Source organism: Electrophorus electricus, chromosome 21 (assembly GCF_041902795.1).
Source record: "Electrophorus electricus isolate QZ-2024a chromosome 21, ASM4190279v1, whole genome shotgun sequence".
NCBI lineage: Eukaryota > Metazoa > Chordata > Actinopteri > Gymnotiformes > Gymnotidae > Electrophorus > Electrophorus electricus.
In genome coordinates, this window is record NC_137517.1 from 10,390,720 (window position 1) to 10,534,898 (window position 144,179).

At 39.4% G+C, this 144,179-nt stretch overlaps 8 protein-coding genes, 1 long non-coding RNA gene and 1 pseudogene across 14 annotated transcripts; 7 read left to right on the plus strand and 3 right to left on the minus strand.

Moving 5' to 3' along the window:
• The first annotated feature begins 12,419 nt into the window (after positions 1–12,419).
• On the plus strand, positions 12,420–21,630 carry LOC113591938 (olfactomedin-like protein 2A). 2 transcript variants are annotated; one of them, XM_027032648.3, is made up of 8 exons: positions 12,420–12,649; positions 14,837–15,097; positions 15,701–15,808; positions 16,569–16,742; positions 16,838–17,087; positions 18,713–18,958; positions 20,347–20,526; positions 20,824–21,630. In XM_027032648.3, exons 1-8 carry the CDS (start codon positions 12,581–12,583, stop codon positions 21,429–21,431), a joined length of 1,896 nt encoding a protein of 631 aa, XP_026888449.3. In that variant the 5' UTR covers positions 12,420–12,580; the 3' UTR covers positions 21,432–21,630. The 2 variants fall into 2 exon arrangements, with proteins under 2 accessions (XP_026888449.3, XP_026888450.3); XM_027032649.3 differs by having other exon boundaries at positions 12,421–12,649; positions 16,856–17,087.
• An 11,114-nt stretch (positions 21,631–32,744) lies between these two features.
• LOC113568903 (uncharacterized) lies at positions 32,745–68,703 on the minus strand. Of its 3 annotated transcripts, none has more exons than XM_081704197.1 (25): positions 68,434–68,703; positions 66,986–67,105; positions 65,859–65,966; positions 62,233–62,332; positions 60,726–60,921; positions 58,747–60,499; positions 55,648–55,821; positions 52,634–52,807; positions 52,089–52,262; positions 51,191–51,361; positions 49,184–49,357; positions 48,110–48,283; positions 47,742–47,915; positions 44,824–45,000; positions 44,324–44,494; positions 42,997–43,173; positions 41,597–41,779; positions 39,858–40,028; positions 38,981–39,139; positions 38,396–38,557; positions 36,417–36,593; positions 35,894–36,064; positions 35,455–35,616; positions 34,768–35,060; positions 32,745–33,364 (listed from the first exon to the last, which is right to left on the minus strand). In XM_081704197.1, the coding sequence occupies exons 2-25, from the start codon at positions 67,075–67,077 to the stop codon at positions 33,261–33,263; spliced, it is 5,571 nt and encodes a 1,856-aa protein (XP_081560323.1). In that variant the 5' UTR covers positions 67,078–67,105; positions 68,434–68,703; the 3' UTR covers positions 32,745–33,260. The 3 variants fall into 3 exon arrangements, with proteins under 3 accessions (XP_081560323.1, XP_081560322.1, XP_081560324.1); XM_081704196.1 differs by having other exon boundaries at positions 66,986–67,110; XM_081704198.1 differs by lacking the exons at positions 65,859–65,966; positions 66,986–67,105; positions 68,434–68,703 and adding an exon at positions 65,006–65,462.
• A 16,821-nt stretch (positions 68,704–85,524) lies between these two features.
• On the plus strand, positions 85,525–90,568 carry LOC113568043 (proteinase-activated receptor 1-like). The gene is made up of 2 exons (XM_026996207.3): positions 85,525–85,762; positions 87,295–90,568. Exons 1-2 carry the CDS (start codon positions 85,699–85,701, stop codon positions 88,521–88,523), a joined length of 1,293 nt encoding a protein of 430 aa, XP_026852008.2. The 5' UTR covers positions 85,525–85,698; the 3' UTR covers positions 88,524–90,568.
• A 965-nt stretch (positions 90,569–91,533) lies between these two features.
• LOC113568041 (proteinase-activated receptor 2-like) lies at positions 91,534–95,313 on the plus strand. Its single transcript, XM_026996205.3, has 2 exons — positions 91,534–91,949; positions 94,220–95,313. The coding sequence occupies exons 1-2, from the start codon at positions 91,883–91,885 to the stop codon at positions 95,311–95,313; spliced, it is 1,161 nt and encodes a 386-aa protein (XP_026852006.2). The 5' UTR covers positions 91,534–91,882.
• A 4,086-nt stretch (positions 95,314–99,399) lies between these two features.
• LOC113568039 (proteinase-activated receptor 2-like) lies at positions 99,400–103,603 on the plus strand. The gene is made up of 3 exons (XM_035521566.2): positions 99,400–99,538; positions 99,660–99,710; positions 102,500–103,603. Exons 1-3 carry the CDS (start codon positions 99,505–99,507, stop codon positions 103,585–103,587), a joined length of 1,173 nt encoding a protein of 390 aa, XP_035377459.2. The 5' UTR covers positions 99,400–99,504; the 3' UTR covers positions 103,588–103,603.
• Positions 103,604–106,463: 2,860 nt separating this feature from the next.
• On the plus strand, positions 106,464–109,904 carry LOC113568038 (proteinase-activated receptor 2 pseudogene; annotated as a pseudogene). Of its 2 annotated transcripts, XR_014119059.1 has the most exons (3): positions 106,536–106,592; positions 107,033–107,111; positions 107,754–109,904. The product of XR_014119059.1 is annotated as a proteinase-activated receptor 2 pseudogene, transcript variant X1 (transcript). The 2 variants fall into 2 exon arrangements; XR_014119060.1 differs by lacking the exon at positions 107,033–107,111 and having other exon boundaries at positions 106,464–106,592.
• A 737-nt stretch (positions 109,905–110,641) lies between these two features.
• On the minus strand, positions 110,642–112,168 carry LOC145652803 (uncharacterized). Its single transcript, XR_014119061.1, has 3 exons — positions 112,030–112,168; positions 110,983–111,795; positions 110,642–110,767 (listed from the first exon to the last, which is right to left on the minus strand). It is a non-coding gene; the product is annotated as an uncharacterized LOC145652803 (long non-coding RNA).
• f2rl1.2 (coagulation factor II (thrombin) receptor-like 1, tandem duplicate 2) lies at positions 111,563–114,256 on the plus strand. Its single transcript, XM_026996206.3, has 2 exons — positions 111,563–111,697; positions 112,118–114,256. The coding sequence occupies exons 1-2, from the start codon at positions 111,628–111,630 to the stop codon at positions 113,227–113,229; spliced, it is 1,182 nt and encodes a 393-aa protein (XP_026852007.1). The 5' UTR covers positions 111,563–111,627; the 3' UTR covers positions 113,230–114,256.
• Positions 114,257–124,566: 10,310 nt separating this feature from the next.
• Positions 124,567–125,936, minus strand: ch25hl2 (cholesterol 25-hydroxylase like 2). Its single transcript, XM_027019311.3, has one exon. The coding sequence runs from the start codon at positions 125,628–125,630 to the stop codon at positions 124,707–124,709; it is 924 nt and encodes a 307-aa protein (XP_026875112.2). The 5' UTR covers positions 125,631–125,936; the 3' UTR covers positions 124,567–124,706.
• Positions 125,937–134,026: 8,090 nt separating this feature from the next.
• s100z (S100 calcium binding protein Z) lies at positions 134,027–138,015 on the plus strand. Its single transcript, XM_027019310.3, has 3 exons — positions 134,027–134,239; positions 135,275–135,420; positions 137,583–138,015. Exons 2-3 carry the CDS (start codon positions 135,280–135,282, stop codon positions 137,733–137,735), a joined length of 294 nt encoding a protein of 97 aa, XP_026875111.1. The 5' UTR covers positions 134,027–134,239; positions 135,275–135,279; the 3' UTR covers positions 137,736–138,015.
• Positions 138,016–144,179: the final 6,164 nt, after the last annotated feature.

Sequence of the window (144,179 nt, forward strand, 5' to 3'; positions counted from 1 at the left end):
AGCTATGATCTGTATTCTTATGAGCTGCAGCTCTAATATCTATACTTTTTGCACACATTATTCATTATACATTACATTAAACACATTTTATACAACTTTAGTTGACTTTTTGCACATTTTGCTCTGTCGTATTGTCATGCTGTCTTTTATCAATGTCCTGTATTTGTCTACACTGTATCTACACTGTGTCTACACTGTGGCTGATTATATTGGCTTTGCACTTTTCATTTTGCTGTATTAGAATAATGACAAAATTGAATAGATTTAAGAATAAAATTGTTTAGAACAATTTAGGAAACGTGTTTGATATCTACCTCATGTCATTTAATCTAGCTATAACTGTAGTACAGTGGCAACACGTTCCACATCCTGTAGACATGAATAACCCCTGTCACTGCCCAGAGCAATGGACTGATCCATTACTAATGGAGGCATGTGGAATTTTCTTAAAGTGGAACTTTAAGCAGTTCCTTTGTCACATGAGACATAGAATATTGAATAAATAGAATAATACTTAAACCCTTGTCTGACAGGAGATAATCGTGAGCTCTGACCAGTGGACCAAAGAGCCAGCTCCCTGGCACAGCAGCCAGAGCACCCATTTAATCTTCCTGAGTGATGGTCACCGTCACAAATTATTATACAGTTATTCATTAATCCGTACATTATTATGGTAAAATGGGCAATTTTAAGAAGGCTTAACAACACATGGATATATATAGGTTTTGCTTATTCATTAACATGTTGAATGAGATAAGGTGGCATGTTGAAATAGAAAAAATTCTGTTAAGTTTAACATGGTAAAAACAGTTTAGGAATTATATCTAAATCAAAATGACTCCTGAAACACCAGTGTATCATGTAAAAAAATTCTGAATAAAATAAATCAATAAATTGAATTATTTCAAAATTACATCTGAGTACCTGACTGGATAAATAACTTAGTGGAGATGATGACCACTGCATTTGTCACGGAAGGCTCCTCCCCCCATGAATCATGTGGTATGACCCACTGCATGCAAGGGAATTCACATTTGTATAATTTGTAATCCCCCGGGATTGCACACACCTGTACAGGGTTTAATGTTACATGTTTGTCTGTCTATTTAAACCCCTGTCAGTGTGTGCTCCATGTTGGTCATTGTCACTACTTATGTGTTAATATTGATCTCTATGAACATCGCTGTAGCCATAACATTGTCTTGTGTAGTCGCTTATTAAGGTGTATGTGTTCTTTGTTTAATGTCAAGTGTGTAGTCATGATCACCGTAAGTGTTATATGTGAGTGCCATCACTGTTGTCTACGTTTTATGTTAATAAACATCATTCAGTCGAGGGAGTCTGTGGGTCCTGCTCCGTGCCCTGCGGCACTTGGGCCGACAACGTTACAGCATTCTTCCAGTCTTCCACATTTTCCTTGAACATTCAACACTTTCTGTTTTTCTAATACAGTGATTTCCTTCGCCTGTTTGACTGCAGTTCTGTGCTGTCTTTATTCTACACTTCACAGTTCCCTCTGTGCATATGAGCAGGTGAGTGAGCATGTCTGATTAAATCTGTATCTCACTCTGTAGGCTGAAAGTTAATGTTGTTTGTGATTTATTCTATATGGACCAGTTATACACTTCTGCTTGGCCATAATTTTTTGCCTTGTATGCTGATTGACAATATTCGGAATCTGTTAGACACTAGAATGATAGTAAAACACACATTTTTAATTTAACATGCTTTCCAGGAAGTAAGAACATTTCTATACACACAGACATACATGCACACATACATGCACAGACATATGCATACACTACACACACACACACACACACACACACACACACAATTATCTGGTGCATTCAGGGAACATTCAACGCTGTCGTTGAGTTTGGGAGTGTATAAGAAACCATCGACCGTTGATTGTACCTTGGGGATTACCAATGACAAAGAGCACACACTCACACACACACACACACACACACACACACACACACACACACACACACACACAGAAGGGCTGGAACTTGGTCCTGGTTTACATTATGGCTGCAATGAACATTCATTGCTGTCGGTTGGTTTGAGCTGCCATAGCCCACTGACCAATGAGTGCAAACTGCAGCAGACACATCCACAGGCCCACGGAACCATCTCCAGATGAAGTATATATAATGTCTACAGACTAAGTACACATAACATCTACAGACCAAGGGTACAAAACATCTACAGATCAAGTAGACATAAAATCTACAGAGCAAGTGTGCATAAAATCTACAGACCAAGTACACATAACATCTACAGACAAAGTACACATAATATCTCTGGAGATCTACAGGATAAAAACCACTCTTCTCTCTCTGAGTAAAGCACCACAGGAGTTTGTAGCTGTCAACTAAGATAAGCAAGTGTGAACTTCATCTGAAAACTACATACAGTTAAAGTACAGTTCTACAGTGGACTTCCCCATGCACATGCACACACACACACACACACAAAAACACACACGCTCACATAGACACGCACAAGTGAAGGCCTGAAAGAACACACCTGAATTTGTCAGCTTCCTGCTTTGATACCAAGGAGATTCCAAGGAGACAAGACCTTTTCAGCCAATCATAATGCCCTTCTAGCCAGCTTAACCAATGGAATAAAAGGACCAGGACCAGACTGGAATGGACCAGAGGTGGTATGTTATTGGAAAAGAGCATCTTCTTTGTGTATGCTAATGCAATCAGACAGGTAAACACAGTATGCAAAAAAATTTTTTACTGCTGTTCTGTTGGTGTTCTGATATCTCTCTCACTCACACGAACAGCATATCAATTCTCTCAAAATATATTATACTAACAATTTCAGAAATATTTTACCTGAAAAAAAATTATGTCTGTCTTAGTGAGGACTATGACTTCATGAATTTTCAGGCTACTATCATCAAAATTGCTAAATGTTTCAATAGCTGACCCTAAGAAACAAACTTACTCCATCCTCCCATAGGACCCAATTAAAATTTACACTAATCTTTTATGTTACAATCATCAAATTTGGAACCACCAAGTGGGGGTAAACTCAATATTGATTTTATTTTTAAGGAAATTATTTTTTTTAATTCATTTGATAACTTTTTGTAATTTTCAAGATATATCTATTAAATTTGCTATAAAGGTTCAGTAGCCGACCCAAACAGTTAAACCACATTTCATCCTGATTGAAATCTTTCATTCCTCCACCCTCTCATTTAAACGCATTGATTATACTATTATATTTACATGTTACACACAACGCTATCTTGAAAGCTATAGGGCTCAGTCTACATATTAGTTTTTGCAATCATTTTCACACTTGTCAACATCACGTCCACTTTTTCAGAACACAGTGCATGTGAACTAAACATTTGCATTGCTTTGATACAAAAGACATTCAATCAGCACTTCTTACAAAATTCATGAATACCTCTCAATCAGTGTTCACCACCAACAAAAGTCTGTAGAACTACAGCACATTTTGCAGATATTTAGATACTCTGTCCTAACAGTTCAAAACTCAACAAAGGTCTAATTACTGTGAATGGAAGTATGTTGAATTTTGACAGACAAATGAAAATATACACTTGAAATAGATAAGACAGATTACTGATTTTAGCAGAAAGTTTATTCAGATTTTTATTTTTGTTTGGAGCCTCATCACCATCGATACAAGTGGTCAAACTTGCATTGAAATGTGCATGTATATTGGGAAAATATAGATGTGGTTGTTACTGAAGAGATTTTTCCACTCTTACTGCAGTACATGTACTGCTGAAACACCAGGCTGTCATAACAACCTAAACAGGTGTTTGTGCCCTGTTACCACATATATACAAAAGGGGACATCTTTGGGGATGTCCTTTCCATTCTTTAGCCTTGGGGAGGAAAATTGATGCAGTCAGAAAAAGAAGACATTTCCTTTTCTCAGTGGAGATGGAAGGGTTATGACCACCTGATCAGATGTCACTTCTACATGCAGTGGCTGCTGGGTTTATGGACATAACAGTGGGACACATCCAGGGCTGGATAAGGCACTCAAAGAGATTTAATTGTCTGTGTATGGCAAGAGATAACATTCAGTTTGATGTTGATGAAAATGCATGGCCAAATGCAGTGGACAGAATGGATGGAACAGGCCAACAGTAGACCTCTGATACTGAAAGGCAGATTGTGTGAATTTGTGTATATAAGGAAAATATAGAACTTGTTTTACAATACAGTATTTGTTATTAATTGTACTTTTTTTTCTGAACAAGTATATTGCACTATGAGAACAAATATCAAAATACAGTAAACCCCCTTAAGAATTCTGTGACTTTTGTGATCTGTTTCTTTATAATATATTGTCTTATATTATACAATAAATATTCTGGGTATCCGATACAGTAAAATATTCATTCATTTAAAGTTTACTGTAAATTTACTGCAACTCAGTCATGACTTCTATTGTGAGAGGTAAGGCAACAGATCAAATGTTTCTTCAGCTGGCTTGAAATATTTGTGGATGCAAAAAAGGAAATACATATTTTGAAGTTGCATTTTGAAGTTCATTGTACATTGAGTGACAGCAGTCTTTCAGGAGAAAGTATATGTTATAGTTTTGGCAGTATGACTCAGTTTTGTATGAAATATGAAGTGTTTTGGTGGTTGAAGTGCATTTTGCACTCAAAGCTAACTAACTCAGCACGAGCTGCATGTTTCGAAAACACACTGTGTGAAGAGTTTTGAAGAAGACATGGTGTTAAGACAAGTGTGAAAACAATTGTACAAAAATGCATTAGTATTAATGTTGTTATAATGGACTTTGGCAAGCTTTACTTTCAAATCAGTTACTCTATTGCTAATTATTTCTCATCTTCAGTAGCCAAATTCATTCTTAGATTTAGAGAACACAGTAGAGTGGATAGAATATTCTCTTTGGGTATGTGTTCATCAAATGAGGATAATGAGGAAGTTTATGAAATAAATGAATAAGCCTAATCTAGTTCATAACACATCTATCTTAGCTTTAACACTAAAATGTGTTAAAATGTGTTACATTTTAGATACATTATCTATGAAATATAATTCTACATGACAGTTAATCAGTATATCATGATGAGTAATATATGGACTAGTAAATGTACCTCACATATAGTCCCTAAAAATAATGGACCAAGTCATATGGACACAACAGAGATAACAGAAGTGTAGTTGCATTACTTGTTATTCGAAAACCCTTCTTTCCTCAGACTGGCTGCCTGAGCTTGTTAATTAGGTGATGACATGAACCAGTATGTATGAGTGGTGGCTATGAGCCTGTTTTGGTTTGTGTGGAATACTCATTAGGGCCTAATGTAACATGGCAATGCAAGAATGTAACAGTCTGAGCATGTGCACAGACAGAGTCGCTTGCAGTAAGGCAAGGACAAAACATGATTCTGAACCATGGAGCAGACTACAGATTACACAATTGACACTGGGACTGGAACATAGAAAGAAACTGGCATTAGAACAGACACAGAGATTACCACAGGAACTGGACTTGAATTACAATATATATAAACATGGTGTCCTGAACAGGTGATGGGAGGAACATAGGGGTAGTCACAGATGCAGACTTGGCAGCCACAGAGGGTGCCCGAGTCACTGGGGTCTGGGAAGCCAACAAAGAGGCTTCAAGAGTCACTAGCCAGCTGTGGGATGTGTCCTCAGGAGTCCTGAGCATTATAGGTGGCTCACGCAAAGCAGCCATTAGGGGCACAGGACTGGCCTAGTATGAAGCACGGGGACAAGCCTGATATGAGGGGACAGGCTGAACAGCTTCCACTACACCGGGAACAGGAAAAAGCTGGGTGGCATCCTTCATGCCAAGAACAGGATCAGGAGCAGGCTGGGTGGTGTTTTCCATGCCAGGAACAGGAACAGGTTGGGTGGCATGCTTCTTGCCTGGTTGTTGCATTCCCCGCAGTGGTCTGGACACTGTAGCATGCGGGAACACTGAGAAATAGTAGCCCCTGTGCAGTCCCTAAGGCCCTTACTCCTCCCATGGGGAGGCCTGCTGGGCCTTCAGGGCCAAATGTGGGTACACTCCCACCTCAGATCTTCCACCTCGAAGGTCAAGGTCTTGTGCTGAGGGGTAGGATCAGGCTGTGGCTCCAATAGGGAGACAGAGGAAACCTCAAACAGTGGAGCTCAAACAAGGCCCTAGCAAGGTTCTAGTGTCACAGATATACATTTGATCCTGCTCTCTCCCTTCCCAGACGTATTATGTTCATAAATGCTAGTCCATGGTATCTGCCAGTCAATGTGCTGCTAACTTTCTGAGTCGTGTCTCCGCTGTAGTCCTGTTAGGAAGCACAAAGAAGTAGAATGCTTCCTTAATACTCCTCTAGATCTCTGAGTGACTCCAGTTTAGGTGAAGCCTGAGCAGGTGCAAAGATGGAGTCGCTTGGAGTAAAGCGAATGCATCTTTATTAGAGAACGTGGGAATTCCACAGTAGTAATCCATAGTACATAATCCAGGGTCGAAATCCAGAAAATTAGTCAGTGATGTAAACAAAACAGATAGGAAACAGGCAAAGAGAGCAATCCAAAAACAGGCAGAGATCCAACAAACCAGAAAAAACAAACATTATGATAAATGACTCAGAAATATAACAAGTTGACGAGACTTCGCCAAGACTGCACACAAACACGAGGTTTAAATACTGAGACTAATGGGACAAACTCGATTCAGGTAAGTACAATAACAGGTAGTTTAATGGAACTAACTAGGGGGTGGAACCAAAAGAAACCAAAACAAGGAAAGACAAAACAAAACCAGAAAGTAAATAAACAGAGGCATTGCCATGGGAACTGCAACACCAGGGAGGTGCGAACATGACACAAAACCCCATAGAGCATCCGGAAACCCTTGCTGTTAATTGCTGCATATAGGGTCACAGTGCCACCACACTGGCCAGGCATTTCTATAACCCCATATCAGAGGTTGTTCATTCTGAGTTGTGCTCATTCTGAGTTGCTCATCCATTTGTGGTTGTGCTGCAGGACATGGTCAGTTTTACTAAGACTCAAACTGTTGATCCTTTCAAAATGTGTATTGTCTTGCTGTTGCATTGAACAAAGTCAAATGACATTATTCTGACAGACCATATCAACAATGAGACTCAAAACACAAAAGGGCATCTGAAAAGCAGCATAAACTTGGTCAAATGCCAAAAACAGGCAATAACTAAACAGCACTTTAAATACACACATTAACAAGGGAAATAACAAGGTACAGGTGTTACACATGGACTGGCTAACAAGGGAGGGGCGTGGCAACAAAGAAACACACACCCATCTATAGACCTATCTATAGACCTGGTACACTAAACCACTAACTCATGTAGCCTATCTAAAGACTTGGTACACTAAACCACTAACTCATGTAGCCTATCTATAGACCTGGTACACTAAACCACTAACTCATGTAGCCTAATCTATTGACCTGGTATACTAAACCATAAGCACATTTTCTCCCTTAAACTCAATTCAAAAACACACTTTTTGCAAAACATTATTCAAAACTGAAAACCCCATGTATCTTCTGGAAAACATTGCCATGCAAATGACACACCCATTTACCAATTAAATTCAGGAGGCTTGTCCAGTTTAACCTTACTACAGATCTCGAACTGAATTGTGTATGTCACTGTACTCCTATGCTGTTGTGCTTTGTCAATAGTTACAGTAACTTACAGTAATGTTTTATTTCAAACTGAAAAACCATTCATATCACGATGTGCTGAACCGCTAGGCTACCCCTCGCTAGAGGAAGAAGATGGCTGTTCACACCAGAGCAGGAAGAGACCATCGTAAACAAGGGCAGATCAGATAGTAGCACGCATTTAAGACAACTACACCAGCGGGTCATTACTGACAATATCACGTTTGGCAAAATCCATTCAGCAAGTTAATCTGCATTGGGATGTCTCCCAAGTATGCATCAAGCAGCTGTACAGGGTGTCATCTCAGTGCAGCTCTGACAGTGCGAAACATTTGTGCTATGAACATGTGCAGGTATTTTATGCTGTCCTCTCACTGGTACTGTACTCCAGTGTCCTCTGCAGCTCAATATTGATTACTTTATGCCTGTTTCATACTGTCATACAATACTGTCATGTTTGGTTTTAGAGAGTGATGGCACTACACGTTGCTGCAGTGGAACCCGAGTTCCTTTGCATTTATGAAGCTTGCTTCAACCTTGCCAAAACAAGGAACACCCTGCCGCTGTCAGTCTCTCTGGGCATCAGAGCGGTCCAGGTTAATCGTCGTCCAGGATGACATAGGTTTCCAGCAGGCTGCTCTGATACAGAATCGGTTCATTTGACACCCACGATTTGTTGGGTTTCATTTCCCGTCATACTCTTCATTCCTCGAGCCTCTTCAGGAGTTATTATTAGCAAGGAGGTGGAAGGTCTAGGATCACCAAGTCCACCAATGTAAACTTCTTCTCCAGGAGATAGAAGAAGCTTGTGGGCAGGATTGCTATGTCACTCCAGACAGCATTTTCCTGGCCAGAGAAGTCATGAGAGAGGTCATCTATGTCCAGACCCAAATATGAGCCAAGATGCACCCTAATTTTTTTTTTTATGCCAGAGCTTTCATAAATTTATATTTGATAATTTACATTTGTTATATATTTTTGTTTCTCTTTGAAATATTGAACAGATAAAATTTGCCACTTTGCTACTTGCTACTAAAGCATGGCATTACAGCCATGCAAGGTGTGATTTCAGCACTTCTGCAGGTGCTGATCAGAAAGAGAGTGAGCTGAAAGGAGAGAGGAAGGAGATGTTAGCACAAAGGACTTGTCTCTGCTTTCCTTGCTTCTGGTGCATATGGTCGCTCTAGATAAAAGCTTCTCCTAAATGCAAAAAAATGTAAATGTAAATGGAGGATTTGCTGTTGTGAAGCATAGTGGCATAGTGTATGAAGTCAAAGTCTATGTGTATCAACTTGGCAGCTCAGCTCAGCCAATCAGATTTTAGGGCCAGATCTATCTTTATGTCTTTTTTACACTTCCTGCCAGCTGCTTCACCAGTGCTCAGTGATGTAACAATCCAGCTGAAATCTAGATGTGTGACAACAGTTCTGGAATGACACCCCTGCTGACATCAGAATTCCATAGAATCAATAAGATTCAAGTTCTGCAAATGTTAGTGCATTTGACATCTCTTGGTCTGTGATATTGGATTTGCTTTATAAAGAACATTTATATTTGCACAGCCTCATCTGACTGTTGCTGGCAATGGGACAGAAACATAGCAAGACAAAGATCCACCCTCTGCCGACTCAACAAGATACATCAGAGCGGTGGAGGAAGAAGAAAAAAGAAATGGTTCTGCCAACCAACTATTTCAAGATGGCTGCTCTGCTGTACAGTGTCCAGGGAAATGCCTCAGATGAGTCTTCACACAGGGGCACCTCAAAATGTGAATCAGCTACTTTGAAACTGACTTCACAAACCATTACTGAAAATGAGCATGATGATTCCTGGATAGCTAGTCGCCGAACCCAGAGATTCCCGGCATGGCGATCAGACAATTCAACAATTAATACTCCAAGAGGCCTTATAAGAACACCTGTTGAGGAAAACTCCATTATGCCCTATTGACCACTCCATCAGTATCTTCAACTATCAACAGCTCCACTTTTTCTTCACTGACGTATTTTGACTGAAACCTACCAGGTGCGATCATTTGTGAGCTGAACAGCACCTTGACCGTCTGGGACTATGGTGGAAAAACTAGTTGCTCAGTTGATTTTAAAATGAACGCCACTCCACAAAGATGCAAGAATGTGTTGCTGCCTTCAGGTGGAAGCAGAGCTACTCGCTTGCCCTCTTGCTTGATATGATTGAACTGATTATGAAAACGACTGCATGTGGGTTGCAGTACTGTTCATGAAAAATATAAACAAATAAACAAACAACACATCCCCCCTGTGTTTGACTTTATGGTGTATATGTACTAAATAAGCATAACTAGCCTGTGTATTGTGAAAATACATGTACGTGACTTCTACAGCAGAATACCGTGCCCTGCACACTGAAAACGCAAATACAAGCTATTAGTGTTTACCATTAGTGCGTAACTATTGTGTAGAAATAGCTGTTCCTTTGATATTTGTATGTAGAGTTTGAATGGAAAAATACCATTTATTCAAGAGTTGAAAGAGTTTTGCATGAAGTGTTTATTTTTTCAAAAAGTGTGAGATATTTTGTATGAAGTGTGTGTGATTTAGGTTGCTGTGTGTTATGTTTTGATGAAAATAGACATAATTTCAGAAATTGGGTTTTAGCAACTGCAAAAAACTGTAATATCTAAATATTTTTCCTATGTATAAATTGGAAGTGATAAAGTTGTGTATATGGTGTGTGAGAGTCAATATAACTTGGAGACTTGTTTCTCCAGGTCAGTAAATCTGTTTATACCATTGATAAATGGAAGTGACTTGAAATTCTTGTCTATTACATTGATTTTGGCTTTTCTGTATACCTTTTAGATTAATGTTATTCTAAGTACTAATTTCCTTTAAGGCAAAAATAATTTATTCCTTGTTGCAGAGCTAGAACAAGTGTTGTAGGTGTGTTGTGTGATGCCTTTGTCTTTTTTCTTTAAAAATGTTGATGTTTTAACTGTGAAATCCATTAATCTGTAGAAAATGTATTAATTATTTTGATAACTTCTTTGATACATTCCACAGGGTTTTGTAAAAAGAGCAGAAGATGATCTGCCTATAAACGTAGTGTACCAGACTTTCATGCAAAATCTTGTGTTTATATCTTGAATGTTATTCTGTGATGAGTCCTGCATTTTATTGTATTTATCATGTTTTTTTTTAAATTATTATTACGACATCTAGTTGAGCTTTAGTTTGGCTTTGGTTGAGCTTTCAGTGGGAATTTCTTTCATGGTACTTATTGTTTATGAGTTATAGAGCTGTTTGAACTTTTGTTCTACATTGTTTGTTTTTCTCTTGGTGCTATTGTGGTATTTTTTTGTGAATATGATATGACTTTACTGATGCCTTTGCTCTTCCCAATAATAAAGTGGAGAAAATTACTGGTGGCTCATTTGTACCAGAAGGATGTCACCTCCTTAAAAATGAACTCAAATTCAATTTCTTTGATAAGTGATGTACTGAAATGCCATCTAGGTCTAGGTGCTGTTTTGTGTGCGTCACAGAGATTAAGCCAACGGATGTGTGATCAGAGATAAACATAGAATACATTTTTTAACTTGTTTGTGCTATAATAAAAGTTCAATAGAGGAAAATGACTGGTGAATGTGATGAAAATAGGAGCATGTCCAATTTGTGATATGCAAATTCGCTGTGCAGGGGGAAGGGCAGGTGGTCGGACATCTGCTCGGCTTTGGACCTAACGGAGACGCAAACCGACAATAACTGAGATGAGAAGGAATGCTGTGAGTTGTGAAAGAATGCTGTATCGTCTGTGCTTGGGCTGTATGTGCTGGTGATAGTGATGTCTTTGTTGACTGTTGACCCTCGGTCGACATAACAGTGTCACTGTGGGTCTGTTGTTGTTTTGTTAATCCATGGGATGCATTTGTCTCTGGCCACACCTCCTTTTTTAGAATCGTATAAAGATGAGTATATATGACTGAAGTGTTGTCCGCTATGTTTGTGAAAGGTTGGATTCATATAATAAGCATAAGTTTGCCTTTAGCTTGTGATGGTGACTTTAAAAAAATATATTTTTAAAGATCTTTTTATAGCTAGAAAATAAATGCATAGAAATTTGTTATTTGCAATGGGTATAAAATTACGGTGAAGTGTTTTCTTAGAGTGCCAGTGTCAGTGGAAAATGCTTGTAAGTGTAACCTCTTTCCTAGTTTCTCTTTGGGTGGACAAGGCTACATATATGGTCATGGTAATCATATTATTATTAATTGATGGGGTATTTAGAGTATTAAGAGTATTATTATTAATTGATGGGGTTGTTAGAGTATTAAGAATATTATTATTAATTGATGGGGTATTTAGAGTATTAAGATTATTATTATTACTTTATTCAGCCTCCATTGTTGTTAATTCTGCCATGTCCAATCACATCTCAGCCTTTTTCTTTACACCTCAGCCATGATGCACACTGTGTAGCCGAACTCATTGATAAAATCCTAGCACACACCCAACCAGCACCCACACACTCAGACCGTGTCTGTGGTTAACACACCCACCCAGACCCTGTGTCTGTGGTTAACGGGCCTAATGGTTATTAGGATTCTTAAATTATAATTTTAGGAATAGAACGACTGTATTCACTTCAAATCCCCCCCGCCCCCACACACACAGAGAGAGAGAGAGAGAGAGAGAGAGAGAGAGAGAGAGAGAGAGAGAGAGAGAGAGAGAGAGAGAGAGAGAGAGAGTGAGAGAGACTTTTGGTATGGGACCCCATATGTAGCCTGTACGTCAGCTTCTGACAGCGCGTAGATCCATAAACGCTGTTTCCTGTGCCTGTACGCTGTTTTGTGATCCGCTTCGACAGGGGACTGTTTACCGAGGTCTTATTCTCCGGCGCAATGTGTAACCTCCCTCAACTCCTAGCGTGTATACTTCTGATATCGACGCATGTGGTGTCCCAAAGCAAGGTACTCATGTTTTCATGTTTATTTTGTAAGAAATACTGCACTTGTAAACAATCTATCGGGCTTTAATTAAAGTTAATTATTTGTCCTGCTCAGGCTCATTTTTCAATATTTTAATGGAAGGCAACACGAAAAATTGTAGGCACTGGAACACGCCTTCAGTTTAAGATAAGAAAAAGACATGTTTAAAAGTTTCTGTCCGCATTGTGTTACCTTGTGGTAAGAATTTCACTTTTACATTTAGGTTACTGGCCACTATATGTTTTTGTTTACACTGAATTTAGGCTGCTTACACAATTCATAAACCAGTTAGTCATAAATCTATTGATTGTAGGTTGATGTTAATTCATTCGAAATTCTGTATTTTTAAACTTCTTTCATTTATTTCTTTTAATTTTGTGTTAGTGTTAGGAAGCACAAACTGTTTGAAAAGGTTATGACCAGTGCCTGCTGAGCGGCTTGTGACGGGTCAACACGCGATCAAATGCGCGAGGACAAACCCTGGCACTAGTCCCACTAACTACAAAGAGAAACAAGATTGCGAATGAGAAAATGGCTCTGCAATTCTTGTATAAGAGAAACTCGGTTGTAGTGAAAACAGTTTACAGATTTGCAGTCTGCAGCCTGCTTAAGCTGCTTCCATGGACACACAGAATTATTAGTACATTTTCACCAAAACATAATGAATTCATTCATTAGTTATAACAGACCGCGGGGGGGGGGGGGGTCTCGTTAGTAGGCTCAGTGGATTAAATCAATTCCGTTTAGTGCGTAATGACCTTGTAGAGAGGACGGTTAATTAAACCGTAATACATTTGAATGGAATTACTCCATTTATTTTAAGATAGATGGAACAGGTCAGAAGACATTTTTGTTACCTGGGCATTCTAACACACTTTTCTAAGCTTGAAACTGTGGCGGGTGGATGAAAACTCAAATGTTGGTCGTCTAAAACGGTTGGTTTGCCAAGAATAAAACCGCAAAGAAAGATAGACACCGAGAATTGTGGCTACGTCAAGACACATCAGAACGTTACTTTAGTCAGAGAAACAGGCCTTGACTTTCCTGCTCAAAAGAAGTCCGTGGACAGCGAAAAACATACAAAGTGGTCGAATTTTGTTAATTATACCCCCCCCACCCCCCCAAAAAAACAACAACAACAACAAAAAACGATTTAAGGCATATGTTATTCTTTGAGCTAGTGGCCAGATGCCTCGCTGGGATAAGAAAGAACGTCTCTGCTAAGGTTGAACCTTTCGAATCGTGTCTGTAACTTTCCAGAGATTTTCCTGATCGTCACAGCGGCCTCTGCATCTTGCCCTGTAATGGGGTTACATTTCTAAATGTGCGAATTATGTTTTATGACTTTTGGATTTTTGTGTTTTTATAAAAAGCCATCCAACACACTTCGTAGTCTAGTCTGTTATGAAGTATGTTTAGATTCATTAGGGGTTTTATGTGTGTTCCCGACAGAGAGAAACAGGTGGGTGGGGCTGTCCACTTAAAAAGGCCTCTAGAACACCGTGTCTCCTTGGCAGGCTCTCTCTCTGTGTGTGTGTGTGTGTGTGTGTGTGTATTTGTGGGCAGTTGTTCAAAGTTATGTTAATCAGTAATGATTATGAATGAGGTATCAAAACCTTCCCATATTTAATATGTGTAATTACACAAGCACTGATCTGCTATCATTTGCCTGCAAAGGGACGCTAGACTTTTTCTGTGCATATGTTTGTTTGTCTCTTGGTGTATGTGTGGGATTAGGTTTGAGGTGGTTAGGCTTGTCCAGCCAATTAGCTTCTGCAGTTCCGCTGGGTAGTCAGTCACTATGGCAACAACATACATGCATTCTGACCTACAGAGACAGAATAGGGGGCTTATGTGTGTGTGTGTGTGTGTGTGTGTGTGTGTGTGTGTGTGTGTGTGAGAGAGCGGGAGAGAGAGAGAGAGAGAGAGAGAGAGAGAGAGAGAGAGAGAGAGAGAGAGAGAGAGTCCTGAGAGCGCCTCTGGTTTGGTGGCATGTGTGGTTTGTGTGTACACACAAACATTGTAACCCCCCCCCCCCCCAGTTAAAAAATATCCCTTAACATACACATTATTATTTCTCTGTAGCTGTAAACCAATTCACTACATTTCTTTAACTACATTACTTTTTCTCCCTCCACTTTCTCACTCCCTCACTCTCATTCCAATCAGATTTTCAGTGAGGATGAAGTGCATATGACATCAGAAGGTTCGGATTGTCGTTGTAAATGCGTGATGCGTCCTTTGCCAAGAGATGCATGTGTGCGGTTGAAGAGTGGACGTGTGCGAGTGGAGGATTACTACACCATAGAAACAGTGAGTTCGGGGGCTGACTGTAGGTGCTCCTGCACTGCTCCACCTTCCTCACTCAACCCCTGTGAAAATGAATGGAGAATGGAGAAACTGAAAAAACAAGCACCCGAACTACTAAAGGTACACGCACACAAACACTACACTTCACACATACATACCTACACACACACACACACACACACACACATACACACACACACACACACACACACACACACACACACACACACACACACACACACACACACACTACACTGCACGCATGCATACACATGCAGACAAATTCAAATCCTATCCTCAATTTCATAATTACTGGTAGCTTATGTAACTGGGTAACCACTTTTTCATCACAACTAACTGCTCAATGAATGGAGAACAGAATTAATTGAATACTTATGCTGTTCAAAAAACCCACATTCTTTCTTTATCTTTTTCTCTCTCTCTCTCTGTCACTCTCTATCTCACTCACACACACACACACACACACACATTACACACACACACACATACACACATTACACACACACACACACACATTACACACACACACACACATACACACACACACACACACACACACATACACACACACACACACACACACACACACACACACACACACACACACACACACACACACACACACACTGTCCCTGTCTTGCTCTCTCTCTTACCCCATTTCTTACTGTCTGTCTGTATTGCTTTACCTTTACACTTCTATAGCTGCAGTCAGTGGTGGACCTGCTGCATGGAGCTCTGTTCAGTACAGACCTGTTGAAGATCCACGCCTACATTAACAAAGTGGTGTCTCAGATGAACAATCTGGAGGAGGTGAGTGAATATTTAGTTAAGATGTGGGGAGCGGAGTACCCGGTTATGATGTTGTGGTGTTGGGTTTTAATGTATTGGACTGTAAAGTGTTAGGACCATATTGTAATATGTTTATGTAACAGTGTAGTAGTAGTATATTGTATTAGGTATTCAGTTATCATGCATTGGATAGAGTGCTAGACTAAATAACGGGTGGGAAGGATCAGATTAAAAAGTGTTAGGTAAACTGCTGCCTTAAAATGGACTGGGGAGAAATATTTGATTACAATATTGCTAATGTGGAATTGTGTTATTATCTATTGTGTAAAATGTTTGGCACAGAAACTGTACCTGGGAGGGGGGAGGAGGATACCTGGAACATGGCAGAGAATTTATCCTACTCATTCTGTAGCATGAATATAGTAATGCTTAAAGGAGTATCCAGTATGGACTGGAGCATTATTGTAGGTAATGCTGAAATGTTTGGTTTGTGTGTTTGAGAGCAGTTTTGGGTCATAATGTGCTGATTTGTAATATGTTCTATGCGGTGTTGGTTTACACTCAGGTGTAGTATGAAGGTTCACTGAGAGTTTCAGACAGTTAAGTTTGTAAGAATTACTTAAAAACATGAATTACATAAAGGCTTAATACTTTCTTTTACAGCTGGTTATTCAAAATTCCTTACTGATACTAATAGGTTTTCAGAGCTGTGTTTTAGATTCTGTAGACAATATAGAATACAAGGTGGGTCTACTTGAGGCACAGCCTTTCTCTTCATTAGGTTTTCAAGACTAACCTAACCCAGGAAAAGGAGTATGTGCGAGACAGCATGGCAGTTTTGACCAACCAGCTGCAACAATATGAAAATTACTCCAACATCATGATTAGCATAAAGGAAGAGCTATCCAATCTGCGCCATTGGGTGCAACAGAAGGATTCCACTCCTAAAAGCAAGGTACATGTAGATAAATTACAATTCTAATGAGAGAACCTTTTTCTCTCTCACAATCCAATAGTCTAAAAAATCCAATCTATATGCTATGACTGCAGACTGGGTTATATTTGCAGGCCGCACTTGGTGGGAAGTTGAAAGACTCCAGCACATTTCTCACAAAAAAAACTGAGAAAGCAAAAGCACCAGCCAAAACAGCTAAGCTAGTCAAGGCCAAGCAGGAGGGGACTAGTATACTCCAGCCCAAGAGAGCTGAACCAGCCGGAAAAAGCCAACCCAGTCAGCAACACCCAGGACATGTCCGTGGCATCACTTATTACAAAGCAAGCAAACCAGACCACAACACAGGTAAGGGGTAGGGAGAGACAGAGAGAGACACACACACAGACACACACAACACAGGTAAGGGGCAGGGAGAGACAGAGAGAGACACACACACAGACACACACAACACAGGTAAGGGGCAGGGAGACAGAGAGAGACACACACACAGACACACACAACACAGGTAAGGGGTAGGGAGAGACAGAGAGAGACACACACACAGACACACACAACACAGGTAAGGGGTAGGGAGAGACAGAGAGAGACACACACAGACACACACAACACAGGTAAGGGGTAGGGAGAGACAGAGAGAGACACACACACAGACACACACAACACAGGTAAGGGGTAGGGAGAGACAGAGAGAGACACACACACAGACACACACAACACAGGTAAGGGGTAGGGAAAGATCGAGACTCGAGCAGAGCTCTACTCAAGCTCTGAAGGCATGCCAGCAGTTTCATATGCATATATACACACGCATTAGAAAAAGCAAGGAAATCCAGCTAACTCTAGTTTGCTTCTCTTACAGACCCAGTACATCACACACCCACACAGGTCCATGAATGGTTCAACAGAGTGTTGTTAGTGTAGACTCACGGCTGAAATGTCTCATATGTAGATAATTACTGTGAATAGTAAATGATCTTTATCAGACATAGAAGCCAGGCAGGAATGCTCTGTTCCTTCCCTCTGCTAATAAATCTACCACAACCACCGATGAACTGTAATTCGTGCATGCGCACACACACACACACACACACACACACACACACACACACACACACACACACACACACACACACACAGATGCACACACAGACTCACTCACTCACTCACTGCTGAACCCTTGGTGACATATCCATCCCTAGCCAGACATTTTATGGAGTGTGTGCCAATACACACATGTGCTCAGTTACACACGTACACATGCGCTTGTATGCTCAAACACAAGCATTTGAGCCAATTAATGTCTCACAAACACAGCCAGAAAATGCTAAACTGTAAAGAGTATCTCTCCTTATCCACCACCTCATATGTTTCACTCTCTTTTATACAGTCAGACACAAACATCTAATCATAATGCTAATGCATAATGTGGTACTACACAGTCTGAATGTGTGTGTATGTGTGCCTGCGCGTGTCCGTATGCAGAGGGTACAGCTGTGCAAGGATTGGACATTGTATAGGTCACAACTAAATATTACAGTACTTCAAGTTTAATTATAGCTCAGTATAGCTAGCTGTCTGCTGTCAGGAACAGTTTTGTGCATCCTAGAATCATTTTTCTTTTGTGCATCAGTATCCAGCTCACATTAAAAAATCTGTTCTCTCAAAATCAAATATTTAAAAAAAAAATATATCCAGGTGCCATAGAGCTTTCTGCTTAGGCTAACTAACTAAACTTTGCGAACAAGCTGTTTCTGAATAGTCCTATTCATTCATTCATTGTCATTTATGTCTTCCTTCCTTCATTCACTTGAGCCTCACTAGCTGACATATCACCCGTGTTTTAAATTTACCAGTTGTCTTGCAGACTCAATAAAACCAGTACATTTTGACAGTGTTCATGGTTGTATTTTATTGACTGTCAATCTCCATAGTTATAGCTAGTTAACTGATGCTTTCTCTGTGATTTATAGGTCTTGAGGCTGAATCTGATGACGCTAACACCATGCAGGAGGTGAAGGAAGCAATCATACTGCCCACCACTCTTGCAACATACACTAATGCAACTGCAACAATAACCACAGCCTCCAGCACTACAGCTACCACAACAACAACTCAAAGCACAACAACCAGCAGTACAATAGCAAGAGAGGAGCGACCAGCTCCAACCATCTTGCTAACACTGGATAACACCATCAACTACACTCCCACTGCAGCAGGTACATCCAACATCCTAACAATGGACAACATCTTTAGATGCAGACACACTGCTACCATTAATAGGGTGACACCATTATCCACACACCAGTGGTATGTAGTGCACACGACCTTTCTGCATTATCCTGGAGTAATCGGGTGTTTCAGGTCTCACAGACACACTCATCCCACCTTGTGTTGAAGTGCCACTCTCCTAATCCAATTGGCCACCCCCCCCCCCCCCCCCCGAAAAAACCCCCAAAAAAACCCCCAAAACCCAACTACATACATACTTTTTTTTTCTTTCTGGCTACATTTATAGATGGAGTGGACTGGCCTTGAATTACTGTGAGATGTTCATTAAAGTATAACCTTAGAAACGCTTTTCAATTAGGTCAGCCAGTCTATCTCGTTTGTAGTCGCTAATTATATTTAGCTGGTTAAGACAGTAGTGACGTTTTACTAATAACACCGTAGCCCCTCCTTCAGAACGCTATAGCCTTAGCCCCCTATGGAGTCAAATTTCATTGGTTAGATTTCCCAGTCATTTTGTTAACAGACTTTTATTACTGAACCCTTCAAAATATCACTGAAAACGGACGTAGGGAGGAACACTGCCGCGAGTCCCCGCAGTCATACCAATGAGCAGTTCTGATTAGTTCCTCTCCGATAGAAATGATAGTAACCAAGAATATGTAAGTGACGAGTCGACGATTTGCGAATACAAAACCGTTTCATGAAAACGAAAGTAAAAAGACGTTTAAACACAATACAACGAAGACAAAGCAGTACTTCAAACGTGAGCACAACAGAATAATACATTTACATAAGCATTCTCATTCACACTTACACACACAATAACCCGCTGTGAAAGACGGGAGAGCGGACACGGGTGAGGAACGTTAACACGAGGGCGGAGCGACCTGAGAAAACAGGGAAGTTAAAGGCACACGGCGACATGCGAACACAACACAGCAAAACAAAAAACCACGTGGAAAGTTCACGTAGTATCGGATCCTGAATTGGGGAGCGTGACAATGTGAAATAGCCTATATGCTATTCCTGTATACGATGATGATGTTTTTTTTACTTTATTTACGAAATAAGTTTATACTGTTTTCCCTCCACTTTTTTTGTTACCCCTTCTCTGAATGGTTAGAAGGGACTGTCTGCCAGACACACTGCTGCACCATCAACACTCTGGTACTGGTACTGTCTAAATCACTGGCTGTACCACTGTTTAAACCATTCTTCTATCTCTGGACTACACTGATAAAGGCCACCTAGCCCACAGTTGTTGTTGGTGGTTATGTATGTATCTAAATGGGAATAATTACACTTTAAGTGGCCAGTCAAGTATTTAACACAGCCACTAATAAATATTGGTAAATGGTGTTTTCTGTGTTTCAAGAGGTCATATGTGAGGGAACAATAGCGTCTGTGGCCCCACCTGTGAAACATCACAGCTATGGCAGGAACGAGGGTGCATGGATGAAGGACCCTATTGCCAAGGACTCCAAAATCTATGTCACCAACTATTACTATGGCAACAACTTGGTGGAGTTCAGAAACTTGGACAACTTCAAACAAGGTAAGAGGTCAGCCCTTAGGTGAGGTGATGTAAAGCTGTGTGTGATCATATGTATGCGAGATAATGTAAATGCAGTAATGTTTTCTTAATTAATGTGATCCTGAGAAATCACATGCTCATGTGCTTTGCTTTCAATTAAACAGTTACATTTAGTGATGAAACAAAGGCAGGGTTTGAATTGAATTGTTCGCACTGATTGTGTGTGTGGATGTGTTATTTTATTTATAATAATGTATGGCTAAGTGAACTGAAATCTCAGTTTACCCTTCACTGTTATCCTATACATTTCCTGTATAGGTCGTTGGAGTAACCTGTACAAACTACCCTATAACTGGATTGGAACTGGTCATGTGGTGTACAGGGGGGCTTTTTATTATAACCGTGCTTTCACCAAGAACATCATCAAGTATGAGCTCCGTCAGCGCTATGTGGCGGCCTGGATGCAGCTCCATGATGCTGTGTATGAGGACACCACGCCCTGGAATTGGAGGGGCCACTCAGACATTGACTTCGCCGTGGATGAGAGTGGACTGTGGGTCATATATCCATCATCTGATTATGACCACTCTGAAGTCATTGTGGTGGCCAAACTTGACCCCAATGACCTTTCAGTTCGGAAAGAAACAACATGGCGAACAGGGCTAAAAAGGAACTCATATGGAAACTGCTTTATTGCCTGTGGTGTTCTGTATGCTGTTGATGTGTATGACCGGCTAGACGCTGAAGTATTGTATGCATATGACACACACACGGGTGCCGAAGCATCCCCGGGGTTGCTGTTTGTGAACAAGTATGCCTTCACCACGCAGATTGACTATAATCCAAAGGAAAAGGTGCTGTATGCCTGGGACAATGGACACCAGGTCACCTATAACATCACCTTTATAGAGCAAGAACAGAAATGACCTCACAAGAATCACTGGTACCATCCGCTCCAGACAAACCAATGACTGCTCCACCCTGTCAGATTTCTGACTGCCTCACAAAATCTGACCCTCAGGCTGCTACAGCTGGATGATTGGCTGTGTCTATGTATGAATCTCTGTGTGAATATATGTGAGTGCATATGAATAAAAAAGTGATTTTATGTGTTTCCTATGTAAAGGGGCCACTTTTATTGTTTGTTGTCTTTCTCCAAAATCACTTCAGTAGTATAGTTGAGTTCAACATTAAAATGAAAATCAAAAAGAAATGTTTTAGAGACATTATCTACTTTAGCTTTGTTAGCCAGCCCTTGACTGTTTCTGGTACAATTTCAGATAAATTATGAAATTACAGATTTAAGTCAAGCAGAATCCTAAAACTCTAGTGCTGAATCAAATCTTAATTGTATTGCATCAGCTGTTTCAGTATTAGATCAAGCTAGCAGGATATATGTGCTTGGACTAATTCTAATAAGAAGATACTAAAATTATTAATAATAAAGGTAATCTGTTTATTATGTTTTACAAGAAACAATAAGGTTCATAAGCAGAATTTCAGTAGCATGTAAAAGTTTATATGCGGCATTTCATTACTGTATGGGAAAATCAAATATATATAATATAATAAACATTTGTATAACCTATTATCAATAATAGCCTTTACATAAGTAATTATGGTACCATAAATGTTATACAATGCACATGTAAAACTACATTTGTGTTATCCTTTTTGGATTTGTGTTTCCTGCTTTGTAGAATGTAGAATACTGTGGTTTCTAACTAGATGCTCAGGAGTAGTGGGTATAAATGCAGAGCAAGCTCAGACTGATTCTCATAAATAAAAACAGTATCCACACCTAATGCACCTAATGCTCCTGGGAGTGCTTTAATTCCCTGCTTTGACCCAAAGGTATTTCCCAGGCATGTGTCCTTTCATGGCAGTATTAAACCTGTGCAATGTGTATTTATAATGTTTTTTTTTTTTTCCTGGTTATCAGATACTGCCTCCACCTTGCAATACATTTTGAATGTCAGTAAAAATTGGTAGTACCACACAAAACAGTTGAGTTCTGCTCACATCCCAGTTGAGTTCTTCTCAAATTCCATTGTCCTGTTGGCCTCAGTTATCATACACTAATTACAATACAGCGGTGCTTGTGAAGTTCCTTGTGTGATTGATCAGAAAGTTATATCACCACTGTAATATTAAAATAAAAAAGCAAAATGTGTTTAAGAAGGTTATACAAAATGATAGATTAAATGATCCATTGTTGTTTGATAACTAATTATATAAATAATGTAATATGTTAAAATAAAACTGCTCATGGTGGTAAAGCCATCATTCTGTTCCTGTACTCAGTGAGTTTGCCCTCAATCCACTTCATGTTTTTGTGCATTTGTAGACTGGGAATAAAGACTAGAAGGGAATAAGGATACATGTAAGTGACTGTGTTACTGGAAATTTGTACATCTGAATAAATCTTTGGCATCTGATGGAATTAATGCAAAATAAGAAAGTCAAAGTATTCTAAATAACTGCCTATGAGAGCCAGTGTCAGATTATAGTTGATAATTCTTGAGATGGCATTTGTGGTGAATATTGCCAGTGTGACACAGGAGAGAAATAAGGAAAATTGAGCAGGATTGGCGAATCTCCAAACTGAAAAGTGTTTATTACAAAAAACAAAACAAAACAGAGAACATAACACAACTGATATACACACTCTTTACAAAGCACAGCAGACAATGCAGACATTGCTGTGTTATAAGCATATCTAAAACTATTACCTGTATGTGGAAAATTCATACTATATTTTCTGACATAAAACTTTGATATACTATTTTCTGCCTGTTGTATGAGATAAAATATCATGATGTTAACAGTAAATCCTGCACACTTCAGTTGACATATGTCATGCACACATGTAGCTAGGACCATTTCACTGCAGCACAACACTGCTGGGCTTGGATCAACCTTTTCAATAATACACTCCAGCCTGTGTGTTGATAAAATATGTTCAAATAAAATTGTTCATAAGAAGCAATCTTATTTATAGTTTTAGGATTTACAGTCTGTTCATGACCTAGATAAGTCATTAATGCATTTCTGCTGAATCAGGAACATGAAGTGTGCTTATGGTTTATAATGTCAGTGTGAGAGGCAGAGCTAGTGGTGTGCCTGGTATGGAAGATGAGAGAAATGCTGATGAGTGCTTTATGAGTTTGGCAACAGTCTCCTTTTTCCTTTTTTCCTGATGTTACAAAGAACAAACTTAAACAAAAGTAGTGTGCTCACTTGAATGCACACACACACACACACACACACACACACACACACACACACACATTATTTTTATACAAATAATTTATAAATGAGAATCAGCAAAATTGCCACATTTTAGAATTTGACCACACACATAGACTACAAAGAAATCAGAGGAGACACAGCAGAGTAACTGTGCGTTTATGTTTTGCAGGTCCACTGGGATTCCGATGACATAGAACAGAGTGTTCTGGTCATGACCTCAGCTTTTTGGAGCTCATGCTCATCTTTCATCTCCTAATGAATTGCCATTGATTACCCTCCCCTACCTCTCTCAATCCCTCTCTTGCTCCACATTTGTCTCTGGATAATTTCTCTCTCTCCATAATGTTCTCTGAGTGATAACCTAAACAACAAAAACAAAAAGCATCTTTGTTAAAAATTAACTAGTGATCCATAATAGGCCTTCCAGTACCAGGATCGACACTTGAATTCCACTTTTGATATGTGTTGTTTGTTGTGTTTTGGTATGTGTTGTTTGTTGTGAACCACAGTGGTCTACAACTCAGATTTAAAATTTGTTTGCATACCAAATAATGTTTTTTAGTAAATCACACATTATTGAACCGCATAATGAAAGAATCATAGTATGTTTCACATTTAGCATCACATTTAGAAAATAAAAGCAAGAAAGAAGAAACAAACGCTTCTCTTATGGTCCTTTACCCATATGCTCTGCCAGCTCACTGTTTTGTGGCCAAAGTTTTAAGAAACTGGTGTGCAGTCTATAGAAAAGTGTAAAAGTGATAATGTGAATATTTCAGCGGTAGAGCACTTGCCTCTGTCCCTTCTTCCTTTTCATTCCTCCCCTCACTCAGCAGCCAGTCCAGAGGGAGTTCTACATTCATTAAGCTTATTACTCTCAATCTGTTTAACCAATGATTTATGTAGCATCCCGCAACACATTTACTCTAACATAGCCACTCCAATTGCTTATCTCTGTTTAGGCTGTGTTTGCTTTTTCATCCCCTATGCTCACTCCTGATAATTGGTCCCATTTAAATCTGCTCACACTCACTCTCTCATTTTGATAAACATATTTTCATCAAAGAACTGAAAGACACATACAAGGGATTTGTCACATTACTGATTGCTAATTACAAAATTACAACATTTTAACAAAAATGCCACTTCACATCTCACCAGAAAGCATAGTCTGATATGTAAATTGTTTGAGGAAGGTGTTGGAAATGAAAGTTTCAATTTTGATTTGGTTATGCTGTTAATGGAATCACCAGCAAGCAGCTACAGTACATTCTAGAAACTGCCCTAATTTACTACAAACCAACAATGCTGGGTACAACTAATCTGGAAAAAAACAGTTTTGCACACACATATGCACAAATACACAAGATCTCTAGTTTTGTAGAACTGACAGCTAAACTAAAGCTGCATGCAATCAGAACTGTTCTGCTTGCTGGTATTTTTAGAAGTGTCAGTAGGGGAGCCAATGTGCATTTGAATGGTGCCAGGCTTGCTTTTTGTCTGGTTGCCAGCTGCCCTTGGAGGCATGGATCACTACCTGTAAACATGCAGCAACACTCAGCAGCTGTGAGCCTCACCATGCAAAGCGTGCCAGCAACAGGCCCATCACCAAGCAACAACATGTAAATGTTACTAATGGTAGTAACAGGCACTACACTACTGTCACCATCATCATCCTTAAAATCGTCATCATTGTCATTATTGTCATTGTTGCCAGCATCAACATTCTCACCGTTATGCAGCTCATTATCATATTTCTCTGTGGAAGTGCAGGCGTGGCTAAGCGAGCCAGTGAACCAGTAAATAAAACTGGGTAACCCTGCATCTTGTTGCCAGTAGCCTATTTAAACCCTGATATCTTTCATAGTAGGCTATTTAACAATAAGAGAGATTTATATTTACGGCATTTAGCTGACTCTTATAGCCAAAGCAACTTTTATGACTGAATACAACTTGAGCAATTGAGAGTTAAGGGTCTTTTTCAGGGACCCAACAGTGACAATCTGGTGGTGGTGGGGCTTTAACTGGCAACATTCTGATTACTAGTCAAGTACCACTACCACTGCAAGCGACATTATCACAAAAGTGACAGTGAGGAACAGTAGAAAACTGAATCTTAATTTTTTTTGTGTTTGTTTGTGTAGTTTTGTTGAGCCGTAATAAAGGATCTTGTGTAGTCTTCATGCCTCACAACTCTTCTTCCCTCTTTGACCCAGGAAACACGACAATCACCATCATCGGCTTCATCGCAGCACTACATCATCATTACTCTTACAATAATCATCTGAATTATCATCCTCATCATCATCATTAGCACCTGTGAATTTGTGGCTAAACCTCCTAAATGCCATGATTATTATTTAGTTATTATAATATTGTTATATTATATTGTTATATTATAATATAGTTATATTATTGAGTAATTGTTGTAAATCATTCAGTAACTATTGAGACTAATTTGAAAGGTGTGTTATTGTAGTGTCCAGTTTCAGAAAGAGGAGGATGCCCTCCCCCCCCTCCTTTGAGTCTTGGTTCCTCTCAAGGTTTGTTCCTCATGCTCTAAGGAGTTTTTCCTTGTCTCTGCTGCCTTTGGCTTGCTCAGTGTGGGCTTGGACTTGAACATGTGTAAAGCGGCTTTGTGACAATGGCTGTTGTAAAAAGCACTATATAAATAAATTTGATTTGACTTGAAGATTGAGGAATGAGGCTTTTGACATTCTGGCTCTTCTTTGGGGTATAATCCAGCTAACTGAAGTATCCTGACTATGAAATCCTCCAAGCCCCATTAAGAACGACACAGTGGTTTCTAATAAGTGTTCTGCAGATCGTATTGCCTGCACATTTTTGTATAGGATCTAACACACATGTTCTAGTTTATGGTGGGGTTTGATAATGCCTTGTAGAGTACTGGCACAGATAGTAAATCTCAGTGTGAAATGCGATCTGGAAAAAATCCACAGCTCTTTGCCAGCAAGATGAACCTTCCAGCTTTAATGACATCACCAGGTATAGTGACGGAGCTACACACCCACCATGGTACAGGGAGAACTTTATGAATAAATAACTGTGTAGATAGACAGTATGCCGTCAGAAATTAAGTTCACAGGGAACTAAAAGATAAATAGATGTGGTCTACCGTGTCAAATCTGCATTTAGGTTATTTGGACCTTCATTAAGCTTTTTAACCCCAAATGCACTTGAAGGCCTGCAGTACCCCATCATACAGAGGATAAGCACACACACACACACACACACACACACACACACACACACACAGTCACATATCTCAGTGTCCTGTAACATATGCTTTCCAAATGCAGCAGGTTTTGGATTTATCTATTCTTTCCTGTTTTAGATGTGTATGCTTTCGATTATATACTCAACGCAGCAAAGACGATGTTAGGAGGCAGAGAGAGAGGATGAATGAATTAAGAGAGAGGATACAAATATAGAATGTGTGAAGGAGGAGGGAAGACTTTAAGAAGTATTTCCTCAGTTACGGCAAAACTGCCGTCTGACTAGCAGCTGCTACCATGCTCAGCATCACCTCTCATACGCACACATGATCAGACATATGTATCATACATGCATGTATCGCATATATGTATCACATATGCATGTATCACACCACACATATATGTATCACACATATATGTGTTGCACATGCACATATCACACCACACGTATATGTATCACACATATATATATTGCACAGGCATCATACCACACGTATGTATCACATAAATTTGCATCACACATATACACATGCCTTCTGGTTCTTTCAACAGCCAGACAGGAGCAGTGTGCTAAAGTTGTGCTAGGGGACTGTCAGTCTGTTAGGAAACTGCAGAAACTCTGTGTGAATGTAGTTCATAATGTTACTATCTTCATAATATGTGAGACTCATAGTTTCACCATTGCCAGAATTCCCAGAATTTATTAAGGCTACGTGTGAGAGAGAAACTCTAACATAATCCCTGTTGATACTAAACCAGCAGGCAGAAGATCACTCCAGATGCTGCTGATTATTGTGATTATTTAGAAACCTGGAAATCACTGCAGATTTTGCTATATTACTGCCCTGCTTGCAGACAGTGTGACAAAATTCCCTGTACCTGGGGAGCATCTAGACTGTGAAAATTCCTTTCAGACTAAAAGATATCTGGGTGATACTAGACGTTGGCAAATTTATTTTAAAAACCTTACAAAGGATTCTGATTGTGAACCTGACTTGTTGGGCAGATAAAGTTTTCTTTCTGTTCCTTCCATAGTAGGTCTACATCTTCTATTACCTATGCACATGTGACTTAATCTCCAAAAAGGCCACACACAATCACGCAAATGAGCAAACAACTGGTGTAGTAACAACATTTTATAGAATGTTTTGCTAATTTGTCATTTTTCATGTTAAGGGCAGTGGTAGCTCATTGGTTAAGGTATCTGACTTGTAATTGGATGTTTGCTGGTTCAAGGCCCACTATTGCCAAGCTGCCACTGTTGGGCCCCTGAGCAATGCCCTTAACCCTCAAGTTGCACACAGTCATAATTTTAAGTTGCTTCGGATAAAAATTGTCAGCCTTTTGGTTGGTGTGCTCATGTGGCCCTAGGGGATGTTCATAACAAATATACATACTGATGCTAAGGTTGAAGGTCAATCATCTAATTCTCTGAGGTCAGACGTGTGAGTGAAATGTGAGTATTGCAATTATTTTTAAACATTAATTTTAACATTAATTCAGTCACACACACAAAAACACACAATCAGTAATGTACTAGTACAGTAATGTACAAATTACTAGTTTTAAGGTGATTATATTTTAGATCACATGAATGTGACAAGAATGTCCCACTAGCCCTACTTATACTTTTTATCCCCTCCTCTTCTCCTCTTTTTTTACCACTTATGTACTCACTCACTCACTCACTCACTCACTCACTCACTCACTTACTCATTCATTCACATTTACCATAGTTCGCCACAAGGGGCGCTGTTAGCAGTGCAAAATCTTATAACTGCAATAACATCAATATCACTGTTGCGCTTGTGAGCTTTGACCTAGAAAACAAAGATTGGAAACAAGGAAAGATGAGATAAGGAGAAGGTTCTTGTTCTTGTATCTTTCTGAGTAAAAATGTAGTGCAAACATTGTAACTGTCCTGCACTACACAGTAAAATGGCAATATCTTTTTGTTGAGTTATTATTTTACATAGTATTATTTGATAGAAGGAAACACTGAACTTGTCACCAGTTGAGTCCAACAGTATTGCACGTGGAGCATGGATCAGAGAGAGAAAGAATGAGAGAGAGAGAGAGAGAGAGAGAGAGAGAGAGAGAGAGAGAGAGAGAGAGAGAGAGAGAGAAAGAGAGAGAGGGAAAGAGAGGAGAAAGAGAGAGAGCATAAGAGAGAGTAAGAGAGAGAGCATAAGAGAGAGAGGGAGAGAGAGCGAGAGAGGGAGAGAGAGAGAGAGAGAGAGAGAGAGAGAGAGAGAGAGCATAAGAGAGAGTGAGAGAGAGAGAGAGAGAGGGGCCTGAGCAAGTGAGAGAGAAAAAGAGCAAGAGAGTGAGAAAGAGACTAGCGGCTTCTACTGTAGTTCTCTTAAGAATGAGGAAGAGAGGCAGAGAGACAAAAAGAGAGAGGAGACAGGGAGAAGAGGCAGAGAAAGAGAGAGATGCGGTGTGGATCTTATTAACCTAAAGAGCGACCTTTGTCTATCTGATTCCTATGCAATGTAAATGGGAAGGAGGCTCTTCCCATCTCCACGGTCAGCCCCCAAAACGTACCACACAAAAACGTCCCCAAACACAGAGACCATTGTCTAATTGATAGCAATCCTGGGTCCTTGCAGCTGTCTCAGTGCATTCTAAATAGCTTTCCAACATCTTGTTAATCTGGTCAAATCTGTTTGCAAAACACTCTGGCAGAGTGAGTATCGCACCACTATCTTGAGCAGGGTTTGTTAATTTATTGGTGGCACCTCGCATGCGGTTAGTATGTGGGTGTGGGGAAGTGCTATGGAGAGAGGGGGGAGGGCAGAAAAATGGGGAGAGAGAGAAAGAGTGAGAGAAAGAGAAAATCATAAAAAGAGAGAATCACACAAAGAGAGAGAGAGAGAGAGAGAGAGAGAAACACATACCCAACACAAGCATGCACACAGGTGTCCACACACATGCACCACATTCAAATAGAGAGAAGACACTCTCAGCCAAAGTATTACAACAAATGTACACACACATCATGTCAATGCAGATATTTGTGTATGTGAGAGAGACACAGAAAGAGATCCAACTGTGCCTTAACAAAGACAGAGAGAATGTAGGAATTAATTAATGAATAAATTAATAGAGTAGATAAAATGTTTTGAAGTGGTTTGGCTGGAAGATGAAAGTTCATCTGTAGTGCAAAAACATCCTCATCAGACTCTCATTGTAACATTTCACTGTGGACATTATTTATCTTTGACTCGGTGAGTATATATGATTATAATGTCTATGAGTAAATTCAGTAGAGGTTAAATTTCAGACCTGAACCAGGCTATCACAATCTTCTGAAATGACAACATCAAGGCTTCTGGTGTGGTTTGTATGTACATGTGTAGATCCTGATGAAAATGAAATATTCTACAATGAAGATGTCTGTTGGTGACTCACACATATTGACATACAGACAAACAGAAGCAATTAAATCCCCACTTTTTAATGATGTTCACAGGTCTTTTGGGGAAACACTGCTATGAGCTATGTTTTATCTAGGCAGCTAACTGCTCCTGGATGTATGATTAATTATTGGGTGGTCCTCTTTAGTGTTTTATCTAGGCAGCTGGCTGCTCCTGGATGTATATTTTCTATTTCTTCCCTTCCTCTTCCTTGGTGTTCCATCTGCTTCTGCTTCCTTGTTTTGTAGTGAAGTCAGCTCGTGTTCGTGCTACAGATATTGAATAATAGCTAGAAGACTGAACCTCTTGGGGAAGAAGAATGTGAGAATAAAATTATTGTTGTTAAATTAAAATCACTCTGTTAGTCTAGAATGAAGAAGACCATCTTCATTTCAGGCATGGACTGCCCATGCCCCTCTAATCTCATGTTTTGACACTCTTGTTTTCTATGTTCCTTGTCGCTGTAAGATCTCTCTAGACTTATGATAACTGGTAGCAGCTGCTCTCAACCAGCTCCATCACCCCTCTGAACCTTCTCATACAGACACACACACACACACACACACACACACACACACACACACAGACACACACACACACACACACACACTCACACACACACACTCACACACACACACACACACACACACACACACTCACACACACACACTCACACACACACACACACTCACACACTCACACACACACACACACACACACACACACACTCACACACACACACACACACACTCACACACACACACTCACACACACTCACACACACACACACACTCACACACTCACACACTCACACACACACACACACACACACACACTCACACACTCACACACTCACACACTCACACACACACACACACACACACACACACACACTCACACACACACACACACACACACTCACACTCACACACACACACACACACTCACACACACACACTCACACACACACACACACACACACTCACACACACACACTCACACACACACACACACACACACACTCACACACACACACACACACACACACTCACACACACACACACACACACACACACACACACACACACTCACACACACACACACACACACACACACTCACACACACACAGACACTCACACACACACACACACACACACACACACACACACACACACACACTCACACACACACACACACACACACACACACACACACTGCACCACTTCCCTCCTCCTCAGACACCTCAACCCAACAAATACTTTCCCTTTGCTGTAAATAAACACCTGACTCTGGTCTTGTGATATGCAGTTGCTCTGCACTGGACAGAAGTGGGAGGCTGTTGCACTGTGCTGCACTAGGCGGCTGAGCAAGAGGCTTCAGAACCTAACGGATGGAATACAGAAATTCTGTGAATTTCTGCCTGTGAGCAACGGTGGCATTTAATAAGTGCCTGCAGCCGGCAGACATTATAGAATGTCTCGTGGAGCCTTGCAAGATGTAAAAATACTGCACTCTGGACTCCATTTTTAAACATAACCATGGCAAATTCTGACCCACTTGACTTATCATATTCTCCATGTACATCGGGCATGCACGTCACTCCATGTTGTAGATCTTAAATCCCATGAAGACTGAGCCATCTAGTGTGAATCCAGAATTACACATCATTTAACCATCCAATTACATTTTTACATAAATGTAAATTTAAAAGTTTCTTCAAAGACATTGCAACACCTATACAGAAAATTGCTGCTGTAGGCAGAGTGAGAGGTCCACTTTGTCCTCAGGGGACTAATGAGAAATACATAGCTCTCAGGATGACAGCTCATAAATGACTAACAACAGGTCTGTGTATAACCATTCTCATGTTCTCTGTTTTATGCTCTAATGTTGTACAGTTTATGCTAGTATATAAAAACAAATGTAATAAAAGTACAATGATTTAGGTCAGAAAGAAAAGAAGTAAAGAGACACTCATTTTATGATATGTGACTCCACTGAACATAAATGAAGTATGTACTATGAGTAGAGGAAGGTTTTCTGATATCTACACAATAAATGCTGCAATTTCAAGTGAGTCAAATGAATTGCATCCTAAGAGTATCAAAACTACAACCAAGGATTTGTAATGTAGTCCATAGTCACTCTCAAAGATTTACATTCCTGGATTCCTGTTTGTTCCCATTACTGAACCAAAATAGTGCTGCTATTTTGCAGCTTTACATCAAGTACAAAAGGGGTGCATTTTGGTTTTGTCCATAGCACAATACATATTTTACAGTATTTTCATATTTCCAGTCATGCAAGGATGATGGTAAGTACAGAGACACATTGGCTTCCATACAATTAATTTTATTTTCTGAATTTGGATCTTTGATCTTTATTTTGGCTGGACATCATTTATAAATTAGGAATAAAGATGTTCCAAGTCGTAATGCCATTCAGAAATAATTTTACTACATGCACAATAACAAAATAACACCTTACACATGAAATTAACAACATTACTTTGTAATGTAATGAGTACTTTAGCCAAAAGGCCAAATGTCTTAAACGCAGATCAAGTTCTTATCACAGTAGACGGGTCCCCTACCAGGAGGGACATGCCCCCTCCAGACCAGGACCGTACCACTTGCCTTCCCCGCTTGCAATCACCTGCCTTCTGACAGGAGAAACCTGCTGCTCATTAACATTACACACTATTTATATTCCTACAGGTTTGGAGGGACAGCGCTGTGCATTAGCGGACAGAACCACGATCGTCTGTTGGTGTAACGCTGCTCCGATCTTGGAGACTACCAAGACTTGTCATCACTACTTCAAGGATTATGGATAATAAAGAACATGTTAGTTCAACTTTGCCTCTTGCTTCCTCAGTGCCACCCATGTCACAGTTCTTCTTTGCATTTTTGGACACATGCATGAGTCTCTGTGGTAGACAAGCCATGCGTCTACACAAAGCATATCCATGAGATGAAAGAACATTTTGAGACCTATCTTTTTATGGTACAGGGCAATCAATGAATCTTATCACAATAGAGGATGGACAATGGACATCTATGACCTCAATCGTGTCCTGTCTCATCTCTGCACGGTGCAAGTTAGACAGTGCCATGCAAATGTACTCAGCATTATGTGAGGTTATTCTGCCACTTGCTTGCAGTGAGCTGCCTGCCCTCATAAGTGGCTATTCTTTCATCAAAAGCTCAATGACCTGTTGTCTTCAGATCCTTGTTACTTTGAAATCATTTCATTCGGTTAGCATGTATTGTGAAAAGGCATTAGATCTTTGCCATTTCTGTTTCAAGGCCTGCGCTTTTTTGCTCTGGATGCCACTCTCAGGACTATGCTGCTGTTGGCACCAAGGTCAGGTGTTCCATTTATTGCCTGAATCTTGCCTGTAAGAAAGCTATATGCAATGCCCTTGGAGTCACAGAGCATATCCACCTAGTAACCACACTTATGGGGTTTGCTTGGGTTGTACAATTTCGGGCAACTCTTGGAAATAATTATTTGCTCATCTACACTGAGATGTTCATCCATTGGAATGTTGTTAATGCTGTCAAGAACAGAACTGAGCAAGAACCTCAACTTCAACAGTGGATGTCTGCATGGGTTTGCAAGGCTGAGGTCCAGACTCTAGTCACTGAAATTAAAGTTGGTTCCTGTCTTCTCATAGTCATTACACCTGTGATCTAGTCAAAGCTTGTGCCTTTTTACTACTACTGTTAAAATGGCTAAAACATAAGTAAACATATTAACCTAAATGCAGAATTTTTTGAAGGGATCTAAGTACAAAATCAATTGCAAAATGAACTTATCATGATGGCCATGATATCTTATGATGGCACCTATTTACCATGTGGTCCAAAGCATGGCACTCTTTTACTTACATGCCCTGGATACCAAAACGTTTGGTCACATAATAAAATTTACATTTTATTTGCTGAAGTTGAAATCATGTGATGGATTTAAAACAAAATTTGTTTGGTTGCAATTATTTTATATTAATATTAATATTTTTTTTAATGTTTCTTCCCTTGTTGTTTATAACTGACAAAGTCCCATAAACCATCTGTGTTGTACTGAGAGCAATTGTGTCTTTCTAGGTCACTATCCTTACTCCTATTCCTATTGTTCACACTATCCTTCCATCAACACTGCCACCAACTAAAGCAGAAGATCTTATGTGTAATTCTGTCAGTATAATTTCAGTGATGATAAATCAATGTTGCTCAAAGAACAGATCAAATTATTTAATAGTTTTTTCTTTTTTCTTAATACTTTTGTGTCTTTCAAGGCTGTGCTTTTGTGTGCTGATTTGTTGTTTTGGCCTTGCTGGGCCCAGTCATACCCCTTTCTGAAGTCTGTACAGGTGGATCATGTGGATATCCGTGAGATCTTTCAGCCAGCCCGGGGAGACCCTCTCTGGAAACATCTGACTCTTTGGCTACACCCTCTTTACTGGACATATGTGACTGCCCAGCCACACCCTCTTCATTTTTTGACAGGAACTGGCTTTGCTCATCCTGTTCTGCTGCTGTGTGTTTGCCTTTGTCTTCATAAGTATTTTCAGATGTTTTCATTATTTTATGCTTAAACCACATATAGTACTTTGATATTGTTTCAACCCAAGAAGAATCCAACCTATAAGGGCAAAAAAAAAGAACATGAGAAAATAAATGATTACACATTACCTAACAATTTTTAAACATTTTTGCATGTTTGTCACATGCAGTTTCTGATGTGACTGCAAAGATTAGAATCAATAAAAGAACATTTCTAGAGCTTAATCGTACTACCGCATCCTACAGATTCCAGCTGTTTATTAAACATGTAATTGCATATTTGCAGAACTGATTTAATGGGTGTCAGAATACATTATAATAGTACATTTTTTAAACCAGGACACAGGACTCATAAGCATATCTTTATAACTGCTATTATCTTATATTTGTTTTTAACTATTCCTGTGTATTTGGAATTAAAATGAAAATACCAGCCGTTTATTCTACTCCATTGTGCTGTTAGCTTTACTTACTGGATGTTGCATTTTGAATCCTTCAGGATCTCACAGAGCTTTTTCACTGACTCGCCTAGCTCATTACCTCTCAGATCGAGCTCTCTCAGGTGTGAGTGGTTTGAGGTCAGTGCTTTAGCCAGAGAACCACAGCTCGTTTCTCCTATACTACAGTGCTTAAGCCTGGACATACAAATAAGGAATTGTTTTCATCAAGCTACAAACAATCTGTTATCATCTTGTACTTTGCTATTGATAAAAGTATGGTTTGATACTGATAGGGGTATGGTAATGTCACTGTTAGCTGCTAAAATATAATCCTGAACATTTTGTCTATTTTGTCATTGTGATACAGTCAAAATAAGTGAAAGCACTCATCTGAATATATTATACTAATATATATATTATACTAATACTATAATTAATGTTCATAGTGTCCCATCATATGACATTTACTCACATCAGTTTCATTAGTTTACACTTCTGATTCTCTAGTAGGATAGAGATTTTCTTCATGCCCAGGTCATCTAGTTTATTCTCACTCAGATTCAATTCTCTGATGTGTGATGGGTTTTCACATAGAGCTGAAGCCACATCTGCACAAGCTTCCCCTTTTAAACAGTTACTGAGTCTGCAGACAGGGAGAGAATTAATAAAAATTAGTCAATGTCACAGTGATTTTAAAGTATTCATGGACTAATCTACTAATTCAAAACAGACAATTTAAGAATATTCACATTTAGCTGACACTTTTATCCAAAGTGACTTACAATTATGACTGAGTATATCTTGAGGGTTAAGGGCCTTGCTCAGGGGCCAAACAGTGGCAACTTGGCAGTGTTGGGGCTTGAACCAGCAAGCTTCCAATTACAAGTCAAGTAGCTTAAGTACTGAGCTACATATATTTACATACACATTGTGTAATTCTAATTTAATTGGTAATAATCTTAAGTAAATAAAATATTAATCCTGTTATTACTCACTCCAGTGTCTCCAATTTACAGCAAGGATTCTCGATTAAGTCACAAAGACCTTTCAGTGCTGACTTGGCTAGGATATTCCCATTCAGATTCAGCACTCTCAGATGTGAGGGATTTAACATCAGAGCTGAAGCCAAACATGCAATGTCTTCCTCTGTAATACTGCCAGTATTATATAGCCTGTAGAGAGATGAAAGCAGAAAAATATCAACACGTAAAGTTGACTATTGAAGTTTATGTTGTTCAAAGTGTGCTCATTTTTAATTTATTTTACTTACTTCCCCCTCATATATTTGTGCAAAAGTATGCCATTAATTGTATACATGTATGTTTAAAGGATAAACTTCAAAAGAACATTTATTATTCATGCATTTGACATTATCTAACATGTTATACACTGTTTATTTGTCACTTACTTGGTTTTAGAGTGAAAAAAGTGAATTCTGTTTTATGGTGACCCCTAACAAAGAACAGATGGCTTGTATATCTTATATTGGTACCTGGCTTACATAACTGTTTTATACCAGGTACCAATATAAGAGATAACTGATGCATTTCTGATGTATTTGTGCAAGCCATCTGAGGTGATATTCTCTGAGAGTATTCTGGTTATTCCCTGTGAGTGTTCAGGGTCTAATACTCTATGAGTATTTCAGTTATATTCTCTGTGAGTGTTTATGTTTAAGACGGTAGTTTGATGGTCAGCATGTTTGTTTCTCAGCAATAGGGGCTTGGGTTTGAGTCCCTCTGTGGGTGGAGTTCCATGTTCTCCTTGTGTCTGTGTGGGTTTTCTCTGGGGTCTTTGGTTTCTTCCCACAGTCCGAAATATAGAGGTTAGCATGATGGGATATTCTAAATTATCCTGTATGAATATGACTATTGTGTAGATATATATATATATATATGTGATGGTTGGTGCTCTGTCCTGGTCTTAACCTCCTCCCCTGTACCTGGTGTAGTCCCCAGTGGGCTGTGGATTCTGATAAAGAGTATGCTGTGTGTGAGTGTTTATAAAAGCTAATGTCTGTCTGAGCTATCCTTGAGTCTGAGAAAGGTGCTCTATATATAAGACAGAATATATATAATTTATTATATATATAAGAGTTATATTCTTTGTAAGGATTTAGCTACAGATGGCAGTAACTCTTCACTGATACTCCAGTTAAAATAACTATGGGTCCACTTCATATGAAAGCATTGCTAACTTGTCCACAAACATGTTAGTTTATGGAAGGTAAAATGTCATTCTTTATAGAAATTGATCATATAATTAAGAGAGTTGCTATTGGACTAGCCAGTGTACCACGCTACTTTCTGTCAAGCTAAAATGCAAGTGATTATTTAAGTATTTAGCCAAGAAAATTAGAATATTTTTTAATAATTCAAAAAATAACTGAGAACATCATGTCAGTAAACCTTTTTTTTTGCTCACAGTTGTAAATTTTGTCAACGTAAAATTGTGCCATTTTATCTGCTGCGCTAAAACCAATTAATAGCTGTATAATGAGGAAAATAATCAGATGCTATAAAAATGTGTCTAATACCAAGAATTTGACAAATAAGTACTATCAAATCATTTTAAATGAGCTTGAATGCTAAAAATATGAGGTTTAGTGCTGGAACAAGTTAAAGTTTACACATCACACAATGCATTGTGCCACAATTTCAGACTAATAAAAAACCTAATTTTAATTAAGCTAACAGTCATGACACTGTGAAGAGCTGCACCTATACTCATGCAGTATCTTCAAACAGGCCTGACATCTTTACACATGACCACCAATGCACAAATAACAAGTGTGATTACATCCACTCAAAAACTGATATTTATTCTTAATAAATAAGTACCATAAGAGACCCTTGTTGTTGGATAAATAGGATGTCTATTGGAAAATATCCACACAGATAATGCACTTTTGACCAAGGCTAGTTTGTAAAATCAGTTTAAGATGATGAGTATACTATGGAAATACAGTACTCACGTGAGTTTCTGCAGTCTACAGTGTAAATCTTCCAGTAGAGCAGAGAGCTGCTTCACAGGAAGGGCACTTGGCTTTTTCTTGCTCAGATCCAGCTCTTTCTGCAATAGGATGTTTCTACCTAGAGCATTATAGGCTTTTTCTGCATCAAGACTTTTCAGCAACCTATGGAGAGAAGAATATTACAATATCTGTAAGGAATGTGCTGCTCAAGAGTATCATCTCTGTGTAACCACAGACCTTATTATGTAAATCTTTTTTAACAAAGATCCTCTACAGTGTTGCAGCAAAGAAACAAGTGTTTCAAAATACAATTTTAAGGCAATTAAAAACTGAAGGTCTACAGCCAACCCTATACAATGGGTTTTTAACTATTCTTCTTACTATTCTTTCTTATTCATTCAAAAGCCCACTCACTATAGTTCCCATTTCTACTAATTATCCCGGACAGTGTTACATAGAGTAGAATGTGTTTAAGGACAGCATAAAATAATTTCAGCACAATCAAATAAATAACAAACCCAAAGGTAAAGAAATAATAATGTCTATTATCTGGATCGTTACTGAATAAATTCATTTTATTCTTACCTCAGTGTTCTCCCACAATTCACAGATGCATCAGTGACAAACTTCACTCCTTTGTCTCCAGGGTCATTCCCCCTGAGATCTAGCTCTTTCAGGTGTGATGACTTCAGAACTGAAGCCAGAGCACTATACCCAACCTCAGATATACTGCAGTATGCTAATCTTTAGAGAGCACAAAAATGTGTTAATGTTAGTGTTGGCCAAATGGCATTACAACTACAAATAAACACTCTAAGTAGAAAACTACTAAAGACTGACATTTTTCTGAAATAAGAAAGATCTACAAATTTTGAAGGCCCTGGTGGGGATTAATGCATTACAATAAAAATAGGATCTACTCCTTTTGGGGCATGTCTGGCTCATGTATAACTAAATGAGTAAAATGTTAGAAACAAAAGCTAAACTGAGATTATACCTCCCAAAAACAGAACAACATGCATGTGTTGATAACATTTGGTGTGTAACTATGGAAATCCTTCTTTTAGTCTTTTTTATTTCATTAATCCTTGAACACAATAAGTGCTGATGTTAGTATTGCTGCATTAATATAACTGATATAATACACTTGAGTAAACAGATAATAATAAAGTACGGATGATGCCTTTCTTCTGTTTTCACATCATCTTACAACCAATTCATCTCCTGACCTCAAAGCCAACACTAAGCTTATGAAGTTCTGCTCTACATAACCCTTTTCAAAAATACTTTTGGCAGTTCATAAAAGTATCTCACATCTATTTTTCCAGTCTGTCCTAAAACATCCTGTATGGATTGAAAGAGCTTTAATTTTATTTCATTTTATTCACTTACTATAAGGTATTATTTAGATTTTCTATCAGATCTAGATTATGGGAGAAGTGCACATAATAGCAGATATTACCTCAAAATCTCCAGTCCATTACAGTTCTTCAGTCCATTACAGAGCTGTTTCACTCCAGAATCCTGCAGACTGTTGTTGCTCAGGTCCAGGTGTTTCAGACAGCAGGATTTCGAACTGAGAACTGCAGCTAAAGCTGAACAACTTTCCTCTGTTAGATCATCATTACTGATCCTAAAAAAAAGACGGCAGACATAACATAAATGTGTGACTGTGAGCAGCTTTCACATGCTCTCAAAATCTCATATATTAGTTAAAACAAAGTGAAGACAAGCATATGATGTTCTCAATGGAAGCAGACAAACCTTCAGAAAGCAATTAATCATTTGTAAAAGCATAATTTATTTTCATATAATAAAAAAAGATATAAAATTTCTGGTCATTTTTATGTCTATTGTGCTTTAAATCAAATCAAATCAAATCAAATCAAAATGCATTTATATAGTGCTTTTTACAACAGATGTTGTCACAAAGCAACATTACAAATGTCCAGGCCCCCAGTGAGCAAGCCAAGGGTGACAGTGGCAAGGAAAAACTCCCTAGAGCATGAGAAAGAAACCTTGAGAGGATCCAAGACTCATCCTCCTGTGGCCGACACTGGTCACTACAATAATAACAATTTTAATTGAAAAATAAATAAAAATAAGCAACGTCTAGTCCAACTTTCTAGAGGTCCTGTGTCCGAGACCCATCCTGCAAGAGAGTGTCCATTAAGGGCAACTGAGAAGTAGTTGGCTAGGGTGGAGGAGGGGACATCAGTGGGTGGTGGGAGAAGCCCTGGCAGCTGAGACAGGAGGATACTAAATAACATCATGAATGATGTAAATGAACAGGCAGCAGGTGTTAACATGCTACATCCAAAGCTCCCACTGCTCTGCTTAAGTTAAACGGGTCATGTCCATGGAATCATGCAGTGCATTTTCAAGAACCAATCAAAATATGTCTGGTACATTCAATATGTTGTACAAAAAGCCGGCAACATCTTATTAATGTTATGTTTAGACATGTGAATATTATCTTTATTTTGGTACTCCTCTACCCGCAATTAGACCTACTCCTGGTGGTTTCCCACCAGAGACTTTACAACCATGGCAAGTTTATGACAAGCATTCTTCCCTTCCTCCTGGGATTGTTGCCCCATTACAGGAAGCTCCATTTATAAAGATACTTTATGTGTAAAGAGAGCAATTTTCCTGTTTTCAGACATCTACATTTACATACATCTACATGTATGTACATTTACATATTCAAACTTAGATTTCTGCAAGGTAGTGAAGTATAACCTATTAGTTCATATAGGTTATATATGAAGAATTGCTTATAAATTGTCTATTTATAAATTGTTTGTACAAAGAGAAAATCTTGAATACAAAAAAATGGTGAATTCAGCAAGTCCTTCTCAAACTTCTCATGCAAACACTTTAAGAATAAATCTGTTCATACAAGTGGTTTTTCCATGAGAGTCATTGACACCAATAGATTACATTAAAAAACACCACCATTCAAATACAGAGAATAAGAGAATAATTTAACACAAATAGAGAGAATATTTTAACACAAACACAGAGAATCATTTAACTCGTCAGAATTCTTTATCCAGCATCATGTTTATGAAAACTGTTATATTTTAATTGATGATTCAGTCTGAGTGTTGGGTAGATTCAATATATATTGGCCAATATTCTGAGGTTTACTTTCTACAGTTACAAGTATAAGATATTAAAATGAACCAGATTACTTACTGAAGTGTCTCCAGTTTGCAGTGTGAGTCCTGCAGTAAAGCACAGAGCTGCTTTACTCTGAAATCCCCTGAAGGTCCTGCTGTATTCTTGCTCAGTTTCAGTTCAGTCTGTAGTAAAGGGTTGTCCCCTGTAGACGAAACAATAGTAGCCCAGGCTTCCTCTGCAGTAGGGCTCTTCAACAGCCTGCAGAGAGGGAAGAACATTATTTTAATGTTAACACTTTTTACCTCAAGTCTACTACCATACAAATATAACAGAAATATATTGTGTTGGTGTCACGGAATGCTCCTCCCCCCATGAGTCACGTGGTATGGCTCGCCGCATGCAGGAGGATTCACACGTGTGCATTGTAACCACGCCCTCCGGGATTGCACACACCTGCACAGGGTTTACTGTTGTATGTTTGTCTGTCTATTTAAACCCCTGTCAGTGTATGCACCGGTGTTGGTCATTGTTGCTATGTGTGTGTTCAGATTTTTGTAGCTTTAACATTAGTTTGTATAGTCCTGTGTTAAAGTGTATGTGTTCTCCATTTAATGTTAATTGTATAGTCATGTTCATTGTAAATGTTGTATGTGAGTGCCACCTTTGTCATATATGTATAATGTTAATAAATGCTCTGCACTGTCGAGGAAGTCTGAACGTCCTGCCCTGTGGCACTAAGGCCAGAAGCATTACAGTTCTACACAACACGTTGCATCTGTCAAGCCACCAGCATTGTGGGAGACCCCACACACCCTCGCATAAACTGTTCACCCTTTTGCCATCTGGAAGAAAGTACCGCAGCATCCAGTCCCGCACCTCCAGACTGTGCAACAGCTTCTTCCAAGAAGCCATCAGACTCCTGAACTCTCGCTAATTACAATTCCAAACAAATGGACACTTCTATACACACACACACATACACACATGCTTAAACACAGTCATGCACGCACACACACGCATTGTTTTTGTATCGGACTAGTTGCTGAAATCAAACTTCACACACATATATGCACTCCTTTTGCGCTCTTGCACATTATTCCTACTAGCTGCTAGAGAACTGTATTAAATCAGCAGTGTACTCTGAACTGTTCTGGCTGCTACCCGTTACTGCTATGTTCAGTATAGCATGTCACTGACTCCTATGCACAACCCATATTACATATTCCCAGTACTGTGTACTGGTAAAAAATAAATGCACTGTTCTTTGTGTATTGATCCTGTCCTGTATTTATTTATTCGATGACATTATTGATTGTAAAACATCACTGCTTTACTCAACCTCCTAATTCACTGAAGGAAACATTAGCTAAAAATCAGATTAAGTAAATAAATAAAACATGGGGATTGCACAATGAAGGAAATGTTCAGAGTAAATTATAATTATTGAGTAAACTGATCTTTGTCTTTTGTTTTACCTCAGTTTTTCCAGTTTATAGTTTGGATCATTTTGTAGATTAGTAAGCATCTTCACGCCAGATTTTCCAGGGTCATTCCCTCTGAGATCCAGCTCTGTCAGCTGACATGAGGGTTTTGATTCCAATGCTGAAGCCAGTGCTTTATATCCGTCCTCTGTTACAGAACAATCTGAAAGACTGGATGAAGGAGAAAAATGGATGAGAAGACCACAGATTGGCTGAGAATACAACAGATTTTGAACATGGCACAGGTTTATCAAATGTTTGCTATGGTAATACATTAGTATAAAAAATAATGTAGTGAATTTGAATTTGAGTTAGTTATCAGATTATATAATTATACAATTGAGTTAGTTATCAGATAATGCTTAATAATATTATAAAGGGATTTTGTATTTGTCTGGTTAGTATGGGTTGGTTTGTATTTGTCTTGTTTAGTGTGGGTTGGTTTATATGCATGCAACTTAATTTGCAAATTGTATATTTGTTTTGAAATGATGGTGTGAATTATGATTTTGGCAATGCTGTTGAACCGTGTTGTTGAAATTTGTCCCTTGTGTGATACCATCGTTTTTTTTACATGGAGAAAAGAACTTAAATTAGCTTGCAGGTTTGAATCTTTTGCACATAGCTTTGGTCTACAATGGTTGCTCTACCACATTTTCACAAATTCATTATTTGAGTTAACTTGTGGCTTATTTTAATGTGACTGAGGAAGGGACTATTGTGCATCATACTTTGCATTCCTTGGTGAGTTGTTGTGAACTGTTATCTATAATTTGTTTATTAATTCATGTAATGTTTTGTCATAGATTTGTTGTTGATATTTATTCACTTTGGTATTATGAATTTGTGAAAGATGCGAAAACTGTGTTCGTATATCTTGATTGTAGTTTTCATGGTCTTGAAAGACACTAAAGGGCCAAATGGTGCCTTATCTGTGCTTGTACATTGTTGGAACCACTGATGAACAAAGAATAAAAGAGACCTATTGAGCACCAGTCAATACTTTCATTTTGGATTCCAAAGGATGCTACAAATATTATAATATTAAATATGGTTTTATAATATACACTAGCTATCCCTATGTGTCTGTTCAACATCTACATATTGCTATTTATTAAGTTAAACAGCCTACCAGAGTTGTTTCTCATGGCTATAATGATAAAAAACAATGTCCATATTAAAACAAACAAGAAAATGAATATTATAATTAAATGATCAGATATGACCAGGAAATGTAAATGTGCAATGTAGAGCAACATACTCTTTTAGGTTTAAGCAAAGAGAAATAAAATCCTTAGTAAAAACAAACAAAACTACTAACTTAAGTTTTTGCAGTCCGCAGTGTGAATCTTGCAGGAAAGTACAGAGTTTCCTCACATCTGAGTTTCCTTGTATTTTCTCACTCAGATTCATTTCTGTCAGCAGTAAGGGATCTGTATCTAGGACCTGAGCCAGAAAAGAACAGGATTCCTCTGCATCAGGATTCAACAACCTATACAGGAGGAAAACACATTCTCAGTTAAAAACACTTTAAATGGGAGAAAATACATTACTGACAAATGAGAATAATTTTTTAAATATACATTAGTGATGCTGTAGAAGCACATAATCTTCTATGATATACACTGTGTACTTATAAAAGAGCAGAAAAGTATTTTACTAACATACATTTTCCATGTAATTACTTAAGCAAGTTTCATTTAAACAGCTAACCTTATTAGATCCAAAGCTGGGGACAAGTGAGTAAAGAGATGCAAACCCTAACTCATAATAAATGTAAATTAAAAAACTGAATAAATTGATCTTTGTATTTTGTCTCACATGAGTTTCTTCAGTTTATGGTTGGGATCTGCTAGTAAACCTTTGAGCAGTTTCACTCCTGACTTTCCAGGGTAATTCCCTCTGAGATGCAACTCTGTCAGGTGTGATGAGGGGTTTGACTCAAGAGCTGAAGCCAGAGCTTTATATCCTTCCTCTGTAATGTGACAGTTGCAAAGTCTGGAAGTAAAAAAGAAAGCTTGCTAGAGAACATTCAGATGTTTTTACTGTGAGATGAATTCAGTGATAGCTGATAATATTTACAATAGATTTCTTTTTAATTTCTGTGTTCTTGTGTTGAGAGAGTGGAGGCAGGATGCATTTGTGGAGATGGGCAATGTTTACTCAGTACTAAATGTGTGATGCATAAGGTACAGTAGGAAAAAACAGGGCAAGAACAAGTAAAAATTAACATTAAAACAAAACTACAAACTTCCAACATGACAATGGGAAGAACAATGTTTGACATTCAGGGCCCCATTTCACAAAACCATCATAGGGTAAAGATCATCTTAAATGAGAAAGAATGTTCAGTGTAATTCTCATGCACCATTTAAAGATAATCTTTGTTTTATGATGCTTTTGGGGAATGATGCCCAGGTTTAAATACATGGAAGAATAAAAGAAAATGATTGATAAAGTAACTTTAGATGTCCTGTTGTAGTTGGTGTCACCTAGTGGTGATTTATAATTATTGCCTATTGATTTCCTACTCATTGATGCTATACAAGAAGTGGGGACTAGTATGTGAGTACCAGTTATTCATCTGCTTTCATCCTGTGATTTGACAGCGTCCCCTGTATGTAAGTACCAGAAATATTAATTTCTTGTAAATCTAAATCCATATTGTGGAGTGCATTTCAGAAAGATTATTTAAAATGTTGGCCCAAGAATTGTAGTTATTTGTTAAAACGCTATTTCAATACCTTGTTAGCTCTTAGCATATTAAGTTGTGAAAATCAGAAAAGTAATATTGTACTCCTGTCATGTAGATTTCTTTGAATTTGCGGCAAACAATTAAATCTAATGCACACCTTTAGCCTATTCATGCTAGCAAATGTAGACAAACAGACAACAGACAAATGTTTGGGGTCTCTTGTGCTGCATGACAACACAGTTCAAGTAACATAAACCAATACAGTAATATAAAAAGTCAAAAATCTACAATAGCTCAGGCATGACCAAAGGCTCCTAAAGCACAACTGTCATTTGCTGAAAGGGAGATGTGAGTGAAACTGGAGATAGCTCAAAGGATCAAACTGACAAAATCTGTGTTGTAACTGATTTCAGTGCTGAACACAATGGAGTGTCACTCATTGATGTACTGTTAACCGGACCATACCTAAACAACTCTCTTCTGGGAGTGCTTATCTGGTTTTGTTAGGAAGCTGTTTTTTGTGACTGCAGATATACAGCAAATATTTCAGTTTGTTCGTAAGAGAAGACAGAAACCTTTTAAGGTTCTTATGGTTCAAAGACAATGATCTTCAACCACAGAGTATTGTAAGGAGGTCACATCCCTTCTCCAGCAGTGGACTTCTACTGCCTTAGGCAGGGAAAGAATGGGAGGCATGCTATGATCACAACTGGGATCTCAAGAACCTTTTTCTTTAGTCGCTGATCAAGAGAAACCTTTTAAATAGACGTGTCTTGTCTGTTGTGAACAATGTTTTTGATCCTCTGGGATTTTGCCCCAGTCACAATTCAAGGTAAATCCAGATCTTAGGCAAGAAAAAGGTGACTGGGAATCTCCACTGCCACAAGAGATAGAAGACACAGCAATATCTGCAACAGTGAAGACTTGAGATAGGGGAATGTCTGTAACACTGGGAACATGAGGGTTTACCAGTGTTTACTGGTCAAGACATGGTCCTCAAGAAAAACAAGTTCACTCATGGCATTCTTGTTTGGTTGGCCAATCTGTGAGGATGAGCGCATGGAGGAAGGTTGCATTTGCAGAGATGGACAATGGTTATTCTGGGTAAATCCATACTCATCATCACTACAGAGGTCCAGGGTCAAAACACCAGAATACATAGTTGCAAAGGAAATGAAAAAAAAATTAAAAATCAGGAGAGTTGAACCTAAAGTACAACTATGAACTTCCAACATGACAATAGGAAGAATAAATACTGACAATCATGACTGGAAAACTTGAGGTATAATTAAACAGTAGAACAAAAGAAAATGAGACAGCTGGAAATAATACAAGAAATGCAAGAAATACCTGACACAAGGCAGAGATACACATGACGAGAGACAAGGATAGAGACAGAAACCAAATCAAAACAAAACCACATGGCAAGGTCACCATGGCTATTAAAGAAAAATTATGTAGAGCACAGCACTGTGGGAACGGTGATGCTAGTGACAATTCGGTACTCCCTGGACATTACACTTCTTTACAATTTCTTTTACTATATATATATATATATATATATATATATATATATATATATATATATATATATAGTTACACAGCAACTAAATTAGTCTCACATAAGGGCAAAGTGAAGAGTCTATCAGTTCAACCAATCAAATTCTTTCAGTTTATTTTTATAGCAAACTTTAACTTAATCCTCAAATCACTATGAAATATAAGATAAGCTTGTTTGGAATATTTAATTGTCAGCAACCGATGAAAGAAAAAAAATATTTAAATGTCTAAGGACATAAATGGGAAAATGTTTTGCACAAACAAAAAAACCTCACATTTTTACAGTTAATGTCTTCTATTTATTAGAACAAAATAAGTGGTAAATGGCAATTACTGTGGTTTAAAATGTTGAAAATGCAGTGCATATAAGCCAGATAATACTTAAAATTATACTAAAGCTGTTTAATTATTAGCTTGTTGATGCCGTGTCACAGTTAAACTGATAATCTGTATTGCATAAAACTGTTTTCTATTTTTTACTTACTTCAGCTTTGTCAAGTTGCAGCTTGAATTTTTCAGTAAAGCTGAAAGTTGTTTAAGTCCAGAGTCTTCAATTTTATTTCCACCCAGATCCAGCTCTCTTAGTTGTGGAGTGTGTTTTTCCAGAGATGACACCATAGCACTGTAGCCTTCCTCTGTTATACTGCAGTTCTTGAGCCTGCAATAAGAGCAGAAGGTTTAAGAAACACTGTTTTCCTTGATAGATTTGACATTTTTCCCATTTATGGAAAAACGTTCACATATAAGCAATAGATTTATTTATTGAGCATATATTCACTTAATGATTACTATTTTCAGAATAATGTATAAACAACAGGAAATGATATCTGAATATGTTAAATCAAATCTCACCCCAACTTTTGCAGTATACAGTGAGGATTTTCCAGAAAAGAATTTAGCCGCTCCATTCCTGACAACCCTAATGTATTCAAACTCAGGTCCAGTTCTCTCAGGTATGAGGGATTTGAACAAAGAGCAGATACCAGAGCACAGCAGTCTTTCTCACTAATGTTGTTGTTATTTAGCCTGCAAGACAGAGTACAAAATGAGAAACGCTGTCTTCAAGACAGAGTACAACACAAGAAACACTGTCTTCAGGCTGGGGGACAAAGTGTTATTTTATTTCAGTGGTATGTAATGAAAAATTGTTTCTATTGTCCTAGGCTAGGTCTGTAGTCAGAGTACATACACAAAGGACACAAGCCTGATTAGTTAAGGCTACTGGAGCTGCTTCAGAGTTGGCACAATTGCCAATTTAAACAAAACTTTATAGGTGACATGGAGATGGTTTTAAATGTGTTTATGCTTGTGAATGGGAAGACATGCGAACAATGCCTTTAACCAGCTAATATACTATTGTTTGCAAAGTATGCAAACTAACAACCCACTAAGCTTTTAACCTGTTCTACTTAATAATCTCCTTTTTGTGTTCTTGTTTCTCCTCAGGCCAGTTAGTTTCAACATTTAGTTTATTTTTTCATTCTGCAATGTTAGCTATCTAAGTGTGCAGCTGAATAACAAGAAGCATTCTTGTTGTCTTGACCATGGAAACAAAATTGATATGTCATTTCATTTACATTGTAGCAAAGCCACTTCAGAGTTCAGAGAGTCCTTGGAACTGGGGGTAATTCAGAGCCATCGTATTGAAATTTATGATATTATAGCCTCTCTGAGACCCAACTTTGCTCCGCAGTGTAAAGACAGCTTAATTAAATATTGGGATTTCAACATTTTGCTTAATTTATCATTCGCTTTATCTATAACTGTGACCCCAGACTACCTCTCCCAACGCTAGGCTGCTAGCACTTACAAGTCTTACACAAAAAGATCACTCTACACTGTAAAAAAAAAAGAACAACTTTCAGGATGAAACAAAACCTCTAGGATGAAAAGTATCATCCTTAGTAAGTCAAGCAAACTTCTAACCTAAGTATTTGCAGCCTGCAGTGTGAATCCTCGAGTAGAGCAGGAAGCTTCTTCACGACTGATTGACTTTGTATTTTTGCACTTAGATCCAGCTCAATCAACAATAACGGGTTTGTATTTAAAAGTTTAGTGAGAGAAACATGGGCTTCCTCTGCATCAGGACTTTTCAAAAGCCTGTAGAAAAGAAAAAAAAACATTTTTTAAAAGGTTAACAATTTTCTACTTGTCTTCTCATTCCATGTGTTCAGATAAAACAGTGATGAGCATGGTGCAAGTATATTGATCAGATAATGTGCTTATTTGAATGATCAATGACCAACACAATCATTGACCAACACAACCTATTTAAAAACATACTGTTGAATAATAAAATGCTGTATGATAATAGACGGTTATAGTCAGCAATTTTTCAATCAAAAACAGACAGATATGTGATACACTGCTCAAAAACAAAACAAACTTGCTCATCATGAATGGTCTGGGCCTGTCCCAATATTCCAATTGAGAACACTTGATTGACACCTCATTGCCAGATTTACTACCTGCTACACTACTCAAGCCGAGCTGACAATCAAAACCATACATGTATAACCATACCAATTAATATTTTGGAAATAATTCTAACTCTCTATAATTGTAAAATCTTTCACAGGTTTTAATGTTTACTATTTTTTTATATAGACTTTTTTATATAGACACAAATGGCTAGCTGGGTGGACAGTGAAAAACTGATTCCACTGAAAAATAATTTAGCTTCACACTGACTACCTTTAAATTTTCATGTAGTTAATGTCGATGTAGCCTATATTAGGTAAAGCTTGTGTAAGCTTTACCCAACATTAGGCCCACCCATTTTACACTGAAAGTGGAGAATGTCTTGCAAAATTATTTGTTTTGGACTGTTTGAAGAATTACTTGACTTTTGCACAATTGTATTATGTGCTCAGAAGAACAAGATTAACCTACTTTAAAAGAAACACTGATTTAGGTTCTCTGGGGCTTTGAAACAGTTGACTTCATAAATAAGTTTGGTAAACATCTATTGCTGACAGAACTCTAATAGCAAGATAATGAGCAAACTATCTTTATTTTCTGCCTGGACTTTAAATTGTCCCATGAAACTACAATATTCAGAATTTTACACTCCAAATCCCAGAGCAGTGAATACCTTCTCACTTGCATAGACAGGATGCAAAAAGTGAGAGTTTCTGTATCTTCAAAAGACAAGAGACAAGAAGACTTTTTGGATGGTAACACAGGCTTGAAAGTCTTTTACCTCAGCTGGATGGGGTATCTACCTCTGCCATAGGATTATACACAACACCATGTCTGTCAAGGCCATATTCAAGGCTGAGTCAAGACAAAGACTGACTGGGGTCTAGACCAAATCTACTGAGACTGAGTCCATGTCTCGAATAAAATTTAAGTGGATCCTATCGATTTCTTTAAGGTCCTTTGACAGCCAGCTATACAATGGATTCAGAAAGTATTCAAACCCTTTTACGTGTTGCACACTTTAGTGAGTTTGATTGGATATGATTTTTATTTTATCCATCAATGTGCATGTAATCACCCATAACAACCCATAATTTCCAAGTTATTTGAGTAAACCATTTTTATCACTCATAAAAGATATGCCTACAAATCTCAAGGTTAACATACGTACACTATGAACTAAAATTATGTATTTAAATTCCCTTACTAAAAAAAAACAACAAACTACCCAGTATGCAAGAATACACACATTTTCAAAACAAATAATTTAATGCCTTTGCACTAGAACTGTGAATGTGCCAACACTGCCACACAGTCATTCAAACATTGAGTAAAAAAAAAATAAAAGTATAAAAAGATACATAAATGCTTATTTATTTTTTCTAATAATTAATTATTTCAATCATTAACTGTTCCACAGTCTTGCCATTCATAATGGCTCCTATTTATATAACATAGATCAGATTAAATAAAAAGTACAATAAATAATTTATAAACTTCTTTCCTTCTCACCTCAGTGTTTTGAATGTAGACGATTGATCCTCTACTAAGTCAGTAAGCAGCTTAACTCCTTTATCTCCAGGGTCATTCCCTCTGAGATCGAGCTCTGTCAGGCATGAGTTTGATTTCAAAGCTGAAGCCAAAGCAAAATATCCTTCCCCTGTTATACTGCAGTCTGAAAGCCTGGAGAAAGGGAAATGACAACCATTGATGAGTATGAAAACAAAAAAATATATATCACAATAAATACTATATCTTGCTGAAGATACTATATCTTGCCTGATTTTTCTTTGGTCTTTGTCTTCAAGTTAGTAAATCTAACAGTAATTGGACCAAATACCATTAAACAAATTTTGGAGTCACCTATTTATACAGCACCCTGCCCATTTGAGCTCCTGCTTGTATTTTTCATTAACCATAAATATTTGTGAACTGAAGGATTTGTTGTGCCTAATATTTCTAGAAAACACCACAATTAATATAATATCAAGATCAACTTTGTAGAAAGGCTGCCCTTAGGTATTTATTGTTAGGTTGATGGACAGGTCCAGGTTACTTGACTAAACTTCATCAAGGAAATTAATATGCAGGTGCTTGGGCATGTCACTTTATGTGTTGTTTTACATTCAGTGACTCACATGAAAGGAAGAAGCACAGAAATGAACATTACACTTATAACAAACTAAGATGGAGTTCTTTATGAATCATCAATGACATTTTCAGCATTTAGCAAATGCTCTTAACCCATGGAGTCTTAATGCACAGCCTTCCCTATGGGTTCAATATACTTCACTGTATTTATTGAATGATGAACCAAAAATCTAATTTAACTGTGTTTGCAACTTATTTCTTAATTATGTTCACCTCATAACTACATAGTGCAAGTTTATGTATGGATATAACCACTCACTTCAGTGTTTCCAGTTTGCAGCAAGAATTGTTTAGTATAGTTGAGAGGACTTTCACTCCCAAGACTCCTACATTATTGCCAGTCAGATCCAGCTCTTTCAGATGTGAGGGGTTGGCTGCCAGAGCTGAAGCCACTGCAGAACAGCCTTCCTCTTTTATGCTGCACTTACACAACCTGAAAAGAGCAAAATCAAAGTTTAGCATCTCATCAAGATGTGTATTTCTCATAATGTGAACTGTACTGAGAAAAGGCTTTTAATAAACAAGTCATTTAATAAACACATGAAATACCTTTATAGAATGAAATATATTCAGTCCAGTGCTGAATTTTTAACAAAATCCCAGATCCTTCTGTGCTGCAGTTTAACTTTAGATACCAAATAATGTATGGAAATTTAATTTAACAGGAACCCAAATTAATAAATTCCTTCTTGCAGTATCTTATCATTGTTGAACTAGAGCTCCTTAACTTTTCATGTATGCAGTCATAAATTCAAATATCTGGAATACAGCCAGCATTACACTTTATCACATATTGGAACTCACCTCAGTATTTTTAGTTGAACATGTGGATTTGCCAGTCCAACCATCAGCTGCTCCACTCCTGAATTCTGTAGATTGTTTTCACTCAATTCCAGCTCTTTCAATGTACAAGACTCTAAGCTGATAACTGTGGCTATAACTGAGCAGATTTCCTCAGTTAGGCCACAGTTATTGAGCCTAAAATAAAATAAAATAATGACAAAAGTTATAATTTCATACCACATTATCATATTGGGTTTAGCATTTGCAAGTGTAGACCAACCCTTTTATAGAGGCTAGAATGGAGGTGCTTGTGAGACTGAGGTATTATAAAGTTTTCCTAGATTGTTTGTGTGTATGAGGTGATTGTGAATGTGAAGAATTATAATTTCCTTAGTAAACTACAAACCCTAAAATTATGTTTGTCAACCAGAGGAAAACCCAACCAATCAAAGATAGTTTACAAGATCGCTATTAATGGATTATTAGCTATACCTGTTTCTCATAAACTCAGTATATTTAAACCTGCCATGTCCACATCCTCTTTGCAAAGTATTTCCACTAGTATTCACTGTGCATACTGAGCGTTATTTCCTGATTTCCTGATTGCCTGTTTGTATTTCTGACTGTTTTTTGATTGCTTGCTTCTGTTTTCCCTGCCTCTTTGTACTTGTCTGCCTGAATATTTATCTGCCTGAATATTTATATTTATTTTGACCTGGACTGTTTTTTGGATCTGTTTGTGATGTTCCATGGCTCTGTAGACTCTTACTGGTTCTGACCCTTGCCTGTATTTGGACTATTGTTTTGGTTTATCCTTCTCCGATTAAACCAGAAACTCATTTTATCCATGAATGTCTGAATTTCTCTGTAATGTTACAGAATGAGATGATTGTGAGACTGTGAAGCATAGTAAAGTTTTCCTGGATTGTTTGTGTAAGAGGAGATTGTGAAGTATTGTAAATGTTTCCTGGACTATTTGCGTGCATGATCTAATCCATTAACTGGATCTAAAGTGCAATTAAAGTCCCCCTATGATATAGCAACCTGAAAGAGTGGATAAAGAAGAGATTACTATTTATGGATGTCCCCAATGGTTCAATGTTTGGGTTAATAATGTACCTTGTGTAATTCCAAATCTCCATGAATGAGCCTTTATGGCACTGATGTATGAATCAAAGTGATATCTTTGAAAACACTTGAAAACATCTGTTATGTATTTTAGAAATGTCACTTAGCAGTAAATGAATTTGTTGTAAGAAAACTATTTTAAATTGTAGTTGTTTTAGCCCGTTGTTTCCCTCAAAATAATTTCCTCACACTCAGCACATCCACCAACAAACTAAACAACAAGAGGAACTGTTTAGTGACTATTCTCAGAAAGAGTGTACCCTCTAATATTTACATGTAACCCCTTTTGGCAATGTATGCGAATGGAGAAATAGAGAAAATATATATGCTCTGAAAGCTACTATCTCCCAAGGCACTTAAGAAAAAAAGGAAAACATGCAAATCAAACCACACTAAACCATTCTCATGTTGAAAAGACAATGTGTTACATTATTATGATACTCTTCTATAACAGACACACCTAAACTGTCCATGGGCTAAAACTGTACCCGACGATGTGCATTTCTCAACAATGCGCATTCAGCACCATGGTACTAGCACACCTCAAATGCACATTAGGAGGTTTACCTGCGGTGGACTTCTGAAGACATGGGACTGGCTATTGAAGTATACTCAGAGACAAGGTCAAAAGATGAATCTGTGTGCAGACCTATAACTCTTAGACTTATTTTGACTTTATCAAACTGCTTAATTTGTTGACTTCCACAGACAGATCAAGGAAAAGATCACTGTGATTTTTAAACATATCCTTCTTGGCTCTGGCCACATCCATTTACATGTACCTTATCTTTATAGTACAAAAACCTCATTCTCATAGCACTTGGTGCTGTATTAATGTTTGATTCAGGTCTTTGAATCCAGTAAACATTTCCATTTTCAGGAGACCGTTTTCTAAAAATGAGCATGTGTCTCAGATTTGTCAGGGAAACCAATGTTTTAGATTTTAGCATCAGCTGCGGTTTTCCACGTCATCAACTTTAGAGTTTGGTGAAGTTAATGCCAGCTACGTAGACTTTAAGGGTGGATGAACACATGTAAAGAACAGATTAGGCAAATGTGAGGAAGGTGGAGGTTAAAATTAGGCTGTCTGAAGGGAAAGAAATATTATCAGCTGTATGGATGTGCTGAAAGCATTTCCATCCTGGCCACAGGGTGGCATAGGAATAGTATGAACATAAGGGATTTGGAGTGTCTTTTGTTGATGGAACCGAAATCAGCTGTGTTGTCAGAGTGAATGAGGATGGACCAAAGAAGTGAGGATGGCCCAATGAGGATGGATCAAAAAAGTGAGGATGGCTCAATGAGGATGGACTAAAGAAGTGAGGATGGACCAATGAGGATGGACCAAAGAAGTGAAGATGGACCAATGAGGATGGACCAAAGAAGTGAAGATGGACCAATGAGGATGACCCCAAAGACGTCAATAACAAGGAAGGAAGAGGCAGAGAAAGAGGCTTATCTGTAACCAGTAATACCATGCTTGTGCATGGATGTGGGGGAGGCTTGTTGGATAATATGAGGCCTAGCGCAACCATAGCAACAGTGGCCGCATCCAGGAGATGAATCAGGCACAGGAAGATGAATGGTGGCGGTGGGGACGATAATTACCAAATGGAGGTGAGGAGTGGATTGAGACAAAGTCAAAGATGCAGGAGGAGGGCTACCAGGAATGAGGTTGTTTTCAGATGCAGTAATTTTGAGATCCAGTGAGGTAGGAAAACAAAACAGGAGGATAAAATAAGATAACAGCAAGGCAAGTGTCACACAGAGCCCTTTACAATATCACCAGAATTGTCATAGGCACACACATACTATTAAGCGGTTTTGATTATTTCCACCCTCAGAGAAATGCATCATATAGTAGTCAAGAATATATAAAATATATAAAAAAAATATAAAAACCTCACCTCAGTATCTCCAGTTTGCAGTTTGGGCTTTTCAGTCCTTCAGAGAGCTGCTTTACTCCTGAATCCTGAAGAGTGTTGCTGCTCATGTCCAGCTCAATCATTTTAGACGAAACTGAACTGAGAATCTTGACTAAGTCCATACAACTCCCCTCTGTTAGGTTGCACTCATTGAGCCTAAAAGAAAATTTGCAAAAACCTTTAATGAAACTGAACTTGATTGGTCCAATGCTGAGTACATACCTACTTCTAAACACACCATGCTTTTAAAAGTACCTTTACTGTGGCCTTAATACATTTATTCAAACATTTTTGGCTGATGCACATTAAAATTTAAAAGTGTGAAGAGAAATTCTTTATTCATCATTTGCTCAACCCCCTGGTAGACAACCCTAAAAGAGAGATGGCTAACTGAGCCTGTTTCTTAAAATATGCACATGTTAGGTGTCTTGGCATGCTGGTGCAGTAAGTATTGAAGTTATTTTTGAATCATTAATTTGTTGTCTCACTGTAGCAGAGTATGGACATTAATTTGGTGTCTCACTGTAGTGGAGTATGGACATTCCTTCTTCCAATCTTACCCTTGCAATCATCCGGTGACCGTATAGCACCTGATCCTTATGATAACAAAATTTTACCATTAAATTACACCAGAGCCACTAAATCACACCACCATTAACATGATTAAAGTTCAAAATAAGAAAGGTTTATGACTTCTGCAAGGACACAGCCTACAATTTATGACCTCCTCTCCTTTTCTCCTGACCCTTGTAATTATAAGTTTACTATCTGAGAATGTATGGATAACTCCCCACACTCCACATTTCCAACATTTTTGCAAGTTTCTAATGCCTGTTAAAATCATTATGTTCTCAAACTGCCACTGGATTTTAACTTTCCCAGGACAACAAATCTCTCTGTGTAAATTAGAGTTATGGTATTACATCAGGTTTACTTATTACTTATGACTGTGGTATCTTTTGGGGGGAAAAATACAGCCAGAGGTGGGTAGAGTTGGCAAAAACTGTACTCAAGTAAAAGTACTGTTACTTTAAAATAGCAATTTCTCAAGTAGAAGTAAAAGTATTTAAATTATTATTAGTCATTTAAATTATTACTTAAGTAAAAGTAAGAAAGTTACTGTTAAAAAGACTACTCAAGTAGCGAGTTACTTCAACTGAACTAATTTAATAACACCAGGCAATAAATAAATAAATAAAAATAAAATATGAGACCCACAAACTAAAATATGTAGTCCTCATAGTTCTTTTTATACTGAATACAAATATTTTAAATGTGAATTTTAAGTGAATTTTACAATAAGTATATATTACTTGATCATAAATAAAGTGTCCCTGCATCCCATGAGTTCAGTTCAGCTGCTGCATTTATTTTCTGCTGCTTGTAGTTTATAGCTAAGAAGCTTGCTAACTAGTTAGCAATTTTTTTCCTAGATTATCATTGATATCAGATGACACTACTTTTATATCAATATTGCACATTAGGAGAGAGCAGCGATTTTACACAGATATGTGAGACTGAAAGAAAACGATATATCGAAAGCTACTTTTCACAAACGTAATCATTTGAGTCCAAAGCTGGAAAATGTGCATGTTTGTTATGTCCAATTGTCTAACCTTCTGAAGCAAAGCGATGGCATTCAGTGATCAGCTTTAGGGATTTCATTTACCCTCTGTCATGATCGGTCCTTTCCATGTTCCGTGTTTTCTCTGTCATGTGTTTAGTTCAGTTCCATAGTTTCATTTTGTCCTCACATTGTTTGATTGCGTACACCTGTCCCTTGTTTCTAGTATTTAAACCCTGTTGTGTTGGTCGTGGCTGTACATTGTTTGACTGTTTGAATGTTTGAAGGTGTTATGGTTTTTTCTTTGTACTCCATGCCTTTGTGTTTATCCTAGCCTTCGTGTTTCCTAGCCCTGAGTTTTCCTTTGCCTTAGTTATAGCCTGCTTTCCCATGTGCCTTTATGTTTGTTTTGTTTACTCATGTTTCACCGAGCTCTCCGTGTCGGCTCTATGACCCTGGACTGCCTAAACGACTTTGATTTTGGATTTGCCCATAATAAATCTCGGTCCTCTCTGCACATGCATCCACCTCCTTACCGCTGACCGTTACACCCTCTTATACCTGACAGGTTGTAGCGAAACATACAAAATTATTTTAAAATATAACAAAAGGAACGTTGATGAAATTAACAAAGTAAAAATACATTTTTGACTTCGCAAAGGTACTTGAGTATATAATTGATAATCAATCGGCCTGTATTTGACCTTCACTGGGAAGTAGGAAGAGATCAATACATCATTTACAGTATATAGGTGCATGCATATAGGTGCATGTATAGAGATACATGCATCATTAACTTTTAAAGAAACTTGCTCAAGAATTGTATTGTATTGTATTCTGCACCTGGTATTACTCTGTTATTAAATCAACTTCAAATTCTTTTTTTTCATTTTCATTTCTGAAAATGATTCTCTAAAAATTAAACCCTGTTATTCTCACTCACCATTCAACTATAGAAAGCATCTTGGCCTATTCTCTAACAGTTTGATATGGGACCTCAAACTGTTCTGAATGGAATGTTTTGGATGGAATGTTTGAAGACTTTGTAATAGTTTCTATCCTGCACAATGTGCATTTTACATGCCTAAAATTGATTAGTGGCTGATATGTATATGTAAATGGCGCTGTACAAAATCTTAATATGCATTAGCTGTGGGATCCTCCAATTCCCATCATGTAAGCCTACAGCACTTATATTAGTGAATAGATTTAGTTTTTATTACCAATGCAAATATTCTTTAAAAAAAATGTTTTTAAATGCTGGGGACAGTCTCCATCTCACCATGATAAGGGTAGAAAATATTTCACAAGAATGTGATTTGTGCTTCTGGAAAATTTTGTGGTTGTTTTAGGCACTAATGAGGTGGCATTAATTTGTAATTGTTTTTTTAGCATTAAATGACAACATTTTATGTGGTCAGTGAGTTTTCAATTGAACATAAGGATATGCCTAGGATATAGAAAATGTGCTAAATGCTGTGCTCACTTAGCTGTGTAGGAAATTAAGTTTTACCTACCAAGCTGTTGTGGCAGTCTCTACAACTGGCAGGAGCCTTCTAAGACATTCTTCTGAGCTTACGAACTTCCGTAAGTCAAAGTTGTCGAGATCTTCATCTGATGTCAGCAAAACATAGAGAAGAGCTGACCATTGTGTACGTGAGAGCTCTGTCATTGACAACTTTCCTTCTTTGATTTGGTTTTGCATTTCATTTACTAGAGAACGATCATTCAGTTCATTCAGGCAGTGGAACAGATTGACTGTTCTGTCTGGAGAGGAATCTTCTTCAAACTTTGCCTTGATGTAATCAACTATTTCCTGTTGGCTGTGAGAGCTGCCTTTTTCCTGGGTCAACAGACCTCGTATGAAATGTTGATTGGATTCTAGTGAGAGGCCCAGGAGAAAGCGAAGGAAAAGGTCCAAGTGTCCATTTTCACTCTCCATTGCCTTGTTAATTGCAGTCTTGAGTAAGCCAATCATAGCTTCATTTTCATTTCTCTGTGCTTCATTCTGATCGAGGAAAACATTCTTTTTGTCGTTGTCAGCAGAAACATATGCATATAATGCAGCAATGAACTCTTGAATGCTCAGATGCATAAAGCTGTACGTTGTCCCCAGAAACATTCCAGTCTCCTGTGTGCACACTCCAGAGTACACAGACATGTCATTGATGTCAATGTCGCACGAGCTTAGGTCATGACTATAGAAGAGAAAGTTGTTTTTTTTCAAGTGTTCAAAAGCCAGTTTTCCCAGTGCCAGGAAGCCCTTTTTATCCCAGGGTATGTCTAAAGCATGTTCATCATGATCATCATACTTATAATTTTGTTGCATGGTTTGAAAGATCAGAAAGCGTATGTACATTTGTGTGAGTGTTTTGGGGGTGTCACTCTTTTTTACTTCCATCAGTCGCTCTAATACAGTGGATGAAATCCAACAGAATACTGGAATGTGGCACATTACATAGAGGACTCTTGATCCTGTAATGTGATCGATGATGTTGTTGGCCAGGTTCTCATTACTGATCCTTTTTCTGAAGTACTCAATTTTTTGCTCATCATTGAAGCCGCGTAACTCTGTCACACAGTCAATGAACTCAGCAGGGATCTTAGCAGCTGCTGCAGGTCTGGTGGTTATCCAGATGAGAGCTGAAGGAAGGAGATTTCCCTTGATGAGGTTGGTCAGCAAAACATCCAGTGATGCTTGATGTGTGACATCAAAACAAGACTCATTTGTCTTGAACTTCAATGGAAGTCGACATTCATCTAGACCATCAAAGACAAACATGACCTTGTACTTTTCTCTAAATCTCAGTCCTTTTGTCTGTGGGAAAAACTGGTTTAGAATTTCCATCAAACTGTGTTTACCCTCCTTCAAATTCAGCTCCCGGAATGGAAGGGGAAATATGAACTTGATGTCTTGATTTCTACTTCCTTTAGCCCATTCCAGAATGAATTTCTGCACAGAGAATGACTTTCCAATACCAGCAATGCCTTGTGTTAGCATAGTTCTGATAGGTTTGTCTTGTTCGGTTAATCGCTTGAACATGTCATTGCATTTTATTGGTGTCTCTGATGTTTCTTGATTCTTTGATGCTTCCACAATTTTCATCTCAGTTTCATCACCAGTCTTTCCACTCTCGGTAATATAGAGATCTGTATAGATATCATTTAGGAGTTTATATTCACCTCTCTGTGCTATTCCTTCAATGACCCTTTGATACTTTATCCTCATATTTGACTTGAGTTCGCACTGACGAATCACAATCAGCTCACCTAAGTAGTTGTGAAAAAATGAAAACAAGTCAATCAAACGTAACAAAGTTTTTTCCTCCTTCTTCTAAAAATGTTTATTTTACCCACTTGCTAAGTCTCCGACACTCACACAAGACACAAAATTGATAGAGGTCATATGACGTTGATGCAAATTATAAACATATTTGTAAAATGTATCTAATGCATGAAATGACATAGTGAACATAAAACATCATGAATCACTTACTTGTCTCCAGTGCATCAGCAATGTTATCTTCCTTCATCTTCCTTAGAAAGTGCAGAACGATATTAAGAGTACCCTCTTTAGCACCACACCAATCCTCGGTTAAATCCTCATAGTAACTTGTATTGTCTTTTCTCAGAAGTTTCTTGAATCTTTCCAGTTCATGCTTGATAAATACAATAATTTTTTTCTCCAGATTCTTAAGACAGAAAATAAGGGGATAGATAAAAAAGGATATCAAGATGCAATCATATTTTCAGTACCTTCACAACTTACATTTGTCTAATTTCAGCTGTATAATGTATGAGACAAATGTTCTAGCATTTACAGCTTTTTTTCACTTACGATGATTTAGCTAGATGAATTACAGTAGATATAATGCCCCAGACAACAATGCTGAACAGATCCTTACTGAAGTCTGTTGCTCTACTGAACAGTTCTTTTCAATCTTCCACTTTGGAAGTGAATACAAACATGGCACTGTTCAAGCCTGTACTACCTATCATCTGGCCTGGCAAACCAAACTAATATTCTTTACATACCAATAATCAGAATTTGCTTACTACAGGCCTCTAAAGTCTAAGGGCATTTATAAACATTAACCCTTCCTAGTCTAAGGGCATTTATAAACATTAACCCTCCCTAGTCCAAGGGCATTTATAAACATTAATCCTCTATTATTTTCTCTGTTTTTGCATATTTCTTAAATTCACTTTAAAGGTTTTTACTTATAGCACTTATACCCATATGTTCAGACCAATCTCAGCTCTCTTCCTAATGGGGAACCATTTGACTAAGAGCACTGCATCAAGGAATAATATGGCCATACACCTGAAAATATGAGGGACAATTTTAGAAATGTATCATATTTCATGTGAAAAAACATACCTTTACTCATGTTTTGGTGTTTGAAATAACTTTACCTTTTGAAATTACTTTTAAGTGATTGTTTCACAAAAGCAGTGAAATATAAACTAAATATATTCTATATAAGTATAGAAACGTGTAATAAATGTCTAAAATGACAGTATGTTCAATTGTTTACTGAATACAAGTGTGGTCTGTCGCTCTACTTCCACCAAATCTTAAATGGACTGAAATAAAATGTGACTGAACGATGACTTTATATTACATATGAAGCCTCACATGTGCAAGTGAAAAATGAGCATTACAACTATAACTAAAAAAACAGAATCTCAGCTGCACAGAACAGTATTCAGTATGGCCAAAACATATCCTTTCATTTATAATTCTAGCTTAATTTTACACACAAAACTTATACTTTTAGTAATGGACAGTTAATTTTGTCAAACAAAAACCATGACAACTATATTAAAAAATAATTTCATGAATTTTGCACAGAAAAAGCATTAAGCTTGCAAGCAAGCAGCAGACATCGTGCCTAAATGTGACCGTATCTATCCACCTTTCCACTGACTCAGCAAATTATTAGGAATTACACAATTTTGCATAAACTGTTGCAACAATTTACAAAAGCCATTGATCTTACAGAAAAGACATGGAATAGATGTTCCTGAAACTTCCTTGAACCTTCGTGGTCACTTGGAACTGGTGAATCTGGTAAAGGTTCTTTTGTTTCAGGTAAAAACCTGCAGTCAAAACATATTCATACAGTCAAAACATCTTATAGCACATATAGACTGACATCTCACTATGCAATCAGTGTTATTATTATAACATTTGACAGCTAGCAAAAGATTTTCTTTATAAGTTACAATGTTACAATGAACATAACTTAATTGATGCGCTTAATGTCCTCCTGAGTCAATTCCCCACTGAACGAAATCCACTCATTCTCCTTGGTGACTTTAACTTTCCATCAGACAAGCTACATTCCTCCTGCATCCTTCTGTTATTGACATCTTTTGACCTCACCCTCAACCAGTCTCCTCCAACTCACAGAGCATTCTGGATTTTCACCCAGACCACCACCACATTGGACATCGCAGTCACCCCCCTCCACCTCCCAGACCATCACTTTCTATCCTTCTCTCTCTCCATCCCTTCTCTTTCCATCCATACCTCACCAACATGTTCCTTCATCTTCCATCGCAATCTGTGCTCCATCACTCCCTCTTCCCTTACTTCTACTATTTTGTCCACCCTTACTCACCCTGACTCTCTTTCTTCTTTCTCTGGAAACAATTACTAATGCTTTCCTTTCTACACTCTCATCAATGAATCTTCTGTGAATCTTAACCCTCCCCATATTTCCTCATTTCTTACTCCTGAGGATTTCATCACCTTCTTTAAGGAGAAGGTTGCAGCAATCCACCAGTCCTTTTCCTCTGTTCCCACTCTTTAAACCAGTGTACAATCCCCAACATCCAACTCTCTGGCTTCTTTTTCTTCTCTTTCCTCAGATGAAATTCATCAACTCCTGACTTCCAGCAATCTGACTGCATGTCTGCTGGAGCCCATTCATTCCACTATGTTCCAGACAATTTCAAGAGATCTGCTTCCTTTCATCTCTGTCTTCATCAACAACTCCTGATCCTCTGGACATGTACTTACTGTTTTCAAAACTACCAGTGTGGTATCAATCCTCAAGAAGGCCATACTCAATGGACCCAACACAACCAATTACAGGCTAGTATAACTTCTCGCTTTCTTCTAAAAACCCTTGAACAAGCAGTTTAAAGTCAATTATCGCTTTTCCTCACCCCGAACCAGCTGCATGATCCATATCAGTCTGGCTACAAACCGGCACATTCAACAGAAACAACCCTCATAGCAGTGATAGAGAAACTTCTTGCTGCTAAAGATGCCAAACTGTCATTGTCTTGATTCTTTTGAACCTTTTGGCAGCCTTTCACACAGTAAACCATAACATTCTCCTCTCTGTTCTGTCCGGCCTTGGTGTGACTGGTTCTGTATGGAAATGGTTTCAGTCCTATCTGGAGGGACAATCCTATCTGGTAACAAGGAGAGGATCCACAGCCAATCCATGTAGACTCTTTATTGGTGTCCCCCAGGGCTCAGTATTAGACCCTCTTCTCTTCTCTTCTCTTCTCTTCTCTTCTCTTCTCTTCTCTTCTCTTCTCTTCTCTTCTCTTCTCTTCTCTTCTCTTCTCTTCATATACACATTCTCTTGGGAATGTAATATTTTCTCATGGCTTCTCCTACCACTGCTATGCTGAAGACACCCAATTATTTATTTATTTCCCACCCACCGATATTCAGCTCTCCAGACGTATCTCAGCATGCTTGACTGACATGGACTCATGGATGACAGCCCACCACTTGAAGCTGAACCCCAGTAAAACTGAGCTTCTGTACATCCCAGGTACTCCCAACTCTTAGCATTACCTCACAGTTTCCTTCAAGAACTCCCTGGTATCACCGTCTGAAGCTGCTCATAGCCTGGGTATAACTTTGGACAAGCAGTTGTCATTCTTAACTCATGTTTCAAATCTAACCCAGTCTTGCAGATCTCTCCTTTGTAACATACGAAGGATTCGGCCCTTTCTCTCACAGGAAGCTGCCCAGGTAATTGTGTAGTCTCTTGTAATCTCAAAGCTATACTACTGCAATTTGTTACTTGCTGGTCTTCTTATAAGAACCGTCTACAACTTGTTCAGAATGCAGGAGCACAACTGGTCTTCAATCTTACAAAGTTTACATATCATCTCCACTGCTGCACTCCCTTCATTGGCTTCCAGTAGCTGCCTGCATCAGATTTAAAACCTTGATGCTTGCCTACAAAGCCAAAAATGGACCAGCCCCTCCATACATGATGTCAATGGTCAAAGCACGATCCGTACCTTGGGTACTTCGAACCTTAAGTATGGCTTGACTTAAAATATAATGCTTCAAGTCTCATGGAAGACAAGCATTGAGACTATTCTCTGTCCTGGCTCCTTGATGGTGGAATGAACTTCCACTTGCTGTGTTCAAAAGTTGAGTAACACTCAGAAGCAAAGAAAACCTTAATTTCAAGGTTCTCATAAAAAATAGAAAAGTAAAAACTATGGTGCAAACACTGCTCCTTCACACTCTTCCCATATCCAAAGTGGATGAATCTCCAAAATACAGTGATAAACTGCAAATTAATTTTTTAACACCAAATATGTATGATTTTAGACCTCCTGAAATCCTCCCAGGTGAGGAAATAGATTCTGTGACTTCTCCATAGTTAGGCACTCACAGAGGTCAGATCAGGCAGGGTGTGGTTTCTATAGCTGGTATTTTATTTACCAAAGAAAGAGGGGGTTGTAGGCCATTAATAGATTCAAGAAACATTCAGTTTTGTTAATGCTTACATAGAAACAGGGTGTCAGGGTATCAGGGTGCCTTGTGTACATCCAGAGAACTGGCTTGTTACACTGCTTCCAATTAAGAACAGTAATACGATGCCACAGTGGAAATATGATCATTTTAATGATCATATTTTTATATTCACCTAGCTTCTTGACAGAAGCAGAAGAAAATGCTTTGCTTTTATGAACAAAGCCACATCCATTTCAAATCCTTGTGTTCTATTGGATGACAGACTGCTCTAAATGTTCACGTGACCAACTGTGTATTTTGATTCATGATTTTGGCATGACTGTGCATCTGCTAAATGCCATAAATCTAAATGTAAATGATTATTTTGATGATCAAAACTGAAGTTGTATTAAAATAATGTCATTCCTATATGATTTCTTTAAAGCCGACCTATACTTTACTGTGATTCTTCTGATTTATTCAAAGCTCACACTGTGCCTTTCCACTTCTAAGTCATTATTTCATCCAGTGTACAGAAGTACAGAGCAGAAGTACTCTCTCAAAACCCAAGAACTGTGCCAATTATTATTATCCAGATTATTCATGGGTAGCACTCTGTAAATATGCATGCCAGAAAAGTTGTGAGGGGGGTCTTTTGATTGGTTACTCTTCAGGGACACACAGCTCCATACAGACTGGCTATCAGTGTAACTAAAGAAAGCAACAAAAAGCAATTAACAAACAACAATAAAAAAAATTACTGAAAAATGTATTGATTGCATATCTATACACAGCTATAGTTAAGTTGTATCTAATAAACTGACAGCTTAATGTAAATTTAAAATGAAAACAATAAAAAACTGTAATGCTCTATAATGCTCTACTGGATAAGTCAGAAAGAAATACCTTTCCTGTGTAGGTAATTTTTTCTCTCTGAAGTTGTAAGGAGGGTCTTTTGACTGGTCACTTTTCACACAGCTGGATACAGGTGAGCCTGGTTTCTTCTCAGTGGCACTAAAGAAATGAGAGAAAAGTACTTTAGCTCAGATCATGACATACGTTACTTTAGTGCACTCAACACAGTGGTCTCTAAAGTAAAGGCTGGTGTGGTGTGGCCCCACCAGATGTCACTGTGGTACACAGCATGATCAATCGAAAGTTGGCTAACACATATACAGTTACTCACACTTTAACTAGCTAGTCAGGACAACTTACCTACATCAATCCAAATACAATTTGCTAGCATTAACATTAGCTTGCGAGCTGATTGATCTAAACACCTCATCTACCATACATTTTCAGGCTGTGTCTTCCATGGATAATGTTAGTTGGAATGTCAACACTGAAACAGCCAATATTAGATAACTATCTCCATAGCCAAATGTAGTATCATTTCATACTTTAAATTTGTTGAGAGCTTGAGATGGTTTTTCCCACATTTAACATTCAAATTAATTTGTTCTCTCTTCTCTGATCTGATGGATTGGCTGTGAATGCCTGGATCAATCAATCTAACTCGTTATATGTGTGTGTGTGTGTGTGTGTGTGTGTGTGTGTGTGTGTGTGTGTGTGTGTGTGTGTGTGTGTGTGTTTGTTACAATTCTCCCATCCCACACAAAAGTGACCCCCATGCTTGGGGGTCAAAAGTGACCCCCATCTGGAGTAGGGAACATAGCTGTTATTCACAATGTGCTGATGTAAAAAAAAAAATACTGCATTTACTTGTTTACATCTAGACCTTTTAATTTGTGAATCACACATATTCTGTTTTGCATGCAAAATGCTTTAATTACATCACTGAACCATAGTTCCAACAAAGCTGGAAGACTATTTGCATGCATCATTCTACTTCTGAACATGTATAGGCCTACTTTGTACTACTTTGTACAGGCTGAAACAGGTGGTGGTGTAATCACTCCCAGTGTTTTATGAGTTTAATTCTATTACAGTGTGGACTGACACGCAATCATGGCTGCAGTCACATATGCAGCTATAAATGAGATTGTAAAGTGTTAAAATTTGCTAAGTCATACCTCTGAATCTCAGAGTCCTCGTCTGGGTGACTCATGCCAGCCAAAGTATTCTTTGTAAACTCCTTTGACATTATTTCAGAAAGGTCTGCCATTAGTCAGTGATTTACACTGAAATGCTACCTAACCTGGTGAAAAGATTAACATTTGTCAAGAACAAGTGGTCTCAAATGGCTATGTTTCTATCTGTGAAAACTCATAAAGCAGAATAGTTGAAAACACACTCAGAAATTTTCACATTAAAACAGCAGGCTCTCAGATGGTAAACAAGTGTAGCTCAAAGACAGGGGCTTCATTAGTTAATGTTATGACTTGTTTATTGCTTATGATTTGTTTATTGCTTGTTTATAGCTTATGGTGAAAGCTTGTTCACAATTTAAGTGCATAAAGATTTAAGTTCACTATTTACTTTTACGTTTATACTCAGCTCCAATGGAAATCAGGCATTTCTACACTAACTGAAAAAACTGCTTCTACACTAACAGACTGTCACAGCACCTCGTTAGTCTGTATGTATATAAACCCGTGTTAAAGTGTGCAGGTTGTTGGTCATTGTTGGCGTAATGTCTGAGTGTGACGTATTTAATGTTCAATGTATTCTTGTGTATCGTGTTTGTTTAATGTTAACCCCTTCATGTTCCTTGTTTGTGATAAGCGTGAGTGCCGTTGTGTCGTTTATGTAAATTAAATGTACGTCCCAGTCGCTGGAGTCTGTGTGTCCCGCCTCGCGCTATGCGGCACTCGGGCCGACACATGTCACACTGACACTAACTGGATATAGTACTACATAAAATAACCCAAATAAGACAAAAATAAATTAAACCCAGTAAGAAGAATATAATAATAATTAAAAAAAAACCTTAACATTGTAAGAGGCAGAGGGCCCATTGTCGAATATACAAAGGAAAGACTTGTATTAGTGAAGTGAATTTGCTTTCACTTTCCTTTCTTTTAATGCTTAGTCATGGCAAGCCATTTCCGAGGCAGTGTTTTTAAATACTCTTTGATGTACATTTATTTACGTTCATAAGATCATCCATAAACGATGTGGCTTATCCAAGCAAATAAGTTCCTGATGACAAATTTTTAAGATGCCTCCCACGTTTTGCATTTGCTTCCTAATTTGTTTTGGCCACAATCAAATAGTTGAAATACCAAATTCACGCTCTATATAAAAGGAATATCTAAACTTCACACATACGAAACACCAGTATAGCTATGATAGGGAAAAGTGTATTTACTATAAAAGAAGTATTTACAAAGAGAACAATTATATCCCACATCAGTCAACATCGAACTTCCTATGGGTTCTCGTGTACATTTATAGTGGAACTGTTAACTGCAATCAATAAACAAGTGCGAAATTGTTACTTTTGTTTTGTTGTTCACTTTTAAATTAAAATGTTTCCTTGCGTTTACAGCCATATAAGAACGTATACTGGCGTTCTTACCGTTTCTAAAGATGATGTCTTGGGTTGTGGTAAAACGTGCTTCCCGTTTCAAAAAATCCAGTAGCGGATAATGCTATTCATACACTGCAGAGACTGAAAAAAAAAAAACGTTTAAAGACTAAATTGTCACGGTTGGTCCCTCCTCGCTGTCTTGTTTTGGTTCCATTCCGTAGTTTTGTTTTCCACACATGTTCTTCATTTCTAGTCACAGATAAGTGATTTTTATTGTCTGAACCTGGCTAAGGTCACTTTGTCCTGAAATGTATCACTGACCAATTAAAGTAGATCAACTACAGCTTAAACTGCTTCTAAGCAATCTTACAGAGGCTACTGAATAGAAGACTAGACAGTGTAGCAAATACATAAGAATAGCAGTAAACACCATGGGTGTCTTTTTTAAAAATTATTATTATAGTAGTAATGTTTGCAAAAATGAGTTGGATTAAGTAATAAAGTGATACAGCCATTCATAGATCAGATCCATAAAGAAGCAACCATAAGTATAAGTAGTAATTAAATACTTCATAATATGAACATTTGTAATCAAAGACATATGCCAACTAATGATGCTTTCTTTGCATCTGAAATAAATCATACTTAAAAAAAAAAGCTAAGATTACAAGGATTAAGATACAGTAAATTTGCACTTAGCTAAATCAGCTTCATTTCTATAGCACTTTTCACGTTATAACAGAAAACATTGTCTCAAAGCAGCTTTATAGAATACCAGGTCTAATCCATCAGATAACAAACCAAAATAACTGGAGAAATGTGAGAAAATATGAAGAGCAGTCCATGTACTTCTGCATATTTTAAATATTTAATAAGGTTAAAGTAATTTATTAATGTGAAAGGTACTGATGGGTTCAGGTAGGGCTAACTATTATGAATGATATACACTAAGCTCAAAACTGAAGTGTAGTGTCATGCCCTGGCCGGTATCCAGACAACAGTAACACAGCACACATCACCCACATATCAATTATGGCACTCAGCCACTCACCCCGATCACAATCACCTGTTTATTTAATTATCTCCTGCTCCTGTACCTTTTTCATTTACCTCCCTATTTAAACCCTACAGGCTTTAGATGTGCTTGGAGGTGTTTCATACCATGTTCCCAAATACTGATTTGTGGCCCAGCTGCTGAGGTTCACAGGCTATCTTGTAAAAGAACACGAGTGCACTGACTGAGAGGCTCATCATTTTCACTGATTTGAAAGAGCTAGGGCAAAGAAGAAGTATCTGGACATTCAACCATTGTACAGCTGGGAGTTTAGAAACAGTTGTTTAGACTCAATGAATGTTTGAACCAGTGGATTTCTTTCAATATGCTGTGTTAAAATTGTATTTTTTGGTTGGTGAACTCCAAAACAGCTACAGAGATATAACACCATGGTACAGTAGTGGTACCTTAAGTCTATTGCACTCTGCAACACAAGTGACACCTGTGCCAATGAATATCCCAATGTGGCCCGGTGATGTAATGTACAGATGGTTATCTTCACTGAACTGCTGGATGTCCAAGTGGTGCTCACAAAACAATGTGGGGTTTATAGATAATTGGAGCACATTCAAGAGTAAGCCTGGACTTTTAGGACAGGGTGATATCCATCCTACTACGGAGGGTGCTGCTCTCCTTCCCTGTAACATAAGACATAGTTTCATGACAGACCTACTTTATATAGGACAATCTAGAGTGGAGGCCAGGCAGCAGACAAAGAGACTAAACCAATAATCTGCTGGTCATCTGCTGTCACCCAAGGTTCATCATACTGACACTGTGTCTGTTCCCTGAGCTAAGCAGAAATACAAAAAAAAAAAAGAAAAACGTCAACATAATTAATATTAAAGTAACTGATTCACAGAACACTGCCTCTACCTTTCATCTAAAGCTGGATTTACTAAATGTTAGTTCCCTAACATCTAAAGTGCACATGATAAATGAAATCCTAACAGATCATAGATTTAATGTACTTTGTCTAGCAGAAACCTGGATCAAGCCAATTGAGTGCATCGCTTTAAATCAAGCTTGTCCTTCTGGCTACAGCTATGTACGCTGCCCTCTTCTAATTGGCTGTGGAGCCAGAATTGCACTTATTTATACTGACACATTAGGCATAAACCAGAAAGCTGGTTTTGAGTTCAAGTCCTTTGAAATTATTTTTACTAACATAAATAATGCAGCCAGCGATTAGAAGCCCATCCAACCTCATCCACTGATTGGTATCTACATGCCGCCAAGACCCTATTCAGAACTTATTAATGGGTTTGCAGATTTCCTCTCTAATCTAGTTACTCTAGTTAAAAGACTTGTTGGTGATTTCAATATTCACTTTGATAGTGCCCAAGACCCTCTGAGATTGGCGTTTAGTTCTATATTAGAAACAATTTGTTTCACCCAACGTATAAGAGAACCCACAAACTCTGGTGGACATATGCTTGACTTAGTACTGAGATACGGTGTAGACATAGAGAATGTATGCATATTACCCCAGTCTGATGCCATCTCAGACCATTTGATCATTTCATTTGAACTACATATGAGCCACAATATAGTAACATTGCCTCACTCCCACACCAGGTGCACGATCACGTTAGCCACTGCATCAAGATTTATTGTGAATCTCCCAGGATTATCAGTTGCGAGTAGGATACCATCAATCTCCATGGAACTTAATCAAATGACTGAATGCTTAGAACCAGTATTCCACTGCACACTCAGTGATGTTGCTCCATTTAAGAATAAAAAAATTAGGGACAAAAAATTAGTAGCTTGTTTTTATGATCACATTCACAATTTAAAACAAAACACTCAAAAAATAGAACATAACTGGTGCATCACTAAACTTGTAGTCTTCCAACTTGCATGGAAGGAGAGCTTTCTCAAGTATAGAAAAGCACTTATTACCATGCAGACCCCACTTTTCTCTCAACCCTAATAGAAAATAACAAAAACAATCCTAGATTTATTTAGTACAATTGCACATTAAAAAAGGAATAAAACTGACTCCAATGCACAGATTACAACTTCACATAATAGTAATGAGTTCATGAATTTCTTCACTGAGAAAATTAAGCACATTAGAGAACATTCGGAGTATTAACGTGTCCTCGTGCAGCTACTTAGAGATCAGAACATCCAGGCCAAAAAAGATTATAGAATCCTTTACATTGATCCAAGAGCCAGAACTTACATTTCTAATCTCAAGATCAAAAAAACTTGCTTACTAGATTGACTGCTCACACACTTTCATAAGGCAATCCTACCTGAAGTAATTGAACCTTTACTAAATTTAATAAACACCTCCTTGTACATTGGTTTCGTACCTAAATCATTCAAATTAGACCACTTATCAAAAAAATCAACCCATGACAGCTGTCAAACTACAGCCCTATCTCAAACCTTCTAATTATTTCTAAAATCCTAGAAAAAGCTGTAGCTCAGCAGCTAAGCTCATACTTGAATCAGAACCAGATACATTAAGTCTTTCAATCAGGGTTTAGGCCTAACTAGAGCTACAAAATTTGATCACATCACTTCTATCTTAGCTATTTTACATTGGCTCCCAGTAAAATTTTGTATTGATTATAAAATACTTCTAATGACCAACAAAGCACTGAATGGTCTTGCCCGACAGTACCTTGGAGAACTCCTATTGCATTATGACCCATCATGTCTGCTTAGATCAAAAGGTGCAGAATCTTTACTTTACATATATATATATATATATATATATATATATATATATATATATATATATATATATATATATATATATATATATATGTGTGTGTGTGTGTGTGTGTGTGTGTGTGTGTGTGTGTGTGTGTGTGTGTGTGTGTAAATCCCTAGGAGTCCATTCAATCTTTGCGAAGTCTCGTTTGCCTACCTTATGTTACTGAGCATTATTGGATAGATATGTTTCTCTAGTCTCTCATTTCACTGCTCGTATTTTTAGATTACTCTTTTGCCTGCCCCTTTTGGATTTGTTTGCTATATATTCATCAGCCTGTTTCTATAACTTTGCTTTGGATTGCCCTTCAATATTAAAACTCTCAGTCTTCCTGCATTTGACTCCGTCTTTGTCCTCCAAACATTACATGAGGTTCATTAAGTAATTAGAGATCGAGGGCCTAGCTGTCTGGGCCTAGCTGTCTGTGGGCCTAATAGAAGCAGTTGTGGTTTATCAGGATTAAGTGTGAGAAAGTTTCTCAACTTTTATGATGTCCTTTAAGCACTCCTAAATAATATTAAGATGATATCTGTCCTCTAGATTGGCTAGGACATATAGCTGAGTCACATCAGCGTAGCAGTGGAAACTAGCACAGTGTTTACGTATAATGTCACCTAGAGGTAGCATATATAAAGAAAAAAGCAGAGGCCCTAGAACAGATTCTTGTGGGACACCATAGCTAACCTTGTTGTATGCTGAAAAGTCTCCATTTATGTTAAACTGCTAGCAACAGACAAGTTTTAAACCAGGAAAGGGCTGTTCTCCTAATCCCAACAAATTTTTCAGGCCTATATAGTAAATTTTAGCTGCTTAGCTGCAGCTTTTTCTAGGATCTTGGAAATAAACTGAAGGTTTGAGATCAGCCTAACAAGACAGCTGACAACTTTTGTAAAAGGTGCTATATAAATAAATTTTGACATGGGTCTAGGTTAGAGTTTTTGATAAGTGGTCTGATTACTACTAATTTGAATGATTTAGGTTTGTAGCCAATGTTCAAGGAGGAGATTAGATTTTGTTACAGTTCAATTATTTCACACAAGAAAGTGTGTCGGCAGTGAATCTTGTAAGTAAGTGGAGGATTTTGTGCGTGAGATCAGAGATGTAAGTTCAACTAAGTTGGCTTGGTTGTTCTGATCTCTAAGTAGCTGATTGATGTCACGTTAATACTCTGAAAGTTATATCTAATGTGCTTAATTTTCTCCTTGAAGAACTTTGTGAACTCATTACTACTATGTGATGTAATCTGAACCTTAGTGTCAGTTTTGTTTCTAGTTAAATGTGCAATTGTACTATATATAAATGTAGGATTATTTTTTTATTTTCTATTAGGGTTGAGAGATAAGCACTTGTAACCAGCCAAGAGCTGTCTTAGCCTCTTTTTCAGTACGGTTTACCTGTTGGCTTGGAACAGAGATCTCCTTCTTGATCTCCAGAAGGACACCACAAAGAAGAAACCTATCTTTCCCTAACATGGGAGAGAGGTACCTGTGTTCAGGAGATACCAGAGATTCACCCTAAGCCCCCAAAGAGGTGTTCTCTGTTCTTGGCTGAGAGAGTTGTCAGATCCCTTGTTTGGGTTCTTTAGAGACTTCTCCATGCTTAACAACCCAATAAATAAAGTTTTTTCTGCATGTGTTTATGCTGTGGGAGGCCTAAAGATAAGCAGACAGCATTAAGCAGATAAGCAGACAGCTGTGGGAGGCCTAAAGATAAGCAGACCCTGTTTGTCCTCCAGAGGGTACTAGTGCTTCTTTTTCGCACCTCCACTAGTCAGCCAGCATATTGCTCATCTAGCAATGGCAGTGCCATAATGAATAGACAGAGGATGATTGCCAAGAGTTATCAAATACAGTTTCGGACATTTCCCCCATGTACATTTATGCTGTGGATGTTACGAGACAGGAAATACAAACTCTTCTCACCAAGCAGACAACAATATGTCTCAAAGCGACTGCTAGAGTTAATATTTTGAGATTCCAAAAAAGAGTGGGAACTTGCATCCTATATTGGATGTATATGTGTTAAACAAGCTTTTGGGAATTTTTAAATTCAAAATACTAACACTTTGCCATTACTTCACTTGGCCAGTCTATTATTTTCACATGGCAATAGATTACAGTCTATAGTGTGTCAGCATGTTGAGGTGGCTCTGGACCCACTCATAAATTAAGGCCTACAGATTTTAAGCTATTTGGACAACCGACCTACAGTATTTTCACATTCTCAGGGACAAGCAGAGAAAGCGTACAGCAATGATGCTGTCAGACTCTGCCTTTTTAGTACAACTAAAAAAAGCATGCCCTGTCCTGTGTCAGAAACTCTCCTCTCTGGGTCTGGAAATATGTTCTCTAACCATTCGAGCACACCTCCCAGTGTGTTTCATGAGTGCCTGGACCAGGTTTGTGTGGAATGCAGACCATGTTCATGGTTTTTTCATGTTCTTACCGCTGCTGGGCCAAATATCATCCATGGAGACAGTTGTGATACTGCGTACTCATGTCTGCTCTGTAAATATGCAACCACAAGTTAAAATAATTTTGGAGTGTTGTGGCAATGGCCTTATTAATGAGTTTGGGGGATATATGCAAATAGGCAGGTTTGGGTAGTAACACAATACATAATCAAGAAACAAAAAAGGTCATTATTTTGTTACACGTACACACAAAAATGTCAGTGCTATATGGGGATTTGATTATGCAAGATTTATTTTCTATCCCTTTTGATCCCTTCCTTGTATTTTTTTTAACGGAGTTATGGGCTTTCAAATAGTCATTGGCTATAAGGCCTGTTCTTCTCTGAAATGCTCACACAGACTTTCATATCTTAAATTCTTACAGTCTGCCTTGGTAGATAGGGTGAGCACCCTGGCCCCATCTTATTAAAAAAAAAAAAAAAAGGTCTGTTCTTGAATATGTGCACAAACTAGAACTCTCACTCTCACTGTCTCTCAACCCCCTTCTCACTCTCTCTCTCATCTCTCGTACTCTCTCCCTTAGAAAGAAACACCAAGGCTCTGTATTCTTTTGTCACACAGCTCAGTTCATGCATAGCTAACTTCAAGATGTTTACTATTTATTTTTCATTTCATAGGAATAGTTCCAATACATAGGGTTAAATGTATGTACTGGAGCCTGCACTGGCACCTTAGGTTTTTACATAATGAAAACATATATTATGTTTTCAGTTTCATAAAACCACTAAGCCAACTCTACAGATATGGAAAATACAACAAAATTCACAAACTACACTATGCATATAGCACAATAATGTACACCAATACACCTCAATAATTTAGAGTATACTTGTCCAAATTTCTTTGCAACTAAACCTTGACAGTTAGCTCTGTCAGACATAACTTTCTTCAGTTAGCTAGAGAAAAACAAATGTCCAAGTTAGCTGATTTCCTACTCCATTACATTATAAAATGAGAGGTAAAATTGTTCAAAATCTCTTGGAATGCTGAAGCATTAACTGTTCCTTTCACTGGAACAATTCCCCCTCTACCAAACTTTACACTTGGTACAATACAAACAGACAAGTACCATTCTCCTGGCAAGTGCCAAACCCAGACTCATCCATCAGATTGCTACATGGAGAAGTGTGATTCATCACCCCAGAGAACACGTCTCCACTGCTCTAGAGTCCAGTGGCGGTGTGTTTTACACCACTGCATCTGACGCTTTGCATTGCTTGGTGATGAAAGGCTTGGATGCAGCTGTTTGGCCATGTAAACTCATTCCATGAAGCTCTCTATGCACTGTTCTTGAGCTAATCTGTAGGCCACATGAAGTTTGGAGGTCTGTAGTGATTGACTCTGCAAAAACTTGGATCGCTGACCCTGATCTTTCATTTTACGTGGCCTACCACTTCGTGGCTGAGTTGCTGTCATTCCCAATCGCTTCCACTTTGTTATAATACCACTGACAGTTGACTGTGGAATATTTAGTAGTGAGGAAATTTCACGACTGGACTTGTTGCACAGGTGGCATCACAGCACCATGCTAGAATTCACTGAGCTCCTGAGAGGGACCTATTCTTTCATGTTTGTAGAAGTAAGTAATTATTTGTTACAAATTGATAATAATTACATGTTTTAAATTTGTCTTAATTAACCAATCAAGAAACTTCTCTACAAGGTTTTTCCCTCATGCCTATCAGTAAAACCTCCATCCGTGGCTAAGTCTGGTGGACCTTAATAAGAACTGACATTACAGTCTGGTGGACATTGGTATGTAAATTGCACACAGCACAATGTCTGAAATTGTACACAAAGAACAATGATTATTCAGGATTCAAATTTAAGTAGACAGTTGGGACGTGACAGCCATTCAAATCCAAGCTTATTTTTTCATCATTTAGGTTTCATTTGAGCTCATTTAATAAAACACAAAATGTCAAAAAATAACAAAACAGCTTTTATTTTGGGGGTTTATATTGTGTATTTCGATGCTGGAGATTCATTTTCAGTCATTTTTAGACTTTATCTGATTACACCTTGCAAGTGCTGGTTCAAAGTTCAAAGTTCAAAGAGGTTTTATTGTCATTTCAGCTATATACAAGTACACAACAAAAACGAGACAATGTTCCTCCAGGACCATGGTGCAACACAAAAACAACAGAGCAACAGACAACACGCTACACAAGTGCAAAAAGTCCAATATAGTGCAAAATGTCATTAAATAAACATTAAATAAATAATAATAAATACAGGACAGGACAAATACAAAATGAGTGCAAAATGAGTGCAATTATTTAGTACAGTACACAGTACTGGGCATATGTAAAGCGAGTTGTGCATAGCAATCAGTGACATGCTACCCTGAACATAGCAGTCACCAGTAGCAGCCAGAACAGTTCAGAGTATAGTGCTGGTTTTAGTACAGTACTCTAGCAGCAAGTAGGATAATGTGCAAGACTGCAACAGGACTGCATAGTTTATTTGTGCGAGGTTTGACTTCAGCACTACTCCAATGCAAAACAATGTGTGAGTGTGTGTATAGATATGTATGTGTGTGTGTGTGTGTGTGTGTGTGTGTGTGTGTGTGTGTGTGTGTGTGTGTGTGTGTGTGTGTGTGTGTGACTGTCTATAAGCATGTATAAAAGTGCCCATTTTGGAATCTGAATTGGAATTGGAGTTAGCCAGAGTTCAGGAGTCTAATGGCTTCTGGGAAGAAGCTATTGCACAGTCTGGAGGTGCGGGACTGGATGCTGCGGTACCTTCTTCCAGATGGCAAAAGGGTGAACAGTTCATGTGAGGGGTGTGTGGGGTCTTTCACAATGTTGGTGGCTTTCCGGATGCAGTGTGTTATGTAGATGTTCGTGATGGAGGAAAGAGAGACCCCAATGATCTTCTCAGCTGTTCTCACTATTCTTTGTAGGGTCTTGCGGTCAAAGGCGGTGCAGTTCCCAAACCAGGTAATGATGCAGCTGCTCAGGATGCTCTCTACAGTACCTCTGTAGAAGGTAGTGAGGATGGGTGATGGGAGATGGGCTTCCCTCAGCTTCCGAAGGAAGTAAAGATGTTGCTGGGCTCTCTTGGTGATGGAACTGGTGTTCAGGGTCCAGGTGAGGTACTCCGCTATGTGAACACCAAGGAACTTGATGTTCTTGACGATCTCCACTGAGGAGCCATTGATGGCAAGCGGGGAGTGATCTCGCCTTGCTCTCCTGAAGTCAACAACCATTTATTTTGTCTTGTCAACATTCAGATACAGGTTGTTGACCTTACACCAGCTCACCAGTTCTCGCACCTCCTCTCTGTATGCTGACTCATTGTCTTTGTTGATGAGACCCACCACGGTCATGTCATCAGCGAACTTGATGATGTGATTCGAACTGTGCATTGCTGCACAGTCATGAGTCAGCAGTGTGAACAGCAGAGGGCTGAGTACGCTGCCCTGGGGAGCACCAGTACTCAGTGTGGTGGTGTTGGAAGTGTTGCTCCCAATCCGGACAAACGGAGGTCTACCGGTCAAGAAATCCAGGATCCAGTTGCAGAGGGAGGTGTTCAAGCCCAGTAAGCTCAACTTTCCAATCAGATGCTGAGGAACAATGGTGTTGAATGCTGAACTGAATTCTATGAACAGCATTCTTAGGTAGGTGCCATTTTTATCCAGATGTGTGAGTGCCAGATGAAGTGTGGTAGAGATGGCATCATCTGTAGAAAAGGGGGAAGAAGGGGGAAGAGAAGGGGGAAGCTGGGTCTTGATGTGTCTCATGACGAGTTTCTTGAAGCACTTCATGATGATGGATGTGAGTGCGATGGGACGGTAGTCATTGAGACATGACACTGTGGGCTTCTTAGGCACGGGGACGATGGTGGTGGTCTTGAAGCATGTTGGGACCACGGCACAGCTCAGAGAGATATTAAAGATGTCTGTCAGGACATCTGCAAGCTGGTCAGCACATTCTCTGAGCACACAACCCGGGATGTTGTCTGGTCTAGCAGCTTTCCGTGGGTTAACTCCACGCAGAGTACGCCTCACATCAGCCGCCATCAGGCACAGCACCTGGTCATTTTGCGGAGGGATGGACTTTTCTGCTGCAACGTTGTTCTGCGCTTCAAACCGTGCATAGAAGTCATTCAGTGCATCTGGGAGGATGGCATCACTGTCACAGGAAGGTGGTGTTTTCCTGTAGTTAGTAATGGCCCGAATGTCTTCCCATATGCGCCGTGTGTCACCAGTGTCTTTGAAGTGTCCATGGATCCTCTGTGCGTGTGCACGCTTTGCTTCCCTGATCGCACGTGACAGTTTGGCTCTTGTTTTCCTGAGAGTCTCTCTGTCACTTGTTTTGAAGGCTGAGTCACGGGTCCTCAGTAGCATGCGCATCTCAGCAGTCATCCATGGTTGGGGCATGTGGTGATGGTCTTGGAGACAGTAACATCATCAATGCACTTGCTGATGTAGCCAGTCACTGATGCTGTATACTCTTCCAGGTTAACAGTGCCACCATCAGTAGCAGCCTCCTTGAACGTGATCCAAGTCGTCTGCTCAAAACAGTCCTGAAGAGCAGGACATGGCTGCTCATGGTGCACATGGCTGTAGCTGACTAAATGGGTAAACAAATTAGATCTAAGCATCCTCTATTTGTTGAAACAGTTGCCAATCATGCCACTTGCACATGGAAAACATTTGTGAAGTAATTTGATAGCCCCCTTCCCTTTTTAAACATGTCAGGCAGTTGTTTTGTCAGTAATTGAGTGCGCAGGTGCAATAAGTGGATCTATAATTTTATAATATAATTTTTTATTTATTTTGGAAACATTTTTTATATTTATTAAATACTATATATATCACAATAGCAATCAGTAAATGAAATACTCTAGTAATACAATTTAAAAAGCCTGTACAATCATTTCATCTGGACTGAATGAAATGATTGGATGACCTACCTACCTGTCTACCTGTATGTACATGCTTTGAAGTCTGCTGGTGGCCTACACACATAAGAATGGCAAAATTATGCTTATTACATGTATTCTTATCGCTAAGAAAATCAACTGTTACAGTTGGCCCATTCTTGACATATCTGTCTCCTAGCAACCTGTCCTGTGCTTCTGTTTTGTTATACTTCCTGGTTTTGGTTTTACCTCGGTTCTGCTCTTCATGAGTTTCACCTGTTTCTTGTTTCCCTCTTGCCTATGTATTTAAACTCAATGATTTGTTGTTGGCCATTGTCCTAGCATGTTTGTTCTAAGTCGTGTTGTGGTTCTTACAGGCCGTTGCGTTTGTTCTCGCCATTTGTACGTAGCCTGTTCATTCATTCCTCTGTTTTTCTGTTTTGCTTTCGTTCCGTTAATAATGTATTCCTGTTTTGTTTTTTTTCTATTGGCTCTGTGTCCCTGGATTGTAGTATCAACCATGATTTTGTAACGTTTCCGCTGGCCCGAGTGCCGATGGGCGTGGAGCAGAACGCACAGATTCCCTCCATAGTGAAAGACATTTATTGACATAGTACACATACTGCGACGACGGCACTCACACACATTGCCGACAAACATGACTTATACGTTTAAATAAACACAGGCTACAGCTGCATATAACATTGGGTACACAAATGTTCGACATACTTCAACAAACAAGCAATGACCAACACGATGCACACACTGGCAGAGGTTTAAATAGACAGACAAAACACAAGACGTTAAACCCTGTGCAGGTGCGTGCTATCACGGAGGGCGTGGCTACAAATAAGGGTTAACCCCCCTCTCCCCCCCCCGCACGCGGCAGGCCATACCACGTGACTCGTGGGGGGAGAGAGTCCCGTGACAGATTTTGGATTTGCTCTTAATGAATCTCATTCCTCTCAGCTTTTGCATTTGCCTCTCTTTCACTTTTTGTTACACTGTCCACCAGTCTTTAATATGTTCTGTGAATGTATTACCCCTCCTTGTTAATCCTTTGTTATTGTGCCAAGACCATAAAAATAATAGACATACACCAATATCTTCGACGGGTGTTAGAACTGGACCCATGCATAACACTGTAATAATGTTATCTAGCCTTGAATATTTAAAACATGGTTACATGGTTATTATTCAGCCAGTTTGTATTTTTCTTTAGCATGAACATAAAAAATCCAGAGTACTTAGGTAACTAGGTAGATACCAGATAGTCAGCTAGGTAACTTACTTGTCAGTAAACCTTATACATGAAATTCACTGACAATTAAATTAGCTTTGCCTGATAACTAATGTTAATGCTACTAGCTACTAGATGCAATAAGTTACTGCATCAAACACAATTTTCAATACAATTTCGCAAAACTACCATACTTTCGTGGCAGATATAAATGCCAACAATAGCCATGTTCATATTTACACCCATTTCGTCTTTTATCACATTGGTGACTGGAGACATTAAAGTTATAGTAGACGTAGCATGGCGTGTGCCCAAAAGTATGGAGGGCTTCGCTGCAAGGTCTGTGGAAGAGCGGTTATGCCTTTTCTTTCCCTTCGTCTTCTTGCTCTTTTCCAGGCATCCTTCAGTGGTCGGTGTTTCTGTAAAGCGGGGGGCTAGGCAGGATGCAGGAACGAATTGTGTGGGACACAGTGACACATTTATTTACACGTGTCACACAACGTAGTCAGGCTTAGAACACAGGCTCATATTTGGTCAAACACCGACAACCGAAAATGACTACACAAAACTTTATATACATGAACCGTAGTGATACGAAACGAGGAACAGGTGTGATACACGGGGAAGGTGTGGCCATGCAGACGAACACGCACGCACACACACACACACACACTGTCTTACACTTTCCGGTTTCTACAAAATTACCTATTGTGTTGGTGAGATTAATTTAAAATGCTAGGGCAATGTTTGTGTTTTGGGGAATTCTGGTAACATATCTGCTGTCAACTTTTTCAGACACGAAACTGTCCAGATTATAAAGAGGAAGCTTTGCAGAGTGACAGAGAAATCTGAAGTGTATAACCTGACAACTCATTTAGTGTCATGATCAGTGTCTCCCAGTTTCCATGTTCCATGTTTTCCCTGTCTTGTGTTTTTTTAGTTCTTTTGCTATAGCCTGCTTCCCATTTGTCTTCATATGTTTTTGTTGGTTGATCATGTATCCCCATACGTTCTGTGTGAGCTCTTTGACCTTGGACCGCTATAACTACTCTGATTCTGGATTTGCCCCTATTAAATCTCGCTCTTTTCTGCACATGCGTTCGCCTCCTTACCGCTCACCATTACAGAATGAACAGCCCAACAAGGATGCAGCAAGAGAGTGAGACTCTGGGAGGTGGTTTCGCTGGGACGAAATTCCGGCCGTTTCTACTCAGTCCAAGTTCATTACGTCTCAGCGCCACCAAACCAGAGACAGCAGATTCCCTGGCGCTGTGGGTACAAGGGCATCTCGTTGTTCCTGGAAAAAGCAGGGTCACGTTTATTTTGATGACGACAAGATCCCAGGTAAGCGCCAAGAGTCTACACGTCTTGACCAACGCAGCAGGGGGGCGCGGCCTGCAGTACAAGACGTGAGTAGGTGGAGTGAATGCACAGATAATCCATGGCTAGGCACTCGGTGTACACTGAAGCACAACTGTGAGCACCCTATTGCTCGCGTGAACCTTGGGAGTCGCCGAGAATGTTCTGTGTCTGTGTGTTCCTCCAGGGTCACCCTACCAGTGCCTGTGGCTATCCCGCAAGCCACCCATCCTGAGTCTGTTGCTGACATGAGAGACGCCGTCCGTCCTGTTACTAGGTCTGTTCCTGTAGCCACGCCTCCGGACTCACTGCTGCTGAAGGCCGCAGCCCTGCCTCTGGACCCACCCGTTCCTGTTCCTGGAGTGGAAGAAGTCACTCCACAAGCCCCCTTGCCTCATCCCAGGCCTGTCCCTGTGCCTCATGCTAGACTTGTCCCAGTGGTTGCTCCTTGAAACCCTCCTGCTGCCTCCCCCCCTGGGTTCCTGCCCCTCCCGCATCTCCTGTTCCCCAAATGCCTCCTGTTTCTCCATTGTTGCCTGCTCCTACTGCCTCATTGTTTTTGCCTTCTTCATTGCCTGGTTTTGTTTTTGCTCCTGTTGTGTTTTCCTGGCACTTTTCTCACCATCAGTCTGTTTCTGTTGTGAGTTCTGTTTCTGCTCTCGCTTCTGGGTCCACTCCTGCTTCTACTTCGGTTTTGGCTCCTGTTCCTTCAGTTCCTGCTTCTGCTCCTGGTTCTTGTCCTGTTCTGTCTGCTCCTGCTGCCCCGCTTGCTTGTCACTGCTCCGTGTCCCTGCTCCGCGTCTTGCCCATTCTGTTCCTGTTGGTGTCTCGTCCTAGTCCTGTTTTGTTTTTGGTAATTCCTGTTTTTTCGCACCTCGGTGTTGCACGCTTTGGGGTGGGGTACTGTTTCCGTGTTCCATGTTTTCCCTGTCTTGTGTTTTTTTAGTTCCATGCCTTAGTTTCGTTTTCTCCGCCCCTCGTTTGATTGCTTGCACCTGTCCCTCATTTCTACCTTGTTAAGTTCATGTATTTAAACCCTGTTGTGTGCCCTGGTCTTGGCTGTTCATTGAATGTGTTTTGTTTCATGTAGTTGTTTATTGACTCCATGTGTGCATGTATATTTGAATCACTGTGTTTGATAAGTTTGTACTCCGGGCCATTGTGTTTCTTAGCCTTGTGTTTTCCTAGTGTCTTTTGTTATAGCCTGCTTCCCATTTGCCTTCATGTGTTCTTGTTTGTTGATCATGTATCCCCGTACTTTCTGTGTGGGCTCTTTGACCTTGAACCGCTATAACTACTCTGATTCTGGATTTGCCCCTATTAAATCTCGCTCTTCTCTGCACATGCATCCGCCTCCTTACCACTCACCATTACATGCAGAGGGAGCTCTATTTATGCAACACATGTAGGAACAGTAATTTATTAACTGATTCTACACTTAAGTATTATAGGAGATATATGATATAAAGCAGACAGTAATTGTATGCATATCATAAATCCAATGCTAGTGTAGTTACACTACAGAGAGTAGTTTTGTAGCCAGGGTGGTTATATAACCAGCATTTCCGGCCAGAGATTAGTGTGGTAGGAGACAGAGAGGCTGAACACTGATAAAAACATTCTTTATCCAGCCATTTCTAAAGTGTAACAATTTTACTTTTATTTTCTTAAGAGGGAGTGCTCAATACCTTATCATCTGTCCACAAATTTGGTTTTATACAAAACCAGTAAGATCTGTTACAAACTCATCTAAGTGCCTGACTCGTCCTGAGTCAGCAGGACCATGGGAGGAATCAGTGTGACACGTTGCAGAGTCTGCTTTTAGTTCCTCTGCTATACTCCCCAATGACTCAAACTGGTGCAATATGCAGCAAGTATGTCAGGCAAGGAGCCTAAATTTGCTAACACCATAAAGTGGCATTGTCTTCTGTCAGACTGGTGGGCGGTAGCAGAATCAAACGCAGTTTTGTATAGTAACAAATCCAGAGGAAATGCACGAACAGGTACAAGACAGTAACAGGAGTACAACAACAAGGCCAACAACAGGAATGGAAAAAGGGTCAGCAACAGTAAGCATCAACAGTTAAGTAACACACAGCACATTTGCCTCGCATCACTAGGGTTTTCAGTTCATGTCCTCATCAGGGTGGAGTTTCCGTGTTCTGCCCATGTCTGCATGAGTTTCCTCCAGGGTCTCTGGTTTCCTCTGTTTGTCAAAAAACATGGAAATTAGGTCAATTATGTCTGATTTGTCCTGGTGTGAATGTATGCCCTGTGATGGACTGGGTTTTAGCCTCCCTCCTGATCCCTGCATTCAGTGAAGTCCCGCAATGTAAGAGATCATATTGTGAACCAATGGCTGCTAATTCTCTTTGGTGTGTGTGTGTGTTGACTGGATGTAAAAGCAGAATGTTGATTGCAGAAGTAATATAATAATAATAACAAGCGTAAGTTGGTAGCAGGTGAAATCAATGAATAAGGAAATTAAATCTGATGAAGTCAACAGGGGCATTAATAGAGTTGGAGTCCATGATATTACAGGAGATGTGATAAATGCATTATGCCAAGTTTAAAGATACAGTAGTGTTTCAGACATAGGGTAAAAAGAGATGTACAATATGAGAAAAGTAATGTTTTTGGATTATTGAAGAATCTATGCTAGTAGACCCTAAAATAAAATTCTGAACATTGATAATAGAGCAAAATAGGTCCCATTTAAAGAGGCAGAACACAATTCTGTGTAGGTTCACACAATCAGACTCATTTTAGCAAAAACATTTCTGTTAAAATCAATAAATATAATAAGTGAGTAACAATAAAGTCTTTATAAGAAAAGCAAGCTGTTACACTCTGAATAGATCCCTAAATCCATAAATCCTTTGCCCTCTACAGCAGAAAATGTAAACCAAGAGCAATCATTTTGACCAACTCCTCAAGTAATATTGTTCTTTTCTAGGTACTTTTCTGCGGCCAACCACATACTGCTTTTCCTGCAGTTCATTCCTCTGTTTTTCTGTTTTGCTTTCATTCCTCTAATAATGTATTCTGGATTTTTTTTTTGTTTGTTTGTTTGTTTTTTGTATTGGCTCTGTGACCCCGAGTTGTAGTACTGACTGTGATTTGGATTCAACCTTAATAAATTTCACTCTTGCTTTCCTTGTCCTGCTAGCTTTATATACAATTTATATATAAGTTTAAATCTACTACTTTTTAAAATACTATATATATATATATATATATATATATATATATATATATAGTAGTTTAAAAAGTAGTCATTTAGATTTACTTAGATTTAATATCTGGGCATATAACTGTTCTCATGCCCTTCGTATCCAGTCAATCTCTGACCCCCACCAAATGGGTTGCATTTGACGTCGCTACATTGGAATGCACTTCCTTTCGCACAAGACTTAGCTGAAACAACTGGAACAGACCACACAACACATATCACCCAACTGAGAATAGCCTACTCATTGCAAGTGGTGATAGTTGTCAAGAAACGTTTTGTGTAATAGTTTTTGTTTTGTTTTTTTGGTATTGTTCTGTATTGGAAAGAGAGGAACTACGATTACCAAACAGTAGCAATGGGAATCAATATTATTCTGCTTTTCATACTGATTGAGCATGCCATTACAGACTCTTCTAACGGTATGTAGCTGTATTAAAACTTAATTCCTAGAAATCCTAGTATTCCTAGTATTCTGATTAAAAACTTGTGATCATAACCCTATCCCTATACATAAATGTTTTCATGGATATCAAAATAGTAATTAAAAGCATATAAAAGGTCAAGGCTAGAATAACGACATTTCTCCAACAGTGACAGTTGTTCAATGCTTCAATGCAATTGTTAGCCTCAAAGCTTGAAGCCTTTTTGGAAATGTTTAAGACATTGTGGGCCTATGGAACAGTTTTTAGGTGAGAAAGCAACCACCTAATCAGGACCAACCACTTTTAACAATAAAGTTTCTCCTTCAAGATTATTCTGTCGAGGTTTCCTCAATAAAATACTTTAACCATATAAGGCAAGACAGTATACAGTGTAGGTAAGGATGGATGTCATATAAATACATATTAATCTGTAGAGACTATCGGTGTAATCATGAATTAAATAATAATACAGAAAAAAACTGGTGATTATCTGCACAGTTTAAAAGCTAGACCTCCTTTAGTCCATTTTTACTCAACATTCTGTAAACCTATTACATTATGTGCTGTATTAGTGTGATTAAATATATTTTTTTATTTCAAAAGAGAATTAATTTGTTTTGCCTTATTTACATGAGTTGTTACATTAATAAAGTCTTAGTGTATAGCTCAACATAACCCAGTTGAGCAGATATTTGCCCACCCATAGGTTTCATATAGAATGTAAGAAAACAAAACAAAACTATAATAAGAATGGTGGAAGCCAGACAGAATTAACAGGAAGGTTATGATGAGACAGGAAGCCAAGCCAAGCCAAACCAAATTAGGGGAAAACAAAATGCATTTTGAAAACAAGGTACTTTTTGAAAGTTCTAAGCGCATGACAATATTACAGATCAATAAAAGGATGTTAAAAATGATTTCTGAATGTTACAGGTTGGGCTTGTCATGTGTCTGCATGAAGGGATGTTAGGGCTTGTAATGTTCTTGTAATGTTCTCTCTCGTTCTGTAAGAGTGAACACTCTGGCAGTGGCATTCTGAATTCATTGCAAAGTACAATTAGAGCTTAGGGGTAGATAAGAGGACATTGCAGAGGGCATTGTAGGCACTACAGATGAAACAAAGCTCTCACTGTCAGAAATATACTTATCAATAAGTAGTTATAAATGATTATACTGTACACACACTAATTTTAATTCTCCAATTTTCTCTGCAATGGCCCATGATTGAACAACTTGTTCAATATGAGATCAGAAAAAAGAAATAAATCTCTATGAGGCCAATATTTCTTTATTTTTTTATACATATAACAGTTTAATACATAGACATTTACAATCAAAAACTAAAACCAGGCCTTTTGACAGCCCTTTTCACACTGTAGACACAGTCAGAGCATAGGTGGCTCCCCAGCTTCAAACTCCCCTGGGCATAGCATCTGTCCTTTAAACAATAGAACCACATTGCATATCTAATGTAGTACAAATGCAATACAAATGAACATGTTTAATTCACAAAAACAACTTCTATGCAGGCAGCAACCCACGTGGTTTTGCATTGTCCAGACAGACAGAGGCAGTCACCTATGAGCCCATTGACTACCCTCCTCCAGATGTGGAATCCATGCAAGACCACCAAGGTCCCAACCCAGGAGAAGGGAAGGGCAGCATGGTTCTTCAGGGCAAATGGGGTCGCACGTCTCTGCACAGTCTGGAATGGGTATTCAACAGCTCCAACCAGACTCCAGCACGCTATAACATCACTGTGCTCCGAGTTTCAGAGCATACGGCACTCTTCCTCCGGGGGCCCCTGGCCTCATACTTCATCCCCACCATCTACACCCTAGTCTTCCTCAGCAGCGTGCCTCTGAATGCCGTGGCCGTTATGGCGTTTACATGCCGCATCCGCCGGAAGAAGCCAGCAGTGGTGTATATGTCCCAGCTGGCATTGGCTGACCTGCTGTTTGGCTTGCTGCTGCCACTGAAGGTGCACTACTATGCCCATGGCTCTGACTGGCCGTTTGGTGAGGCAGCTTGCCGCGCAGTTACCGCTGCATTTTACAGCTACATGAACTGTTCCGTGCTGCTGATGATGTGTATGGCTGTGGACCGTGTACTGGCCCTGGCACTCCCTGTCACCTCCATGCATTGGCGCAGTCATCGCAACGCAGCACTGGTGTGCGTTGTGGCGTGGCTCCTGGCGTTGGCGGGGGCGACGCCCCTGCTGACTATGCAGCAAACGATGCAGATCACACAGGTAGGCGTCACCTGTCATGACGTACTGGAGCCGCAAGACCCTCGCTACCTGCAGCTGTTTTCCTCCCTCGCTTGCGTCTTTTTCCTCCTGCCTCTTGCTGTGACAGCCACCTGCTACAGCATCGTCATCCGAGTGCTCAGGCCGATAAAGTCCCTCCATGGAACTTCGAAGTGGTCATCGCTGTCGAGAAAAAGGAAGAAAGCTGTTGCCATGGCATTTGCTGTAGCGGTGGAGTTTGTGGTGTGCTTTGCACCAACCAATGTGATTCTGCTGCTGCACTGTGCACAGCAGACAGCAGGAGAGAGCAACCTTGATGGCGACAGGACATACGCCGCATACATACTGGCAGTGTGCCTGGGCAGTGTCAGCACCTGTCTGGACCCGCTGCTCTACTACTATGGCTCTTCACAGTGCAGACGCCAGATCAGCAGTGCCATGTGGTGGAGGAGAGGAAAGCAGGCTACTACTACCTATCACACACACAGCGGCTCAACACAGAGTAGCTGATCATGCTGCAAAGTGAAGTGAACTGCGGGGCTGGGGGAGTTGTCATACAAATTTAATATGTTACAGAATGAATCGATACCAGTAATTACCTTCTCCTTAAAGAAAACTAAATCTTTTCTTATTATTTTGTTGTAATCCCAGGAATCTGTTCATTGTTATTTCTCTTTGTTTTCTACTTATGTACTCTGTCAGGTTTTCAGTCTGTCCCTGACCACTTCTATCCTACCACAGTTCCCTATGAGTCTAAGCTGGTGAATGAGATTTCTCTGGCACTTGATTCTGTACTATGGCCTAAAGCAGAAGATGTAAAGCAACTCCAGGGGTGAACTGAATGCTCTACATAACGAGTGCATTATTTGGCCACTATTACAGAAGGTTGGTGTATATACCCAATGGAAAGTTTATCAGTATGAGAATTATGTCAATTACCAGTATGCAGTATGTCAGCAATTTGTCTAGGCACATTGACAAATTGTGAAGCAGAGTGTCAATACATAGATGGGACCATAGGCAAAACATAATTCACTGTATATTCACTGAGTTTTATGTATTCCTTCTTTGTAGGTGTATGACAGCTTTTGAAAACATAGCATTTTATATCTGCATATTTTGTGTATGTATATGGACTTGCACATTAATCATTTTATGTTGTCTTTGTAAGTATTTGCATAAAAAGAATTTACAAATGCAGACACAGGACAGATGTTTATTAACCATGACAATGGTTTTCATGTTTTTTTATCTGAAATAGGGTTGTTGTGGGAGGGAGTGTGGTGGCTAAGCAGGTTAAGTATGAGTTTGGGAAAGAAGCTGTTGAGAAGTCTGATGGTTTTGGTTTGATGACCTAGGGAGAAAAGCTTTTATTTCAAAAGCTTCCAGAAAGAAGCTTTTGAAATAAATGATGTCCAAAATGAAAGGTATCTGCAGCAGTTTTAATAGTCCAATACATGCACTGCCATGCTCTCTTTTGAATACAGGTGATGTATTCATCTCAGCATTGAATATGGTAGTGTCAGGAAGTTTCATGATTTTACTAGACTGACAGTGCTGTCTTTAATTAAAATGCATCTAACATTACTGTCCACATTGCCAGGTGTACAATAGTTTCTTGAACCATATCAAACCATCCCCCCACTGAAACAATGAATGGATTAAATTATTTTGGTATGTAAGAACAATGCAACAGTGGACAACCTTTGCAGTGACTCTTATAGAAGATATATTATAGAAGATCTGATGTTTTAAAAAGAGAAAATAAGGCCTATTAAAATAGCTGTAAAAATCACACACACACACACACACACACACACACACACACACACACACACACACACACACACACACACACATTCTATGACAATCCAGTATCCACTAGATTTTTAATTGGTCCACAGTCCTATCCACCATGCAAGAAATGAAACTCGAGAGTAACCTTCACACAGGGATGGACTGGCCATCAGGAATACCGGAACAATCCCCAGTGGGCCACTGGCTGAGAAAAAAACAGAATCTGATTTAAATATTTGAATACTGAAGTATGCCATTGGCCCAGTGTGCTTTTTCCATTTCCAATTACAGAAATGCTTAAACTCCAGGGTAAAATGTAATGACAGAGAAAGGTTTTTTTTGTTTGTTTGTTCTTTTGTTTTGTTTTTTTTAAACTAGAGAAAATATAGCGCAGATGAAAAAACACCCCAAAAGAAGGGATTAAAATGTGTGATTTTAAAAAATGACCAAAATGCAGAGAAAGGAACTAGGTTAGTGTCCTGCAAAAAATCAAAGAACAAGCAGACAATGAGAGTTCGCATTCAGGCTTTGGTCATTGTTTACAATCCAAGACTGAGCCCATATGTGTGTGGGTGTACTTCAGTGGGTGCTGTGAGTGTGTGTATATGTGTGACAGGATGTGACTGTGTGTGTGTGTGTGTGTGTGTGTGTGTGTGTGTCTGTGTCTGTGTCTGTGTCTGTGCGTGTGTGTGCGCGTGTTTTACTGCGTTGTTTCCCAGATTTACGGTCTTAAAATTAAATCCCAAATCTGACAGTTATTGCTTTGAATTTATGTCTCGGGTCCTGGGTTACCTTCCTATGTATGTTCAGACAAGAGCTCACCAAGTATATCATAACAGACAAATAAAAAGATAAATAAAATGTCATATGAAAATTCCACATTATCCAGGTCAATTAATCTAACTTAATTCAGATGGCTATCTTAAAGGAGCAATAACTTCTTTTTTTTCTCCAGCGATTCTTCTTCATTTTTGAAACAGCTATTATACTGACATCTAGTGGCCCGAATGTTTGCGAGATTCTGTGCTAAATCTAAAATATGAAAGCCTCCATGTGTGGAACTTTCTCTGTGAAGCATAAACTGGTTCATTAGATTCTTCAAAAATTATAATCACTTTCATAAATATTCTTTGCTACATTTTGGTGGTAAAATGACCTTTAATGTACAATCACACCCTAAGTCTGACTAATTACCTAGCTAGCTAACTAGCGGTCATTCAAATCTTTCAAGCATCATATTTTTTGACGTGTCTACACTTAGCCTATGTACTTAATTTTTAAACAGTATCGTCATTATTTGTTCAAAAATCAGCGTCCACGATTAAGCATATATATATATATATATATATATATATATATATATATATATAGATATAGATATAGATATAGATATAGATATAGATAGATATAGATATAGATATAGATATAGATATAGATAGATCAGGGAACCCGTGAAGACAGGCTGGACTGAGAACTAAATTCAGCCCTGAACCTTTTTTTTCTAGTGCAACCCTATCTATCGCATAAAATCATATATATATATATATGATTTTATGCGATAGATAGGGTTGCACTAGAAAAAAAAGGTTCAGGGCTGAATTTAGTTCTCAGTCCAGCCTGTCTTCACGGGTTCCCTGATCAGGTCCAAAGTCTAAAATCTTTCTCTCTCTCCCTCCACCTCCCTCAAAATGGCCATAAAACGTCCTCGCACTCTACGGAAAACACAAGTGTAAATCAGGAAAATCGCCTTTTGTCTATCCAAAAAAGGGGAAAAGAGGAGATTATTGCTATTATAATTAATTAAATACACATTGTTTGTTCTTGCAGTTTTGTCCAACGCGTTTTGTTCGCATTGACTTTAAGAAGGAAAACTGACAGACTCGTAAACGAGGTGGGGCAGATTACGTGACACCACTCCTGTTTACCATTTACCTTGGTAGTGATGCTATTGGAAACTTAAGTTTTTCGAAAAACGGGGAGATATAACAAACAACAGATAACTGTTAAAGCTGCCAAACTTTAAACTTTTAGGTGTGCTTTGAAATATTCTGTTTATCGGACATCGTATAATCATGAAGCACAAATTACTTTGGATTAAAATTTTTGTCATTTTACTCTTCGTAAATGTGCCCTTACATGGTAAGTGTCCTTTACCGTTTCTCTTGACAGCTGCGTTGTTTATACATTATGTGTAGGCTAAGTAAAGCAGAGAAGAGTTAAACCATAACAGAAGCAAAGTTAAACCATAAATATTGGTTTAGCATTAATTCCGTCAGTGCAATTAAATGACAGTCAGTGGAATTTAAGTATTTTTAAAAAACGTTAGTGCCTTATAACAAACTGAGGCAATGTCAGTGAAACACACGTTTGAAAGGAAAGGTTGTTGGTTTATTTTTCAAGGAATCTGCTCTAAGGTGTCTGACCTTCGGGCAACATTTCCTACATTTACAGTGTCCTAGTCTTTGCATTAACAACTGATTCCATTTTATGGACGATTACAGAATGTCCTGGATACATGTAGTCATTACACCCATACTATTCTGTACATTAAATAAGACAAGACAAGGAAAAGCATGTTTATTTGAACAGCGCTTTTCATACTCAGTGGCAAGTGTTGAGAATAAAGAAAAATAAAATAAATAAAATAAATAAGTGAACTGTCGTGATTGAAAGTGCAGTACTACAGGATCCGAGAGAGCAGTGTTTAACCTGAGGAGAAACCTGGCCAAATAAGAATGGTATTAGTTTAGATTTAAAAACATCTAGTGTCTGGGCTCTTCTAATATCCTCTAACAACTGGTTCCATTTAAAAGCAGCATAACAGCTAAACTCTGCCTGTTCATGATTAGTCTATTCCTAGTATGTATCTAGTATATGCATCTCATTGCTGTTGCCAAATATAATCTTTATATTATATATAATATAATATTATCTAATATTTATCTATTTTATTCAACTGCAGAAAGTTTTGGCCCATCCAGTTAGTGTTACATAGAGAGTCAGTCATACAAAGACCATAGCTGATTGGGGAGAGGGCCAAGTAAATCTGAGTGTTGTCTGCATAGTTCTAAGATAGCCCAAAATCATGTCTTGTATGATTTGGTGAAGAGGAAGCATGTATAATTTAAATAAGAGCAACCCAAGAATCGAACCCTGGGGGACACAGGTCATTGGCATTCATTCAGAAACATTTTTTATTTTGACAAAGTAATTCCTGCTTTGCAGGTACAAACTGAACCATTTTAGGACTGAAAGTCCAAGTCACTTTTAAAGCCTATCTGAAAGAATATTGTGGGCTGTGGCATCAAAGGATACACTGAGATTGAGCATTAGTAAATCTGGTATTCTTTAGGAAGCTAGTCGGTAAAGCGTGGAGGATGCAAGCAGATGATTTGAGATAACTCACTGTATTGATTAAAATGTCATTATTAATAACACTAAACATTTTAACATAACTTTACATTGTGATAGAGAGGTCACAGGCTCATTGGTGGATATAGATATACTAATGCCTTGTCTGATACTGTGACTCTTAGTGCTAAAAAAGGTTGCAAACTTATTACCTTGTTCAGTTGATACTAATTCAGGGGCCATTTCTGTTCATAAATTTGTCAACCATTGCAAAGTGTATTTTGTTATTGTTGTTAATGCTGGAGAAAAATGATTATCTAGCTTTGCATATTATCGTATTATTATGTCTTTATGAATGAGAACTTTGGTTTTCTTACATATTTTTAGAAACATTTCAAAAATTCAAATGGAATTTTTAAAAATTAGTTAATTCTCTAAAATATATCAATATGTGTTATAATAATCATATGAATCCTTTACTGCAGCAGTTTGAAAAGAATGGGTACTTCAGAAATGCTCCACCACATTGCTGGTGGAGTGCTAAACCTTAAAACTCCAAAGTTTAAGACTAAAGCAAAGCTCACATGTTAGCATATGTGTCTGTATGCTTTTAGTGTTGTGCCAAACATCAATTCATGTTGGTGAAATACAGTTTCAGTATGGGAAGGGCTGTAGTAGTGCTGCTCTACTGTTTGAATAGATTTTGCACCATAAGAGATAATCACAATGTTTTGTTCCAGTGAGTTTCATGATGGCTCTCTCACATTGCTCTAAAGTTCCCTTATTATGTTTGCTTTGGCTATGTCAATAATATAATGTCCACAAAAATAAAAAGGTGCATTTGTGCTATTTAAAATTCTCTCTGAAAATGACTATAGATTTTATTTTCTTATTAATGATAAACAATAAAAAAACAGCTAATATTAATTTGAAAAGTACACAATAAGATGTCACTCCCTGGTGTACTGTTACATCCTGATATTCCAGTACAGTGTGATCAGATCCCATGTGCCTCTTGTGAGATCAGATCCTCTTTTGTTCCACCTCCCTTGCTTCAGGCTCCCAGGTATCTACTGACGAACGAGGTTTTGTTGGTGAGGAGACTGTACAAGGAGTTCAGGTGCCCCTCACTGCCATGAATGTGCTTGACAGCAGCCTCACCAAAGTCTTCTTCCCTGTCGTTTACATCATCATCTTCATCGTGGGCCTGCCCACCAACGCTATGGCCATATGGGTCTTCCTCTTCAGAACGAAGAAGAAGCACCCAGCGTCCATCCTAATGGTCAACCTTGCACTGGCCGATCTGCTCTTCATCATCTGGCTGCCACTGAAGATTGCCTATCACTTTAACGGCAATAACTGGATCTTTGGTGAACCTCTGTGTAAAGTGTTGGTGGGTTTTTTCTATGGCAATATGTACTGCTCCACCATCTTCATAGCATGTATCAGTGTGCAGCGCTACTGGGTAATAGTGCATCCACTTTCCCAGCAGAAGAGGAATAACCGGGCAGCAGTGTGTGTGTCGCTATGTGTGTGGTTCATCGTCTGGCTCATCACTGTGCCTCTCTACCTGTATGATCAGACTGTTAATGTAACCAACCTTGGCATTGTCACCTGCCATGATGTCACTCGTCCTAGCCACTCAAGCATACCTGTTGGGTACTTCCTGACTATGGGCATTGTGGGATATGTAATTCCTACTGTCATATGTATCGTAACATATGTCTTGATGTTTCGCTCTCTGAGCAGTTCCATGACAGATGCTAGTGTCAGTGAAAAGAGGAAGAAGGCCATCATCCTCATCGTCACCGTGCTTGTGATGTTCCTGGTGTGTTTCACTCCCAGTAACATCATGCTAATGGTGCATTACTCTGTAATGGCTGCCAAAATTCAGAACAATGGTTATGGCTTCTATATCGTCAGTCTGTGCCTGTCCAGCCTCAACAGCTGTGTGGACCCCTTTGTGTACTATTTCATCTCAGGGGAGTTCAGAGAGCATGTGAAGAACACACTAAAATGTCGCAGTGAGCGCACAGCGAATAGAATGAAGGTATCCTTCAGTGCGCTTAAGTTCTCTAAGAAAAGTAAAACCTACACCTCTGACTCCACCAAAGAGAGCAACACCTGCACATCTAACTCTGCCCTCTACTGAGGGCAAAATGCACTTTGTTTTTATACTCTTTAGAATGACTTACACAGACTAACCATTCTCATCCCACAAAGTCTTATTCTGAAGTTTGAATATTGGCCAGATTATTCAATGTATATTTATATGTGTAAACATTCAGATTTCTCCACTGGCTCTCCACTTGAGGTTTAATGAAACTTTCCATACTTGTTGCAGTGTATTGACTATCATAAACACTGTGACCACCAAGCCTTTTTTATATAGATTTGTAAAAAGAAGGGCTTGTTGCAAAAGTGTGCAGCAGATAGCATAACATCAACCTCAAAAGGCTTGGTAGTGTTTTGTGTTTTTTTAAAAAGTGAGAAGCTCAAATGTGGATGAATGTATAAATGCATCTAGGAGGGGGTGTTTCAATTAATTAAATCAGACTTCTGCCTATCACACTTCTGTCACACTCTCTCAAACTTTGATACAAAAGGTTGTCCTGTCTATTCAAATCAGTTAGTAAGCACTAGCTATACTGAACACTTTTATTGGGCATGGTTATGCCAGAAAGATGTACTGGCCAGTAAATATCAACTTATCTCAGACATTCAGAGAATTCTGTGTGATAGCTCATGTCCAGGCCATTCAAACAACCAAGAGTGCAAAGAGACAGTGTGTGACTAGTAGCCTGACCTAGAAGAAGCATTTTCTCTCACTGACTGACTAAACACGCATGTGTGGAGAAGAGTTCACTTATCCAAGAAGAATAGCTACTATGTAGGTTAGCAGTATGCACCTTGTTATATATAAAGATTGGAAGAGTGGTGGTTTTCTCCCATAGTCACATGACTATAAATAAAAAAGTATATATGATTATATCTTCTATTGTTAGCATAAGGGAAGTGGTGGGGAGAGTTTAAATATTTTACCTACAGCTTTCTGGTTCATGATTATTTTTATATCATGTATACTGATATCATGTATACTGATATTGATATACAAATGTATACTTCACACTAATCATAACTAGTTTTTGAGTATGAAGTATATAGCATATAGTAGTATGAAGTATGTAGAAGTATATAGTATAAGAGTCAAAGGTACAATTAAAAATCCACAGTCTATACTTAGAGCCGTTGGATTTTTGAGTATGGTGTTGATGGACACTGTTGTCCTAAATTGCAGTGTTAAATGGAAAGGGAAGAAACCTTTAGCCTTTTTCTAGTAAGAAAGCACTGATGTTTGCTGGTCATCTTCAGGACTTGGAGCGATTAGCTATTGTTAGCTAGCAGGCTCTGAGGCACATTTCCTAGCTGTGAGGCAACTATATGTGAAGTATTTTTCAGGCAAAAATCTTACATTCTAGCAATTACAAGTCTGACTGCCATCTCATTGTTAAAATACATATATCTCTGATTGCCACCACATTCTTATATGATACACAACCTGCACAAGAAATTCAAGGGCTTCATGTATACTATCTCTTGATAGCTTTAGCTATAACACTTACTAATGTACTTACTAATCAGCACTGTATGGTAGCAGCCCAGTATCTTGAAAACTAGCTGGCCTCTGGGGACTAAGACGGTTTTCTTAGCAGTAAGAATGCTATCCACTTTCCTTGAATTGGAAACACATCTTTATTCAAAATTCAATCCCATACCAGTGACTCTTGCATGAAATATTTGTGCTATGGATAGTGATCTGAAAAAAAAGAGGCTTGCTTCATTGTCGTGTTTGATTAAATACATCAATAGAGCACCACACTTTTTACAGTGCACTAATGAAGAGTTTAAAAGTGAGCAAAGCATTCAGAGTAATCTCTCAGAGCTTATAACAAAACTGTGGGTATATGATCATAAAGATATGCACTCTTTTGGTATTGATTTCTAATAAATGTGACTTTTCTATTTTAGTGACATGGATAATTTATTGTTAAAATGTTCTTAGAAGGAAAATTATTTTCTGTATAAATCTGTCCTTTAAACACATTTTACTCTTGCCATAGACATAAGAAGTTTGACCAGCAAAATGGTTGAAACCGGGTTGATAATATTGGTCTCTGCTGATGGATAATTCTAAAAAATGGAACACACATCTGCATAAGATTTCCTCTTTTATGCTTCACTGTAACCTTCCATTGTTGCTTTGACCATATATGATCTTCCATTGCTGTTTTTGTCTATAGATGGTCTGCTAACACTGCTCAGTCTCTGAACATGCTGTGTTGTTTTGATTACAGAACTAAATTCTTGAGAATATGCTAAAGTCTAATGTGTTCTACTTTTTTCCCTATATACTCTGATGTGTGAAGAAAATAATGTGTGTGTGCATATCAGCATCTCTGACTCCGTGTAACTTATTCTGAGAGATGTGCTCCAGGTCCTTGAGGAGGGACAACCAGATGAGGCAGACTGTGGGACCAGAGAGGACAGGCTAAGGAACATTTGGGGAAATTATTCTTACATTTAATTGTCTCTTTGATGATATAAGATGTGGGATCTGAAAATGCCATGTTAACAGGAGTTGATTAGGAAAAGATATAATATAAAATAGAGGTGTCCAAGTCGAGTCCTAGAGATCTACAGATCTGCTGAATTATTTCCAACCCTAATCTAGCATACCTGGCTCCAATAATAATGTGCTCCTGATTGACTTGGTTAATTGGACCAAGGAAGTTAGATTAGGGTTAGAACTAAACTCTGCAGGGAGGTATATCACCAGGACTAGACTTTGGCACCCCTGACATAAACAATTTGCTAAAAATAATGACATAAAAAATGTAATTTAAATTTTTTTATTTGTAAACAGCATCAATCATGGATGAATCACATATGTAGGTAACTTCCTTTGGTTATGTGTCTTGTACTGTTTTGTTGTCATGAAATAGCTTTACAAATGTCAGTGTCCAAGTCCCCAGTGAGCAAGCCAAAGGCAACAGTGGCAAGGAAAAGCTCCCCAGAGCATGAGGAAGAAACCTTGAGAGGAACCAAGACTCAAAGTGTGGCAGGGGGCATCCTCCTCTGGCTGACAATAGACACCACAATATCAACAATATAATCAATAAGGAGCAAAATAAGTAGTGAATGAGAGGGGAAAATAAATAAATAATAAAAATGAGAAAATAAACAAACAATATGTAGTCCAGTTTTTAGAAGTCCTAGTCTGGTCCTGACGGTGTGCATGTGTCCGAAAACATCCCGCATGAGAATGTCCTTTAAGGGCAACGGAGAAGTGATTGGCTGAGGTGGAGGTGTGGTAAGCTACAGCAGAAGGGCATCAGTGGTGGTGGGAGGAGCCATGGCAGCTGAGACGGGTTGAAGCTTAGTAACAACATGACATCAGGGGTAGGTGCACCTCAGCAGAAATAGATTATTAGGCATATCCAGGTACGAAGGTATGTAAATTAGGGAACTATAATGTGCATAGATGGACTCAGGCAGAACTAGTTATGGCAGCACAGCTAAAAGAATAGTGCCAGAAGGAAACACCCTTGAGGGCACCCTGGAACATTAGTATATACTAAAATGTACTTTGCAGTTCAGTAGTGTTGTTTTTAGTGACTCTTCATTTTCAAAGTTACTCATAACCAACATATCTAAGGCTATCTGGAATCAAATATATTCTTCTAAGAGTTCCACAACATTGAATGTTTTCCTATTGGGGGCATTATTGTTGGGGGTGGGGGTGTTATTGTACAAACCAGAAACACTCTTGGCTGCAGCCTGAGCCTTCTCAACAAAACACCTTCATTGTTCCAGTGCTGCTGTTGTTGGTGGTGGTGGTGTGGTGGTGGTTTTGTTTTTGTTTAAAGTGGGTGGTACAATACATTTTGAGTAAAATGAACCATCACCAAATTACTAATTCAGGTATAACAACTAATTCTTAAGGTTGGTATTTACAGTGTATGAACTGAAATATAGTGTGTTGTTACTGTTTTGGCTTCTCTTGCACATGTAACAGCATGTTAAGTTCGCATAATATACTACCCTTGTGCCTAAAGGCACTCCCACATTTCTTCTTTTAGTACAAAAACTGTCCTGTCTTTACTGGGTTGGGTGCTAACATGCTCAAGGTCTTGTATTGCAGCTTGGTTGTTTTTCCTTGGAAAAAAAAAAGAGTGAAAATAAGACAAAGCATATACTCATCTAACCAGTATCAGAAAATTAAAACCAAAGTCATTCCAGTTCATTAGTACTGTCTAAACCAAAAATTTGGATTTGGACTGAGATGGATTTCGTCATTACTATGAAGCCATTGAAAGGTAAGATTTAGCTTTGTTATGGCAAGTTTTAGAAACTTAGTTGCTGTTTTAAACATGAAGATTGATTCATCCAGTAAAAGCTTCCAACCTCTGAACCCCAATTCTATTTCTGTGTAAGCAGATACAGATCATCCAGGAGAGACTGTTGATTATTATTGGCCTCATGAACCTAGTAAGTTACCAACATGCTTTTGGATATTTGTAATGAAAAACAGTTCCATGACATTAACATTTAATAGGTTATCATTTTCTTGTTAGAAATTGGATATGGATATTTATTTTATTTCTTATTCTTATTTACTTAAAAGACATCAAATCCATGGTCCAAAAATGCAACCACCATAACCACGCAGTGAAGTGGAGCAGCAGTTTGTCTGGGTTACTTTGGGCTTGTCTATGCCTCTTTATTTTAAAAAAAATGTTGTTTTTTTTTATTTTATTTTACTACAGTGAATCACATTACTGACTTTGCAAATAACTGCCTAGGGCTTCTTCAAAATTAACATAAAACAACAAAGCCTGATAACTCAGAAGTCCTCTATATATGAAAACAGTTTTAATGAGACTGTTCACCTATTATCATGTTGCAGGCTATTACAAATTCCATCTTCATTGAGGAAATTGCTCCTAAATCTGCTTCCTGCCTCTCCTATATCAGTGGTGGAACACAGCAATAAGATAATGTAGAAAAATAGTCTAATGTTATTGATCTAATAAGGACTTAAATGGACAAGATCAACATTACCACTAATCCAGTAATCTACCTGTTCTCAGTTACTGCAAGGTTACAAAAGCTCTGGCTGATTCTACCAATTGGTTCGCTTCACCAGTGCTTCACATTTGCCTGCTTCCAGACTAATGCTATGGCATGATAAACTGATTGTGGGGCCATTCTTGTTTCTCTGTATTCTCCTGTTCTTTCATTGTTGATGAATCAGTTACTTTTTAGTGATCAAACCTGTTTCCCTTATTTGTTCATGTCTTGCTCCCCTGCCTTGCTGGCATGTCAATCTTACCAAGGCTTTGAGCCTGCAAAGGACGACCTGCAAAGCCATGCTTTGTGCAGTTTCAAACTAAGTGTGCTACGATTGCACACACACATGAGGGAGAGGATCCAAATGCAAGAGGTTTTATTGATGAAACAGGACAAGTTAGAGGACTCAGGCAGGTACTTGTAATCAGGTCAGCCTGAGGCCAATAATGCGGGGCAGAGTCCAGAAGGCATCCAGGGATCAAGCAGGAGATGAGGTCTGAAATATAGGCAGGAATCGAAAACCAGGAAGACAAACCTGGAATGCTCGGTATGCAACATGGGGTTGGCAATACATTGCGAAGTGAGTACAAGGGAGGGGAGCTTAGATAGGGGAGCAGTAATGAGGAGAATAGTTTTCAGGTATGTACTTAGTACTCTGGTGAACCAGATCAGCGATGTCGGTGAGAAGAGGTAGGTGTAGCAATGCAGGGATGAGCGTGGTTCCTGGTGTTCAGAGTGTTTGAGTGTTGTACCAAGTTGCCAGTCTCATCTCTTAATTATTTTTGTTTGAGATGGTTCATCCTTGACTAAAGTTATGCAAAATACATTCTCAGCAGGCTCAGATATAAGATCAAGTCATTCTGGCTCTCTAGGGAAATCAAAACTGCAGGCACTGTGCCAGTAGAAGATTTAACTGAAAGAAAATATGGAGAGGGAATGCTATTGAGCACTTGTATAGTGAATGATATCACTGAGAACCCTACTGAGCACATGTGCAGTGAATGACATCACTACTGGTTAGAGCAACTACCCCTGTTACAACTCCAGTAGAACAGCCAACTAGGACAAAAAAATGAAGCACTCTCAGCCAAGCTGCTCAGCAATCAATATCTATTGGCAGTTGCTATCAATTAAGTTAAAATTTGAAGTTCATGTGATGTGCCTTTCACGCAGCAAAAATATCTATGCTAGACTTCAAGTCCAAATTCCTGTCTCTGGCATTTTTAGTAGACAGAACAGCTAAACCATTAAGTCTCCTGTTTCCTGAAATAAGCATCCTGTTTGGGAAGTCTGTTTTATTCAGCCAATTGTTTGCATTTTTCTTTTTGCTTTTGTGTTTGAATTTACTTACCATCTTCACAGTTATTATCATAATAAAACATCACAGAATACATGAACAGTCAAAGCTTTCTTTGGACCAAAGGACCAAACCCCAAATTTCATATTAAGCTTTTAATTGTCTCAGAAGCAAATAATTGGAACATGTTCAAGTAAATAATTGTTGAAATGTGTTAGTTTGAGTTTAATTTCAAAGCATTTAAATCTTTTCACTAAGATGATGTGAATCTGTTTCCTTTTCCCCCATAAACAAAACTAACTAAAACTAAATAAGTTCTAAACTCCAGAGTATAATAGCTACAAAAAATGTTTAAGTTAATGTTTTCATGTACTTTATTAATAATGAAAGCCTTACAGACATCACAGCAAGTTTTAGTGTTTACTACCAAAAAAATGATTTTTGTCTAATACTATTTTACTAGCAATCAGGTTATGAGCTATTTCTACCACCATCACATCTAAAATTTAAAAACATACTTATTAAAATATACTTTTTAGCCAGGCTCTGTGTAGTGTGAATTAAATCTTTTAATAACTATTTATATAAAACACACATAGAGTTTGCATTCTAATTTTCCCTGGAACACTATTTCAGATGTTTGGAGCTGTATAATAACATCTTCCACCAGGTGAGCTTCCGGCAATCCTGGGTATTTCTAGTAGGCCTGCATTGGCTAGGTAAAGTGGTTAGAATGAGCTAGAAGTAAACAATTAAGAACTTTAAACATGACTCTGTAGTCAGTACAAAACATACCAGGAAACCTGCGTAAACTGAAAAATACTTGTGAATTAGTTTACCTTAAGAAAGAGGAAGACAGCCAGTTCTCGAGCCAAAATATTGATCCAGCATCTTCTTATATTCACTACAGAAAATGATACAGAGTGGGAGGCAGCTGGTTTTGCTCCAGTGGAAAAGACCCAGCATGGTTTACTCTTGTCCTTCATTGCTATAAATGTGCTCGACAGCAGCCTCACCAAAGTCTTCTTTCCTGTCGTTTACATCATCATCTTCATCGTGGGCCTGCCCACCAACGCTATGGCTATATGGGTCTTCCTCTTCAGAACAAAGAAGAAGCACCCAGCGTCCATCCTAATGGTCAACCTTGCGCTGGCCGATCTGCTCTTCATCATCTTGCTGCCACTGAAGATTGCCTATCACTTCAATGGTAATAATTGGATCTTTGATGAACCTCTGTGTAAAGTGTTGGTGGGTTTTTTCTTTGGCAATATGTATTGCTCCACCATCTTCATAGCATGTATCAGTGTGCAGCGCTACTGGTTAATAGTGCATCCACTTTCCCAGCAGAAGAGGAATAACCAGGCAGCAGTGTGTGTGTGTGCATGTGTGTGGGTCATCGTTTGGCTCATCACTGTGCCTCTCCACCTGTATGATCAGACTGTTGATGTTGTGGTTAATGAAAAAAAGTTTGTGATCTGCCATGATGTCACTGACATGCAGTCACACATCCCTGTTGGCTACTTCATGACTATGAGCATTGTGGGATATGTAGTTCCCTGTGTGGTGTGTACAGTGACATATGTGAGGATGTTCCTCTACTTCAGGAGTTCAAGCATGCCCTCAGAAGAAGAAATGAAAGGACAAAATAAAAGGAAGGCCATCATTCTCATTACGACAGTACTTGTGATGTTCCTGGTGTGTTTTACTCCTAGTAACATCATGCTAATGGTACATTACTCTCTTCTAGCTAATGGGTCTCAGAATGATGGTGGTTATGGCTTCTACATCACCACTCTGTGCCTGTCCAGCCTCAACAGCTGTCTTGACCCATTTTTGTATTATTTCATCTCAGAGCAGTTCAGAGAGCATGTAAAGAACACTCTGATATGTCGCAGTGAGCGCACAGTTGAGAGAATGAGGGTCACAGCTCCGAAGTTCTCTCAAAGGACCAAATACTACTCATCTGGCTCTACCCCCACTGAAAGCAGCAATTGCTAAAAGCAAATTCAAGTCCAACTGTCAGGTGGCACCTAAAGTAAAAGTGTATCGAGTCTTGAATATTTAGAGATGCAAAATTGCATAATTATAAGTGCCACTTTACTAACTGGTTCACTATGTCATTTAAATTAAGAAATAAGAAGTATAGAAATCATAATAGCAAAACTTGTATTATATCATCAGATAAGAGCTGGCAGACCTTGTTATATAGTGAAAATTGTAGTGAAGTACACAAAGTTTCCAGAGAAACAGGACATTTTGGACAGAGGTCCTTTATCAGCTGTACATTGATGTATGTATTATGATTTAATGAGCTTTTATATATAATACTAAAATGTTAAGCAAATGTGCCAGTCCAAGACAGCTATATCAGACTGTACTGAGAGGCAGTGCATGCTCCTGTTATTGGAGAGTTTTGTATGTATTGGTTATGTTGCATACATTATGTCATAGGTGTGTGGTGGCCCATTCAGGTTGGGAAGACCAATTATTATGTCCTCTATATAAATGCAATGCTACCAACCTCTACCTGTAACGTTAGGAGGCTAAGCAGGATGTGGGGACGAGTTACGTTGAACAAACACATACGTTTAGTCACACAGAGAACAAAGACTATGTAGCAATGAAGCTAGCGTAACATCAAACACCGACAACAGAACCACAGGGGTTTATATACACACGTAAATGAAAAACAATTACAAACAGGTGTGACACATGGGGGGCGTGGCCATACGGACAAATATATAGACACAAACACACACGGGGAGACATTTGGGAGGAGGGGCAATACCGTGACACTACCTCTTCATTCTTTGGCAGTATTCTTTTTTTGTAAATATAGTGGTAGGTGCAGAACTATACAAATAAGTAGTTAGTATTTTGTTAGTCTTTAAGGATGACACTGTCACACTGGTAAGGGGGGGGGGGGGGGGGGGGAACTGGTTTCAGCAGTGGATTACCTTCCTTATAAATGCATAGATGTTTAATTTGAAAATACCCAGATAAGCCCATCAAAATTTTTACGTGAGTACATATCATCGTGAGTATACCTCTCCCACAGTGCCCCACAGTGCCCAGAGATGAATGTATTCTGTGTGGCAGGTGTAGTTATGTAGAAATAATTTGTTCCTAGGTTCCTTAGGTGGCATAGACTAATTAGCTACACTGCTCACTTCTTTTTTTTACAAAATGATTACTATTCACTATAAATAACTTTATTGATCCCAGATTGTACATTTTGGTGTTCAAAGATAAATGTGGCACATGTGGGGCCTTTCAGAGCTGATGCCTGTTTACAACATATGAGTCATGAGTCAAAATGAACATGAACTCTTAAGGCCAAATGATCTAAACAAAAAATTAGAACAGAGTAAGGCTTATATTAACATACTCATGCTACATTTACTTTACTCTCCTTATTAATAAAATTAAAGGCCCAATGTAGTCACTTCCTGCAGTTAAAATTATAGTCCAGCAGTCACAAATTTAAAAAATAAAAAAGAAATTTAGTTTTGATGTAGATATTTTGGTCACCAAATTCAAAATTGTAATCTTTTTGGGAAATACCCCATTACATAACATTTAGATGCTGTTACGGCCGGCTCATAAAAGGGAGACAACCAAAGCTTAATGAAAATCTTTGAAGTTTATTTACCCTGCGGTTCATAGAAGTTAAGAAGTGCCTAGGCCAAAAGGTAAAGAAACTCCTGATTGGAGATGAAAGCAAGATTGAAACAATACATAGCAAACAGCACAGCATGCTTGGTTCCCATATAGAAATACAAGAACCCTGGAGAGAAAGGTACACAGAATTAAGACCCCACACAGTGTAATACAGCAAATGACTCCCCTGTCTCAGAGAATGAGGCTGATTATAAGACCTTTACCTGATTACCCAGATATGGCTGTCTTGGAATTTTCAAATAAATACTAAATACCACCTTACCACCTTATTTTTTTGCCAGGAGTGTTATGTGCAGAATTTGTCCTTATGCATGTACATGTAAGCAGGTTGACACACTGTACAATATATACACCATATTTCTGTATTAAATTTGTGTTTTGTGCTTACTTTTTTTGGGCTACCTTTTTGGTATTAAAAAACAAAAAAGCATTAAATGTAACAAAAACTAAGTATTGTTTCAAAATTCTGCTATTGTTATTCATAGTTATAGCATGTCTGTAGCATGTCTCATTTGCATATCTGAAAGTGAGATTAAATAAAAGACCCAATATATAGAATGCTACATTGTATGTGTTTTAATAGCATGCACATTTAATTGTTGCATCCCAGATTAATGTCACTGGATATTTTATTATTATGTCAGACATGGCTCATATCGCATTTGACATTATCATCAGTTTATACCTACAATCTCATTTGCAGTTTTATAACTCTGAATCATATGAAGCAGCTCATGGGAACTGCAAAACCTGGATTAAGCTTTCTCTCCCATAGGCCAGAAATGATCTCGGTCGCCATCACTGTCCAAAATCACCTTGGTAGTTCAGTCTTGCCCAATGGAAAATCCTTAATTGTCCCCAATCCACCATCCCTGTTTCCCACCTGACAAATTTTATAACTTTTTGCAGGAGCCACTCCTGCTTTTCAGCTGATAGATGGATTTAATCAGATCCAACTATCCTTTCTTTTGTTCCCAGTTAGAAAAAAAAAAAAAACAATTTTATTACTTCTGCATCTTCATCTCAGCTTCAATCCATGGCACCCCAAGAAAAAAAAAGATGAGGTAACACATGCCAAGAGGGCATGGCTGTTCTCACCAACGTGGGTGTGGATGTTAGGAGTTGTATGACAGGTGCAGTTGTGCAAGACTGTACTTGCAGCATCGAAGTATGCTGACAATGAGAGCACAACAGCATGGTTCACTGTATCTTATATTAACAACTTTTATTACTCGGTGACATTGGGTTTAATCTTGAACCAAAACGCTGAACTTGGATTTTGATGGATTCATTCAATTTGTTCTTTATCAAGTCATCCAAAGGTAAGCTCCTTTTTCTTCTCTTTTGAAGGCAACTGGAATATGTACCCTGTTGTCTTTGGAATCACTCAAACATTGCAAGTATAATCTAAGATTTAGTTTCTGACTTGCCATTTTACTGTATATAGGATATTCTGGCTATAGGATATTCTGTCATGCAGGCTGTTTATTTATTCAATACTTACTTGTTCTCTGAGACTATGTAAATGTATTCTTTGAAGAGTTCAAGTCACCAAAAAAACACTGACATATTTGTTGGGTGGGGGGTTGCTGCTCAATCCCAGTACAATCTAGAAAGCTACCATGATTCTGCCCTTGAGAAACAGATTGGATATAAGATCATTATCAATTTAATTTGCTGTAAGTTGGTAAATGTAGTTCTATTTATGGTCAATGTAGTCCAACAAATGCATTTATGACATGACAAAATGTGAACTCCATAGGCTGAACCATGGATCTGGTAATCAGTGGTTAGCAACCTGAAGAAATATGCTTTGAAGGTTTAACACACTAATTGCTTTGGTAAGTCCCGTTCCTTAACACCGGTACTGACAAAAATATCCTATTACACACGTGTGGGTATACAATCAATATGAGAGTAATTTACTTAAACAGGAAGAAGGATAACATATACTCATAAAAAAATAAAAAAAAAAACAGGAAACTGGATCTTGGTAATAAAGCTCAAACCACACCTAGAAATATCAAGATTTTGGGGTGGTACAATGAAAAAACAGGAAGTAGTCTATAATGGCAGTGTAATGAAAAGCAGCACTCAGAAGAGGTGGCATTGCCTTTCTGACAACACAGTCAGGACAATTTCCCACAACCGGTGATATCAGCTCTATCAGTAGCACATATACTATATTTTAGCGAGCAAGCAACCTTTAAGATTCCACCAGTTAGGATCAAAGAGCTGTTTGGATTGCAAGTTAGAGTTGTTAGCTGCACAAGCTAACAACTCCAGCAAGCCTAACAACACTTACCTATAAAGTAGTAAATATTGACACTACCTGTGACAGACAGAAAAGTCTGAGTTTTTATTCATGGAGCACTGTGACAATTATGCTGGAGTGATTTTATTTATGTGCCAGTAAGCATTTAATAGCTCTGCATATGCATATGTCTAACCTCAGACTTCAAATCATCTTTCTCTTCAACCAGGTACCACTGCAGGACTTTGTCGTGTTACAGTATCTTATGGCTTCCCTCAAGGTGCTTGATATACTGGAAATCAATGAGACCTCTGAAAACATAAATGTGACTCTCACAATCTTAAATGTGCTAGACAGTGGTGTCACCCAAATCTTTCTTCCTCTCATCTACATCATAATCTTCATTGTGGGCCTGCCCACCAATGCTATGGCCATATGGGTCTTCCTCTTTAGAACAAAGAAAAAGCACCCAGTAACAGTTCTAATGGTCAACCTGGCACTGGCCGATCTGCTCTTCATCATCTGGCTGCCACTGAAGATTGCCTATCACTTTAACGGCAATAACTGGATCTTTGGTGAACCTCTGTGTAAAGTGTTGGTGGGTTTTTTCTATGGCAATATGTACTGCTCTACCATCTTCATAGCATGTATCAGTGTTCTTCGATACTGGGATGTTGTGCAACCACTTTCTCAAAAACTGAATAACCAAGCAGTAGTGTGTGTGTCTGTATGTGTGTGGTTTGTAGTCTGGCTTATCACTACGCCTCTCTACCTGTATGATCAGACTGTCAGTGTCACCAGCCTTAACATTGTCACCTGCCATGATGTCACTCTCCATAGCCAGTTAATTTTCCCTGAAGTATACTTCCTGACTATGGGTGTAGTTGGATATGTAATTCCATGTGTAGTGTGTACAGTGGCATATGTGCTTATGTTCCGCTTTCTCAGGAGCTCCATGGCACACACCCATGCCAATAAAAGCAAGAGGAAGGCCATCATCCTCATCATCACTGTGCTTGTGATGTTCCTGGTGTGTTTCACTCCCAGCAACATCATGCTAATGGTGCATTACTCTCTAATGACTGCCAAAATTCAGAACAATGGTTATGGCATCTACATTGTCACTCTGTGCCTGTCCAGCCTCAACAGCTGTGTGGACCCATTTGTGTACTATTTCATCTCAGAGGAGTTCAGAGAGCATGTGAAGAACACACTGATGTGTCACAGGAAGCATATAATTGAGAGGATGAGAATCTCCATCAGTGCTCTGAAGTTTCCCAGGAAAACATCTACACCCCCATCTCAGGCACCTAAAAGTGGTCATGAGACTTCAACTATAGCTGGTTCTCTAAGAACAGCTGTAGGTGAATGAACAGTTTGGACAGCTTAATGAACAGTTTATTTCTGGTTAAAGAAGCTTAAAGTAAATAAAAAAGTAATTGTCACAGAAGGATCCTCCCCCCATGAGTCCCGCCACGTGCAGGGGATTCACATTTGTGCTGTTTGTAAACATGCCCCCCGGGATTGCACACACCTGCACAGGGTTTAATGTTGAATATCGTTTTGCACTGTCAAGGAAGTCTGTGCGTCCTGCCCCTTGCTCTGTGGCACTCAGGCCAGCTGTGTTACAGTAATAGTAAGAGTAAATTGATTAATAATTAGTCCCAGAACCCTGGTGAGTTCATCCTTTTTGGTGCAGTGGTAGGTCAGTGGTTAAAGTACTTGATTTATAATTGGAAGACTACTAGTACAAGCCCTGCCACTGTTGGGCCCCTGAGCAAGGCCCTTAACCCTCAATGGCAAAGTTTAATTGTAAGTTGCTTTGGATAAAAGTGTCAGCTAAATGATATATTGTGTCATTTTTATTATTATTCAAACACCCACAAATCTTACCAGAATATGGTGCTTCATTTTTAATTTGTCCTAACTGGGGTAAGATCAAACTGAATTCATTTAGCAAAACTGGTGACTCATTTGTTTTTTGTAAGAGCTTCTTTGCAGATTAGTTAAAGCACAAAACAAGACATCAATTCATTCATCTGTCTGTTATGGACACATACACAGTGAATGTGAGAAATGCCCACCAAATATAAGAAACAAAGACTATTACAAACTATCTCTAAGACCATGCCTAGTATGTATTATTGATTATTTTTCCTGTTTACCAACAGAGAGCGGTAGGATAGATTACTTGTATTTTGTTTTACTTTTCTTTTGGATTAGGGAAGCTAATGTGGTGTGGCTAGAATTTCTGATTTGTTCTTATGGAAACACCTTGCCCTGAAGCCATTTGTTTATGACTTATTCCATGTGCTATATAAACTGCCATTTTATAAAGCTCTTATCACTAAAACAAGTGTTTTTAACCTTGTACATCAAATTTGTTGTTCTTTTGGCTTTTATGTTGCTATTTCAAAAAACTACACACAAGTGCTTATTGATTAAATGGGGTCGTAACAATTACAGTTTAATTTACACTGGCTAAAATGTACACTGGTACCTTGAAAATTATTTGCCAAATATGAAAATATATGGAAATAAATGATATAACAAGATATACAATTTAAGCCTATAGATCTGAAGTAGATTTACTAAACTTTTAGTTTAGTTATTTATTCATAGAACACTTATTGAAGACTAGTAATCTAGTCAGCTATAAAAAAAAAAATTAATAAAAAAATTTAAAAATGGGTGTGCACACACACAGGTTTGAAATGTATGAAGTAGCCATTAAGGTCAGGTTAAGGATATAAAATGTTTAGTCAACATATTTGGAATCAAGGCCAGAACCCCCAAGGGCCTAGAACCAACGGGCAATGGTCAGACATTTCCAGTTTGCTAAAAAGATTAACAATATTGTAAGTAATGCCTATTGTAAGATATTCTCCCTGCTTTTTAATGTATATTTTAATAACTTGAGACTGAAAGTAAGTTTGTAGACTTTGCAATAAATATGAACTGTTATCATTCACTACTGGTATTATAACATTGAAATATGCAGCATTTCTAGTAAGATTCAAATCCTATTGGAACTGCTTCAGGTACTGTGACTTCTTAGCTGCTTCCTTAATTGGTTTTATTAGTCATTTAGCAATTAATTGTAACATACCTGGGTATTTATTATGCATCGACTCGTGTCGTAATTGCAGCGAAATCCATGTTATAATTGTGTGTATGTAGTTGTTTATTCATCTATTATCATATGTGACCCACGCAGAATTGGTCCAAGTGACTTCTCCATGTCTGCAAACAAACAGCGCAGACAAGTGGTAGGATACATTATCTTGTCTGAAACTATAACCGAAACCCAAATTAAAAACACACAAAGATGAGATCAAGATTCTTGCTGTTACGTCAGTGTGCTAAAGCATTTATAGTCAGACACAGACTTTGCAAAGATGCTGTAAATACTCTTGAAACTTGAGAGCTGCTACTAAACAGTCATTTAGAAAACATACCTGCATTAATCGTATGCGAGGATGAAAGCTAGTCCTGTTGCCTCCCTCTGTGACGAAGTTATCTTATCATCCAAGGATATTTGCGTGAACTGCATTTACATAATATCCGATACAGTGTATGTGGCGCAGCTCAGTTAAATACCACAGAAATAGAGGGAACTGAAACTGCAATGTGTTAACCAAAACAGTTTAGAGTTCGGTTTTTATTACTTTCTTTATATCGTGTATTACGTTGTTCTCCGTTGAGCACTGCATAAATTGCACTACCTAGCGTATGCACATCACAACCTAAGTTCGTTTCTGGCCAGATCATTTGTGGCGAAAGCTACTCCCTTTTAACCTAATCTTTCCGTCTTTTTTCTCTCTCTCTCTCTTTCACAAAGAATGAAAAACCTGTTGCTCTAGGCGAAATGTTACTCGAAACTAGCAGGTGGGGGCCTGGAGAAAATAGTGCAGCACTTCATTCGTAGTTGTTCTGTGACGCAGCGGGGATTGGCCAACCTGACCCGGTATTTACGTCCTTTGCAGGCTAAGGTGTGCTTCGTTCGGTTTAGTCGAAAGTCTCGGAGGGATCATTTTAGGCACAGGGAGTATCGCCCGAAGCAAGAAGTCTACAGCAAAGATAATTCCTTAAATTCACGGACCATGACTGGAGCTGAATTCGCTCGTTTTATTGTGCTTTTTGGTTACATTATGATAGCTGGCGTGCAGACAGGTGAGTTTTTTGCTTTTTAATTGATTTTACTATACTACTTCTTGTAAGTAACTTGTTTGCCGTTGTTTGGTTTGATTCACGTTTCTTGTACATGAACACTGTAAAGGGAAACGAGATATAAATTGTTTTCATGTAAAACAAACAACCAACCAAAAAAATTAAAAAGAAAGAAAGAAAGAAAAACAACAACATTGTGCTACGACACATCGACGATTCCCTTGTCTTTCTGATCTTAACAAAGACTAGACTATAACCTTGGACTGACTACCGATGGTTGTATTGACCATCGGCAGTTTAGAATATTTTTGAAGTAATATAATGTATAATTTTACCTTTCAGCGGCAGACTGTTGCCATACAGTTTTGCCAGATTTTTTTGCTTGCTGACCACAAAAGTTGTCGTTTTCCATTTCTATTTCAGCAAGCGGTGGCCAATCACGAGGTTTTATTGGTCTTCAGAATCCTGACTCGGACTCGGTCGAGGTTGACGAGGTTACAGCTAACACGTTAAAAAGCGGCCTAACTACGGTCTTCCTCCCTCTCGTCTACATCTTTGTGTTTGCTGTGGGGCTCCCCAGCAATGCCATGGCAATATGGGTCTTCATCTTCCGGTCAAAGAAGATCCACCCAGCATCAATTTACATGTCTAACCTGGCGCTGGCTGACCTCCTGTTTGTCATATGGCTCCCCCTGAAAATTAACTACCACTTCAATGGCAACAACTGGACCTTTGGTGAGGGAATGTGTAAAGTCCTGGTGGGCTTTTTCTATGGGAACATGTACTGCTCTATCCTGTTCATTATGTGTTTGAGTATGCAGAGGTACTGGGTGGTGGCACATCCACTCACCCAGCACAGGAGGGACAATCGGCTGGCCATTGTAGTCTCCCTGGTCATATGGGGCTTCATCTGGGTCAGCAGCACACCGCTGTTCCTCTATCAGCAAACAGCCAAACTCTCCGACCTGAACATCACCACCTGCCATGACGTGAATGTCATCAGCCAGGACAACTTCCAGACACAGAATGCTTTCCTAGATGTACAGAAGCCTTACTACTACTTCATGGTCATGGCAGGCATGGCGTTCGCTGCACCATGTGTCGTCATCTTGACGGCATATGTGCTGATGCTGCAGCAGCTGGGCGAGTCCACCGTGGGTGGCAGTAGCCAGGGGAAGAGCCGGCGCAGGGCCATGGCGCTCATCCTCACCGTTCTCTTCACTTTCCTGCTCTGCTTTGTGCCCAGCAACGTGATGCTGGTGGTGCACTATGCCCTGCTCGGCCAGGGCCTCGCTAACAATGGCTATGGCTTCTACGTGGCCACGCTGTGCCTGGCCAGCCTCAACAGCTGCCTGGACCCATTCGTCTACTACTACGTGTCAGAGGAATTCAGGGAACACGTGAAGAACACGCTTCTGTGCCGGAGCAGCCGGACAGTGGAGCGGATGAGGGTGTCCTTCAGCTCCATGAAGTATTCCCAGAAGAGCAAGACCTACACCTCCAGCTCTGGCCCTACAGACAGCAGCATGTGCTGAGATGTCTTATAGGGCACTTATGCGAGAACCACTATGGACCTTTTAAAAAGAAAACCAGTGACCTTACCAGGGAGGTTAATTTGCACTCACTGTGACCGTCTGGAATTTTGTAATATTAGACAGTCATCTGCTGTGCCATGCTGTCTCAGGAAACAAAAACTTGTAGTTTCCTTCTGCAGGAAAAAGAGCCTCTGTGGCTATGGGAGTGTGGTTTGGAGTTGGAAGAGAGAAAAGCTACACTGCAAATGCTGGTTTGTTCATTTTTGTGGGAAGGACAGAGTTGCAGACTGTTCACTGCAGAGCTTAGAAACCTCAGGCATGAGGAAGCGTAAACGGGCTTCTGAGACTAAAGCTGCACAGTGCACTGGCAATTTGTTACTGTGATATTTTAAAAAGTGCCTTTCAGAGTTCAGTATATGTGTCCAGATATTGACTTAAAATGCACTACTGTTGTTTTGTGTTCTTTCAGACTATAAACTTGAATGTGTTTTGTTAGGGTTTTTTTTTTGGTTTTTTGGTTTAGTGTGGCTGCTGGTGGCAGCTGTGTGACACCTCAGTTTTATTCTTGCTGTATTTGAGACCCTTATCACCTCAGGAGGGGTTTGCGCCAGATGCTCGCAGAGAACAGCAGATTGCATGTGGGCCCCACTCTGAAGTGGGACTGCTTTTAAACAGATTTTCTAATTACAGTCAGTGTAGCACGAATGTAATGACGTCTGCTATATAGAGGAGTTGGAATTATGCAAGAGCTGTCTCTTAAATATTTTTTTTTTCAAGTTACAGAGCCTTCTGGCTCCTAAGTACTTACCACCCAGAATAATTGGTTGTGAAGTTGTTGTACAGTGCATTTCCAGTCAAGTGAATCATCATAATCACATGACCAGGGTCTCATTTTAGTGTCACTGAATGACTTAGTTTGCTGCTTTAACCTATTCTGTTAAAATGTGTAATCATCAAACTGTACAATCACTGTTTGAATTAAGAAGGAACAGGCTCAGGTTTGAGAATAAATGGCTAAATGAGGGAATCATTTGCAGTCTGGTTTTTAGGCTGTGTGATTGCTCAACTGTCTGGAATGTTCCAGAACCTGTTCCTCTATATGTGGTGTATCATTGAAAGCATCATTTTCCACCACTTGTTTTTAACCTTCCGCAGAGAGGCCATATGTTCCCTTGCTCCTTTCTCACTATTCTGACGCTGTCCAGACCTGTTTAACCAGAATGTCTAGTCTATCACATGCTTGGATCTTGAAAACAGAGGGGTGTGTGTGTGTGTGTGTGTGTGGGTGTGTGTGTGTGTGTGTGTGTGTGTTTTTTTGCAATAGAAGACATTTTAAAAACATTTGTGTTTGTCAACCAAGGAGTGTATGTGTTTTGTACATTCTCTTACAAGGTTGTGCGCTAATTCACAGTTTTATTTGTTATTTCTACATGCTCTCCTGGTCATTAACAGTAGATGCTGTTTTCTGAACTAATGTGTATGTGGTTTTTTTTTGTACAGTTCTTTAAGTTCCCTGTTCCTGCCATGCTGATTTCAAAGGAATCTGATACAAGTCAGAAGGTGAAACGGGGAAGGAATCTGACCTCATGCTTTGTACACAGTTTTCAGGGCCTGGCCTGATAAATCATCTCCAGGGTCTGGGACTAACACTTTGAGTGCAGTGACCAAAACAGGAAAACTCTATTATATTCTAGAACAATAAATATGAATTGCAGATAATATTATAGGGCAACACAGAATTATGCATGACACTGAGTGTATGGTAGAAGGATGTACCATGCTATAATATTTTAATAAATTTGCTTATGGTATACAGCAGACAGTGAGGTAAGAGGCAGTACACTAATTTAAAAACACTATTCAAATTAAAATGTATTTATATAGTGCTTTTTACAAGAGATGTCATAAAGCAGATTTACAAATGTCCAAGCCCTTAACAGTATTGTTAAGTGGAATACAGTATTTGTTATATATTTGCTGTCTGGGACTTGAGTCTGATGGAATGGGGGAATAAACTGATGCCCAGTGCTTCAGTACCCATTACCAGATGGTAGGAGAGAGGCGTGTTTTTGTGGCAGGTGTGTGTGATCATCCAAAATGCTGGAAGCTTTGTGAAAGCAAAGTGTGTTCCAAATGTCCATGATGGAAAGGAGATACACCCCACTGATCTTTCCTGCTGTCCTTACTATTCTCTTCACGGATCTTGCGGTCCGAGATGGAGCAATTCTCAATCAGGCAGTGATGCAGTTGCTCAGGATGCTCTCTACTATCCCCTGTAAAACATGGTGAGGATGCTCTCTACTGCCCCCTGTACACCATGGTGAGCCTCCTCAGGAAGTAGATTTGCTACTGGGCTTTCTTGGCTATTGGAATGGTATTGAAGGTCCAGGTGAGGTTCTTTGCTAAATGGGCAACAAAGAACTTTGTGTTTGTAATGATTTCCACAGAGGAACCATCAATATTGATTAGGGAGTCATCACCATGTATTTTCATGAAGTCAAACATCATCTCTGGTTTTATCCACATATCCACTGATTCGTCACCCCTGCTGATGAGACCCAACGCATTCATGTCATCGGCAAACCTGATGTTGTGGTCTGAGCTGTGCATTGCTGTACAGTCATGGGTAGGCAGAGTGAACAACTCAATGTACAGCCCTGAGTATCTTAGTTCTCAGCGTGCTGATGCCAATCCAGATTGACTGGGGTATTCCAGTCAGAAAATCCTGGATCCAGTCACAGAGGGAGGTGTTTGGGCCAGCTGTCTCAGATTTTCAGTCAGATGCTGAGAAATGATGGTATAAAATACTGAAAATCTATGAACAACATTCTAATGTATGTGTTCTTTTTGTTCTTAAATATTTAGCTTGTTTAATGTTTATAGTCAGGAGCTCTTTGATGAGGATTCTGTTATCTTTTACATTATAAATGTAAACTTCACCAGAATGGTCCAAATGTAAGACATGGCTCTAAAATGACTGAGTTAAAAGAAACTTGGTGCATACAGGCCATGCCATTCACACAGTTGGAGATTTTGCAGTGGTGGTACTACTATAGCAGGGGCTGACCACCTGGGCTGTTCTGCTTTGTGCCAGAAAGCTGGAGTCCCAGAGTAAAGGGGGTTGGAAGGGTCTGCAAATTTGTCACAGAAAACATTACTGGTCAGTAAGGGGGGAGCTCAATTATGACTTATTACTCACTCAGTACCTTTGACATTTTTTTTTTGTCTCTGCATTGGTTTCAGTATCTGTGATGTTGCAATCTTCTTTCCCAAATTCAGGTGAGAAAACAACAGAGGCTGAGAAAAATATCAGCCATATGATAGTTTTAAGATCACATAAAAAGAGCAGTGTATTTTGAGTGGGTGCAGTGATACTGCAGGTACATACAACCCTGTCACAACATACCATCATAGACACGTCTCAGCAGCTGTGTTTCCATAGTTACTCATCGGTTGGAAAGCAACTAACGGGAAATCTTCCCTTACACAAACTGGGGAACTGAGTTCCAATAATCCACTTAAGCATATTTAGCTAATGTATTGCCAAAGCATCACCATAATTTTGGATCTCTGTCTCTCTTTGACTCTCTCAGGCTTTTTCTGAATCTGTATCTGTCTCATTAGTAACTTGCTTTCACATATATGTGAGCTTTAATCCAAGGCTACTCCACTACTATTTGTGGTTGTCTAATGGCTGGCAGTTGTAAAGATGAAAGTTCACATATCAGGAATGCACACCCCCTACATACATATACATCTATAGTTCAGCTCTGTGTTTTAGACAAGAGTTTCTGTAATGTGGGAGTTGGCCTTCATTTTAATAATAGATGGCTTGCATTTGTAACTGGTCTGACCAGTGTATGAATAACAGTTCACCCCCTCTGTGATGCATCAGAGATGGGACGAGAGTGACGCATCAGAGACAGGATGAGAGTGTCATGCATCAGAGACGGGACGAGTGTGTGACGCATCAGAGATGGAATGAGAGTGTGACACATCAAAGACGGGACGAGAGTGTGATGCATCAGAGACAGGATGAGCATGACACGTCAGTGACAGCATGAGTGTGTGACACATCAGAGACAGGACAAGAGTGTGATGCGTCAGAGACGGGACAAGAAAGTGTGATGCATCAGAGACAGGATGAGAGTGTGACGCATCAGAGACACATCTGAGATGGGACAAGAGTGTGATGCATCAGAGACAGGATGAGAGTGTGACGCATCAGAGACACATCAGAGACACATCTGAGATGGGAAGAGAGTGTGATGCATCAGAGACAGGATGAGCGTGACACGTCAGTGACAGCACGAGTGTGTGACACATCAAAGACGGGACGAGAGTGTGATGCGTCAGAGACGGGACAAGAGAGTGACATCTGAGACAGGATGAGAGTGGGACACATCAGAGACGGGCTGAGCGTGACACGTCAGTGACAGCACAAGTGTGTGACACATCAGAGACAGGACAAGAGTGTGACGCATCAGAGACGGAATGAGAGTGTGACACATCAGAGACAGGATGAGCGTGACCGTCTCTAACTCCGGACCCAAGACGGCCGACGGAGATCCTGAGAGAAAACAAAGGACGCGGCGCGAGGAAAAGGCCTCGAGGGAAGCGAGCCGGTGTCAGGAACAGCCTGAGGGCTCGCACAGACCGAGCTCCCTTACCTAGCATCCTGCTAGCCAACGTCCAGCTAGACGACCTCCAGGCCAGGATAAAGTTCCAAAGGGACATTCGGGACTGCAATCTCCTCTGCTTCACCGAGTCGTGGCTGAACCCAGCGGTACCAAACCACGCTATCCAGCCGGCCAAGTTCTTCTCGGTTCACCGCATGGACAGGACGGCAGATTCGGGGAAGTGGAGAGGCAGCGGAGTGTGTGTGATGGTAAACAACAGCTGGTGCAGCAATGCCAATGTTGTTACTCTCACCCGCTCCTGCTCACCCAACCTGGAGCTGCTCGCCCTCAAGCTTCGTCCTTTCTACCTTCCCCAGGAGTTCACTTCGGTCATCATCAACACCGTGTACATCCCACCTCAGGCCAACATGGACACTGCCCTGTGTGAACTTCATGAGGCTCTCACACAGTTTCAGACACAGCACCGGGACGCTGCACTTATCGTGGTTGGGGATTTTAACAGCGCTAACCTCAAGCGTGCAGTGCCCAACCTTTACCAGCACGTAACCTTCCCCACCAGGGGAAATAGGACACTAGACCACTGCTACACCCCATACAAGGACAGCTACAAGGCACAAGCTCATCCACCGTTTGGTAAGTCGGACCACGCCGCCATCTTCCTCCTACCAAAATATAAACAACGGCTGAAATGGGAAGCTCCGGTTCAGAGGGAGGTCGCGCGCTGGACAGACCAATCGGTGGCCGCTCTGCAGGACGCTCTGGATGACGCAGACTGGGACATGTTCCGGCGCAGCACTGATGATTTCAGCGAGTTTACGGAGGCAGTAGTGGGGTTTATTGGGAAACTAATGGACGACACGATTCCAAGAACCACCATCAAGAAGTTTCCCAACCAGAAGCCCTTGGTGGACAGAAACATCCGCGAAGCTCTGAACTCTCGCACTGCTGCCTACAATGCGGGGATCATCAGCGGGAACATGGACGAGTACAAGTCTGCAGCATACGGCGTGCGCAGGGCCGTGAGGGAGGCGAAGCGGCGCTACGGGAAGAAACTAGAGTCAGAGTTATAGCACAGTGGCTCTAGATCCCTGTGGCAGGGACTACGGACGATGACGGACTACAGGAGCCCTCCCTCTGGACTGATGAGTGCGGATGAGTCTCTGGCGAACGAGCTGAATACATTCTTCGCTCGCTTCGAGGCTACATCTAGCAGCGCTACTGCTAACAGCGCTAATGCTAGCAGCGCCAATGCTAACGGCACTAGTGCTAACATCACTAATGCTAGCAGCGCTAGTGCTAATGGTACTATCGGCGCAGCCAATGGCGCATGCGCAGGGCCCACCATAAAACAGCGCCCTCTCATCATCACGGAGAGTGACGTGAGGAGAGTGTTTAAAAGGGTGAATACCAGGAAGGCAATGGGACCAGACAGTATCTGCGGGAGGGTCCTCAAAGCCTGCGCAGATCAGCTAGCCCCGGTATTCACCGACATCTTCAATCTCTCCCTGACGCGCGGTATCGTCCTGTCCAGCTTCAAGCGATCCACCATCGTCCCCGTCCCGAAGAAACCTCGACCCTCCAACCTCAATGACTACCGCCCTGTTGCCCTCACATCAGTCGTGATGAAGTGCTTTGAAAAGCTAGTCAGAGACTTCATCACATCTTCACTGCCAACCTCCATGGACCCACTGCAGTTTGCATACTGCCACAACCGCTCCACTGACGATGCAATTGCACATCTGCTCCACACTACACTGACTCACCTGGACGAAGGGAGGGGAAATTATGTTAAAATGCTGTTTGTCAACTACAGTTCAGCATTTAACACTATCATCCCCTCCCTACTCACTACTAAGTTGGGAGATCTAGGACTGCATACATCCTGTGCGACTGGATCTCCAACTTCCTAACAGACAGACCACAATCAGTACGGGTGGGCAACTGCGCCTCATCCACCCACACCCTCAGCACTGGAGCTCCTCAGGGTTGTGTCCTAAGCCCCCTGCTCTACTCACTGTACACCCACGACTGCACAGCCACTTTCAGCTCCACCATCATTGTCAAGTTTGCTGACGACACCGTTGTCATGGGTCTGATCTCGGACAACGACGAGAGGGCCTACCTGGAGGAGATTAAACACCTGGAAAACTGGTGCCAAGAAAATAATCTCCTCCTAAACGTCAGTAAGACAAAGGAGCTGATCGTGGATTGCAGCAAGAAGCAGGAGCGGCACTACCAACCTGTGAGGATCAGTGGAACCACGGTGGAGAAAGTAGATAGTTTCAGGTACCTTGGTGTTCACATCTCGCAGGACCTGTCCTGGTCCCGCCATACCAACTCCCTGGCAAAGAAGGCTCGTCAGCGTCTTTACCACCTCAGATGCCTAAGAGACTTCAGACTGCTCTCCAAGGTACTGCGGAACTTCTACACCTGCACTATCGAGAGCATCCTCACAGGGAACATCACGGTCTGGTTTAGCACCAAGCAGGACAGACAAGCACTCCAAAGGGTAGTGCGTTCAGCAGAGTGCATCACTCACACGGAACTTCCTGACCTGCAGACCATCTACTACAAGCGGTGCCAGACCAAGGCCAGGAGGATTGTTGAGGTCAGGGAGGTGCTTTCACTCCCTGAAGACCAAGACAGAGAGACTGAATAGGACCTTCTTCCCACAGGCCATTCGGGCCCTGAATCAGGGAAACTGATAAACTGTAGGGACCACCACCACCATGTAACATAACTGTATAACTGTATATATATATATATATATATATATATATATATATATATATATATATATATATATATATATATATATATATATTCAATTACCTTGTAACACAACTGTAAATGTTATTCTACAAAATGGATCTGTACATTGTGCACATATATACACAACCATATACATTGTACATTGTGTATATAATCATAATATACATATATTGTACATACATTGTTAATATATTTTGTACATACATATAATATATATATATATATATATATATATATATATATATATATATATATATATATATATATATATATATATATATATATATATTTCTCTTTGCATATATATATATATATATTTCACATATATAGAATATCTATATTTCTCTATGCACCCCTGTTTTCTTTTCCTCAGTTTGGACAGAGCACTCTCAACCATTTCACTGCGAGTTATACTGTGTATGACTATGTATGTGACGAATAAACCGAACTTGAACTTGAACTGAACTTGAACTTGAGTGTGTGACACATCAGAGACAGGACGAGAGTGTGACACATCAGAGACAGGACGAGTGTGACGCATCAGAGACGGGACGAGAGTGACACATCAGAGACAGGACGAGAGGGTGACGCATCAGAGACAGGACAAATGTGTGAGGCATCAGAGACAGGACGAGTGTGACACATCAGAGACAGGAAGAGTGTGAGACATCAGAGACAGGATGAGAAAAAAAATCCTACTCTGATGCAATGAATAGCAAGAGATAAACAAGTGGTGACATCTAATACAAAACCCACGCAACAGTATCACCAGCACGTTAAACAAATTATGCAATTTTATAATTTTCAGCATTATTTACGCAGGTCTCCTGTTTTGTTATGCGAAACATAATGCTCTAGCCTACATAATGTCTCTAGCCTACTGTGCTATCCCTTATGACTGTAACAATCATAAGAGAACATAAATATTTTACAACTGGAACGATTTATGCATATACCTCGTACATTTTAGTCCAAGTTTCAGTAGCCTTCGTTTTTAAAAATGGCGCCGAAGAGTTAAAGTATCTGTAGTAACTTTGACAAGTTCGACTGCCAGTTTTGTGGTTAGTAATATAATTATAATAAAATGTCTGATTTGTTCCACTATAAAATTATAAATCATTATACAATTACACACAAAAAAAGACATTTTCAGGGAGTGGCATAGGGTTGATTTCAACTCTGGGGGCGTACCGTTCACGTCACCAGGTCTAACACTTTTTTTTTTTTTTTTTTTTTTTTTGAGTAGTGTGAGCAGAAATTATGGTGGGGGGAGCCTTTGTCGCTCAGGAATGGCGGGTCGCTAAAAGATCGCCCTCTAGTGCTGTATTTCAGTAAATTCATAATTGCCTCTAAAGTATACGGAATGCAGGGTACAACTAGTAAGTAAATGTACAAATCATTTGCGTATGCAGAACGTCTGATAATATAGTGTGATCTGTGACACTCGGATGAATTCTAATTTATCTGTGACTGGGGTGTACAGCGTTATGTTGATCCAGACTCCTTTCTTCAATAAATGTAACGAATAACTTACCAAACAAATAATAAAATAAATATATAAATAAATATGTATACTTTTCAACATGTAAACATATGTAAGAATTGTTTTTGAAAGAATCACAATCATCTGCTAGCTGGAGATCATAAGATAATTTTACTAAATGTTCTTCAAATGAACATTTTCAGAAATAGATTGAACTGTATGCAAAGCATGCAGTGTGAAACTGTATCTCATAAAGAGAAGTACACCAGAAGTACTAAAAGTTACTGAGAGTCATAGAGTTGTTTGAACCATGTTTTTCGGTGTTTAGGCTGAATCGTCTACATACAAAAGACCAGAGGAGTCTGATGGGTTTACAGATCAAGGACAGTGTTGGACTGATTGTACCCTGCAGCTCTTACCAAGAATAGGTGGCTTTTCCACAGAGATCTGTCTCTTTGATTTCTATGCTGATGTAATGCAGATTTCATTATTCCTTTCACAGCTAAACAAAAATGAGACCTTGTTATAATTACAGGTCTCAGGTTTTCCTGATAGCGAATAGAATCGGATTTTAATTCCTGAGAAAGAACTTTAGCTAAATTCATATTCCAAAGGTGCCTCTTCTTATAGCACTGACAAAGCTACAACAACTTAATTTTTAGCATTATAAAACATAACCAATCATTTTTATAGTTGTTATAGACTCCACATAATCTCATACTGTGTATAAGCTTATGTAATAACTTCAGTGCAGTGGTGAGTGCTGCTAGTCTTGTCCTCCTGTTTCTCTTGTATTCCATACTGTCCAGTCTGATGCTTGTTTTGTTTTTTTTCTGCCGGTTACAGCATTTCACTGCTTGAACCAACCCTGTTCTCATCTTTGTAATTCTTTTTCTGCTGGATCACTGTGAGCCTTGCTCAGAACCAAACACACACACACACACACACACACACACACACACACACACACACACACACACACACACACACACACACACACACACATGTCTCCTCCTTGTTTGCACATTCCTGAAGGACCCCTCTGTTGGTGTGCCAGAAGAGGAGGGGGCGTCCGCTCCGCTGCCTGAGGGAAAATGGGTGTGGGCTTCCTGTTTTGGGCTTAAGATAATCGCTCACTGTTCAGCTCCGCAGAGACACAGAGCAGCTGGGCCTCTGCCAATAACTGTGCCTCATGAAAGCCTCGCTTCAAATGTGCATGTGCATATGCACACAATCATTCACTCACGTACACATACACGGACATATATGCATATTAATGTCTGCGCATGTACGCATGTATACACACATCTATTTCTCACCTTCCGCTCCAAAAATTTAACTAATAAAAAATTAATTCAGTCTGAGCACTATTTTATGTATGTTTGTGTGTGTGTGTGTGTATGTGTGTAGCATGAGCCTGGAGGATGGAGAGCTATTCTCTTCATGTCAGTGAAGGCGGTAGGAGGCTGAAAGAGATGATTAATTGAAATTGGCAACAAGAGTGAAACTGCACCAGGGCTGCAGTGTGAAATGATCCTCTGTCAGTGCAGACCACAGTCAACTGTGTCCCTATTGCTAACATTATCATTTATTAGCATTGTGTATAGTGCAGAGCTGGTATGTGGTTATAGTATACAGGTGCTGTGCATATAAAGCTGTTTCTGGCACACACAATGACCCCTTGCATTTTGCACAACACCCCGCTGTCATTATTCAGGTTTATGCACGCATATACTGTACTGTGCTTTCTCCCACACACTTGTCTGTTAGACAGCGCCATCAGCTGTTATGCATTAAAAATGCTCTGCTCTGCATTCCTGCTGGGTTGACATCTGAACAGCACCTCTTCTAGAACACGCCATAAGCTCCCATTTTCTATACTGCACAAGTTCTCTGTTATAAATGATAGAATTGAATATATGTCAGCTGAGATTCTAGTATTAATATGGATAAATAAGCAAATCCTATTAAGATCAAAATCAGACAAGGCTCAAACACTGCATTTTATTGGACAAACTTCAGTGAAAAAACAAATGTACCCTGTAAGATCCATTACCAGCTAAAGTATAGAATAGCAAACATGTTCATGTCTTTTGAGTCAGGAGACCCAGAGCGCTCTGGAATCACACAAAAGGCCAAAGCTACTGACCTGAGACAGCCTTCGAAAAATGCCCACACACTCACTAACTGTAGAAAGGCTCTAGAAAAATATATATGCTTCACAAGAATAAATGACTCATACAGTCGATCAATGAACAGCAAACAGAGTTCAAAAAGCTTTCAGTAGAATAGTTCAGCATAGCCTCTTCTCTACTTGCTTAAGTTAATAAGAAATCTTTCATTCCTTCAAGTAAAGTAAAAAAGTTACAAGAGAAAAACAGTCAAAAGAATGAAGAAATAAATAATGAAGACAGATTCACCTTCTTTGTAATCAAATCAGAAACAGAAAACAAAAACCATATGAAATCCAAGACTTTTGAGAGAGAGAGAGAGGTTGAAGTGAAAACAAAACAGGTGCTGTTGGAGAGGGAGTGAGGCTGTGAGAGTGAGAGAGAGAGAGAGCGAGAGAGAGAGAGAGTCTCTCAGGCTCCGTTATCCGCCCGCTGTCCGCTTGCCTTCGTGCTGTCACCACTCTCATCCTCTTCGGTCTCTGCACGGGGAGGCTTGGTGGTGGAAGCACAGGCAGTGCCAGCCAGCCAGTCCCAGTGTGTGAAGAATGGCGCGAAATTGGTGCCTGGCTGGAGGTGGTGGATGTCATGCCGCTGGACACCCCCCCACAGACCAAAGGGCACCAGGCGGTGCAGGGCCCAGGGGAAGTCATAACCGCAGTGGTCCTCCGCCGACACCCACACGTTGAAGATCATGAAGGCCCAGCCAGTGAGACAGTGGCACCCCAGCAGCACGGGATCCACCGTGGTCCAAAGCCCCACGCTGAAGAGCTCCCAGGCGGACAAGTACTGCGTGACCAGGCTGAACGGCTGCCGGTACTGGTGGTGGATGGCATGGAATGTGCTGTAGAGCCAGCTGATCCGGTGATGCAGCACATGCCACAGGTAGTACTGGAAGTCGAACAATACCACGCAGCCCACAATGCCCAGCAAGAAGGCGGTGAGCGATGGGGCTTCAGGTGGGAGAGGCACCGGTGGCCGCCACAGCCACTGGGCCACCGCTGCCGGGAAGATGTACAACAGGTGATTGTAGGTGGTGAGGGCCAGCGTGGCACCGATGTTCTGCCAGGTGACGGTACGCTCCGGGTGGATCTGGTAGCGGCGGATGCTGGGCCAGGTAGGTGCTAGCAGATCCAGCACGGTGTAGAATAGCACGAGCAGCAGGTAGGTGAAGATGGAGAGCAGTGCAGGGAAGAGCGGTGAGCGCAGTGTGCCCTCATGGTGGCGCTGCAGGTAGTCCCACGCGGGCTGCAGCAGCGGGCGGGTGTGCAGGGGCCATGTCGCGTTGCCACCATGCCATGCACCAGAAAGAACATTGCCCAGCCTCTCCACACTCATTCTGCCTGCTGAGAAAGAGAGTGACAGCAAGAGAGAGAGAGACAAACCCTCAGCCTGGAACGTGTCTATGTGCGCACGGGTGGAGGTGATGTAGCTGGATGCGGCTGGATGCGGCAGAGTAGGAGCGGAGAGCCTCCGACTGGGCTGCGGGGGCTCCGAGGGTCTGGAGGGTTTGGTGATGCCAGATGATCTGCAGGCTGAGGAGCCAAATGAGGCAGGACTAAGCAGCTCTGTCTGTCTAAGAACCACCTCCTACATCCGCACTCTCTGCTTTCTCTCTCTCTCTGCATCTCCCTCTTCCTCTATCTTCTTCTGTGTGTGCGTGCATGTGTGTGTGCGTGCATGTGTGTGTGTTAGAGAGACAGAGTGAGAGAGTGAGAGAGAATGTGCAAAGGCTTTCATCATGAAAAAGAAAATGATCCAGCATTCATTTGAATACTGTCTCTGGCTAATTTGTGACCTTAATCTCAAATGAGAGCTGGAGTATCAGAATAGATAGAGAATGAGTATTATTAAGTAGAATTATTGATCCTCTTCTGCAGTTAGAGAGTAATCAGCATAGAGGGCTTTTTATGAGAAATGAATGGCTGAACACTTGCAGTCAACCACAGTGATGTGTTGAAAGTTGTTCTAAATTTTGCATGCAAGTATAACAACTTCTGGAGGTTAACCACAAAATTTCTCCAGACATGGTTTTCAGAGAGACTTCCTGAACCAGCGCTCACACTAATTTCAGCAATAGAGTTCGTATTGCTAAACCCAGCAAACGCTGGTGCTTCCAGAGTGCTTGAGCACTTTCATAAATTATACCAGATATATTCCAGTATATTCCAGAGTATATATATATATATATATATAGATAGATAGATAGATAGATAGATAGATAGATAGATAGATAGATAGATAGATAGATAGATAGATAGATAGATAGATAGATAGATAGATAGATAGATTGATTGATTGATTGATTGATTGATTGATTCCCATGTAATCCTGAAGAAGTGATATGATTTACAACTGCTTTCCAGATAGGACTACAACAGCACAAAAATTTACTCCCCATGTCCCTGTTTCGTCATCAACCCAGCATCTGTTTTCTTTGAGTAATTTACTGACTACGATCATATTAACCACTTTTTATTTTCAGGTTTTCTAAAGTAATTCACTGGATTTGGTCATGTAATGTTTATCTCATAAATATTTATTAATATTCACCATTTCCATATTTACATAAAGAACACTTTACATAACATCCACATAAATATGGATATAGTTGTTAGGCTTGAGTAGACTATATATTCTTTCCTAGTCTCTCTCCCGGTCTCGCCTCTCTCTCTCTTTCACACACACAGATGTAATTAATCATATCTTGGCTGTCAATCTCTGCTAGAGATCAGAAACACTGTCGATGTGTCATAGTCTTCTTCTCTTCTTTTTTTTTCATAGCCGGAAGAAGCAGTACCAGCCTGGCTCTCTCCGCCAAACGAAGTTTGCTTGCTTGGGGGAAGAGAAGAGCAGGATTGGGGTCAGTGGTCAGGAGTCATGGGTTAGGTCAGGCTGCTGCAGTGCTGGTCTTTATGGAGCCTCTCAGCAGCCTGAGCTACTCGCCAGCACACCAGGCATATTAATATGCATCTCCACGGTAGCAAGATCAGTCCAACAGCAGCAAAACTAGCTCAACTACAGCAAAACTGGTACAGCTGCAGAAAAACTGGGCAATGTGAATGCACAAGCACCACAGTCTGCTGTGAAGAGCCCAAGCTAGTGACAGAGTCTGCCATGAAAAGCCCAAGCTGATGACGGAGTCTGCCATGAAGAGCCCGAGCTAGTGACGCAGTTGCTGTGATGCTGCAGATCCCTTGCTTTCACTAGACTACCTAAACAATCTCATATCTAATGCAAACTTAGAGATACTTTTTTTACTGATCCACATAAGAAATCTTCTCTGCATTTAACCCACCCGGATACGTACACACACACACAAAATTGAGCATAGTTAGATACACAAGTGCAGCCATGGTCATTGCTGGTTCTAGGGATCAAACCACCAACCTTTCAGTTCCAAAACCAATTTGCTAACTGTGAGGGAAAATGCATAATGCTTGCTTAAAGGAGGAAGTAAGGAATATGTGACGTTTATGTGACATTTGCCCTCATCTTGACCAGTCTGCAAGAAAGGCAAATAGAAAAGTGATGGAGTATGACAGTTATTGCTTAACTGTTGCTGGGCAGGGGTGCAGCAGCAGGGAGTAACAACTTGTTTTTAGCAATAAAGAATGGTCAAGGACGGTTGAGAGTCCTGGCACCTGGAGTCACGAGATTAGCTCGAGAGAACAACGGGGAATGGTGGGGGTATATGAACTCATGTGAGAGAGAAGTTTGAGACTTCTCTCCCTCGATGCATAAGGGACAGAACCAATAAAGCTCGCTCATCTGCATGTCTGGCTCGAGTCCTATTGATTTTTCCTCCACACTAACGTTTAGGCCACAACTGCACCCTAAAGCTGGCTCTTTGTGAATTCAAGCAGGCATAGCTCCTGGAAATCTATCACCTTTCAGGGATTAGTTCCAAGAATGCCCCAGAGATCTACCAGCATGCAGAGTTTAGTTCCAACCCTGCTGCTGGAAATCCACTGCCCTACAGTGTTTAAGTAAAAACCCTGAACATCCTGAAGCAACTTGCTTTCCTACAGAGTTTATTTCTTAACCTAATGTAGCAGAAATGATTCCTTTAATCAAGGCTTTTGGAAAAGTCTGAATATTAGAACCAGGTATTTTAAATTAGATTGGTGCTAAATTCTGCAATGTGGTAGATGTCCAAAAGCGGGTTGGAACCTCTCCAAAGGGCTCATTCAACCCATAAGCTTAAAGATCATGCCTTTTGTATGCAATTCACGCATTGTATGAATTCTAAGCAGCAAACAATTTTTATGTTCTACATACCACTAGCAGGAAGGTGATGTGTAGTAATCCCAACTGTAGCATATGTATAGGGAAGTATTGAGCATTGCTTTTGCATATATATATATATATATATATATATGGTAGTATAGGCCTATATGAAGTATAACATGCACACACACACACACACACACACACACACACACACACACACAGGGAGAGAGAGAGTGTCACACACACACACACACACACACACACACACACACACACACACACACACACACACACACACACACAGTGTGTGTAATGCAGCTGAACTGCAGTATTTCCACAGACACATGTAATAGTTAACTTTCTTAATGCTGTTAACAAACACATCAAGTTGCTTCATGCTCATGCTTCATGCTTCATGAATGACCTGTCACCCTGACCTCTGTGGTCATGATATTCTTTGAGAGACTGGTACTGGCTCATCTAAAGGACATCACAACCTCCCGATGGACTCCCTGCAGTTTGTTTACTGGACCAACAGGTTGGTGGAAGACACGGAACATGAGGCTTCACCTAATCCTTCAGAACCTTGAAAACCCAGTGTGAGTGTGATGAGTTTGATGAGTGATCAAACTCATCACACTCATCAAACCCACCCTCGACCTGCCAGTGGATCACCAACTTCCTAGTTAATCTATGACAATCCAGAGCCACCTAAGCAGAAAGACAGAAAATAAAGAAAAACATGTCTTAATAACATAATTAGTATTAAAGTAACTGATTCACAGAACACTGCCTGCACCTTTTATGTAAACCTGGGCTTACTAAATGTTAGATCCCGAACATCTGAAGTGCTCATGATAAATGAAACCCTAACATATCATAGATTTAATGTACTTTGCCTAACAGAAACCTGGTTTTTGAGTCCTTTGAAATTATTGTAGCCAGTGATAAGAAGCTCAACCAGCCGCTATTGGGCATCTACAGACCACCAGGACCCTACTCAGAATGTATTAAGATATTTGTAGATTTCCTCTCTAATCTAGTCACTCTAGTAGAAAGAGCCATTATTGTTTGTGATTTCAATATTCACTTTGATAATGTCCAAGACCCTCTGAGATCAGCCTTTAATTCTATATTAGAATCAATTGCTTTCACCCAATGTACAAGAGAACCCACACACTCTGGTGGACATACGCTTAGTACTGACTTAGTACTGACAAACTGTAGTCATAGAGAATGCAGTTATACTACCCCTGTCAGATGCCATTTCAGACCATTCCCTCATTTCATTTGAACTACATATGAGCCTCAATATAGTTACCTTGCCTCGCTATCGTACCAGATGCACAATCACATCAGCTACTTTGTCTAGATTTATTGTGAATTTTCCTGATTTATCATTTGCAACTAGGATACCCTGAAACCACAGAGCTAGATCAAACAACTGAATGCTTAGAATCAGAATTCTTCTGTACACTCAGTGATGTTGCTCCATTTAAGAATAAAAATATATAGTACCTTGGTATAATGACAACATTCACAATTTAAAACAAAACACTCCACACTAAGTTTGTAGTTTTCCAGCTTGCATGGAAGGAGAGCCTTCTCAAGTATAGAAAATAACTTATTACCACTCAAACATCTTATCTCTCGACCCTAATAGAAATATCAAAAATAATCCTGGATTTCTTTTTAGTACAATTGTTCATTTAACTAGGAATAAAACTGACACCAATGCTCAGATTACATCACACAGTAGCAATGAGTTCATGAATTAATTTAATGAGAAAATTACATTAGAGATAACATTAAGATTATTAATGTGACATAGGGCAGCGACTTAGAGATCAGAACAACCAAGCTAAAAAGGACTCTAAAATCTCGCATCTCTGATCTCACACTCAAAATCCGTCACTTGCTTACTAGATTCACTGTGCTTAAGGATTTCTTAAGGAACTCCTACCTGAAGTAATTGAACCTTTACTAAATTTACTAAAACTCCTCCTTGAACATAGGCTATGTTCCTAAATCGTTCAAATTAGCCGTAATCAGACCACTTATCAAAAAATCTAACCTCGATCCATGTCAGCTGTCAAACTACAGGCCGATCTCAAACCTTCCATTTATTTCCAAGATCCTAGAAAAAGCTGTAGCTCAGCAGCTAAACTCATATCTGAATCTGAATCATATTTATGAGATTGCTTATATTGCTTGATCTGAGAGAATTAACATGACATTGGGCAGCTACTTAGAGATCAAAACAACCAAGCCAAAAATGATTCAAGAATCCTTTACACCTATCCAAGAGCCAGAATTTACATCGCTGATCTTGCACTCAAATGACTTATAGATTAATGAGAATATAAATTATTTGCAGATACAGTTGGCCAAAGGGAGAATTGCAGCTACATGTTAGACAGTATTGAGCTCTCCTCTTCTTGTCAATAGCTGACATTCAGTCAGCTTCATATGGGGGGCAGTGGGCTGATACAGGTGCTCAGAGTTCCAGATGTACGAAGAGATTAGCAATACCTTTTAGACAAACACCTCAGGATGAACATGTGCTATCAATCACAATAAGAGAAATTTCAGAATCTATCATGTCTTTCCCCAGAGTCTAACATGTCCTTCTCCTTGTTAGCTAGTCTAGCATGTTTTACTAGGAGTTTTTTCAGTACTACATTTTGCCTCTAGGTGTCAGTCATGCACCATCCATGTTAGAAACATGGCCCTCACAGAAGCCCTTCAGAAACTTGAGGTTCTGAGGTCTACTATAACTAAGCCTAAGTGTACTATAACAGTCTACTATAACTAAATCTAAGTCTACTATAACTAAGTCTATGTCTACTATAACTAAGTCTACAATAACTAAGTCTAAGTCTACAATACCTAAGTCTACTGTAACTAAGTATGTTACCACTGTATCATGTTACTGCATGCCACTAAAGCTACAGTGTCTCAGTTAGTATGACGGAGGGTTTAAGTCACATTAACACAAAGTTTGACAACATGCCCAACATACCCAATGTAGTTTGACAATATACCCTATATGAAAATGGTCTGTAAAAACCCCATAAGAATCACATCACAGATAGAAAATAAAATATAAAAGCATGGCCTATATTTAGTATGTACTAAAATTCTAACCTAGGCCATATGAAAGGGGCCATAACATTAAGTATTTTATAATAGTAAAAAGTTACAATAGTTTGTTGTGCTTGCAGATGTGCACAAGCATCTCTCTCTCTCTCTCTCTCTCTCTCTCTCTCTCTCTCTCTCTCTCTCTCTCTCTGTGTGTGTGTGTGTGTGTGTGTGTGTGTGTGTGTGTGTGTGTGTGTGTGTGTGTGTGTGTGTGTGTGCACTACAGCAGTTTGTAACAGCAATGAAATCTCAGTTCCATCATTTGGCAGCCAACTGTGCTCCCAGGAGGAAATATGTAAAGTTGTTAATGAATGGAAAACAAGGTTCAGGAAGAGAGCAAGAGAGAGAGAGAGAGAGAGAGAGAGAGAGAGAGAGAGAGAGAGAGAGAGAGAGAGGTAGTGGGAGAGAGAGACAGAGAGAGAGAGAGAGAGAGAGAGAGAGAGAGAGAGAGAGAGAGAGAGAGAGAGAGAGAGAGAGAGAGGTAGTGGGAGAGAGAGAGACAGAGAGAGAGAGAGAGAGAGAGAGAGAGGTAGTGGGAGAGAGAGACAGAGAGAGAGAGAGAGAGAGAGAGAGAGAGAGAGAGAGACAGAGAGAGAGAGAGAGAGAGAGAGAAGAGAGAGAGAGAGACAGAGAGAGAGAGAGAGAGAGAGAGAGAGACAGAGAGAGAGACAGAGAGAGAGAGAGAGAGAGAGAGAGACAGAAGAGAGAGAGAGAGAGAGACAGAGAGAGAGTGAGAGAGAGAGAGAGAGAGAGAGAGAGAGAGAGAGAGAGAGAGAGAGAGAGAGAGAGAGACAGAGAGAGAGTGAGAGAGAGAGAGAGAGAGAGAGAGAGAGAGAGAGAGAGAGAGAGAGAGAGAGAGAGAGAGAGAGAGAGGTAGTGGGAGAGGTAAACACACCTGAGTCTCACCTCTCTGTTCATCCCTCTGGAAGACTCTCCAGTGTCCAGAGGAGCAAAAGCATTGTTCTTCAACAGAAAACTTGAAAAAGGGGATAAATGTCTCTCTTTACTTTATTTAGTATTTTATTAATCTGTCATGACTAATTGTTATTTTAGTGGAAATACCTCAGTTTATTAATTCTTTAATTGAATATTCAGTGTAGCAATAGCGTGTTTCAGTGGCTAGCTGTCAGTTAGCCTATTCTTACTGAAATCAATCAAACTGCCATCTTTTCCCTTTGCACAGATACCTCTAAACAACAACAACAACAACAACAACAACAACAATACATGTATGTTTGAAAATAATAAATAAATATAAATAAATATAAATATATAAATATAATATAAATATTCACAGACATGCTGATTATTATACTGATGACTATTTTTGCACAAATTAGTGCAATGTACTGTAATTATTTTATATTATGATTATGTGTGTGTGTGTGTGTGTGTGTGTGTGTGTGTGTGTGTGTGTGTGTGTGTGTGTGTGTGTGTGTGTGTATATATATATTAGAGGGGCAATGATCTGTATGCATGTGTGTGCATGCTTGCATGTCTGTGTATATATATAAATGTTAAAGAGAGTTGTGTATTCAAAGATGCACCAGGTGTGTGTTACTGCTCTCTCCAAGGAGTGGAGATCTCCAGGGTGAATGCAGCAAGTATACTGTTGCAGGTGTAAGAGATGGTTTCCATTTCAGTAATTTTGCAATCATTAAACAGAAGCAACTAATCCCTTTTTTTATTTTCTTGTGAAAATAGCACATTCTGGAACATAAGAAGAATTGACAAAAAAGAAAATAAAATATCTCTGTACAATTTTATAGATTTGTTTGAGGTTGCGTGTGTGTGTGTGTGTGTGTGTGTGTGTGTGTGTGTGTGTGTGTGTGTGTGTGTGTGTGTGTGTGTGTGTGTGGAGGGAATTTATTAATGGAAATAGCATTTTGGGATGATTTACCTTGTCACCATGGAAGGACATGTGGCTGCCCAGAGTTGCACATTGTTGCAGGCAATTGTTCATCTGTCATCAGAACACTGGTGTGTCTACATTTCTTTATGTCCTTGGTCATTAAAGCAATAGTAATGGTCCCAACTTTACCACTTGCTCTTGAAATGTTCATATCATAGACGGACACTGCTCACCAACTCAGTCTGATCTACCAGACTGTTTTAATGCTTGAATATTTCCTACATCTTGAGAATACATTATAAAATGTGTGTGTTCATGTGTGTGTGTGTGTGTGTGTGTGTGTGTGTGTGTGTGTGTGTGTGTGCACGTGTGTGTGTGTGTGTACGTGTACATAGAAGGTAATTCTTTGTAGCAGTCTGCTGCTCTTGCACTGTGTGTTGGTGTGTTATAGGCGGAGCATCAGTTTGTATCACACTGTTACCATGGCACCACACCTGAGTTGTCATATGCTGCTACAGTGACGGAGGATGGCCCCAGTCACAGAAAACTTCATAAACAACTTGTTCCAACACACTCACATACTCTTGACCTCACGCCTCAAGACTGAAACCTCTCCTGCAACCCTGATCTCCAGAAGACTGAAACCGAGCCCTTGACGTCCAGAAGAGAGACACACACACACGAGCATCAGAGCCAGCACTCACCTGTTCAAAGGCCTCAGGTGAGCTCTATCACACACATACATACACACACTGCCAGCACTGTTGTCAGCTTAACTGCATCAGTCTAAATGGAAATAAGCACTTTAGACTGAAAACTGAATATTAATCTTGTGGAGTCTACATCTCTGTGGAGATGTAGACTAATGAAATAGTTTCCTACTGCCCAAAAATGTATGAGAATCACATTTTGTCCACTGTAAATCATTCTATATATCAATTAATGTCTATAGCATTGGACATGTATTACCTACACGGTGCAGCTAGTTTCTCCTTTGTATATTTCCATATGCAGTTGTACTTTGGATATTTCCTAGATGACAGTCATTCATTTGCATTCCTGATTAACCTGCTCTGTGATGTGGAGTTTAACTGCCACACACTGCTGTGTGTGGTTGATTAATGAGGATTGCTCAGTGTACGTCACTCAAAACCAATGCTGTATCTAGTTTAATCATTAGCTGTTGTTTTGTGTAGGCAAGGCAAGGACTTTTATTTGTATAGCACCTGTCTTACACAGTGTTTCAAATCAAAGTGCTTCAAAATAGACATAGAAGAATAATAAAGTTTATTACATCCTGACATCTAGAAACTCTGGAATGTATTAAAATGAAGTTAATAAAAATTCAAGAAATAAAATGAAATATTAAATAGGTAAAAGTATAACTAAAGTATAATTAATAGAATTTATAAAGTGCATAAAATGAAAATAAAGAATAAAGTATAAATTAAGGAAAATAAAAGTGCACTATAGTGGTTAATAGTGCAGTGCTACAGGATCTCACGCAAGAGTGTTTAACCTGAGTAGAAAACTGGCCAAATAAAAATATTCTTAAATTCGATTTAAAATCATCTAGTGTCGGGGCTCTTCTAGTATCTTCTGATAACTGGCTCATTACTGACAGTTACTCTGTGAAATGTAATTTCGAACACTGTGTAGCTTGAGTACTGTAATTTGCTTATTCTAGTTTCATTAATGGTGTGGTTGTGGGTAGCCTAATTGTTTTGCATTGCTGTGTGTACTCTCATCTGTACAGTCATCATGCCCAGCCAGCTAGAGGGAGCCATGGACGCTCTGATCCGAGTGTTCCACAACTACTCAGGCAGCGAAGGTGACAAGTTCAAACTCAACAAGGGCGAGCTGAAGCAGCTCCTTCACAGCGAACTCACAGACTTCCTCACAGTAAGCCCCAATCCGAACCAGAACACAAAAGCTGTTACCACAACTACACCCCCTCTCCACACTCCAACAGACCCCTTGCCCAGCACAGCTCAGCACAAAGCCCCTCACTGTAACAGGATTCTCCATGCTGACGCCTGTCTACAGAAGCTCCACTAGCGTTAGCACTAGTTGCCAAACTGAGATGGGGCCCCAGCAAGCAGCATGTGCAGATTAACTCCAGGATCCTGTTTTGGATGTAGGAAGGAGAGAGAGAGTGGCTGCGTGACGGAGTGAGGAAATGGATGGAGTGTACAGACGGAGAATCCGCACACGCGCCGCTGGCCTCGGCCACCGGCTCCTCACAGGGACGATTTACAGAAAGTCTGATCAGGCCTTTTATGCTGGATGGCTGTCTGAATATTTAGAATGCAGCATTTGGAGATTTTTTGGAAAGAGTGCATCATCTGGTTGCATCAAATCAGACAAGATCAACTGGGTGCCAAGGTTGCATGAAGAGAGGGGGAAATAGGCAGCAAAGTGGAAGTAGATACAGAGTGGTACAAAGAAATGAGAAAGAGAGAGAGAGAAAGTTAGGAAAGAGGTTATTTCATAAGGACACTATGAAGAGCCATACATTGTATTCTCTTCTAAAAGAAAACATATCACACTTAAGAATAAATCTTCCATGTTAACTGGTCACTGTACCATAACTAATTTATTTAAGTCAAGCCCTTAAAATGATGATCCAGAGATACTGTTGTTAGATACTGTTGTTAGAACTGCATGTGTTGATTACTGATGTTTATTTGGCCCACTGAACTGTGAACTTTCAACTTGCATATGGATTTTCAGTTTCATTTATTTATTGTGTACAGAAGCAGTTAATCCAGATCATTGGAGGGAAAAAACAGTATCTACAAAGATTACACATTTAAGATAATTTATTCCCACCGTAAAATATTCACACAGGACAATACCTGAGAATACAGCTATTAGTGTTAATTGTGTTGCATATAGAAAGTGGAAAGTTAGCTCATTTTAAGGTAGATTAAAACATCTAAGAGGAACAGCTGACTTCATGTTGTCCTTCTAGCTAGATCTAATATGTATATTCTTCTGCCTCTGGTTCAGCTTGAACTCTCCACCTTGATGGGTAGTGTAACTGCTCTGCTAATAATATGTGTGTGTGTGTGTGTGTGTGTGTGTGTGTGTGTGTGTGTGTGTGTGTGTGTGTGTGTGTGTGTGTGTCTGTGTGTGTGTGTGTCTGTGTGTGTACAAAAGAGACAGAAAATGCATAAATCATAAGCTGAGTCTCCTTTGTGAAAAAATGTTTTGGCTGTGTGTGGGTCTCAAAAAGATAAAGAGAAATACAGAGACATTGTGAGAGACAAATATTCTGAGAGGTCATGAGTGAGCAACAGTCAAAGAGATCAGGAGAGAGAAACAGTCATGAGAAGGTCATGAGAGGTCATGAGAGAGAAGCAGAGAGATGGACAGGCAGAAAGAGTTCCAGTCTGGTAGATGTTAATAATGAACAGAACAGACAGAGACCCTAGAGTCTATTCTTTAATGAACACCAAGTCAAACAGTGACATGGCCAGATATCTGTATAGACACACACACACACACACACACACACACACAAACGCAAACGTTTGTTGATAGTGAATCATGCTGTTTACTGAAGTCTGATGGCTCTCATGTTGTGGGTCAGTGGATTTCTACATTTCCTCTTAACAGGTTCCTGTGGTGACAGAAGGTAAACTACAGGAAAAGCAGTATGTGATTGGCCACAGAAAAGTACAGAGAAAAGAGCAATATATCACACACACACACACACACACACACACACACACACACACACACACACACACACACACACACACTTCATATCAGCTGAAGACACTCTGGTCTTCCCTGCTTTGTCTGAATTTAGTGTCAAGAATGAAAAGGGGTCATTTGTTTTCACGTTTGTTTTTTTTTTGTTTGTTTGTTTGTTTTTGTATTGTGAAATAGAATATTTAAATTAGCTTATAATATTTTGCAGCTTACAATTATCTTAGAATATTTATTTCAGCTTATAATATTCATTGTAATACTGGTGTTATATCTGATTTTAGACTGAGTTTAGGTCTCATTTAAAAATGATAATCACAATCTCTCTCTGGCTCTCTCTCTTTCAGTCCCAGAAGGACCCGATGCTGGTGGAGAAGATAATGAATGATCTAGACTCCAATAAGGACAACGAGGTCGATTTTAATGAGTTTGTTGTGCTGGTGGCAGCTTTGACTGTTGCATGTAATGACTTCTTTCAGGAAATGCAGAAAAAGAAATAAATACAGTCAATAGTAGCAGCAGTAGACTGCACTGCAAAACAGATATGACACTACATATTATAGCTTCTGTTACCCTATAACCATGTCATCGCATTATGATTTTAGATTAAGCTGCAGTGTGTGTGTGTGTGTGTGTGTGTGTGTGTGTGTATGTGTGTGTGTATGTATGTGTGTGTGTGTGTGTGTGTGTGTGTGTGTGTGTGTGTATGTGTGTGTGTGTGTGTGTGTGTGTGTGTGTGTATGTGTGTGTGTGTGTGGTTCTGTAGGTCTAAGCCTCACACATCCATATTTATCAGCTGTAGTGAGACCAAAGGCAACATAATTTCCGGCCATGTTGTGAAATCTGAGTTTATTCAAAGTTAGTGAGTTTATGCAAAGGTACTTATAAGCCCCATGTATGCTGTACTGCCTGTTACATGTCCAGCAGGGGAAAGTGGAACTTGTAGGATTCCAGTCAGGTTTAAAACAGAAAACTCAAAACTTTTGTGTGGCCTCAAAGTAGTTAAACTTTGCAATTCCAGGATTTCTATGCCAGGACATAAACATTAATGAAATAGTATAGTATATACACACTACTGCTACCTAATAAACACACCTCTGCTGAAACACTGCTGTGTGGTGGGTTTAGTTTATATTTGTAGCTTGTTTCTGGGGCACTAAAAGTATTGCGATTATAATATACCAAATTAGGAAAATTATCATCTCCCCAGTTACTTATTTACAGAAACATTTATTTATATTAAAATTAGCTTTAACAGAGTCCTACCCTGCACAAACAAAGAAAGTCAGCTCATTCCAGATGCATCAGGCCTTGTGGCTGAACCAGTCAGAACGCTATATGGCTGAATTAATCAGAAGGCCATGTAGCTGAAAGAAGGCTATGTGGTTAAGAGCTGAGCCAATCAGAAGTAAGTTAAGGAATGAGGTTTTCAAACTTTTTCAAATTCAAATTCTAAAATTCTAGAATGTACGCTTCCTTTGAAATCATTCAAGACGGTATGTCATCATCAGAGCTCTAGTTGTTATGTCACTCCAGTTCTACCAGTGTTGCCCCGAGGAGGTTTGTGGCAGAGGGAATCACCACGGTGAGAAGATGGCATGCTATATTTAAAGCTCACTGGGGATGAATGTACATTAGGCTCTATGGCCTACTGCAGTTCTGTCCCTCTGGACTTAATATTGATTCCAAATGGTCCCTCACCTGTGAGCCAGCCAGATGCTCACACACATGTAAGACTTTAGTTAGCATCTGTATGATGGTTTTTATCAAGGTTTATATTTAAAATTCTACAGATTCTAGCTTTTCAATTTAACAGTGTGGCAGCATATGGAAAATATGTTTGCGAAGACCTTTCACTGGTTTTTACAAATCGGAAATATTTAAATTTTTTATATTTTAAACTTCTGAGATTCAAACTACTAACCATGCAACATATAATGGTATAACAGTAATATGAGGTAGAGTCAAAAAAAAAAACTAAGAAAAGAATAAAATGAAAACAACTGAACAATAAGCAGACCATAAAGACCCTTTCACTTTGAAAAATACAGTTAATTGAGGCATTCAGTAAAACATTAATTATATATATATAATTATAGCTGTATAGCTGTACAGGCTAGACTTTAGTGCTGGAGCTGCAGAGATATTTTAATAATAGCAACACACCCCTGGAAGAGCAACACACCACTGAAATAGCAACACCAACTACAGAGCCACACCCCCTGAAATACCCACAACTTCCTGTAATGCAGTGTAATAATAGTTGGTTATCATTGTGTTGTGTGAATGTAATTACATCAGTATGAGACATACATAATGACCAAAGGTATGAAAGACCTTCTGAGTATATGAGTATGCCTTCAAATACAATTTGTTCCAGGATTTAGCAATCACTGTTGGTTAATTGAATAGTTCATATTATAGACTGTTGTCAGACATGACTCTTAGGTAATAGCTGTACCTTGATCTTGTGATATCATATAAATTAACATAACTACCAGAATTTAAAAAGAACCAGATTTCACATTTGAGGTCCATAGCTGACCTGTGAAATTGACTGATTTATATAATTATGAATCATAGTGGTTTATAGCAAATACCATACAGCAGATTATTTGCTCTACAGCTGTGTAATGCCTATTTGGCCCCTTCCAGGCTTTGACCAAAGGGACAGGTAATAGCTGAAAGCTTCTCATAAATGCATTTGTATCCCTACTTACAGCGTTATGACCTACGTTAAGTGGGTTGTTTAGTTTTGCATTTTTATGATAAAAACTTGTTGAATACTGAAAGACAAGACAGTGGGTGGTAGGCTTGTGCCTAAGGACTGAGTGTATGAGCAATTCAGTCAAAAGGCCCCCAAGTTCATATGAGATAGTTTTAATTTCCTTCTTCTGTAGCTACATCCTCTCATTATGTATGATACAGACCAAATGTTTGGCAGGACAGATTGCTGACCTTAGGCTACATCTATTCTGCAGAACCATATAAGAATCACATCCCTTTTAATCTGCATTATTACATAACATAATCATTAATTAAATTATCAAGTTTAGTACTTGGTTATAAATCTTTTTCAGTCAACAATTACTTAAAACGTTATGAGTAATAATCATCGTCAGATGCTGTGGATTTTCACTGGTGATGGACTGCATAGCTATATAACAGCACAGTGGTGTAGGTCCATACATGTGTAGTAGTGTAGCAATGCTTGTATAGCTGTATAGCTCTTTTACATAACACTGTGTAGTACTGCATACTTACATAGCTGTATAACTTATGTAGACAATATATAGCAACTGTATATATAATTTATATGCCCTCACTGTATGTGGATACAGGTTAGGTATGTTCCGGTATCTGCAGGTTGGGTATGAATTTCTGAAGGTTGTGCTCAGAACTGATTACGTAGAATGATGTAACAGCAAAGTATGATGTAACAGTAGTATTATGTAAAAGTAGTATGATGTAACAGCAAAGCACAACTTTATTTCCTTCTGCTGTCCATGAAAAGAACTGTTCATCACAGAATGAGTGTTGGCACATGTATGTGCTGGAGAAACCAAATTAGCTTCCTCACTGTGGCACACTGATGCCATGCTTCCTACAGCAGAGAGATGACACCCACATTCACTGGTTTCAAAAGGTCCTCATGGCTCAGAGGAGGACATGTACAGTCTGTAGTGAGAGCATCCCTGACATCACAATGGTCGTACTCGTTTCATTTGCAGCAAAATTGCTCTCTCTCTCTCCCTCTCCCTCTCTCTCTCTCTCTCTCTCTCCCTCTCTCTCTCTCCCTCTCTCTCCCTCTCCCTCTCTCTCTCCCTCTCTCCCTCTCTCTCCCTCTCTCTCTCGCTCCCTCCCATTGTCCCTCCCTTTCTCTCCTCCAGTCTCTCTTTATCTCTCTGTCCCTCTCTCCTCTAGTCTCTCTCTCCCTCTCTATCTCTTCCAGTCTCTCTCTATCCTCTCTCTCCTTGTCCCTCTGTCTCCTGAGCATTGACAGACTCTTATTTCAAAATGATCTCTTACATTAGGTGTCACTTCTTTATTAATACAGTGCATACAGCACAATGGCTCTAATAGCGGTTGTACGTCATTGTCCATTGTACATGTTTACCTGTACTTGTTTTCTCACATGTTTAAACATTACTACACACTAGCACATGGCTCTCTTCAGTTAGGCAAGTTTGCCTAAGTCAAAGCAGATAAAACAGACTGTGAACTGTGAACTGTGAACTGTGGTTCATGCCAAGAAAAGGAATGTCATTATGTGCAGCCATGTTTGCACATTGTACATTTGTTTTGCTTTTGCACTCATGCAAAGACAGTGATCTCATCTCTATGTTAATCCACCACATTAATAAAACCACTTCTGCTCATTCTGCCTGCTTCTACACAATATGCAACACAATTCACTCATGTTGCAAAACACTAAACACAGTGTTCAAGCGCAATTGTCAAGCACATGTGCCATTCGTGCTAGTAAATGAATCACTCAAATTGGTGACAACAGCCTTCACCTGAACAAACACAATTATTCCCCTCACTCGCTTCTCTAATATTAAAAGGCCACAGAAGAGCTTAAAATTTTGAGTTAATAAAACACATGCAAAGCTTAAGATAAGAACTATAGGAAAAAGAAAATTACATATTGTCAGTAAACTTAGAACCATACCAAATAAGAGTGAAATATTTGGTAATACAGCATGAAGTGATGATGTGGTGTGCAGAACAGAGAGGGGATCCCAGTCTGAACTGCTTCACTGTAGTGAGAATCATCAGAAACACCAGACAACAACTTTTATATATATTCCATTTAAATTACACTGTGCACTCCCACCTGATATGCCATATAATGTCTTCTTTTCCTTTAGCTATGTTTTGTATTCCTGTATATCTGTAAATGCTATGTCAACCTGTTCTGTTCTGAATTCACTTGGCCAAATTCCTCATATGTGAAACTTACCTGGCAAATAAACCTCTGATATTGATTTGGGTTTTGTGCTTAAATTAGTTGAGGAATTTTTAGCATAGCAATAAAGGTAAATAGCCATAACTAGTCCTAGCTGGTCAGTCCACTGTAGAAGCCTGTGACAATGTTATATTGGTACTTTGTGAGTCAGTCATTTTTCAATCATGCTGTCACTCTTTCATGCGTTTAAAGTTTAATAGGTATTATATTTATCAGTAATGATGGTTTGCAACATATTGCTCTATAATTCTGAAAATTGTGTGGATCCAGTAACAGTAAAAGCTGCATTAATTATTAAGAGTAATTATTTTTATCAACACACATTTGAATTGCTTGCAGTGATTTGGTTTGAGCACTATTTTCTACCTGAGAGCTCTTCCTTTCCCAGAGCCAGAGACACTTTGTGAATTATGAGAACCTGACCAGGACACAACTGTGGGGCATTGTGCCTGAGCCAGACTGATGGCCACAGGTAGGAGAGATATAGAAGACCACCCACAGGGTGTTGCTGAAAGATGGGAGATAAGGAACTTTACTGCTGTGGTCAGGGGAACCTTTAACACAAGTCAGCCAATGTGTGTGTGTGTGTGTGTGTGTGTGTGTGTGTGTGTGTGTGTGTGTGTGTGTGCATGTGCATGCATGCTTGCATGAGGTATAATTCCTACCAGAGGAGATGAGTCAGGTTTATCTGGTCAAAGAGAGTGACAATGGAAAGATGCAGCAGGAAGAAACATGCCATCAGTCTCTTCCTCTCTCTGTCCTTCCTCTTAGCTTGTCCTGTCCTGCCTGAAGAGGGAGAGAGAGAGGAGTAGTGTGAGAGTCAGGAGAGGAAGTCAAACTAAAGAGAAAGATAAAGGGATGTGAGATTGAAGGGAATATGGAAAACAGAAAACATTATTTAAGTATTTGATAAGGAAAGAATGAGTAATTGAGTGACAGAGAGGTGGATAGCATGAGGTTCAGGCTGGTCTTCTGAAAAGACAGCATCCATTTTCTCTCTGTTTCAGGAGAACACCACCACCTTCCACACCCTTCCACCTACACCACTCCTCCATCCCCTCCCAGTTCCACTCCATTGGCATCATCATCACTTTTCATCAGAATTATCGTGAAAACAGAAACCTTCATCCACTCCTCTTATCTCTCCTCACACATTCTCTCCATCCTCCTACTCCTCCATCAAACAGTACACCACTCCATCATTACCCACTTCTCATTAGGATATGAGTGATCTGGCAGAATGAGGGGTCTCCATCCAACTACCCTCCCTCTCTCATTCAAGCAGGACAAATATGGATGGTGTGCCTCAGTAAAGCACTGTATCATGAGATGTTCTTCCCACACGCATTCCTTTGCTACACAAAAGTTGCTATACTGTTATATTGCTATACTGTTACTACACTCTGTCTTGTATCTGTAGCACAAAAAAAATCTTCATTACAACATTATCTCAACAAAACCATATGTTTTGAATATTAAATGATGTCAAAAAATGATATTTACTTAGTGATTTTATATTCAAGATCTGTGCTGAGGTAGGTTACCTCTGCCTCTGACCTATGATGTTAGATTTTTACTTGATAAAAGATCCTTAATGGAAGTACCATTTGTTAGACTCTGAATATGAAGGAAATCTGCAGCAAGCAGTGGTAGGTCAGCAGATAAGCATGGCACAGTGGTAGCTCAGTAGCTAAACATGGGGCAGTCACAGCTCAGTGGATAAGGTATATGACTATTAGCCTACAGGTTGCCAGTTCAAGTCTCTCCACCACCGGGTTGCCACTCTTCAGTCCCTGAGCAAGACTCTTAACCCTCCATTGCTGAAGATGTATTCTGTCATAATTGTAAGTGGTTTTGGTGAAAAGCATGCAGCAGTAACACTTGGGGTGTCTATTAGTGAATGCAGTAGCAAGGGAACAACATACAACACTGTCTGAATGTTCTTTTGGGTTTCAACAGGTTAAAAGGAAAA

What these genes read in the sequence shown, in the direction of transcription:
- f2rl1.2 (XM_026996206.3), top strand. Translation starts at nt 111,628, where the DNA reads ATGACTGGAGCTGAATTCGCTCGTTTTATTGTGCTTTTTGGTTACATT. An exon ending in GATAGCTGGCGTGCAGACAG is followed by an intron (nt 111,698 to 112,117) that starts GTGAGTTTTTTG and finishes TTTCTATTTCAG; the next exon opens with CAAGCGGTGGCCAATCACGA.
- ch25hl2 (XM_027019311.3), bottom strand. Translation starts at nt 125,630, where the DNA reads ATGAGTGTGGAGAGGCTGGGCAATGTTCTTTCTGGTGCATGGCATGGT.
- s100z (XM_027019310.3), top strand. Translation starts at nt 135,280, where the DNA reads ATGCCCAGCCAGCTAGAGGGAGCCATGGACGCTCTGATCCGAGTGTTC. An exon ending in AACTCACAGACTTCCTCACA is followed by an intron (nt 135,421 to 137,582) that starts GTAAGCCCCAAT and finishes TCTCTCTTTCAG; the next exon opens with TCCCAGAAGGACCCGATGCT.
- LOC113568041 (XM_026996205.3), top strand. Translation starts at nt 91,883, where the DNA reads ATGAAGCACAAATTACTTTGGATTAAAATTTTTGTCATTTTACTCTTC. An exon ending in CGTAAATGTGCCCTTACATG is followed by an intron (nt 91,950 to 94,219) that starts GTAAGTGTCCTT and finishes CCCTTGCTTCAG; the next exon opens with GCTCCCAGGTATCTACTGAC.
- LOC113568903 (XM_081704197.1), bottom strand. Translation starts at nt 67,077, where the DNA reads ATGGCAGACCTTTCTGAAATAATGTCAAAGGAGTTTACAAAGAATACT. An exon ending in TGTAAACTAATGAAACTGAT is followed by an intron (nt 35,617 to 35,893) that starts GTGAGTAAATGT and finishes TTGTATGTCCAG; the next exon opens with GCTTAAGCACTGTAGTATAG. An exon ending in TGTACAGACTTCAGAAAGGG is followed by an intron (nt 33,365 to 34,767) that starts GTATGACTGGGC and finishes TGCTTTGTGTAG; the next exon opens with ACGCATGGCTTGTCTACCAC.
- LOC113591938 (XM_027032648.3), top strand. Translation starts at nt 12,581, where the DNA reads ATGTGTAACCTCCCTCAACTCCTAGCGTGTATACTTCTGATATCGACG. An exon ending in AGATGAACAATCTGGAGGAG is followed by an intron (nt 15,809 to 16,568) that starts GTGAGTGAATAT and finishes TCTCTTCATTAG; the next exon opens with GTTTTCAAGACTAACCTAAC. An exon ending in CTACACTCCCACTGCAGCAG is followed by an intron (nt 18,959 to 20,346) that starts GTACATCCAACA and finishes CTGTGTTTCAAG; the next exon opens with AGGTCATATGTGAGGGAACA.
- LOC113568043 (XM_026996207.3), top strand. Translation starts at nt 85,699, where the DNA reads ATGGGAATCAATATTATTCTGCTTTTCATACTGATTGAGCATGCCATT. An exon ending in CATTACAGACTCTTCTAACG is followed by an intron (nt 85,763 to 87,294) that starts GTATGTAGCTGT and finishes ACTTCTATGCAG; the next exon opens with GCAGCAACCCACGTGGTTTT.
- LOC113568039 (XM_035521566.2), top strand. Translation starts at nt 99,505, where the DNA reads ATGGATTTCGTCATTACTATGAAGCCATTGAAAG. An exon ending in TACTATGAAGCCATTGAAAG is followed by an intron (nt 99,539 to 99,659) that starts GTAAGATTTAGC and finishes CTGTGTAAGCAG; the next exon opens with ATACAGATCATCCAGGAGAG. An exon ending in TTATTGGCCTCATGAACCTA is followed by an intron (nt 99,711 to 102,499) that starts GTAAGTTACCAA and finishes TATTCACTACAG; the next exon opens with AAAATGATACAGAGTGGGAG.